Consider the following 135,084-nt stretch of genomic DNA (forward strand, 5'->3'; position numbering starts at 1 on the left):
TAAGCCAAAAGCAGTTGGAAGAGTTGAAGAGACAAAGGTTATAATTTAGATTTGAGAGACAAAAGGATGCTAATACTTGTAACATTCAGGATCAATTTACAGAAAAGGGAGGAGAGAGAGAGTGCAAGCTTGAGCTCTTGAGAAATTGGCTTAGGTGATTATGGAGGTTGGTTAAGCAAGACCAAAACCAGTAGGTAAAACTACCTGGAAGGGAAAAGCCAGAACTGAAGCTGCATCCCACAGGAAATCTTTCTCCTCTTTTTCCTTCTCTTCCTCCTTCTTGTTCTTATTCTCTGTCTCCTTCTATCTCTTTCCCTCCCCCTCAGTATTGCTTTAAAAGTCTTCCAACTGATTGAATTTGTCCTACCTAAATCATCCAAGATAACCTCATTTACATAAAATCATCTCATTATGGACTTTAATTACATCTGGAAACTCCTTTCAAAGTAACACTTAGATTTGTACCTGATTAAATAATTGAGGACTGTAGCCTAGCCAAATTGACACACTGAAAAAGAAAATCATATTATTATCCCATCCCCACCTAACATGACTGCTGGCTGTCCACAGCCCCCTGGCACCTGGGATCCACTATTGCCCTGGGAAATATTTTTTTTACTCTATACCAAGCTGTAGGAACCATCAGAATCAGCTTGCTTTCACTTGTTGATGCTATCATACACCTTCACAGTTTTGCTTTGGGCCAGTAAGCATCTTGCTCTCTACCATAATGTAGTTTGCAGGACTTCCCTGGTGGTCCAGTGGTTAAGAATCTGCCTGTCAATGGAGGGGACATGGGTTCAATCCCTGGTCCAGGAAGATTTCACATGCTGCAGGGCAACTAATTCCATGCACCACAACTACAGAAGGCCACTTGCCCTAGAGCATTTGCTCTGCAACAAAAGAAGCCAACACAATGAGAAGCCCATGAACCACAACTAAAGAGCAGCCCCCGATCAATGCAATTAGAGAAAGGCCACACACAGCAACAAAGACCCAGCACAGCCAAAAATAAATAAATTTTAAAAGTGTACAATTTTAAAAATAATAATAATATGGCTTGCAAAAATATTATCTTGACATCAAAGAACATTTCATACATCCAATACACTGTTAACATTATGATTGTTAGATGTGGTGAGCAAAAACTAGCAAGAAATTTAAATGCATTATCAAAATACATGAGATCAAAAAGACAAGACAAAATTTCATGAAAACCCAGACCCCACCACTGTGATGAACCTTTTGAAAGGACAATGGTTTGGAGCATATCAGGGTGTCCCTCCAAGATAAATAAAAAATTGTTGTGCCCTTGCAATGCCTATTCTTACAAAAAGGCACAAAGCTTCATAAGCCATTTTGATTTTTAAGACAATATATAATACAACTAAGGCTTCACAGGTGGTGTCAGTGGTAAAGAACCTGTCAATGCAGGAGACATAAGAGACTCCGGTTCAATCCCTAGGTTGGGAAGATCCTCTGGAGAATGAAATGCCAACCCACTTCAGTATTCCTGCCTGGAAAATCCTATTGACAGAGGAGCCTCGCGGACTACGGTCCATGGGGTCACAAAGAATTGGACATGACTGAGCACGCGCACACACACACAGCTGCATGTACTAACTGATTGCATGTACTAACTCTTAAGTTACCAGATTTGAGTAGGAATCAGAGCAAGGAAAGTCTCTCCACCAAGCAGTTCAAGCTTCTCTACCACTTTGTCCTTATGACCAAGGCAGAGCCAGTTATACTTTTAAAGTATCTTTAGCAAACAAGCGTGTTGTACTGATGTTCTGGCAAACTTTAATAAGAGAAACACAGCACAGAATTTTGGAGAAAACTCCAGTGTTTTGGAGAAGAGTACTATCCTATTGTGCAGATAACTATTTTGATTTTGAAAAACCGCTCCTGTCTTGAAACTGAGTCCTGGTAGAGCTGACCATCTAACTATGAGATATCAAATGACCGTGCAAACTGAGATGCCCTTCCTAGAGTACGTGTAGTCTGATCTATCAGGTTTTAATATTGGACATGCACAGCATGTCCAGTTGGAAACAGTGTATAAGAGACTGAGCCTGAGCAGGTCCTAAAGTCACAAGTTAGTTTATATATCTGACTCCTTGCAAAGAAAAGAACATGCTATTATTTTCATTTATATTATGCCCAATACTCTCTGAATATTAAACACTAATTCTGATAAACCCTTAATATACCACCATTCCAGGAGGAAGGAAGAACACCTTCCAGCCAGGTTATGGCAGGTTGAGAAGAATCAGTCATTTCTACTCACTACAATAAGCACATCTTCTTGATATGGGTTTGCCTTTCTGTCCCTAGTGATTCAGCCATCATCACTACCTGTGGTCTGACAGAATGCCTATTTACCCCTATGGTATCCCAAACAACATTGGTTCTTTTTTTTTCAATTGTTACAGAAAAAGCTTTCCACTTTGGTTAGGACTGAGTAGTGAAAGACCGTTGTTCCAACAATAAAACAACAGTTACATGAAATCGACACTTTTTCTTAAAGTCATTGAAATGAACTAAATTCAAAATGGACAAACCCTTCATAGATGATTAAAGAATAGTGGCCTCTATAATATCTGGGGTCAATTGTCTAGTTTAGATAAATATTCAGGTTGAGTGAAAAGCAAGTGTGCCCTGGGTGGAGATACTTTGCTAAGAAGATAGACCAGCACTCAGTGGCTGAGGACAGAGACTGGCTGGCATCTACCCTCTGAGCCATCTCAACCAGCTGGTTGGTTGTGACTCTTCTGCAATGAATGCTCTCTGGTGGGCACTGGTGCAACACGAAGATTCACACCCGTTAATAACCCTCCTACATTGTTGGTGGGACTGTAAATTAGTGCAGCCTCTGTAGAAAACAGCATGGAGCTTCCTCTAAAACGGAATTGGCATATGATCCAGCAATCCCACTCTTGCGCGGATATCCAGAGAAAACTCTAATTCAGAAAGATACAAGCACAACAATGTTCATAGCAGCACTGTTAACGATAGCCAGGCAATCTGTGTCCATCAACAGATGAACATCTAAAGAAGATGTGGTAATATACAATGGAATAGTAATCAGCTGTATAAAGCAAAATGAGGTAATGCCATTTGCAGTAACATGGACAGAAGTGGAGATTATCATACTAAGTGAAATAAGTCAAACAAAGACAAATATATGACATCACTTATATGTGGAATCTAAAATACCATACAAATGAACTTGTTTACAAAATAGAAACAGACTCACAACACAGAAAACAAATTTTTGTTTACCAAAGGGGAAAAGGGGTGGGGAGAAATAAATTAGGAGTTTGGGATTAACATATACAAACTACTATATATAAAATAGACAAACAACACGGTCCTGGTATAGAGCACAGGGAACTATATTCAACATCCTGTAATAAACAATAATGGAAAAAATATGAAAAAGCATATGAGACTTCCTCAGTGGTCAAGTGGTTAAGAGTCAGCTTGCAAATGCAGGGGACACGGGTTATATCTCTGGTCCTGGAAGGTTACGCAAGCCACGGAGCAGCTAAGCCCATGTTCCACAAGAGAAGCCACCATCTGAGAAGCCCACGTCCCACAACTAGAGAAAGCCCATGCACAGCAACAAAGATCCAGCACAGCCAAAAATCATAAATAAATGTTTATTAAAAAGAAAAAAATACGTGTGTAACAATCTGTACATGTATAACTGAATCACTTTGCTATATACCAGAAACTAACACAACATTGTAAATCAACTCTACTTCAATTTTTAAAAATAATAAATAAAAGGGGAACTGATCACACACACACACGCACGCACACACACACACACACACACACACACATATTCACACTCCTTGTATTGTCTCAGTCCATTCGGGCTGCTATAACAAGACACCTTAGCCTGAATGGCTTATAAACAACAGGAATTTATTTCTATAGTTCTGCAGGCTGGAAAGCCCAAGATTAAAGAAATGACAGATCCTGGGTCTGGTGAGCCTTCACTTCCAGGTTCATAGATGGCCATCTTTTTGCTGTGTCTTTACATGTCAGAAGGGGTAAGGGAGCTCCTTGGGGCCTCTTTAAGTGAAAGTGAAGTCACTCAGTGGTGCCCAACTCTTTGCGACCCCATGGACAGTAGCCTGCACCAAGCTCCTCCCTCCATGGGATTTTCAAGGCAAGAGTACTGGAGTGGGTTGCCGTTTCCTTCTCCAGGGAATCGTCCCAACCCAGGGATAGAACCCAGGTCTTGCATTGTAGACAGACACTTCACCGTCTGAGCCACCAGCCCTCTTTATAAGGACACTAATCCTGAAAACTTCATGATCTAATCACCTGCCAAAGGCCCCACCTCCAAATACCATCACATTGGGTGTTAGGTTTCAACATATGAATTTCAGGGGGGACAAAAGCTTCCATTTATAGTGATATTCACTCCCATTGTTCATTCATGCACCTCTTCCCCAGACCCATCCAATATCCTCAATCATCCAATATTGTTCCTTCCAATCCTTTGACCAATGAGCCCTTCATCACAGCCCACAAGTCCATGTCTAGCCTTACCTCAGGCCACTCTCTCTGCACAGAGTAGGTGACAGGTACGCAGCCTAAAGCTCTGTCCAGAGAGATGGTCTGGGCTCCTCGTGAGAGGAGATGTAGTGCTGAACAGATCTTTTTCATATCACATCAGCATACCAACCTGATCCACTCATGAATCAAATTTCAAAAATTTTTCTCCTGTCAGTTGGTTGTAGAAAACTTCTATAAGGCCATAGATGTCGAGGAAAAGATGCCAGTGCAACAGTGACAGGTGATGGGATCTGGGTTACCTGCTTATGTACCTTATTTGCACCCTCTGAACTGCTCAGGACTAATCCTGGATAGGACACGTCCAATGTGTGATGGACTGACCCTGGGCCAACCTGACTTTTTGGCTTATTTGCTGGCTCGGGCTGTACCAAGCTCATGAGGAGTAGTTCTGGCCACATGGTTATTTGCGAGCCCACGGTCAGACACAGTTGTCTACCAGGGGCTGGTATCAAGCTAAGTGCTCTTTTCCGAATGATATATAGTTCTCTGCAGCAGATGGTGTGTCCTTGTTCTAGAACTCCAAGGGGTATGAACTATACTTTTCTATTGGCACTTGACAAAGGCTCCAACTGGTATTATTTCCTATCACCAAAGCTTCTTGTACCTAGTTTGCCCTTGCTTTGTTTCACAGTTATTTTAGCTATTCTAACTCCTTAACATCTCCATGTGAATTTTAAGAATAAATTTATCAATTTCTACACAGTCTTGCAGGGATTTTTAATGGAATTTCATTGAGTCTGAAATCAAACTGAAGGAGAAAACTTATTAACAATATTGAGTCTTCCAACAGAACATATCTCTCCATTTATCTAGATCTTTTAAAATGTCTCTCAGCAATATTTTGTAGTTTTCAGTGTACAGATCTTACATACCTTTGGCCATATTATTCCAAAGTATTTAATATTTTTAATGTTATCAAAATAGTACTGTTTTAATGTCAGTTTCCAATCGTTCATGGCCAGTATATAGAAATGTAATTGATTTTGCTTCTTGATCTTGTATTCTGTAACTCTGCTAAGCTCACACATTAGTTCTAGTGACTTTTCTGTAGAGTCCATCAGACTTTGTGTTGATGGTCGTATCATCTGTGAATAAAGCTAGTTGATGTCTCTCTTTCTGATCCAGATGTTTAATTTCCTTTCCTGTCTAGGCAGAACATCCAGAACAACGTTGAACAGAAGTGGTGAGAGCACACATCCTTGTCTGGTTCCTGAAATTAGTGAGGAAGCATTTAGTCTTTCACCATTAACTATAATGTTAGTTAGGTTTTGTGTACAATGTTAATTGTAGGTTTTGTGTAGATGCCCTTTATCAGACTGAGGAAGTTCCCTTCAATTCCTAGCAAGATGAAAGTTTTTATCAAATCTAGATGTTGAAGATATATGAAATGCTTTTTCAGTATCTGCTGAGCTGTGTAATTTTTCTTCTTTAGTTTGTTAATGTGGTGATTTTCAAATGCCAAACTAATATTTCATTCTTGAGATAAGCCCCTACTTAGTCAAAATGTGTTACCCTTTTTGTACATTGCCATATTTAAATCACTAAAATTGGGGGGGGGGGGTTTGACTCTGTGTTCACAATGGACATTGATCTGTATTAGTCTGGTTTTGATATTAGGGTAAGGCTGGCCTCATAGAAGAACTTGATAAGTCTTCCTTCCTCTTCAGTTTTCTGGAATAGCTTGAATATAATGTCATGTTTGGTGATGACATGATCTTAGCCTAGTGTTTTCTGTGCTCTAAGGCTTTTTCTACAAATTCAATTTATGTAATAGATATAGAGCTTTTCAGGTCATCTATTTCTTCCAGAGAAGCTTTAGTAGTTTGTGTCTTTCAAGGACTTTATTTTTGTCTAAGTTGTAGATTTTATTGTCACAGAATTCTTCATAATATTTCTTTATTAACCTTTTAATATCTGTGAAGTCTGTAATACTGCCACCTCTTTCATTCCCAATAATGGTCACTTGTGTTCTCTCTCTTTCCTAATCTCTCTACTGAGATTTTTTTCAATTTTATTAATCTTCTAAGAGAAACAGCTTTTGATTTTATTGATTTTCTCTACTATTTTTCTGCATTTATTTCATTAGTTTCTACTCTGATTTTTATTACTTCCTTGCTTCTGCTCCCTTTGGGTTTAGCTGACTCTTTTCCTAACTTCTTACAATGGATGCTGAGGTCTGATGTGAGTAGTAAGGGCTCAAGCACATTCCCTGCTTCCCACTGGCTGACATTTAAGGCCATCAATGTGGCCCTGATTAGCTGGTGCTCCTGGATGACCCGCCTTCCTCCGTCCTCCTGAGAACACCCCTGCTGTGCCGCACCCTGGGCTGGATGGAGTCAGCTTCTGCCCCCTTGTGGTCCAGAGTGTGCACGGTTGTGGTAAGACCTGCAGTCTTCACTCCCCTGGTGCACCAGCAACTCCGGCTCATTGAAAATCTTTGATATTCGCCATGCGGGTCCCACGGAGTCTTTAGCGGTCTCTGTAGAATACGAGAGGAAGTGCCGCTGGACAAAGCAAGTTCACAGAGCCCAGAAGGAAGGATGCGGACTGTGAGTGAATTTATCCAGAGACCAACCAGCGCCTACTATAATCAGACAGCTTCACACTATGCGTGCGTGTCCGTGGGCAAGTGCCCCCATCTCTCTGTGTCTCAGGCTTTGCATCTGTGAAGTGGGGCAACAGCAGAGCAAGCAGCAAGGGTTGTTGGGAGGAGTCATCAAATGAATCTACAAAGAATTAGAGCAGAGCCTGGCACGGATCCGGGGCTCTGTGAGTCTGTTCTTGCTGTTCTTCCTGCCTCTCCTTGGGCTGCCTGTGGGGGCTATGGGCGGTGTTGGGGGGCATAGAGGAGTGCAGGGTGGCAGCCTGATGGGAAATGAGTGACAGCTCCTCTGATCTCCCTCCTGTGGGTCTGGCTGTGTGGTTCCTGCTCCAGCCCCACCTCCCACAGCTGGATGACTTTGGGAATTTTATTTAACCTCTCTGTGCCTCTGCAAAGGGAGGCCAATAACAACAGTACCTACCTCAGAGGGTGGTGTGGAGGACTAACTAAGCAATTACAAGTAAAGCGCTTAGATGGCCCCTCATGCACAGTCAGCACTCAACAAATGTTGACCAGTATCATTACTCTTATTTCAGCTAAACAAACCTCCTGCACCCTGTACAGCAGGATAGCCCAGAAGCTCATTCCAAGGTCCCATATGCAGGGAGACTCTGACTCCATTGCTCAGGGGTGGCCTAGAAATCTGAATTTTCACAAGGACCACCCATCCCTCCAAAAGTACTGCAATGCCCTGGAAACCCCAGCTCTTCTATCTTCTCTTCCCCTTCTCCAGGCCAGGGTAGAACCCACTGTCATCATTTTTTGTTAAATTCCAGTATTCCATTCAGGAAGGCCCCTACCTCCATTTTTAGGGAAACTTGTATGTGGGTTAAAGTTCTAATCCTGTGTGATAAATAGCATATCAATGAATAATGGATCCCATTCCTCAGACAAGTGATTCTCAATGAGTGGACCAAGAAGGCCTGTCCCAAACCCTGCTGACTCAGGTGCAGGAGGCTGCCTGTTACCCACTTGCTCTGCTGCTCTCTGAAGTCTGAAGACCTCTGGCCTGGGGGCCCGTAAGCTGTCATAGAGTGAAGGAGATGGGAGAAGCCACTCCCAGTGGCCACAGGAGGGCACTCGTACACAGCACTTGGACAGCCATCATTCTGCCAGGGGCGCCTGTCCCCTTTCATGGCTGGATGCCCCTCCCTGGAGCCATGGATGTGAGCTGGGGCCTCTTCTGGGCACATGGCCGCTAATTCTTACCTGATGGTCCCAGCCACACCCAGTTCTTTTGTTCCTCTGACCTACTTTTGTTCCTTTTTCCACCGCAGGGCCTTTAGCCTATGGTTGCACCTGCTGGCACCTCTTACATAAGTACCCAAGGCCAGCTCCATCTCCTTCTCCTGGTTCCAGTTCAGAGGCCACTTTCTCCAGATAATCTCCCTAACCCTTGTCTAAAGTGACCTCCCTGCAATTCCCAGTCTCACCTCACTTTACCCCCTCAATACAATTTGTAATTATTTCATGTCTTGTTCATCTTTTGCCCTGATTCTCTCACCAGACTATAAGCTGCAAGAAAAGCAGCGATCCTGTTATTGCCCAAGCCAAGTGCAGTACCTGGCACATAGTGGGCCCACAGGAAATAGTGGATGGGTGGACAAATCAATGTTCCTCCAAGTCAAACTCTTGGAGAGCCAACTGTTGTTCAGTCTCTCAGTTGTATCCAACTCTTTGCAACCCCATGGGCTGCAGCATGACAGTCTTCCCTGTCCATCACCATTTCCCCGAATTTGCTCAAACTCATGTCCACTGAGTCAGTGATGTCATCCAAACATCTCATTCTCTGTCGCCCCTTCTCTTGCCCTCAGTCTTTCCCAGCAACAGGGTCTTTTCCAGTGAGTCGGCTCTTCGCATCAGGTGGCCAAAGGATTGGAGTTTCAGCTTCAGTATCAGTCCTTCCAATGAATATTCAGGACTGATTTCCTTTAGGATGGACTGTGATCCCCTTGCAGTCCAAGGGACTCTCAAGAGTCTTCTCCAACACCACAATTTGAAAGCCAATTACCTACATGCCTTAGGATGACCACAGAACTGTGAGCAACATTTTTAAACCAGGTACATATATGTCTATCCTCACAAACCCAAGTTTTCATCACATTTCCAAATGTCTCCCCAAAACGTAAAGAAGCCTGTTCTAAGGAATGTTATTTGAAATAGTATTGGGGATTGCTAATGGGTGGAGTTTGGGGGGGTCCATCTTCCAAAGGGAAACAGCGTCTCACTGCTCTGGAAAGGCAGGTTGCTGGGTTTCTCTGGGTCCCCATCCCCTTATGTATGGCAGGAGGGTAGAATGAGATCTCGCATGAAGCAGGCTTAGCACAGTGAATGAGGCCATCAGATAAATATCATCACCATCCTCGTAGGTAGCTGCTTACAGAGGAGCTGAGCATCCCTCCAGCACCCCCTTCTCTGGGAGCACCAGCAGGGACAGAGTTGGGACAACACTCAACTAGCTGTAGTCTTTCCCTTAAATGCCAACTCTGCCTTCTCTGGCAGGTCTTTTCTCTGATTACCCCCTCCCCACCAGCCAGGTCTCCCCTCACTGTATCTGGCTTAGCTCCTCCCACCTCCACTCCACAGCAGAGCCCAGCTTCATAACCACATGCTCACTGAAGACTGTCTGTCTCCCCGTGGGTATGTGAGCACCAAGAGGATGAGGAACCTGCCTGGATGCTCAGAGCCATGGTGCCTGACACGTAGCCTTCAACACTTCCGTGCTCTGTTGAATGAATGAGAGCAAAGCCCACCATCTGATTGGACATCTGCAAACTCCCTCCAGGAACTGGAGGCACACAGCCCTGCCTTGTAATTCCTGATAGAATTGCCCAAACAGCCACGAGCTCATTTGCAGACTCACTCAGGAGAGGCGGCTCCCTAACATGCTGTGCATTTTCAGTGTCCTGGGCACCATCTCCAGGCTAATCGTATGTGGCCTCATTCACTCCGCCAGCTTCTGCAGTTTACAGGTGAGGAAACTGAGACTTGGAGAGGCGAGGGTGAGGGTGACGGCAATCATAGCTACAAGCATTTTGAGCATCGCCCTGAGCATGATTCCCCTTAATCCTCACTATAGCCCTGCACGATGCTCCTCCTCCTTTTACAGATCTGGGAACTGAGTCTGCCAGGAGGGAAAGCCAGGATTTGCATTCTGGTCTGTGTGACTGAGAAGCCCATGCTCTTAACCACGTGTGATTATGCGTTAAGCTGACTCCAAATCCAGGGCTCATCCCTGAGCAGTGCTTCCTGTTCCCAAATCATGCCCCAGACCTGGAAAGTCTACACCTTCCATGTCATCATTTCTTTACACTCAGTGGCCCTGAGAACCACAGCCCGTGATGAGGTGGGATGGACAGCCCCTACCCTCACCCCCCGTTCACACCTCCAAAGAGCCAAGGACAACAATGCCCTCTCTTCTCCAATTTTCTTGACAAAATAATAACAAAGTCCCAGCTGGTTGCACAAGACCAGGAAGACTAGAAAAGTACATTTCAAAGTAATTGATATTCTACAAACATCCTCAAGGGGATCATGAACCCTGAGAGAGAACCTCAAACCGGGAAAGCTATCACCCTGAACTGATGCTTTTGATTTACGAAACCAGAAGTGAAGTGTCCAAGAATGGCATAGGGCTTCAGAGAAATTCACACAGGACCTGCACTTCCTCCCCACCCCACCCTGCGGGGGAAGTATGGGAAGGGGAAAGTGCCTTTGTCTCAGAGCTCAGGCAGTTGACTTGTGGAGCCCAGACCCCCAAGGTCTTTGCAGCTGCAGGGGAATAAAGGAGAGACAGAGTGGTAGGGGTTGCAGTCAGAGAGGCCACAGGGACCCTGCAGGCTCTGGGAGGCTTTGCATAGTGTTCGGCTTTTTTCGTGGGAAACTTGGGAGGGTTTTGAGCAGGGGAGTGCATGGTCTAACTTAGGTCTTAAAACAATTACTCAGGCAGCTGTATGCAAAAGAGATTGTAAATGGGCCATGAAGGAAGCTGAGACACCAGGTGAGACACACCTGCAATAGCTCAGGCCAAGATGATGGCGACTGAGGAAGAGCTGTTAAATGTGGTCAGATTTGGGGAGTGTTAACAGGACTTCTGGACAGATGGGTTGTGGGAGATGAGGAAAGAGGAGTCAAGGGGGACTCCAAGGGCTGTAGCTGGAGCCCCTGGATGGGTTGGGATACCATTTCTTAAGAAGGTGAGGACAGGGGATTTGAGCTGAATTCTCTACGACCCTCAAACCCAGAGCAACAAGGCAAACTTTGCAGTGCTTTGACTTCAAGGTTCTCTCTCCCCTCCTTGTAAATTTTAACCAGAAACCACCTATCCAATGATCATTCATTCATTTGTGTCAATTAACAAACATTGCTAGTAACTGCCATGTGGTAAACATGGGAAGCACTAGACACATGAGGGATTAAACTCACACCCTGCCCTCAGAAACATTTACTTTAGTGGGGGATTTAGAGACCAACCCAAAGATGCAGCCAAAGATGGAGAAGCTCTATACAGTCAGCAAAAACAAGACCAGGAGCTGACTGTGGCTCAGATCATAAACTCTTTATTGCCAAATTCAGACTTAAATTGAAGAAAGTAGGGAAAACCACTAGACCATTCAGATATGACCTAAATCAAATCCATTATGATTATACAGTGGAAGTGACAAACAGATTCACAGGATTAGATCTGATAGAGTGCCTGAAGAACAATGGTTGGAGATTTGTGACATGGTACAGGAGATAAAGACCATCACCAAGAAAAAGAAATGTAAAAAGTCAAAATGTTTATCCGAGGAGGCTGTTATGCCCAGAGTCCGAGTCCCCAAAACTGAGAGAATAAGATGTCCACAGCAATGCAAAAGCATAAAGGGGTTTTATTTCTAGCTCGAGCTAGGGCTCCTGCCACATCCAACGCAGTGGAGTGGAGCAAGAGCCCTGAGCCCAGATTTACAGCAGTATTTATAGGTTTAGAACAAAGACAGAGAGTTGGCAAGGGCTGATTGGCTGCAGGAGTTTCCTGGTATTTACTAATTGGCTATTGGCTGCAAGGGGATGTCTTTTACATCCTGATAAACTCAAACCAGGTTACGGGGAGTATACTGATTAGACAAGTCCTGGCATCCGCTGGGATGACCTCCCTGGGCAATGACTCAGCTTTTCCCGTGAGTCCTACCTTAGTCCCTGAAGCCTATCATGGCATTTGTTAGGTCCCAACAGAGGCCTTACAAATAACTGAGAAAAGAAGAGAAGCTAAAGGCAAAGGAGAAAAGGAAAGATATACCGATTTGAATGCAGAGTTCCAAACACTATTAAAGAGAGATAAGAAAGCCTTCCTCAGTTATCAATGCAAAGAAATAGAGGAAAACAATAGAATGGGAAAGACTAGAGATCTCTTCAAGAAAGTTAGAGATACCAAGGGAACATTTCATGCAAAGATGGGCTCAATAAAGGACAGAAATGGTATGGACTGAACAGAAGCAGAAGTTATTAAAAAGAGGTTGCAAGAATACACAAAAAAACTATAGAAAAAAGATCTTTATGACCCAGATAATCACGATGGTATAATCACTCACGTAGAGCCAGACATCCTGGAATGTGAAGTCAAGTAGGACTTAGGAAACATCACTACAAACAAAGCTAGTGGAGGTGATGCAATTCCAGCTGAGCTATTTCAAATCCTAAAAGATGATGCTGTGAAAGTGCTGCACTCAATATGCCAACAAATTTGGAAGACTCAGCAGTGGCCACAAGACTGAAGAAAGTCAGTTTTCATCCCAATCCCAAAGAAAGGCAATGCCAAAAATGTTCATACTACCGCAAAATTGCATTCATCTCACATGCTAGCAAAGTAATGCTCAAAATTCTCCAAGCCAGGCTTTAACAGTACATGAACCGTGAACTTTCAGATGTTCAAGCTGAATTTAGAAAAGGCAAAAGAATCAGAGGTCAAATTGCCAACATCTGTTGAATCATTGAAAAAGCAAAAGAGTTCCAGAAAAATATCTACTTCTTTATTGATTATGTCAAAGACTTTGGCTCTGTGGATCACAACAAACTCTGGAAAATTCTTCAGGAAATGGGAATACCAGACCACCTGAACTGCCTCCTGAGAAATCTGTATGCAGGTCAAGAAGCAACAGTTAGAACTGGACATGGAACAACAGACTGGTTCCAAATAGGAAAAGGAGTACATCAAGGCTGCATATTGTCACCCTTCTCATTTAACTTCTATGCAGAATACATCATGCAAAATGCTGGACTGGATGAAGCACAAGCTGGAATCAAGATTGCTGGGAGAAATATCAATAACCTCAGATATGCAGATGACACCACCCTTATGGCAGAAAGTGAAGAATTAAAGAGCCTCTTGATGAAAGTGAAAGAGGAGAGTGAAAAAGTTGGCTTAAAACTCAACATTCAGAAAACTAAGGTCATGGCATCTGGTCCCTTCACTTCATAGTAAATAAATGGGGAAACAATGGAAACAGTGAGAGACTTTATTTTGGGGGGCTCCAAAATCACTGCAGATGATGACTGCAGTCATGAAATTAAAAGACGCTTACTCCTTGGAAGAAAAGCTATGACCAACCTAGACAGAATATTGAAAAGCAGAGACATTACTTTACCAACAAAGGTCTGTCTAGTCAAAGCTGTGGTTTTTAGAGTAGTCATGTATGGATGTTCGAGTTGGACTATAAAGAAAGCTGAGAGCTGAAGAATTTATGCTTTTGAACTGTGGTGTTGGGAAAGACTCTTAAGAGTCCCTTGGACTGCAAGGAAATCCAACCAGTCCATCCTAAAGGAAATCAGTCCTGAATATTCATTGGAAAGATTGATGCTGAAGCAGAAATTCCAATACTTTGGCCACCTGATGCGAAGAACTGACTCACTGGAAAAGGTCCTGATGCTGGGAAAGATTGAAGGCAGGAGGAGAAGGGGATGACAGAGGATGAGATGGTTGGATGGCATCACCGACTCAATGGACATGAGTTTGAGTAAGCTCCAGGAGTTGGTGATGAACAGGGAAGCTTGGCTTGCTGCAGTCCCTGGGGTCGCAAAGAGTCGTACATGACTGAGTGACTGAACTGAACTGAACAGAGACCAACCACTATTCATGTATCTCACTATTTCATGTATTCAGTCATTCAGTCACATCAATAAACAATCACCAGCACTTAATTTCTACCAAGCAAGAATGGTGGTAAACATTACAGATGATCCTGCCCTTAGGAAAATCCTAGTCCAATTGGGAAGCCTGAGATTAGCCATCCTCACCCATTCATTCATTCATTTATTCACTGAAGAGTCACCAACACCTAGCCTGTGCAGAGTCTGGGAGAGGACCCCTGCTGGATGACCCAACAGTGGGCTCTACTGGGTGTCTCCAAGCAACCAAGCCTCCCTCTGGATCCCTGGCCTCACCCCAGTGCTCTGCCTGCTGCCCTCACCATGTGAGCAAGCCCCAGGGGGAGCTGCCAGAGCCCATCACAACGCCTCCCCACAGCATGCTGGGGGGCTAACTCCAGTGTCATCTTCCTACCAAAAACCATGAGTCCATTCATCCCGGTGGCCACCCTTGCAGCCATCCAGCTGTGTATCAACTGATCTTTCTTGATACCCACAGGTCCCAGAGCCCACGATGCATTCTGTCTGGAGGCTCCTGGTCCTCCTTGGCTTGCTGGCCTTGCCCTCAGCCCTACACAAGCCACACCAGCCTGGCCTGGCCAAGACTCACACAGACAGCAAATCAGCTCTGGCGAGAAGTAAGCTAACCTCATGCTCTGCCCGCTGTCACAGGGAGGGTGGGAAAGCATTACCCAGCTAGATGAGCTGGGATCAGTCACTTACCCTCTTTTCCTTCTCTTTTTCATAGACCTGAGGTACAAAAAATTGAGGTTGAGTTGATCATATGCCTGTTCATAGCACATAGTCATTATCAGGCACCATAGCAAGGCCCCTCTTGTGTTTTATTTTATTTTATTTTCCCCTCAACCTCTTGTTGTACTGTTTTTTCTGGACATTATTTTATGTTATTTTCCCCTCAACCTCTTATTATTCCCCTCTTCCTTGGCAGGTAATGCAGTATGTTTAATGTATGTGTTTTAAAATACCCGTATCCTTGTAAAACATAGGTTGGCCATAATGGTTGTTCAGATTCTTCCATGACATCTTAATGATGTCAATAAATAAGTTGATGCCAACCCAATAAACAAGACTTCATTTTTTTTTTTTACTGTTTTTTCTGGACATTATGCTGTTGACATCTGTTGCTTCATATTAATGCAGAAAAGTCCATGAAATTCATCCACTTCACCACCACTTGTCCATCTCCCTAGGGATGAACACTTGAGTTGTCTCCAACTCCCTGCTAGTATAAACTGCACGGTGATGAACATTCTCATATGTGTTCCTTTTAGAACCTGTGGGAGAATTTCTCTGGGGTGTATCCTAAAGGGAGACGGCTGGGCTCTACAGCAGATGCAAACTGAATTTAGCTAAAGACTGCTAGGCTGCTCTCTAGAATGGTTACACCCATTCCAGTAACAAGCAAGCACACCTCTGTCCCCATGTTTCCCAGCACTGGAGAAAACCCACCTGAACCAGTCTCTATGGGCTGCCATAGTGAGATGCTACAGACCAGGGCGCTTGAACAACAGACATTTATTGTCTCACATCTCTGGAGGCTGCAAGTTCAAGTTGCCAGGGTTGGTTTCTAGTGAAACCTCTCTTCCTGGCTTGCAGACAGCCAGCTTCTCACTGTGTCTTCACTGAGCCTTTCCTCTGTGTGCGCACAGAGAGTGAGTGAGTGAGTGTACTCTGGCATCTCTTCTTCTTATAAGGACACCAGTCCCATTGGATTAAGGCCCCACCCTTATGACCTGGTTTAAGCTTAACTCCTCCCTCAAGGCTTCATCTCCAAATAGCGTCGAATTTGGAGTCTGAGGCTTCGATATGTTCATTTGGGGAGGGGTAGTGCAATTCAGTACATAACGTCATCTTTCTAAATGTCTGCTAGTCTGTTTTTTGTTGTTGTTGTTGTTGTGAGCAATATCTAATGGTTTTAGCTTGACTATCTGATTAGTAGGAACTTTGAGCATCATATCTTTTTGTAAAATTTCATTTATTTATTTATGACTGCACTGGGTCTTCGTTGCTTTCTCTAGTTTCCACAAGTAGGGGCTACTCTCCATTGCAGTGCACGGGCTTCTCATTGCCTGGCTTCTCTTGCTGCGGAGCACGGGCTCCAGGCATGCAGGCTTCAGTAGCTGCAGCCCGTCAGCTCAATAGTTGCAGCTCTAGAGCGTGGACTCAGTAGCTGTGGTGCGTGGGCTTAGCTGCTCTGCAGTATATGGGTCCTTAGCCAGTGAATTCTTAACCATTGGACCACCAGGGAGGTCCTGAGCATCACATCTTAATTTTTTTAGCCATTTTGACTTCTTTGAATTCCCTGTTCTTACCCTTTCCCCATTTTTCTATTTGCTTTCCATTTGTTTAATTCTCTTTGATTTGAGGAGATGTTAATTTATTTGATGTTAGTCCCTTGTCAGTCTAAGCATTGCTAACATTTCTCCCAAACTGTCACCTGTTAACTTTGTGGGTAGATGCTTCATTGAACAGGAATATTTTCAAACTTAGATGTAACATTTTAATTCATTTGGAGGCCGTCTGTATGTATATTTATATACGTAAGTTAGAGATTCAACTTCGCTTCTCTCCATGTGAGTCCATTTTCTCAACTCATCTACTAAATGATTAAATTTCCAAACACATGGATTCCCTTTTGAGTTCTGTGTTCTGTTTCTGTGTAACTGTTTCCATACCAAGAACATAGTATTTTAAACACTGCTGCTGCTGCTGCTGCTGCTGCTGCTGCTGCTGCTGCTGCTGCTGCTGCTGCTGCGTCGCTTCAGTCGTGTCCGACTCGGTGCAACCCCATAGACGGCAGCCCATCAGGCTACCCCGTCCCTGGGATTCTCCAGGCAAGAACACTGGAGCAGGTTGCCATTTCCTTCTCCAATACATGAAAGTGAAAAGTGAAAGTGAAGTCGCTCAGTCGTGTCCAACTCTTAGCGACCCCATGGACTGCACCCTACCAGGCTCCTCCATCCATGGGACTACATCTTTGTAAAATGCCATTTCATCTGATAGAACTTTCTTCTTCCAAATGAATTTTAGACTGGGTTTAGTTCATTGAAAAAGAAAAAGTAATCTTCTGGAAATTTAATTAGGATTTCATTGAGTTTGTTTATGAATTTAATGATATTTTTGCAATATTACATTATCCAATTGCAAACTTAGTATACCTTTTCGTTTATTCAGATTTTATTTTATAACCCTTAATAGAATTTTAAAGTTCAGTAAATGCTTTGAGCATGCTTTGTAAAATTGATTCCTAGAGATTTTGTGAGTTTTGTTGCCTCAGTAAATATTGTCTGATTTTCTATTATGTTTTCTAGTTGGTATTGCTGCTACAGATGAGAGGAGAGTTGTTGATTTTTGAAAATTAATCTGCTACCCCAAAGTCTTATGGTTTATTAGTTCTAATAATTTGTCTTATTTATTCTGTTCAATTTTCTGTCCAGAGTATAACATCATCTGCAAATAGTGACAGTCTTTTCTATTTTCTTCTAAACCTTATAGTTCGTGTGCCTTTTTCTTATTTTGCAGTATAGCCACAGTCTCCTATAGGGTTGAGAATATATCTAGAATTCTTCACTAAGTATATTTTCTGTAGGTTTTTGGAATATAGTTTTTATTTTGTTAAAGAAGTCCCCTTATATTCCTAGTTTCCTAAATTTTTCTTAATCATAAATCCATATTAGCCTTTAACAAGTGCTTTTCTGCATCTAACAATTACCACTTTAATATTTGTTATGTTAATATGATAAATTATATTAACAGATTTTCTTATGTTAAACCCATCCTAGCATCTCTAAAATAAATATTTTATAATGTACTATAATTATATCTAGTGGAGGTGATGGAATTCCAGTTGAGCTGTTTCAAATCCTGAAAGATGATACTGTGAAAGTGCTGCACTCAATATGCCAGCAAATTTGGAAAACTCAGCAGTGGCCACAGGACTGGAAAAGGTCAATTTTCATTCCAATCCCAAAGAAAGGCAATGCCAAAGAATGCTCAAACTACCACACAATTACACTCATCTCACATGCTAGTAAAGTAATGCTCAAAATTCTCCAAGCCAGGCTTCAGCAATACGTGAACCGTGAACTCCCTGATGTTCAAGCTGGTTTTAGAAAAGGCAGAGGAACCAGAAATCAAATTGCCAACATCCGCTGGATCATGGGAAAAGGGAGAGAGTTCCAGAAAAACATCTATTTCTGCTTTATTGACTATGCCAAAGCCTTTGACTGTGTGGATCACAATAAACTGTGAAAAATTCTGAAAGAGATGCGAATACCAGACCACCTGACCTGCCTCTTCAGAAACCTATATGCAGGTCAGGAAGCAACAGTTAGAACTGGACATGGAACAACAGACTGGTTCCAAATAGAAAAAGGAGTATGTTGAGGCTGTATATTGTCACCCTGCTTATTTAGCTTCTATGCAGAGTACATCATGAGAAACACTGGGCTGGAAGAAGCACAAGCTGGAATCAAGATTGCTGGGAGAAATATCAATAACCTCAGATATGCAGATGACACCACCCTTATGGGCAGAAAGTGAAGAGGAACTAAAAAACAAAAAAAAAAAAAAACCTCTTGATGAAAGTGAAAGAGGAGAGTGAAAAAGTTGGCTTAAAGCTCAACATTCAGAAAACGAAGATCATGGCATCTGGTCCCATCACTTCATGGGAAATAGATGGGGAAACAGTGTCAGACTTTATTTTGGGGGGCTCCAAAATCACTGCAGGTGGTGACTGCAGCCATGAAATTAAAAGACGCTTACTCCTTGGAAGAAAAGTTATGACCAACCTAGATAGCATATTGAAAAGCAGAGCCATTATTTTGCCAACAAAGGTCCATCTAGTCAAGGCTATGGTTTTTCCAGTGGTCATGTATGGATGTGAGAGTTGGACTATGCAGAAAGCTGAGCGCCAAAGAATTGATGCTTCTGAACTGTGGTGTTGGAGAAGACTCTTGAGAGTCCCTTGGACTGCAAGGAGATCCAAGCAGTCCATTCTAAAGGAGAATCAACCCTGGGTGTTCTTTGGAAGGACTGATGCTAAAGCTGAAACTCCAGTACTTTGGCCGCCTCATGCGAAGAGTTGACTCATTGAAAAGACTCTGATGCTGGGAGGGATTGGGGGCAGGAGGAAGAGGGGACGACAGAGGATGAGATGGCTGGATGGCATCACCGACTCGATGGATGTGAGTTTGGGTGAACTCCAGGAGATGGTGATGGACCCAGAGGCCTGGCATGCTGCGATTCATGGGGTCACAAAGAGTCGGACACGACTGAGCGACTGAATTGAACTGAACTGAATTATATCTTTACAAGCTACTATTTTATAATATATTTTTTGTAGTACGCTACAATGTACCTACAATGTATCAAACCAAAATTTATATTTTGTAATGTCGTGTGATTTTTATAATATACTATTAGGTTTGTTAGCTAGTCATTTATTCAGGATCTTAGCAAATTTTTCATATATAAAATTGATGCATAACTTCCCTTGTACTGTTCTTTTTTCTAATTTTTCACTTTTAATTGGAGGATACTTGCTTTGCAGTGTTGTGTTGGTTTCTGCTGTACGACAACGTGAATCAGCTTTAAGTATACGTGTGTTCCTTCCCTCCTGAGCTTCCCTCACACCACTCCACCCCACCTCTCAAGGTCATCAGTCTTGTACTCTTCTTCAAGCAAGTTGTACTAGCCTCATAAAATGAATTTTGCATCTTCTTTTCCCATTTACTTTCATAATACCTTTTTATAAAGTTGTGTAAGAGTCTTCCATGGAACCAGGGACTCTTTGTGACCCATGGACTATAGCCCACCAGTCTCCTCTGTCCATGGAATTCTCCGGGCAAGAGTACTCGATGCTGGAGTGGGTTGCATTTCCAGGGGATCTTCCTCCAAGGGATCAAACCTGGGTCTCCTGCATTGCAGGCAGATTCCTTTACCATCTGAGCCACCAGGGAAGCCCCCCAGTAGATCACTCGGCAAGAAGTGGGTGCTGCAGCCTGCAACCTGGGCCTCTTGGCTCCAACACCTGCCCCCCACCTTTGCCAGGGCATCGTGCAATGTCACTGGTCCCATGTCTATTTCTAGTTATTGCCCAGGGCCTCACGAAGCACAATACAGAGGGCCGAATCCAGAACATTCACCTCCTGGACAGTCTGAATGCATCTGGGCAGATGGCCCCGGGGATGGTGGGCTGGCTAATCAGCAGCATGAGCCATCATCACCATCAAGAAGGCAGGTGAGATCCTGAACACCATCCCTGGCCCTGGGATTCCTTACAAGGCTCTGGGTCAGAGGGCAGAGCTAAGGCCTGGAGGTGCAAGACCTGTGAAGAAGGAAGGAGGGAAGATGAGTTGGGGAGAGTCACTGGGGAACGCAGCACAGCATAGTCATTAAAGGCAGAGGTTTCAGGAGCAAAAGTGTCCTCACTTACATCCTGTCACTGCCACCAACTTTGGGGAAATTGTTGGACCACTCTGATCTCATCTATGACACGGGTACCCAGAGCACAGCCCGGATAACATCTGGGGTGCCATAGGAACCCAGGGCTAGAGTCAGACATTTGAACCCCACTTTATTGCTTGAAAGCTGTGTGACCCTGGGCAAGGCATTTGAGCTCCCCGAGCTTCAGCCTTGAGTCCCATCAGTGAAATGGGCATAATGACCCCTGCCTCCTAGAGTTGTTAGGGGCTTTCCCCACTGCACTCATAGCCACTGCATAACCACTAATTATACAACTGAATAGCCGTTGGTATAATTAGTCTCGCAGAACTGGGCCTCCTTCACCTTCACTTTTCCCTCCTTCCTCTCAATGGATGCAGGTCTCAAGGGTATTCAACTGCTGTGCACTTGACCTGCCTTCTCTGTAATCTGAATCCCTCATTCCCTCCATTTTAATGAGCGCCAGTGCTCATCGCCTTGATGTATGAGGCCGCACTCACTTCCCTTCATTCATTCCTGTGACAGTCATCCTCTGAGAATATTAGGCTGGCTCTGAGAACAAGCCCAGTGGCTGGGTCTGCAGTTGGCTGTGGGTTTCACGAGACAGCTGTATGGAGCTATTAGGGGCGCTTGGGGTCAGCTTGCAGCCCAGGACTCCTACCGGGAGCTCTTGCCAGCAGAACATCTGTAAAAGGATCTGACTCCAAACACAACTGCCAGCCTTGTCTGTCAACCCAAGGTCTTGAGGTCTGAGATCCTTCAGCATTGGTGGGGGCCTTTTTCTCCTTCCTTGTGTAGTGCCAACATTACCAACGCTCAGCTGGACTATGGTGGGATCCGGATGTCTTTCCATAAGGAGTGGTTCACAGCAAACATCTTACTTGGATTTGACATTGACTTGAGACTGTGAGTCATACAGAAGCAGGGTCTAAAGGGCGTTGTTCCTCTTCACTGGGAAGCTGGGAGTGGGGGCAGGCAGATTTTGGCCATTTGGGGAACCCAGATCTTTCTGCCCCAGCCTGGTTTCAAATCCTGGTTTCCAAACTCACTTGCTGTGTAACCTCAGGCAAGTCACTTCACCTCCCTGAGCCTTGGTTTCTTCAGCTGAAATGTGGATGGCGATCACTGATAAGTGGAGACAGGTCATTTGCTCATTTAAACCTATGTGAGTTCCCTACAACGATCTTTAAAATGGTGCACTGGGATGACCCAGAGGGATGGTACAGGGAGGGAGATGGGAGGGGGGTTCAGGATGGGGAACACGTGTATACCCATGGCGGATTCATGTTGATGTATGGCAAAACCAATACAATACTGTAAAGTAAAAAAAAAGAGAGAGAGAGAAACACTTTAATGATCTCATCACCCTTCCCTCTGCCTGTTTAAACTGTCCTTTAACACTTGCTGCTCCCAAGGAAATGGAGGGCTCCACTAAGTGATAAAGATCTTTAGAATAAAATTAAATCTCCATTTTTTTATTTCCAGAGGCCCCCTCCCAGAAAATGTTAGTCACTCAGTCGTGTCTGACTCTTTGCCACCCCATAGACTGTAGCCTGCCAGGCTCCTCTGTCCATGGGATTTCCCAAGCAAGAATACTGGAGTGGGTTGCCATTCCTTTCTCTAGGGGATCCTCCCAATGCAGGAATTGAACCCGGGTCTCTTGGCTTGCAGGCAGATTGTTTTACCATCTGAGCAACCAGGGAAGCCCACAGGCCCCCTAACTAGTCTATTTAAAAGGATCTATGGAAGCCACCTAGGCTAGTAACATTTTTCTCCTTAATCATTGACAACAGAATTTAATATCCAGGCACCGTCGAGCCCCACAGGGCTGGTTTCACAAAATAGCCACTCTCCATGTTGGCTGCTTTCTCCTCCTTCTACTCTTTCTCTGTCTCCTGCCCTTTCCCCTCCTTCTCTCTCTCATCCCCAGGCCCTTCAATAGCCATATCATAAAGACACACGAACGCATGAACCTCTCTGTGGAGTTCTGGCTGGAGAAAGATGAGTTTGGCCGGAGGGATCTGGTGATAGGCAAATGCCACGTGGAGCCCAGGAGTGTCCACACGACCTTCCTCACTGAGTAAGATCCCAGGCACCCCTTCCCAGGGCTGGGCCCCTTCCCGACCAGCACTGGCTTCGGTCGCACGTCTCCACCACCTCCTGGAAAAGCCCTAGACCGACCTCATGCTTTCCCCCAGACCTCTTCCTCCTCCTGCATTCCCATTCTGGGGATGGCCCTGCCAGCCTCCCAGAAGCCAGACTCTTCCTCCCCCTCCCCACAGGCCATCTTCACCAGGTCCCATCAGTGACCTCCTGGCAGCCCTCACCTGCTCCCTGTCTCTCCATCTCCACACCCACTGGCCAGGCTCATAGTCACCTTTCTGAACCTCCTCCGGCTTTCCCTGACTCAGACCTCACTGCCTTCACTCCATTCTCCCGCTGCAGCAGGGGGATTTTCTGGTCTTTGTTCTCCCCCAGCCCAGAAATCTGGTCTTGTCCACCCCCCGCCCCGCCTCTGCTTCAAACCCCGCAGAGGTCCTCCAACACCCTCTGGATAGAGAGAAAACTCCTGGATGTCACCCAAGGCCCTGCTTGTCCTGTCCCATGCCCCTCTCTGCAGCCCTTTGCCCTCAAGCCTCTCTGAGGACTCCCTCCACCAGCATGATGTATTTCCATGCCACTGTGCCTTTGCACATGCTGGTCCTTAGGCCTATGTGCCCCTCCCTTCTCCTTTAAAGCTCCTCCTCATCACTCAGCCAGTCGACAGATACTTAATGAGAGCCTACTGTGTGCTAGGCACAATGCACTTAATGCTAGGGGTACAGTAGTGAACGAGATAGAAAAAAAGCAGATCTAAATGAAGATCTCTAGGCTGGCTGACCAAGTGAGTGAATCCCAAGACTAGTGAGTCCCTCAAGGGTGAGATCCATGTCTGATTTCTCTCCATAATTCCAGATGCCTGAAAGCAACTAGGTCCTCAGTGTTTGTATGTCCATTCATTTATTCATCAGATATTCACTGAATGCCTAGATTATGCCAGACATCCACAAAGAGGACTGTGGGGTGTGGCTACTGACCTGGTTCTAATCCAATCAGCACTTAACTAGCTGTGTGACCTTGGGCAAGGCACATCACTTCGCCCTCTGATTACTGCTTACAGTGACACCTCTCATGCAGAGCTGGCTGAGGAGTCAATGGCTGTGTGAGATGTTCTCCACACATAGCCCTTGACATTAGCGTTTCCTGTATTTACCTGTTCTGTGCAATACACCCACCTCTCTTTCTAGAGCTATCCCACCAAAGGTGAATCCTTTTCTCCGCAACTTCAGAGACAACCTGGAAAAAGTTATCCCACCTCTGATAGAAAGTCAGGTAAGTTTGGGAAAAAGGGTTTTCACCTTGGGCATCCTTGAGTCTGTGGGTCAGGGGATATATATTGGCATTTCATTGAAGAAATGGGTCTTTAGAACCTGGGAAATCTCCATTAAAATGTTCAGTTTTGCCATCTACCAGCTGTGTCTTTAGGCAAGTGACTTAGCCTCCCTGAACCTCAGTTTCCCCATCTGTAGCATGGGAACCATCACATTCTCTATTTCACAGAAAGTCACAGAGATTCAGGGGGACAAAGCAGAGTAGTGTGGTGCATGGCTCCTGGCAAATAGTTGGCACTCAATACAGGGAAGCCACTCTTGCCATGGTTCCTTGTTGAAATCCCATGGCTCCCAGCCACAGGCCCTCCAGTTTTCTTCTTCCAGTCCTGGGTCTGACCCTTCTTTCTGTCCTGGTGGCCCAGGTATGTCCTCTGATTGATGAGATACTCAGGCAGCTGGATGTGAAACTGTTGAAAAGCCTCATGGGTAAGTGAGCACCTGTGTCCGTTTGGTGGGGAGGACTAAAGATAGGCAAATGGACAAGAGAGCTGCCCCTGCTTCAACACCCATGGAGGCCTTCTGAGGGGTGTCTGCATGTGCTCTGAGAACACTCGGAGGTGAATGAGTGACCGTGACCATCACTGTCCCCAAATGAGGTGGGACAGTGGAGGGCACCCCTACCAATCAGACTGTACCCCATCAAACCTCCAGAGCTTCCCCCAAGATCTCCACTCAATCCTTTAGGGAGCACTGACCCCCCTACCTGAGCCTATCTGAGCCCCAGTTGCAGATAAACAGATAAAGTCCCTGCCTTCAGGGAACTCACTGTGAATGAAAGACACAAGAAGTGATTAGATATCATTTTAAGAGTTTCAGTGCAAATGTCCCCAGCACTGGGCCTTGGTCAGCATGGAAGGATGAGAGACCCCTTCAGTGTGGAGCTGGGGAGTTGGGGGCAGACACTTGGTGACTGATTCTGCCTCTTCTACTTACAGAACAGGATATTGCTCATGAACTCAACCAACTTTGAGTCCAGCCAACCTTCCATGAACTAGATTTGAGCTCCCTCCAGCAGCCACTGATGATTAGAGGGAAATAACACACTTGGAGACTTTAAGTCTCCCTTTCAATGGGGCTTCTGATGCCCCCAAAACTTGTACCACAGGTTCTATGGACATCCTATCCTCTTCCATAATAAATTCTAGCTCTGAAAAGTGCAAAGGGCCTTCTGCCTAGGTCCTGAGGTTTGGGTTCCAGAAGTCAGACCTGATGAAGATCCATCCTGAGACTGGATACACCTGGGCTTGCTCGTCAGCCCAGAAATGATACAGAAAACATTTCTTATCCTGTAATTTGCAGTCAGCAGCCCCCATCCATTGATCTGCTCATCAGTGCAGGGAGGGTCCTGTTGAGATTTCCCAACCTCTCATCCATTCAACCCATGTTTATTGAGCACCTGGCTTCCCTGGTGGCTCAGATGGTAAAGATTCTGCCTGCAATGCAGAAGACCTGGATTTGATCCCTGGGTTGGGAAGATCCCCTGGAGAAGGAAACATCAACCCACTCCAGTATTCTTGCCTGGAGAATTCCATGGACAGAGGAGACCCAAGGGCTACAGTCCATGGGGTTGCAAAGAGTTGGAGATGACTGAGCGACTAACACTTTCACATTATTGAGCATCTAAAATGTGCCAAGCACTCTGCTGGATTCCAAGGGAGTGAAGAATGGTGACAGAGTGGTAAAGTAGAAACACATGCACCAAACAGATCTGAGTTCAAGTTCAACTCAACCCAATAAGAAGTTCCATGAGCATATGGACATGTGCATCAGGGTAGCTGGTGACCACACACCCCCCACCCGCCCCCAGCATAGGCCTGGCACATTTACTCGTGATTAGATGATGGGTGAGTCCTGGTCTTAGGACTCCCTGGCTGTGTCAGGGACAAGGCACTTAACCTTTTGGTCTTCCTCCCTGCAGAAAGGGGATAGAAATCTTGTAGGATGTGGAGCAATCTTGCAGCACACTGCTGGAGGGAGGTGAGTCATAACTCCACTTTATAAAATTAGGCGGCAGCATCTCCAGAAGGGCAACATATTCCTCCCTCTGACCCAAAATCCCACCCCTAAGTACAGAAATATGTGTCTGTGGACACCACAAGACCTGTCCAAGATTGCTCGTGGCAGCCGTAGTTGTAAGAGCTCCAAAGTGAAAACTCCCTATGTGCACATCCAAAAAAATGGGTAAATACAGTGGATAGATAAATAGCTTGCGGGATAGTCACCAGCAGAATGCTCTACAGTAATGAGAATGACCTGCACTCACTGGACTGCATGGATGGATCTCACACACCTAATAAAGCCAGGCTCCAAAACACAGATCTCCCATCTATGTGAAGCTCAAACACAGCAGACCTAATCCATGCACTCAGCAGTCAAGCCGGTGTTATCCTCAGGGAGATGCTTAGTGACTAGAAGCAGAGGGAGGGGCTCTGCAGGGCTGATGCCATTCTGTTTCTTGATCTGGGTGCTGATTACAGGGAAGGTGTTCAGTTTGTGAAAGTTCATTGAGCTATTCATTTATGTGCATTTTTCCCATTTATGTTATACTTTAACCAAAAATTTTTATTTTGAAAATAAAAACTATTTACCCTGCAGGATATTTGCAGGAATACACAAAAGCAGTTGCAGTATGATTAACATGTGCTAGGTCCATAGGAAGTGCTTCTTAAAAGTCATTTAATTCATTGTTAATAAGTTGATTAATGACTATTCAATTCTTTTTTTTTTTTTTCTTTTAGTTGCAGTGTGAGAACTCTTAGTTGCAGAACATGTGGGACCTAGTTCCTTAATCAGGGATCGAACATAGGCCCCTGCATTGGGAGCTTGGAGTCTTAGCCACTGGGACCACCAGAGAAGTCCCTCAATTCTTAAACATAGATTCCTGTCCTCCTCCACCCAAGGCAAGAAATGGCATACTGAGAAATAAAGAGGAAATAACACACACACACAATTAATAGCAGTAACACACACATTTAAGGACTCACCGTATGACAAGCTGTGCACAGAGCTTGCATCCAGCATCTCATCAAACCCTCACAGAAACCCCATGAAGTTCAAAACTGCTATCCTATTCAAAACTAATGTCCTCACATAGCCAGGAAATGACCAAGCCAACTGCATTCAAGCAGCCAGACTCCAGAGCCCACAACTTTGACCACTGTGGATCCCCCACTTCAGTCTTCCCTCCCGACATCCCTGCACCCATCTACACACACCCTACACTTAGGGGAAAATGATGAAATATTCATTCAGCTTGACTGACAAGCTCAAACAAGGAGGTGTCAACAGCTCAGAGATGAGAATGGGGCAAGCGATACTCATGTCTCCATCTTTCAACTCAGACTCCCTAATCCAAAATGTTTCACCGGGGATTTGCAACCCTAAACGCCATGTTCACACAAAAGATTCCCCTTGACACCCTTGAGTTTACGGGATTTTCCTGCTCATGATTCAAAGAGCAAACACGGGAGGGCTGGCCTCATCCTCTGGCGAGGTCGCCTGGTCCCTCGGTGAAAGCAGCTTTTGTCTACCTTTCTTCTGACCCCTGCCAGGAGTGCCTTTCTCAAGAGCCCTCCTCAGGTTTCTTGAATTCTGGGGTTTTGTTTTTCCATTTGAAGGTTCACAGAGCTATGGACTCATCGCGTTTTCTCCTGGAGGAGCTTGGTGCACAATGGACCTCTAATATGATACTGGGGTCTGGAGTAGGGGGGTAATTGAAGCAGAAATTCAGCCCCAAACACTCAGATGCTTGCTCCAGACCCTGCCCTCCTATGCTTGTAACAACTTCCTCTTGCTTCCATACAGAGTTCTGGCTCCCAGGGGACAGAGCTAGCATCCCACTCCCAAGCTCTGGAGAGCAGACATGGCACAACTGAAAAATAAAATGAACTCTGCCCAGATCTCTTGATTCACAAAACAATGCCGGTAAAGACTCCCCAACACAATCACAGTCTGATATGTAGGATGAAAAGGGCACAATCTCCAGTATGTGAGAAACACAGTAAGGAGGCACTGACATCACCAACGTGGAAAACACTGTCTTGAAACGTTAGCTGGGTGTCCATCCACACTTCTTGATGCCTCATGACCCTTGTCCTGCTCGGGGCAGGGAAACCAGCCACACCAGTGCTTCCAGGAAGGGCAACTGCAGCAGAAGCTGAGAGAAGGCTTTTGAGTCTCCGAAGCCTGGGTCTCTGACAAAGCATCAGTGACAAAGAACAGATGAGTGGTTGCCAGTTGCAAGGGCGGGAGGGAGTCGGGAGAAGGGAAGGAGTGACTCTGAAAGGGTGGCATGAAGGTATTTTGGGGGTGATGGAAATGTTCTGTAGTAACCTGATTATTATTGTGGCTATATAAAACTATTCATGTGTTAAAACTCATTGAATTATACACCCCCCCAAAAGTCAGTTTTACTGTAGGTTAATTATTTTTTAAGCCTGAGTTTTTCAATTTCAAAATGTGGGACACAGGAGAATAGCATGTATATGACTATGTTATAGCATAGTCTAATGTATAGTCTAATGCTATACATTAACAATAGCATGCATATGGCTAACTAAAGCAAGGTTTCTTGCTCCCAGGACTAGAAAATCTCCCCTGTTGGTGGAGTGTGTGAGAGTCCAAGAGAAACTGAAGAGCACATAGTTGTCCTGGGTTCTGAGAAGTGTCTCCTGCTTCTCCCCAGGCAAACCTTGGTGAGAAGAGGAGGGCCAGCAGAAACCCCAGGTCGATGTGGGGGATTCCAGAATGGGCAGGGTCTGTGCCCCTGTTCCCTTCCAGAGCCAGGACAGATGGCAGGACCCCAAGGAGAGAAGGTCGACTGGAAGGTCATAGTCCAGACAGATGGGCTAAGGTAGCCCCCCAGGGTCCTGCCTAAGGCCCAAGGAATTCCAACACAGAACACTTTTGGGTGTCCAGCAAGAGAGTAAAAAGTAAAGGCTAAATTTGAAGAGATGGAATTTCCCTGATGTTCCAGTGGTTAAGAATCCACCTGCTAATGCAGGGAATGCAGGTTTAACCCCTAGTCAGGGAACTAAGATCCCACATACCACGGAGCAACTAAGCCTGCCTGCAGCAACGACTGAGCCCATACCTGGCAATGAAAGATCCCACAGGCTTCAGCCAAGACCCAATGCAGACAAATAAGAGGGAAGGAATGGGGTGGGTGTGGGAGGCAGGTTCAAGAGGGAGAGGACGCTCAATATGCAAGTGGTTGATTCATGTTGTTTCATGGCAGAAGCTAGCGCAATGCTGTAAAGCGATTATCCTCCGATTAAAAATAAAAGAGAAAATATAAAAAAGTCAATTCAAAGGGGCTTTTAGGATGAAAGGAAAGCACAGCATCTAGGCATCAAGTGACTAAATGGGGTGTGGCTGCCTCTACATTTCCAGTCAAAACAAGGACAGGGCAGCCTCCTTCAGATGCCCTGGCACAAATAAAGCCTCTGGGACAGAAATAAAATGCCAGAGGAGTTGGGGAAGTTTCTGTTATTCAGCAAAATGATACTTGAAATATTAAAATCTACATACATTAGGGGAAAAAAAAAAAAACCATAGAGGGGACGTTCCCTGGTGGCCTAGTGGTTAGGATTCAATGCTGCCATTATGGAGGCCTGGGTTCAATCCCTGGTCAGGGAACCATTCCACATGCATGTGGCAAGATGCAACCAAAATACAATAAATGACAAAATCAAGGGATTATGTATCTAAAAAGAAAACCATGCAGGGACTTAATAATCCACCTTCCAATGCAGGAAACACAAGTTTGATCCCTGGTCTAGGAACCAAGATCCCCCATGCCACAGAGAAAATAAGCTCAAGAGCTGCAACTGCCGAGCCTGCACACTCTGGAGCCCGTGCGCCACAGCTAGAGTCCACACACTGCAACAAAAGACCCCACATGGCACAACTAAGACTCGGCACAGCCAAATAAACAGCAAATTTTTTAAACTTTCTTTTTTTTTTTTAAAGAAAGCCATGTAGACACATGAGCTTATGAACTGAACATAAACCCCCTCCTTAGACATTACCCCCACAGCCCTATGAGGTAGATACTAACTTCCCATTTTACAGATGAGGAAACTGAGGTTCAAAGGATTGGAGGGACTTGCCCAAGGTCATAGGATTTGAACCAGGGCAACACGTGCCCAAAGCCATCCCCTTTCTGCCATAACACAAATGTAACTTCCTAGCTTGGCTGTTAGCTGTCCAATAACAAACTTGAATCCATTCCTTGACTTATCTGCCTCTGTTTCCCCAAAAGATAGTAACTATGTGACCCAATCCAGAAGAGCTGTACCAAAATAACAAAAAAACGGGGCCCCTCTGAGGGTGACTGTCAACACCCAGGCTGTGGGAACAGTCTGGTATGTGCTTGAATGGATAACTGAGTTCAAAGCCACAGTCTCCTAGAGGCATCAGCCAGACTCACAGGAAGCAGGAGTAGCTCCTGTGACAGTCTGAAATGAAGGGAGGACAGCATGGCTCACTGTTTACCGGGACATCAGACACGGGGGAGAATTCTGATTCCACGACTCACTGGCTGTGTGTTCCTCGGCAATAATCACCCTCTCTGAAACTTAGTCTCCTCCGACATTTGAGGTTCAACAATCTGAACCAATCATGTCAAAGATAAGTTCATGTATGGAAAGCATCTGACACGCAGTAGGTACTCAATAAATGTGCGTTTCCTCCTTCACTCTCTGAGTTTGCTTATAAGGTGTTTGGTTCCACAAGACCAAGAGCTGCTCTCACTGGACTAAGACCTGGAACTCCCTGTGCCTCATTTTTTTCATCTGTAAAACAGACTCCAAAGACCCAAGGGGTGGAAACAAATTCCTCATGCCTTCATTTGGGGAAGGGAAGAAAGAAGGGTAAGGGTAGAGATCAGGATGCCACACAATCCCTCAGGCCTTCGAGACCGGGTAGCCTTTTTCAGGTTATACAAGTGGGAACATGACATTCACAGATGGAGGGATGCAAAATGGTCAGAGCATGCCCAAGGCAGCCTCATCTCAGCCCAGTGATGAAGAGAAAGAACTGGAGCATGGGTACCTGGGCCCCATGCCCACCGTGAGACTCTGGACTTGTCGCCTCAGACTCCAAGCCTCAGTTTCCCCCTTTGTAAAATGGATGTATTCATTCCCACCCCACACAAGGCTATGAGGATTCGTGAAGGGCTGGATGTGAAAAATAGCAGTGCTAGGCCTGACATTTAGGCAGAGCTCGGCAAGCCTCAGCTGTTGACACTGTTTTTATTGTGACTATTACCCAGTAGCTTGAGTCCTAATGACACTGACCAGGGTTCTTGGCCTTCCTTAAGTCAATAGAAATTGACTAGAGGCCAGACAATAAATTCAGGGGAGACTTTATTGGGGCCCCTGCTAGCAGCAGGGGGAAGCGAAAATAAGAAACAGGCTCCCTTGCTCCCTCCCCAAGGCGGGGCACGCTGGTTCCTTCTATGGGGTGAGGGTAGGGGGTGTGTCCAGGCATTGGGCTGGACAGGCGCTTAAGTGGTCTGCCCACCCTTTTGGTGGTGTTGGGTGCAGGGGGTATGAGCAGTACCCTGCTTTTGCTCCCGACCACCACCACCCTGGTTTTGGTTCTCAGCCTTTCAGAAGTAGCAGTTGGGTTTGGGGTCTTTTTATGTCTTGTTGTCAATCATTTGCCCCAACTGTAGACGCATGCAGTTATTTTTAGTCCCTTATAGTTTGTTTGTATTTTGTTACTTAAAGAGACATTTGTCTAGGAGTAAGCACTGGAGCAACTAACTCTGCCCTCATCTTCTCTGTGTCCTTGGGCACCCATCCCCACTGGGCCTCAGTCTCCACCTCTGCAAAGGAGGAGCAGCAACACCTCCCTCCAGGGTTCTGTGAAGATGTCTAACTCCCAGCATGTGACTGTCATGCAGTTGGGATTCAGAAGTCAGGAGACCCCCACCCTGGAATCGAGGGGTGTCCCAGGTGTAGGGAAATCAGAGACAATTTGATCCTTTTTCTACATTGGATATGAGACTTTGGCCACCTGATGCGAAGAGCCGACTCATTGGATAAGACTCTGATGCTGGGAAAGACTGGAAGCAGGAGAAGGGGACGACAGAGGATGAGATGGTCAGATGGCATCACCAACTCAATGGACATGAGTTTGAGCAAACTCTGAGAGATGGTGAAGGACAGGGAAGCCTGGATGCTGCAGACCGTGGAGCTGCAAAGAGCTGGAGATGACTGAGCAAATGAACAGCAACGAGACTGGTGGTGCTAGTGGCTAAGAACCCACCTGCCAAAGGAGAGGTGAGAAAGGTGGGCTCGATCCCTGGGGCAGGAAGATCCCCTGGAGAAGGAAAGGAAATGGCACCCCACTCCAGCACTCTTGCCTGGAGAATCCCATGGACAGAGGAGCCTGGCCGGCTATAGTCCAGCGGGTCGCAAAGAGTCGGACAACGAGTTAAACAACGATGAGACTGAGGTCCCTTCCAGGGCTCCAACAGTTGCCTCTCCCAGTGCTCCAAACAGAATCTTCAGGTCACCTTGGAGCAAGGGTTCCCAGCCTCACCCCCGCTCACGAAACCATGAAATCTTGAGTAACATCCGCATCTCATTTTTCTGTTTAACTTGTCGATCAAACAGCTTAACGGTTCCACCTACTAATGTGACTGGCAATTATTTACTTTGGAGAGCCCTGAAAGACACCAACAGATTGCCGAATTCTGAATCATCTATAAATCCATCTCTCCATCACTCATTTCCTGATTTCCACACTATAAAAAAGGCTGCCTTCTCAGCAAAGCAAGGAGACCACGACAGCTGCCAGAACGTCTGAGAAGCCAGGTGAGACTTGCGCATTCCACCCTCCCCCACCACCACCACTACTGCCTCGGCGGGCAGAGGTGCTAGCCTCCACACTGTGGCATCACTGGCTGGCTGCACTTCAGATCACTCTTTGGGGGTCTTGCAAGAGAGCCAAAGCTTGCCATCTGGGGGGGCAAGGTGATAACCGTCCACTCTGCCTCCCTAAGAGACCATTGACATTAATGCAGAGACTTTTGGCAACAGGCTATTTGATGGTGATAGGGAGCACGTGGCTGTAGGTACATTGCTCAAATTCCACGTGAGCTAGGGCTCTCTCATGGGCGTGCTCCTCCTGCCCTAAATCCCAGTCTCTACGAGTTTTATCTTGAGTTTCCCATTGTGCATTGCTCAGTGTACACGCTTGCTCCATTGTGCATCCAGACCATGGTCCAGCAACCTCCTACAATCCACCCAATTTTGTACATTTTGGTGCATTTTTCTGGGACCAAGGGGCCCTAGCTTCCATTGGAGTCATAAAAGATCTGTTGCCAAAAAGAGATTCAGAGGCCCCAAGCCAAGTTTACCTCTCAAGGAAGCCACAGCTGGCTCTTTGGACCTGTGGCAGCAGCAATGATGGCTCTTTGGCCAAATCAGCCAGTTGATGGGATTTTGCCCAAAGCAGCCAAGTGTCTCCAGATTGTGGGAGCCAGTTCCAGCTGTCGACACCTTTACTGACTACCAAGAAGGCCCTGGAGAAGGATGGTGGCATCTGGGAAGGGGACTGGTGCAAAAGGGAGGCAGCTGTTGCTGTTCACTTCCTGGTGTGCTGGGGTGGGGGCAGGCAGTGGAAGGGTTCCTCTCTAGTATCTGCGCCACAGTGGTCCTTTCCGCAGATACTAAGTGAGAGGATGTTTCAAATCGGGAGCCTCATTGTCCTCTGTGGGCTGTTGGCCCAGACCACGGCCCTGCTAGAAGCCCTGCCCGTGCCCCTCGACCAGAATCTGCCCTTGGCTGTGACTCCAGCCCTGGCCCCGAGTCCCACAGATCTTGCTGGAAGCTTGACAGGTGGTAAGTAAGAGTCTGTGACAACTTCTTCCACGTGTGTGTGGGTGTGTGTGCGCAATCATCTAATGGTTGGGAAGGGGGCTAAAGGGGGGTAAGGACTGAGGAGCCATAATTGTCAGATCTGACCCCCAAGCACCCCACACCCATTTCCAGCTCTCAGCAATGGTCTGCTCTCTGAGGGTCTGTTGGGGATTCTCGAAAACCTTCCGCTCTTGGACATCCTGAAGACCGGAGGGAATGCTCCCAGTGGCCTACTGGGGGGCCTGCTTGGGAAAGTGACTTCACTCACCCCTCTCCTGAACGACATCATTGAGTGAGTAGCCCTGAAACAGGGCCTTGGACCCCATCAGAGATCTCCCACTGGAGACCAGCCAGCCCCAGGCAGTGGCCTTGGGGGAGGGAGCAGGGTCATCAGAACATGAGGCCAGGACTCAGGCTGAGACCCCCTCGCAGTCTGGCAGGGAGCAGCAGCTCTTCTGAACCAGCAACTGCTCCCAGTCCGGAAGCACAGCTTGGATCTCCAGCATTGTCTATAACCCTCACCATAGTCCTCTGAGGTCAATTTAACGATGCCTAGTTTCATAGAAAAGTGGAGGCACAGAAACGGGCCTGTGCCCACACCACCAGAGTGACTCAGAGTGCGGGTTCTGATCCTAACGGACTCAAGTCCAAAACCAAGGCTTCTTCCACTCCACCATGATAATTTTGTTCTCGTCATCGGTGGAATCCCTTCTTAAGTTGCTCTCCTCACTAGTGAACACAATGGCTTTTGATGTAAGCGAGAAAGTGTAAGCTATTCTCCTCAGTGACATCATCATGTGATGTCCATGGAACAATCCAATTAACAAAGAGCGAGAGTGGAAAGTGAGCTGGCAAGACTGGGTCCTTTACAGAACTGGATCAAATCCATTCCCAGGAATCCTAGCCGCCCCCCCCCTCCCCCCAGATGCTTGCCTCTGACTTGAAGACAGACAGACAGACAGACAGCCTTGAGTCTGATTTCTGTATCCATCATGCACTTGCTGGGTGACCCGGGGCAAGGTACTCAGTCTCTCTGGGCTTGGCTTCTCCACCTGTAAAATGAAGATCATGGTACCCACAGAGAACTGTCAGAAGGACTGGAGAAGACGCAAATCATCTGACACAGAGGCTAGCTCAGAGGAGAGAAGAGGCCTCAGAGAAGAGGCTTACTTCCCCCCTTTCTCGGTTCTCCCCAGCTTCCTGCTCCTCTGTCTTCATGATTAACTTTATTGATTGACCTGCCATTGAAGGGCTCAGCAAGATTCATGATCCCTACTCTTAAATGTGGAGGACTTACTTCAGTTGCCCCGACATCACCCACTTACCCACCCATACATCCACTTGACCATCTGCCCTTCATCTAACCACTTTCTCTTCCATTCATCTACCCCCATATTCATCCACCCACCTGCCCATTAGTCCACAAACTCAGCCATTATAAAATAGCCCCTTTCTTTGTAAGGCTCTGAGCTGGCGTACAGGATGCAAACATAACCGAGACACAGTTTCTTATCTTGGAAAACCTCATAGACCTAAGGTGAGCAGAGGGATCTGACCCAGTGCAGAGGATGGGAAAAACTGATGCGAGACTCAAAACTCGTGTGGCTATTGTTGCAAGACTCTCCTCATATCTCCTCCATCCCACCTTATGGGTAGCTGCATCTCTGAGATGCTCCTGGTGGGATTAGATGTGGTTTCTAAGTTTAGGACTAGAGGAGTTAATGTTTCTCACTCCAATGTTTCTCCCTGGGCAGTTTGAAGATCACTAACCCTCAGCTGCTGGAACTTGGCCTTGTGCAGAGCCCTGATGGCCATCGTCTCTATGTCACCATCCCTCTGGGCATGATCCTCAATGTGAAAACGTGAGTGGACTCCAAGGGGGGATGGGAGGATGGCTCACCAAAGGAGACCCTGATGATCATGAGTGGTAAGCAAGAAAAAAGCTGTTGGAGTCTATCCAAAAGACCTGAGCCTCCAACATCAGCTCATTTGCTGCTATGCTAAGCAAACTTGAGTCCCTTAGGAGACTCACTTGGCCTCTTTGAGCCTACTGGGAATTGAGACGAGTACAGTTTTGGGCAAGATGGAATGAGGCGAGACTGGCATTTCTGTCCAGAAGAAAACCTCCTCTGCCTTGGGACATGGAAGCTCAGCTACAGCGGACTGTCTCCTCTGCAGGCCCTTGGTGGGGAGTCTGTTGAAGCTGGCTGTGAAGCTAAACATCACCGCGGAACTCTTAGCTGTGACAGATGAGCAGAAGCGTGTCCACCTGGTTGTTGGCGACTGCACTCACTCCCCTGGCAGCCTGCAAATCTCTCTGCTTGATGGGTGAGGCCAGAGGGGTGGCTGCTCCTGTTGAGACAATATGATGGAATGGCAGGTGAATGTTTGGAAAGATAGAACAAAGGAAGAATGGGTGAGTGGGAGAGTGGAAGGGTGAGATGATGGATGGATGGATAACAGATGGATGGATGAATAAGTAAATGATCACTATCCCTTTTTAAGCCAGGCTGACCAATTTTATGCTGGATTAGGCAGCAAGAAATCTGAGTTCAAGCCCCATCTAGCTGAGGGGTATGGCAAGAGATGGAGGGCTCCCTGTGTGAACTTGAACAGTTCTCACCCAACTTGAGTCTCAGCTTACTCAGATAATTGTAATATTGAGCTATATTGGCCTTATTGAGAGAATCCTCAAAAATAATAAATGTGAACATGCTTTGTCCCAATAAAGAGTAAAATAGCTATGGAGCCCACAAGGATAATTATTTCAGTTACTCTTGAAAGGGAGAGGGAGGCAGGTATAAAATACAGGAGTCACCCCCATCATGACTAACATTTATTGAACACACATGTGATACATATACTGTCTCATTGAATCCTCATGAAAACTGCATACTAAGCACCGCTCATTCCTGTATGGATTCTACAAAGCCTGATTGAACACCTATTGTGTGCTGGCACTACGTGTTTCCTCTACATGTACCTAGTGTGTACACTGCTGTGCAGGGTGTCACTGTCTTTGGATGGGCGCCTTGTTATGGATGCATGTGGGTACAGAGGCACAGGACCGGGTTCTCTTATCAGTACTGCAATTGCAGTGGGCACATACCCATGCTTCTCCATGCCAGCCCCAGGCCCCTGCACTCTCCATGCTTTTCTCTTTCAGATTGGGCCCCCTCCCCATTCAAAGCCTTGTTGACAACCTCACTGGCATCTTGAATAATGTCCTTCCTGAGCTGGTGCAGGGCAAGGTAAGTGGAGTTAAAGTGCGGCCTCCTGGTCCTTGGATCTTAGGACTTCTCAGGCTAAAAGAAGCCCCTGGGGTGAGCTCTTCTGAGTCACTCAGTTTGATAAGTAAATTCCATCTATCAGTCTATCTGTCCATTGATCCATCTGTCCATGTTTCTTCTTCCCATCCTTCAAAATGTACTGATGGGTTTCTGCTCTAGGCCAGGCACTCTGCACTACAGCTGAAACAGATGGGCTCCTGCCCCAAGAAGCTTCCAGTCCACCCCCACTATGACTGCAGACAAGGCCCACCCAGCCTATGCTCAGGATCTCCTATGACCAGACACCCACCCCTCCCAGAGCAGTCCACCCTATTCAGAAACAGATGCCAGATCACAGAGTGAACAGCCACTCACTCTGGGCTTGGACACCTCATCCCTGCCTTCATCATCTCCACCTGCCCAGTGTGGACATGTGAGGGTTCATCTGTGGGACTGCTTAGAATCAGACACTCTCAGACACAGACAAATGACAGATCTCCCCAGGGGACCCATTTTCAGGATGCGGTTGCTGCCCGTGTCTCCCAAGGTGCCTAATGCTTCTCTCCGCCCTGGCTCAGGTGTGCCCCCTGGTCAATGCAGTTCTCAGCCGCTTGGACGTCACTCTGGTACATTCCATTGTCAGTAAGTACCCGCCCTGATTTGGGAAAACCCCTGGAGAAGGAAATGTCTACCCACTCCGGTATTCTTGTCTGGGAAATCCCATGGACAGAGGAACCTAGTGGGCTATGATCCAGGGGGTCACAAAAGAGTCAGACATGACCAGCTTCCAAGTCCTCTCTCCCCTCTGCAGGAGCAGGGCTTTTCCCCAGGGAGCTCTAGAGGTCCCCGCACACATGGGACAGTTAGGGCCCTCCAGCCTCAGCTCTCCCCATTTTAGAGTTCTTTTTTGCCTTGAGTTACCAGGATCATCTTGAGACATAGACCCTGCCTATCTCCCCACGTCAGCCATAACTTAAGAATAGCTGGGCTGGGTGATGAAGGAGGCACAGTCCCCTTCAAGCCCTGCCTGAGCATGGTTGAATCTCAGAGTTCCCATTTCCCAGGCCCCTGGGGACCATGAAGATCCCTGGGCTCCTTCCCTCTGGTCTGTGGTTATTGGTTTCTTTGTTTGTTTGTTTGTTTTTTCATTTTCCAGACGCACTGATCCACGGGCTAGAATTTGTCATCAAAGTCTAAGACTTCCAGGAATGGACCTGGCCTCTGCTGAGCCAGTGAGTATTGCTCCACACTCCACAGGATTTGGAGGGTGGTCAGCCGTTCTCCTCCTGGTGAGGGCAGCAGGGGGCTTGGGACAGTGCCATCCAAAGAGAAAGACAAACAGCCATATAGACAAATACCGAGATGCAGAGAGAAGTCCACAGAAAGGCTGACAGTGATGGAGAAACACAAGTGGCACCACAATACAGACCCAAAGGGAAGCACACACAGTCAAGGATACACACACACACCCACACACCCACCCCCCCCCACACACACACACACACACAAAGTGCCCAGACACACCATGATTACTCAGACAGACACACAGATGCACACAGTCTCACAGCAGCACACGTACGCCTTTATACCCACATATGCAAACACACCACATACAAATACACATGGACACACAGACACACACTCAAGCGCATGCACAAGGAGCCCCTGACTCTGGGTCTGGGCTCCCCTGGCGGCTGGAGACAAGACCCCCAGCTCCAGGGTCTCAGCCTCCTCCCCACCCTCTGGAGGGCAGGTTTGATCATGGGCCAATACCATCTAGACTCAAGGACCTTGAGGCTCCATTTTGCCTGGGGTCTTCTCCCAACAGAACCATTTCCTGAGGCTGGATTCACTGCCTGCCCGACGGCTCACAGAACGCTGACCCAGGTCCTGGACAATGACACAGCCATGTTTGGAGACCAGAGCAGCCTTCTCACCAAGGAAACTTCTCCCTTTGCTTCCCACCAAGCCTGTGTCATTCCTCATTCATCACCGAATAAAACTGCCCTTTCCCTGCATAAGATATTGTCATTCTTCACCATCACTGGAGGGCTCACAGGAGGGAAAGAGTCCTGGCCTGAGTGACTAGAGCTGTAGAACAGAGTTTGAACCTTACATTGAAGACCTTAATGGTCTTAGACAGGACAGAAGGATGTTCAGATGAGCATGGATATCAGAACAGCTGCTCTGGGGTTCTTAGAATGTGCCACAAGGGGGTGGATAATTGTAACTTTCCAGGCAAAGGTGATGGTACACAAGACATTTCAAAAGAAATGAAAATGACAGATTAGAGAGATGTTCAGGAAGTGAACCTAGAAGGGTAGAGGTGGGGGAGCAGGTGAGATTCCCGTCTGGGTCTCAGGTGGGGGATCCCAAAGGTAACCAGAAATATGGGGGGATGAGTTGATTCCAGCATGCCTTTAGCTGTGGCCGCGCTGCATGAAAGTGCCTGGGAGACCCCAAGGAAGCCATCCAGGGATCTGATGGATACAAGTCGTCTAGCACCGCTCTTTTGCTTATTTGCCTCCAGTCAACACTAGCCTCTTCTCTGCTTTTTCAACAAAAGGACGATAAAGATGACAGGAAGGAAGTGTAGGAGGAAGGACAAACTAGACCAAAATGTTCACTGCTGAAAGGCTTGGGAAAGTCAAGCACAGAGAGGGGTCAGAGGAGTTGCACATGAAGGGATTATTGATGACCTGAGTGAGAATCATATTTTTAGAAGAAGAAGCCTGATTTTAAGGAACTGAGAAGAGAGTCGGATATAAGGAAGTTGAGACTGAGAGTCCAGGTAAGATTTATGAAAAACCGGAAGCAAGAAGGAAGAAGAAGAAGGACAATGAAATCATTGTCCTCTCAAATAAAAAATAAACATGCTCTCCTTATTTGGGGTCCTTGCTACTGCTGCTAAGTCGCTTCAGTCATGTCCGACTCTGTGCAACCCCATAGATGGCAGCCCACCAGGCTCCCCTGTCCCTGGGATTCTCCAGGTAAGAACACTGGAGTGGGTTGCCATTTCCTTCTCCAATGCATGAAAGTGAAAAGTGAAAGTGAAGTCGCTCAGTTGTGTCCTTAAAAGACCTCAGATAAGAGACGGCCAGCCCCACCTTTTCACTCCATAGAGGAGGCCCTGGGTTGTTGTATATGAATGACTTGCACAAGGTCACAGAATGACAGAAAGGCAAATCAAAGACTGAAACATCACAGATATTGGGAGGCCCACTAACTTTGTGAGAATTAGAAGATTCAGGCCGGTGTTTCTCAGCCCCTGCCAAACGCCTGCCATCACGTCTGGACCCACCGCAATCTGCACTTTCTATTGCCGCCAACCAAAATGGCATCAGCGGAGGACAGTCCAATTGTTCAGAACTGCAAGAAGGTTTAATACAGGAAACCAATGCATGTCTTCTGATGAGGGTTTAAGAGGGGAAGTATTTTCCACACTCACAGAAGTAGAATATCTTTGAGCTCAGGATGAATAGTTAAATTCTGTAAGCAGCTGAATTGATTGTTATGACTATGAATGACCTGAAATACAGAAAGGACCTTCCAGACTGGACACCATCAATCAGGACCTGACTTGGAGAGAAGCCAGGCATGTCTTTCCTGGTCAGGACTGAGAGTCTCCCAGGGCTGAAGCCCCAAGAAAATCAAGGGGGATAAGAGCACACAAACACACACACACACACACACACACACACACACACACCTGTGGTGGACCATCAGCACTGACCATGCTGCCCTCTGACCTGGCACCAAACTGTATTCCTGCCTGGACGCACATCCACTGCCCATCTCTGGTTACTATTTTCTTCCCACTGCTCCCTGGACTTCTTCCTAAAGCTCACTTGTGGGTCTTTTCTCTCCCCTAACAATTCCAATTTCTAATTAACCAGTCTAACATTCCCCTGGATACAAGACAGTCTTCCAAGTGACCTGGTTAGTCAGAGCACATTTTACGACTTTAAATAGTGACATTTTCACATTTTTTTAAACTCTCCACAAGGATGGCAGTGGCAGTGGCAGGTTAAAGACTTCCAAAATTGTCTCTTATCTAAAGCAATCAGAAAACTGGAAAAAAATTGTCAGAACCAGTTTTTTCAGAACTCTTAAAATTAATAAAAAACTTGCAGCATCTGGGTGGGGAGGAGGTGTTTATTCAATAAAGATTGCTGAATCTTTGTGACATTTTATCAAGCTTTGTGGCATTTTATCTTATCTATCTCCCACTTTTCAGTTCCACAGTAGACTTGAAAACTAAAATCCCATAATCTTGGTGAAAACCTGTAGCCTGGCAACAACTGGAAGCCAGCAGAAGCGGATTGGTGGAACAACTTCAAAGCCTCATTCCCAGAGAACTGTCCTTATTCGATCCATCAGTTCCCTGGATGAGCCCATTCCCAAGGCTGTCTTGACATGACCTGACTCAGAGTTCAGCCAGTCAATATGAACTGTCTTTTCCCTAAGGACATTTGTCAAAATGGTACACAGGCCTTAAGACTGGATCCCCGGGAGTCTTGTGGACTCTCAAGCTAGCCCACATTCAAGGTTTTAGGAACTTGTCATAATCACCTTTTTTTTTTTAACCTTTTAACCAAACAGAATCCAGGAGATATTTCCTTTATTGCCTCTTCCCATACCTAGAATCACACTATTACAATTATTTTATTAATGTGATCTAAGATATTTAGCTACCATTAATTTTGGCTGGAGGCCTGATTATACATTAATGTTCCGACAGGTTACCGGCTCCAGCAGCCTCTGCTTCAGGTAAGCTGTTCTTGACTATAACTCTATGTATTTATCTGTCTCTCCAGATTTCGATATGGCAATTTGTCCTATGACCTCCACCTGCCAATACCGGAGACATGGCTTGGATCCCTGGTCCAGGAAGAGTCTACACACCACAGAACAACTAGTCCTGTGCACCACAACTATTGAGCCTGTGCTCTAGAGCCCAAAAGCCCAACTCCTGAGCCCGTGCACCCCAGCTATGGAAGCCCCCATGCCCTAGAGCCACGCTCTGCAACAAAGAGAAGCCTCCACAGTGAGAAGCCCGCCCACGTCAACTAGAGAGCAGACCCCACCTGCCACAACTAAAGAAGGACCCTCGCAGCCCCAAAGACCCACCACAGCCAAAAATAAACAAATGAGTATTTTTTTTTAAAGATGCAAGGGCGTGGGGAGGGTTCCTACTCCTCTTAGGGACACAGTTGAGAACCTGGGCAGTTGACAAGGCAGTGGAGCAAGAGCCAGAGACGGAGCACTGGTTCAGACCCCACCCCTACTGGCATGCGACCCTGAATGCAAAGTAGCCAGGACCAGTCACAATCCCATAGCCCTCTTGGGCTTTAGCTGCAATGCAGCAGAGCAGAACTCACTGCATGGCCTCCTCCTCTTTGGGAATCGGTCTTCTAAGCTATGAAATGGGAGACTTTTAGCATTCGAGGCCTTGTTTCAGAAGAAAACTCTCTCCCCAGGAGAGAGTTTTATTTTTGCTGCAGCTAAATACCTGGCTCCCTTAGTTTCCCCTTGTATTAGTTATCTATTGCTGTGTAACAAATTACCCCAAAACTTTTTGGCTTAACACCATAAGCATTTATTCTATCACAGTTTCTGTGGGTCAGGAATATAGAAACAGGTAGGTGGTTCTGGCTCAGAGTCTCCCATGAAGTTGCAATTAAAATGTTTTCCAGGACTGCATCTTCCAAAGACTTAACCAGGGCTGAATCTACCCTCAGTACTTTGCCTCTCAGGTCTCTCCATTGGTCTGCTTGAGTGTCCTCTCAGCATGGCAGTTGGCCTCTCCCAGAGCAAGCGATCTGAGAAACAGAAAAAGAGAAACTGCAGAATCTTTTATGACCTCATTCTAAAAGTCACACATCGTCACCTTCTACTGTCTTCTCTTCATTAGAAGTGTGTCACTAAATCCATTCCACCCCCAAAGGGAGAATTAGTCCCCTCTTTGAAAGGCACATCAAAGAATTTGTGGACATATTTTTAAAACCACTGTCCCCCTCTCCATTCCAGATGCTTCCCTGGGCATTGCACTCAATGGCCGAAGGCTCAGAAGCATGTTTTCCTAAGCAAACGAGACTTTGCTCCCTAGTTAAAATCTTGAGCCTCCCATAAGGTGGAAGTGGCTGCAATCCAGTTTGGATTTTGTGTTAGTGTTATTTTGACTGTTGGTCTAAAAGCAGCTTTTCCTTCCCACTACATTCAAATCACATAAAAGTAGAAATACTCTGACTGAAGTGGAGATAAAGGGTACGGTTTCAACATTTCTGCCCTCTCTGTGTCTCCTCAAGCACTGATGGTTTGTGAGATGACTTCAGACAGAGCATGAAATCCCAACGGGGAAACTTTTTTTTGTTCTCTGTTTCTTCTTTTTCCCTTCTTGTGACTGCAGCATGAAGAAAGTCTCACTTGGGAGCTCATCTGTCTTGACTACTTTGGGTGAACTGGCTACAATCAAGAGAGAGAGAAAGTGAGATCCTCCAATTCTCACTATATTTTTCCATAAAATTTCACCTTTTTCTGTTTCACTTATATCTACTTTGCGGTTGCATTCTATTTCTGAAAGTTGATGATGCTGGGACTTTTAACTGAAAATTGTGAAGTTTCCTATTACAATAGATTTTATTTAAAAATAGACAGTTGAAAGGAGGAATACTGAGTAATAAGGTAATGGTGGCTGGTTTGGGGCAGAAATCGTGGAGGTGACATGTGAATGATTGGAATCTGGGGATCAGATCCTCAGATCCTCTAATCGGGGACCAGTCTCTTGATGCCTAGAAAGCCAGGCTTCTGGATAGCCAGAAGCCAAGTAGACCTCCAGGGCCCTAGCCAGCACTTTCGCATAGCCCTGTGACCACTAGAGAGAGCTGTTGCATGGCAACCCACCAGTCATCTTGAAAATGAACATTTATTTGCAGTAATGGTGACCCGGTGGCTCAGAGGGTAAAGTGTCTGCCTACAATGCAGGAGACCTGGGTTCGACCCCTGGGTCAGGAAGATCCCCTGGAGAACGAAATGGCAACCCACTCCAGTACTCTTGCCTGGAAAATCCCATAAACAGAGGAGCCTGGTAGACTACAGTCCATGGGGTCGCAAAGAGTCGGACACAACTGAGCAACTTTACTTTCACTTTCACTTAATGGTGAGCCTGGCACCTTACTAAACACTTTAAAGGCAAAATCTTATTTAATCCTCACCCAGAGATGAGGACTCTATGACCTAAGGTCATCCAGACTGTGAGCAGCAGATTCAGGTTTCAGATTCCAGAAGTCAAACTCTAGAGCTCAAGCTCTTTGCCAGGGGTTACAGACTCACTATCCTCCAGCCAAATCAGCACATTTTCATTTTTACTGATTATTCTCCTATTGGGTACTAATTGCAAATGCATTCACCTATTCCCCCACCTCCAGCATACCAAATTGTCTTATGCTATTAGATGCTTGGCCCTAAAAGTAGGGTGCCTGATCTAGCAATAAAAATACTGGACACCTATTTGAGTTTGAATTTCAGGCAAACAATGAATATTTTGTGTATATGTCCCCAGTATTGTGTGAAACATACTTAAACTATGAATTATTCATTTGTGAGCTGAAGTCCAAATTTAACTGGGCTTTCTGTATTTTTTTTTCTGGAAAATTTACCCTAGTGGCATTTGCATTTGCATCTCCCCCCTATACTCCATTCCCCCAGAGAGGGGAATATTTATTGAGCATCTACTCTGTGCAGGTTTTGAGTTGAGCCCAGAGCAGTCAAGGGCTCTGCAGCAGCTTCAGGCTGCTGTTCAAGCAGCACTTGTTTGAGCCATGTAATGAGACAGAACCCATGGTACTAGAAGTATCTGTGATGGATAAAGATGCCATGTGGCGTGTTTGACAAACCCCATGCCATCTTCAGCACAGAACTGTACACCATTAGAAAAAACAGCCCCTCACTGGATCATCAAGTGACCGTGAGGCCAGAGCTTCCCATCATGCACTAGGCACAGATATCCAGCAAGTTGTAAGGTCGGGCAGGACCTATAGCCATCCAACATCAGATAGAAGTAGTACAGCTAGCGTGAGTTTAAGGTCCAGGGGGCATAAATAAGCTGCAAGAATAAGTTAAGCATGAGGCCAGACATCCATGTCCCGTGTCACATGTCACCTACTAGTGTTTTTGCCCTCCCACTTATCTCTTGGTTCACACCTATGGCTACGTGACCAGTTGATGGAGGAGGAAAAAACCTGAGCATGGTCCTTTAAGAGGGTGGTGTAAACTGAAAACAGATGCTGTTTCACTATAGCTCTGCTCACTCAGGAGTGACCCTGAAAGATGAGAATGAGAAGGAATCCTGAAGTGGGCAAACTTCAGGCCACACACATGGTCATCCAATGGAGAAAAGAGAGAAATGGCCAGATAGTCACTGTTTTGTGGGCTGAAGAAAATGCCTTAATAATTTAATCATGGACCTGGAAGAAATAAGATTTAGAGATTGGGAATGCCAAAGCAGCTTTAGTAACTGCCACCGAAGGTATGTATGACCTGCCACCAACAAGGACCAGCACTGAGTGCCTGATGTGGTACCGTCCATTAGGGTGACCAACCAGCCTCTTGGCCCAGCAGAAGCGCTGAGGATTAGGACAACTGAGAACAGACAGCATTTCGAGTATCGGCTGAGGCCTTATGATCCGCTGCAATACCATGGACTCCAATTATTAATAGTATGGAAACTTCCCATGAATTACGACTGCATCAGTTTTGTAGGGAAGTCATAATACTATAGAAATGTATTTTCTCACAGTTTGGAGGCTGGACATCTAAGATCAGGGTCCCAGCAGGGCTGGTTTCCTCTGAGGCTCTCTCCTTGGCTCACAGGTGTCCTGCCTCTTGTTGCTTCTTCACATGGTGGCCCCTCCATGAAACCTCGCCTCTGGTGTGATCTCCTCTTCCTATTAGGATACCAGCCAGCTGGAGTAGGGCCCATCCTAATGACTTCATCTTAACTCGATCACCTTGGTGAAGGCCCTGTCTCCAAATATAGTCACAGTCTGAAGCATTGGGCGGTTAGGGCTACAACATATGAATTTAGGGGGACACAGTTCAGTCCATATCACCTAGAATTCTGGAGTGGCTGAGCCGGCAGAGAGCAAACTTAATATGAATAGCAAGTCGGCCCAAGCAGTGAAAGGAGTGGGCTACAGATGCTGGCACTCTCCCCCTACCCCTCCTCAACTGGGCAGAGCCTCACAGCTCCGCCTTCTCTAGAGAACAGCTTTCAGCCAATAAGATGGGTCCCACCCCCTTGGGGGACAACCCGCCACAGATGATGGACTAATACGAGGTTGGGAAAGGCCAGTCCCTGTGCCTGAGAGTGGAACAACTCGGTGCTGTGCTTTTCCCTCCCTCTCATAGCAGATGATCAGAGCTGTGGGAGGACCAGCTCAAGGCACTGAAAAGGGTGTGAATTCATGTGCCTGAGATGCTCACTGTTGGAGACAAGGGGGAAAGTTTATGGTACAATACAGCCTGTGAAATGAAAGACTCAAACTATGTGTGCTGATGTGGGGAAGACCTCCAAGACACATTAATGATGGGTGAGGGAATAAGGTGCAAAACACAGAGCAGGTTGACCCTTCTACAACTGTTGCAAAAGGATAAGTCCTTTCTGGAAGGACAGACCAGGAAGTATCTACAATGAATAAAACTCCAAGGGAGTACAGTGGTTGGAATGAGGAAATTGTGCACCTGGGCTTCACTCCACATCCTTCTGTATTGGTGAAATCTTTATCCTACGCATGTAAGACTTTCCCCCAACACTTTACTATAAACATATTTACACATACAAGAAATTGCAAATAATTGCAGTAAACCCCCATATACCTACACCTAGGTTCTGTAATGAACAATCTTCCATACTTGCCCTATCACATAAAGGTCTGTGCATCCTTCCATCTTATTTTTTATGCATTTCAAAGTAAATTGCAGATTGCAGTCCACTATGTCTTTAAACACTCCAGGAGACATTTCATTGACTAGAGTTCAGTAGCTGTGCAAGTTTTTTAACTTTAAGGTAAAATGTATATCAAATGAAATGCACAAATCTTTGTGTATGTATGTATCATTTTAAAATTATTTTGTTACACCTTTACCCTAGCATACACCTCTTTTTTCCTTTTCTATAAAGCCATTATTTTATTTTATTTTATTTTATTTTATTTTATTGTATTGTATTATATTTAGTGAGTTGGTTTTGTTGTTTGTTTGTTTTTTCAGCCTCACTGTGCAGCATGCAGGATCTTAGTTCCCCAATCAGGGATTGAACCCACACACCCTGCACTGGAAACCTGGAGTCAACCATCGGACCATCAGGGAAGTCCCCTCTGTGTATCATTTTTATACTTGATTTTCTTAAAGACTTTTTTTTAAAAAAGAGTGCAGGCACTGGCAACCACTGCTGCACTTTCAACCAGCACGTATTGAGCCCCTACTCTGCGCCACATAGCGTGGCAATGTGCTGGGGGCAATTCAGCAGACAGGACCAAGTTGCAGTTCTCATGAGCTCCTCGTCCAGTGACGGGGGAAGAGAGCAAACAATAAGCACATAAAAGAATAAGTAAATAAGATCATTGTATATTGAGTGAAAGAAGCCAGGTGCAACCGGGTACGTACAATGTGTTCTGTTTATATGAAAACCAAGTACAGACAAAACCAATTTACGGTAGGGAGAAATGAGAACCCACTCCCCCTACGGGGACAGAGGGTGTGAAATTGACTGGAAAGGGGCGAAAGGGAACTTGCTCAGGGGATGGTGAAATTCTGTATTTTGATACAGGTTTGGGTTGCACAGGTGATTTGACCCATATTTGTCAAATCTCAGCAAATGAACTCTTAAGATCTGTGCTTCTCACTGTGTACTGAAAGTTTTTCCACTGCAGCCCACTGATTGGACAGCCCCCAGGATCACTTCAATGGTTCCAGAGAGTTCTCTAGCTAAAGACCAGTGCGCATCTATCAAGCAATGTCGACAGCCTTATCAAAAGTGATATTTCCAAAGCGCTTAATGTTTTTCTGCTCCTTTCTGTCCCTGCATGGTTCCTTGAGGGCTGTGATGTTTGAGCCTGTGTGTTCTGAATGGTCAGTTCCACTGTAAGCCTCAGACCCTTTTGGTCCCAGTTGCCTTGGCAATGTCATCACCAAACTTTTTTGGAGAGAGACCAAGGGAGCCAATCTGGGAGGCCAGGGCAGACGTGGCCCCTACTTTCTCATGGGCACACGACTTTGATCTCATTGGGGTGAACCTGAACATCATAGAGGAGGCAGCCTATGTTGAATTCCAGGTACCAGACAACAGGAAACAGGTACAGCTTGGCCTCCTTCAAGCTGAGAGCCCAGCAGCAAGTAAGGTTGAATCACCATACATGCGCTGAGGACTAGGTGGGAAGGGTACTCACATCTGCAATTTAGTCTGAAATGCATCAAACAAACAAGGATGGGCAGAATTTAGGTGGTAACACCAATGGCAACCCACTCCAGTACTCTTGCCTGGAAAACCCCAAAGTGCTGCAGTCCATGGGGTTGCATTGGAGAAGCAAATGGCAACCTACTCCAGTGTTCTCGCCTGGAGAATCCCAGGGACAGAGGAGCCTGGTGGGCTGCCGTCTACGGGGTCGCACAGAGTCAGACACGACTGAAGCGACTTAGCAGCAGCAGCTGCAGCAGCAGCAACATGTAGTGTTACATGTAAAACTAACTGCTCTGTGTTCGAAACTTTCTTAAGAAAACACTAGGTCTCTGGCTATACTGCAGAGAGGAGTTATGAGGGGGCCAGACCAGACTGACTGCAATTGCCTCAGGGAAGAAATGAGACCTGAGCTGAGGCCCGGCAGTGGCATGGAGAGGAGGGAGGCCAGAAACACCATTTGGGGGAGACTCCAGAGGCGACCAGGAAGGTGAGAAATGACTGAAAACAGGCCAGAAGTCAGGGCCCTGTGAAAGCCCAGAATGACCTCTCCCAAGAGCTGCAGATCCTGAAAGTGCAGAGATGATGGGCAGGAGAGTGTCCTGAACAACCCTTCCCAACACAAAGGGGAATGTTGAAAAGAGGCCCTGTGATGCCACCAACTCCCAGGTGGGTCTCCTGGGTCACCCACTAACTCCCTCTTTCTCCTCTCCTGGAGGACCGAGTGACCCAATGAACACGGGAGCCTCCGTGGGGTGACTTCGAGGGAGGTGCCAGATGGGTCCCTGTGCTCTCCTTCCAGCCTCCAGGAAGTTGAGATAAGCCCAAAGCAAGACATTCACAGGCCAGGGAGGTCCCAAGTTCAGAAAAGACGCAAAGAGATTTGAGAACTCACTCGGTCTGGGTTTTGGAGCCTCCACTGGTGCCAAGGGACACAGCCACCCACACGGTAAGAGATTTGTCCTCCAGGTCAGTCACACTCAGAAAGAGCTCCTCGCCTTTCTTGGTGCATGACAGAGAGCTTGGTGCAGGTTTTCCAGAAGCCGGGCTGCCTCCCACACCATCGCTGGGAGTGAGAAAGGGGATTCCCCTTCTGCTCTTTCTCAGTCCTCCGCAGAGTTTGGGTATATCTTGAAAGCCTCTCCAGCCACTGCCTGTTTTCCCCACTAGGTGCCTTGAGCGGGCGACATTTCCCAGCTAGAACCCCACAGCTCATGCTGTGGCTCACCGTGGCTTTAGAAAAAGTATGTCACCTCTCTGAAGGGGAATCATCCAACTCCAGGCATTGGAGTGGGCTTAAATGGGTTAACTCAAATAAGGGTGCATAAGTGCTCACTAAGCTTAATTATAGACTTTATCTTATCTTAATTATAGCCATTATCTCATCACTATAATCCTGCTGTCACCTTTTTTTCTGAGAAGCGATATTGTTCTTTCACTTTTGGCAGTGTTATACAATTTTCTGTTAGAAGTGGAAAATCAAATGTATTTAAGTTTGAAACTGATTCCATTTACCAAAATGCGTGCTGAGTAAATAGTAATCTCAAGGGCAGGCAGATATTGCAAAATGTAAATGCAGTTGTGGCAGGCAAGGGAAGGTGGTACACAAAGCGCAGGAGATGATGGCTGGGAGGTTGAGAGCACAAGTTTCAGAGTCAGATGAACTGGAGTTCAGATCCTGCCATCGTGTCTCCAAAGCTGTGTGCGCTTGAGCCAGTCTTCCCACCTTTGTGCCCCTCCATTTCCTTATGTACAATGGGGAGAGCTTCCCTGGTGGCTTCATGGTAAGGACCCCACCTGCCAATGCAGGAGACTAGGGTTTGATCCCTGGGTTGGCAAGATCCCCTGGAGAAGGAAATGGCAACCCACTCCAGTAGTCTTGCCTGGGAAACCCCATGAACAGAGGAGTCTGATGGGCTACGGTCCATGGGGTCACAAAGAGTCAGATATGATTTAGCTACTAAACAACAACAACAATGAGGGGATAGCAATGACCTTGCAGGTGGAGGCTGTATCTGGCAGGTAGTGAGCCCTCAGAGGTGGTAGGGCTGTTCCTAGACTATAAAAGTCAAACAAGAGATTTATACAAGGAGTGTGTGTGTGGTGTGTGGATGGAGGGCATCCAGTTCCCAGGCTGGATGAAACCATTAAAGCCTCGTGATGCTCTGGTGGTACACTTCCAGCATCCCAGGTTTGCCTTTATTTTTGGTCTCTGTTCTCCAGAGGCCCACAGGGTCCTGCTCAGTCTCAATTCAAGGAACTGGGTGACAACATCTCTGGCCACTTCTGCCAAAATGGGCATAGTCCTGCCTCAATTTGGAGAACAGGCATTGAATTGGACATATTTCTGAGTTCCAGGCCATGGATCTGAGTTTCATATGATTAAAATTTCAATCCCTTGGTCCTCTGTCTTAGTGTAACAAACTCAATTAGTAGTTGGAGGAGAAGTGATAACTAGAACTTTTATCTAAGTAGATTTTAACTTCCAATGTGGTATTAATATATACATAATTTCAGCCATTGGCCACTACACATCTCCTTTTTCTCCTAATATCTGATCTAAAGCAATTTCATTTTCTAAAAATTTAATAGTTAGAAGAGGATACCTTGAGACCATAACTACAGCTACCAACTGCCAGCAGACATTGTTTTGAGAGTGGCTGGTGGCATCCCAAGTCTGACACAGCTCAGAAAACTCAAGTTCTTCCTAATTCAAGGACTTGTCTAAAGTCGGGTCTATAATGCCACCTAGTATTACCTTGGACATCTGAACCACAGCTACTCCATTTTTACTTTCAGCTGCATTTCTCTCCTTAATGGCCAAAGCAGATGTCACCGACAGTTAATGATTTTGTTGTTTTTTCTATATATGAGAGGATACAAGAGTTTGGGCTCTTAAAAATCATTTTCTGAAAGTGCCTAACTATCTAGAAGCCTGTTCTGCCAGTTTTTCCCGGAGCACAAGTTGCTTCATTCCTGATCTCCACCCTGAACTCCTTTCAAGGTATGTAGAAGGTCAGTGGCCATTGACCTAATTCTTGCAGAGACTGACAGCAAATGCCAGTTTGCAGTTGGCAGGGCCCCTTCGGGGTCATGAATACAACCATGGCTTGTGGAGCAGTTTATGACCATTTCATCCCATGATGCTAGGAATGTTCATTCCCAAGTCTGGCAAAAGTTTCAGTAATAGGCCACTCAATGTGCTAGGTCTTATCAACAGTGGCCAAAAATCTGGACTAGGTCTTATTAACAGTAACCAAAGGTCTCTGGACCATCTGCCTTACTAGTCCCTTATATTCAGGAAAATATTCCCCCTGTTGCCTCTTCCCATATCTAGAGTTACACTATTATAATCATTGATCTCACATGGGACTATATCATCATTTTATCAGAGGTTTAGTCATACATTTGGTAATGAAAGAAACAATTTCATAAAACAGGCAATATAAAAAAATAATATAGCAAGCAGTATTAGTAAGGTCATCAGGAAGAATATAAGTCAAGAACTTCCATTAGGTGCAACCCAGTATATCTCAGGTCTCTGACTTAGTCTGTTCTGTACCAGTCCTTATCTTTAAGGGAAATCATATATTAGCACTGTCCATAAGGCACCCAGCCCAGTTTTATAGTTTACTAGACTGATTATCCTTAGTATGATTTAACTGTTCCCAATATAGAGAAGCCTTTAAACTTAAATTACCGTACTGTACATAAACCTATCCCATAATTATGGTTTTATTCCTTTTATTCCAAGCTCAATTTTGCCTGTTGCTCTGATTGAGCTTGAGCATAGAGGAAAATTCATGTTTATGGCAAGGATCAGAGCAGGCATTATTAGTTTGCCAGGTGAGGGAATTCTACCCATTAATATAAATAGTGTCTTGAACAGGACTATAACTTTTTTCTTTTAAAATATATTTCCTAAAAGCCAACCAATTAGAGCCTTAGAGTGGAGAAATCCACCAAAGTAACTCAGAAGTCATGTAATTGGCCACAAATCTAAAATTGGATTGATTTTTAAACATAGCATGGGATCGTGCCCATGGTAGAAAAACATTTGATTGATATGCAAAGTTCAAGAAGTCAAGAAAGCATTATAAATAATGATATGAGTCAGGTCGAGGCTCTTGAGCTAGCTATCTACTTCTGATGTTGTCTTCTTCTTACGCTAGTAAGAGTGTAGTTTCTCCTCTGTTTGAGCATTGTTTTAAGGTGAGTCTTAGTAAATACAGACCTCTGTTAACAGAACTGGAATTTAATATCCACTGAAACACAATCTGTTTTATCTCTAATAATTAACGTCATTTTTACCAAAGTACCAGGCTTCCCTGGTGGCTCAGACAGTAAGGAATCTGCCTGCAATGCAGGAGACCAGAGTTCGATCCCTGGGTCAGGAAGACCCCCTGGAGAAGGAACTGGTAACCCACTCCAGTATTCTTGCCCAGGAAATCCCATGGACAGAGGAGCCTGGCAGGCTACAGCTCATGGGATCACAAAGAGTCAGACATGACTGAGCAACAAACAGTTTCAGTTTTCAGTTTTTACCAAATATAGCTAAATTAAGACTAATCTGTTTGCAAAATAAGCCTGGTCTCAATAAACTTGGCCTGATGATTTATATAAACTATAATTGATGATATAGGCCTATTTTGCTTTGCTGAAACTTTTATAGAGTTTCAGACTGAACTTTTACAAGACTTCTCAGGGCTAGGAAAGTCATGCCAAGAGCTTGTCACAGATATCACCTGACAGGTCAAGGTGAATTTCTCCCTTTTCAAGGTCGCCAACATACCTTGGGATTTCTGTACCTGTTAGTGAGTTAGCCTTCCTAATTTATCCTATAAAACTGCTGGGAACCTAAAAGTTTCCAATCTCTGTAGGGATCAGACAGAGAGAAAAGGGAAGTGTTTCAATTCTGTTTTCAAAGGTATAATTTACCAAGTGACTTTAAGTCATGAGTTTGAGGGGAAGGTTTTCCTTACACCTGGAAAACACAGATCAAACCAATAATTTTTCAGATGGAAACCATAAAAATTATAACTATAGTTACCAGTTCACTCAGTCGTATGTAACTAATCCTTTTTGTTAATAGTTTTATGAAGCCGTCAGGTTTCCCATCAGGGCTTCCTAGGTGGCGCTAGCAGTAAAGAACCCGTCTGCCAATGTAGGAGACATAAAAGAAGCGGGTTCAATCCCTGAGTCGGGAAGATACCCTGGAGGAAGGCATGGCAACCCACTCCAGTATTCTTGCCTGGAGAATCCCACAGACAGAGGAGCCTGGCAGGCTGCAGTCCACAGGGTTGCAAAGAGTCGAACATGACAGAATCAACTTAGCACGCATGCACGCAGGTTTCCCATTAGAATTCTTCAATTTCTTAGTTCAGCTTTATGGTGGGGTTTCCCTTGTGGTTCAGCTGGTAAAGAATCCACCTGCAATGCAAGAGACCCCAGTTCAATCCCTGGGTTGGGAATCCCCTGGAGAAGGGAAAGGCCACCCACTCCAGTACTCTGGCCTGAAGAGTTCCATGGACTGTAGTCCAGGGGTTGCAAAGAGTGGGACATGACTAAGCAACCTTCACTTTCTTTCTTTTTCTCAGGATTATGGTATGATAGTCAGAAACTTGTATTTATCCAAAAATTCTTTCTATAAATCTTGAGGAGGGAGCATTTTTGCAAAAAGTTTAGAATGAAACTGTAAATGTCTATGAATGACAAAAAGATTTAAAACCCACAGTGAAAAAAAATAGATTACAATGCAACTGACAAATAAACTTGGCTACTGCTGTAACATACAACACTTGCAGATAATTAGAATCATAATTTATAATATTTCACCAAGACATATCAGAATTTTAGAAACTCCATATAATTTCTAGGATATCTATATTAATAACACTTACCAAACAATAAAACTTTAGATTTACTACTCATCAGACAATACTTCCCATGTACTTTAACACACCACATGAACCTAATTTGTTTAATATCTCTCCATGGGGTGTTTCAGGAGCCCTTTGAAGAATCCCAAAATTAGCTAGAGGTCAAAAGGACTTCATTAGAATTTTCTTTGGGAAGTTTTGTCAAGAAAATATCAAAATGAAAACTTTTCAATATTTTCCTTGACAAAATTCAGTCAGACAGAATCAAAAACCACTGTGAAACAATAGTTATTCACTTAGCCAAAGAAACAATAAAAAATGTGAAAGACAAATACAGACCAGACGACTTAAAGGTCACAACACTGGAATTTCAAGTTACCAAAATCTAGAGAGACTATTTTTAGATAGGTATTCTTAAAACATAATTATTCCTATAGAGTTTACCTAAAATCTCTTAGCTCATTTGCATTTAATTCACTTATAAAATTTCATCATACCAAGTTATTTTTCTTGCTGACAAATTTGCAACAGACATAATAAAACCTTATTAAATTTTTATTAAACCTAGGCCCAGTAAAAGTATTACACTTAATGTTGATGACTGTAAAAGTATGTCTATTTTCATTAGATCAACAAGTTTATACATTAATTCCAGATATTAATTTAATACTAAATATTTCCCAGTTTGCATGAATCTGAAACAAATTCTGGCCAGTTACCTTCTGTACTTTGCAGAATTTATATAAGCACTTAATTTCTTTAAGCCAATTAAATAGAGCTCATTGACAAATTAGCTTTGATAATACCCTCCAAAAGTAAAGTCAAAGATAATGTCCACATACACATAAAGACAGACACAATGTGAGATCTCATAGCTTCACTTTCTAAACTTTCTCATGAATCAGAAATTATAATATAAAACTCACTAGTTTATAAGCAACAGTTGGAATACATAACCTGTTAAAAGGTTTCTTCCTTGTTATATTTTTTTCCCTCAGTCTTAGGAATTAGAGATGGCCTAAATAAGATAAGTGTTCCTGAGAGCCCTGGTTTCAAGACCTCAGTCATGTCTGTCTCTGCAGCCCCATGGACTGCAGCCCACCAGGCTCCTCTGTCCATGGAATTTTCCAGGCACGAATACTGCAGTGGGTTGCCATTTCCATCTCCAGGTCTCAAGGCACAGGGAAAGAAAATCAAGTTCTCCTAGTAGGACTTGTTCCAAGGTCAGAATCTAAAAATTCTTATCAAGCTTGCCTTTTATAGGCAAAAAGAACTAGCTTGGGAATTTTCAAAAGTTTTACCTAAACCAATTTTCTCTGGAATCTAAACAATATCATGGCCACATAATGTTGTCATAAAATAGCATCCCTTTCTTAGTCATAGGCTCACAGCTAAAATATTTCCAGTCAGACAGAATTCACTGAAGACAGCTCTGCCGTGGAACACAACCAGAATTTCCCACTTCACAAGGCAAAATGGCCATCACAAATCACAACACACAACACAAAGTATTAACATGAGGCACAAATAGGCAAAACCATCCTCATCACACACTCCCTTAAATACAAAATTAGAATCTCTCAGAAAACCTCCTACAGAGATACAGAACTTCAGATCTGAGCACTGGAGTAAAGAGAAATAGCTCAGATCTTCAAAGATTTCAAAGAGAGGGAAGAAAGGCAGGTTGAAAGAAGTGGGTAAGGAGAAGGGACAAAAGAGATGACCTTACAGACGTCTCCTGCCACCTGCAATGCTCAGATATTACAGGACTTTCCCTTGGGTTTCCAGGAAGAAAGGCCAGGAACTCCACCCTAGCAGAAATCAGAAACCAGATATGAGATCAGACTCTGAGTTCTCTGCCCACCAGAGGTGATCAGGCTCCAACCCTCAGATCAGGCTGAGACCCCTCAACCAGACTCCTGCATTCAGGATAAAGGCAGAAGAAAAAAGGATAGGATAGGAGGAGATGAAAAGAGGAAAGGGAAAGAGGTCAACAGAGTCTCTTGTTCCTTACCCGGTCAGGGTCAGGGCACTCTGACCAACCATCTGCGTCAGGAGAAGACCAGGGACAAAGGGTCCCAGGTAGTGACCACTGGGTCTGGTCCATTGGCAGGCAAGCTTGTTCCCAAGTACCCCAAGTGATCGGGATGTCAGTCATGGCAAAGAAGAGATCCCACCAGAGTCACCATTTGTTGCAGGAAGAGGGCCTCCTTCAGGGCCTGAGAGTGGGCACTCATCTCATACTCAACAGTGAATTGTCCAAGGAGACGCACGTTTGTCAAAGCATGAGATTTTATTGGGAAGGGGCGCCTGAGCAGAGGGTTGGAGGGCAAGGGAACTCAGGACAACTGCTCCACCACGTGGCTCACAGTCTCAGGCTTTATGGTAATGAGACAACTTATGACCTGTCTCTGCCCAGTCATTCTGATTCAGGGTCTTTCCTGGCCATGCGCATCGCTCAGCTAAGATAGATTCCAGTGAGAAGATGAGATGCTGAAAGCTTGGTAGGACGTATGGACTGGCATCTCCTTTCTCCTTTTGACGTTTCCCAAATTCTTCTGGGAGGTGGTGTTCATTCCATATTCCTTCCCAGGACCTCCTGTTGTATGATAGCTCATGGTTACTACTGTGGTTAGTAATAGTAAAGGGATTACTATTGTGCCTGGCCAGGAGGTGTGGGAGTGGGCAGTGGCTTTCATCAGTGGTTCTCCTAACATTTTGAGGGTTAAGTGAGTTAATAGGTGCTTAGAACAGGCCTGGGAAGGGCTTATGTGTCTGTGTGGTTCCATTCCAGGACCTCCTGTTGTATGATAGCTCATGGTTACTACTGTGGTTAGTAATAGTAAAGGGATTACTATTGTGCCTGGCCAGGAGGTGTGGGAGTGGGCAGTGGCTTTCATCAGTGGTTCTCCTAACATTTTGAGGGTTAAGTGAGTTAATAGGTGCTTAGAACAGGCCTGGGAAGGGCTTATGTGTCTGTGTGGTTCCATTCCCACATCCACAGCTGAGCCAAAGTCAGCTGCTGCTGGGTGACCTCAGTGATGAGGGCAGGGCCCAAGCCCTTTCTGACAGCAGAGGGTCATCTGTGCCCTCCACAGGGCTCCCCCTAGCTCCCTCCAGGGGCCTCTAATGCGGCCCCTGAGAGATGGAAAGAGAGAGACAGAAGGAGACAAGAAGAAAGAGATAAAGACATAGAGAAGCCAGTCTGTGTGAGAGATAGAGAGAGAGGCCCTGGGAGAAATGGCATCACAGAGTTCAGACAATCAGCATTCCACAGGTTTAGGAGGCCAGACCACACTCCTTCTGCCTGAGGGAAGTTCCATTGCAGCCTGTGGCTTTCTGGGGTGAGCCAAGGGTCTACTAGGACCCCCGCCCTGCTAGTGCTCAGTTCCCATCGTCCACCTCCAACCCCGGGTCTTGTTTCCAATGGAAATGGCCCAAGCCCACTCAGATGTTACCCAAAAACTGGTTGCAATGCTTGGTGGGTGCTGAGCCAAAGATCAGAAGTAAGGACTTGTTACTTGCAGCCAGCAAAAACACCGGGCTTTTTTCCCAAAGCAGTGTCTCCCTGAACGGCAAAATTGGGGAAGTTTAAAGCTAAGCGTACATGTATATTCGTGAAGGGCTTGAGCAGAGGAGAATTCAGCACAGACTTGGGGCCAAGGTCTTCAGAGTCCAAGCTCTAGCTGACTGAAGTCAGGAAAGCCAACATCATCATTCCATCCACGCCTGAGTGGGGGCCTGAGTTCCTGCAAAACCCAAAGGCTGTATGAGATTGTTAGGTATATCCCACAAGGAGGAAATTGGACTCTGTTTTGTCACTGAGCTATTGTTTCTTGACAGCTTTTCCTTTGTTCCTGCATTCACTCACTTCCTTTGAAATCATTGATTACTGAGAACTGTTCAAGGGCAAGCACTGTAGCCAAGTTTAGATCATAAAATGGCTTAAGCCAAAATGGCTTCTCTTATGTCAAGAAAGCCTTCTTTGTCCTCTTTCTCCGGAGGAAGAGACAGACAAGCCCCTGACTCACTCTCCAAAACCCACCTCCTTTCTTTGTCCTTCCACTTGGAAGGTGCTCTTCTCTTCATTCTCCATGTCAGCTTCTCCAACTCACCAGCCCAGATGAAAAGTCACCTCTTCCGTGAAGCCTTCTCAACCATTACTCTCCCCAAGCAGGTAGGGCACCCTCTCCAGGCTGCTGGCCACTGTCACACTCAAGACAGGTGTGGACCAAGCTACATGCTCTATCACCTGACACCTTTTGCCTGAGTCCCACACTCTGGCCTTTGTATTGTTTGTCTGGCCCTGCTAACACCCCTGTGCCAACCTCCATCACAGCACATCCAGGAGAGCGGAGGTTTATTGCAGTTTCAGCCCTGCCTGGATTTCCCTTTCTTAGAGCACTTGCTTACCAAGGCCAAGCTGACCACCACCTGATTCCATGCTACCTCATTAATGAGAAATCACAGTCTTTAGCTCTCTCCCTGCTTTGACCCTCATATGACCTGTCCTTTCTGTCCCTGTAAGACTCCCCCCCCCCACACACACACACCCTTGACTGTGAGTCCTACAAGGGCAAGGCATACCTGACCTTCCTTGCAATGTCCCTCTTAGATCTAGGAGTCTGGTTTAGCCAAGTTTTGTTTGCATTGAATCTTAATCTATTCCTGCCCCACAAAAGAGGAATTGTACCCATGAAGTTCCAATACAGATTTCTTTTTTTCCTTTCTTGGTGGTTCCGGGACTAAAGTGAAGGGACTTTTGTTCCAGCTATCAACCTTGTCCCTGACAGTGCTTCCCAGGAATCCTGAGTTGGTGGGGGCTTGTGGGCCAGCTCTGGGAAAAGAATGAGCTTTCCTCCACCTCCTTGTCCTCTACCCAATCTTTATTTATTCATTTTCATGGGATTGTTTTTTGATCCAAAATATGAATTCAGTGTAACCTTTGTTTAATTCTGAAAACATAAAGACAACGGTAAAGGTCACCGATGATGACACACACCAAGAAAAAAGCGTTGTTACTGTTTGGGTGTATTTCCTTCCAGTATTTTATCCAGATTGGAAAAAAAAATTTTATACGAAGCAGAAGAAACTATTTCTTTTTTCACTTGCTAAGAGTCTTTAATTAGTTTCTCCATATTGCTTTGTGACGGCTGCCTGGTGGCCCACAATTTATTTGACAAATCCCCTGTCGATAGACACTTAAACTGGTGCCACTTGATACATAATGTTGCAGTGTGCACCCAAACAGTTTATTTGTCAACATCATCAACCTCCTGGTTCCAACTGGTCTAGGGTCTACATGCTTGTGGGCAGCATATAGTTAACTTCTTCCACCTGGTAGGGGTTTCAGTATCTGTGACACAGATCGAATGACATGGCTCAGGATATTACCTGTAGCTCCAGAGGAGGAGCTAAAGGAACTTGGCCATATAATGGCTAAACTAATCTTATTTGGTCTTGCTTCGCCATTTTCCTTTATTTCTTCATTTTCTTGCTATTCTGATTAACTTCATTCTTAGGAACACAAAGAAGGAGGCTAAAGTTTTTCTACAGAGAGGAGGTAGGGGTGGGAGCGGGAAAGTTTTTCCCAGGAAGCCCCATAGGAAGCTGCTCAGTTACACTAACGGTCTATTTTGCCCACATCACTGGGCAATTCCCTCAGACAGAATTTACGCACCCCTTGGGTCATGGATATGAGTCTTCCTAAGAATAAATTTGCTCTCTAGAAAAGGTCATTCCACACTGCATATTTACCAAGCTCCCACTGCTATAAGCAAAGGTTATCAGAGCCAGCCTGACCCACAGCATCAAAGAGTCCAATATCGTTATCTAACAGTTAGGGAGCCTAAGGCCCAGAGATAAGAACTGATTTATCCAAAGGCCTTAGCACACTCTATGTTGTCTAGAGATTTTCTCCCTACTCAGTTATCTCTCTGACATTTTGCAAGGGATGCAAAATCTTCAACAAGGATGCAGGTGGGATGGAGAGAGGATATAGCATCTATATTGCCCACGGCAGACATCGCTAATCAATCATCATAATTTCTTCCAACACTTGAGGACATCTCCAGCAGTCATTACCATGCAACAGGACTTGGCACAAGAGGTGAAATGTTTCTAGTGGCATTTTTGGTGCCAACAACAAGCATTTTCAAATTGTGGGCTTGAGCCCATTTGAGTGAATGTTTCATGTGGCTTCCTTCTTGCCCTCTGAGACAGAAAAAGTCCACAAGTTCTCCTGGTTTCCATCTGTCTAACCCTGCCGTGTTCTCAGAGACCCTTTCTGGTTTTCCACAGATTTCCGAGAAAAGGGTGCCCCTCATCCCACTTGGGGTGATGTGCTGGGCTGGGACAGGAGGGCAGAATGGGCTGCCTGAGTCAGACAGAACTGGGTCCAGATCCTGGCTCCACAGTTATAGCTGTGAGGCCATGGGCAAGTCACTGTCCTTCTCCAAGAGCCTTCCTCATCTGGGAAACGGGGTGTTAATACTGCTCTTCTCTCCCTCCTGGCCCCTGCTTTTGGTGATGTGTAGAAAAGAGATGGTCTTTTTCACTCTGCCACTTTGCCGTGTTGGAGTGAACAGCTCTGGTTCAACAGCAAACTCTCCCCATGCTTAACCCATGTTTCTATGCTATCAGCTTGGCAGGGGAAAGGAGCTCGCTTGCTCTCTCTCTGTCTCTCTGCCTGTCTGTCTCTCTCTCTCACACACACACACACACAGGAACACACATTCACCTTTTCTTCCTCTCTGGCTCCATCTGGATGGATCACAGGCAGGGAGAAGAGGGCAGGAAGCAGGAGAGAGTTACCTGGATTGGTACTGTTGCAAGATGGCTTCCTGGAGAGGCAGAAACTGTTTAGAGTTGAGTCTCATGGGCACCTTCATGGGGGTGTTTCACATCTTCATGCCAGGCCTCTCAAGCCGCAGGGCCAGAGGAGGGCAGAGCTTCTCCAATCGCTGACCCCCTACATGCCACCCCAGCTTCTGGTTCTCTGGCACCCCTTCCTCACTGCCCAGAGGCTGAGAATGGGAAGAACGGAAATCAGCCCCAGACCAGATTGCTCTCCTGCAGGGTCCACACCAGGCCTTTGGAAAAGCACACAGAGACACACACACACTTTGACCACATCCTTAGCAAGCAGAGAGCAGTAATTTTTTCCCTCTCAAATGCCACTCTGCCCACCTGAGCTGATGACGTCAGCTCCTCAGCCTGTTTCTCTCAGGAATGAGACAGGATCCTGTCCATCGCACGTCCCAGGTCCAGGGTCGCACCCCTCTAGGCCTGGACTAGGGCACACAGCCCTGCTCGCCTCACTGAGCCAGTGGGGGAGGGGCCCACGGCTGTCTGCTGAGAAGCATCTTCACAGACCTGCCTCCTTTGCCCTCTCGACTCCTTTCTCACCTTAGTCTGGGCCAGGAGCCCCCATAGGAGGGACTCAAGAGCGCTGCCACTGCCTCCTGGCTGCCTGCTCACACTGCGGGCTGGCTCCTCCTCTTGCTTTATAGCTTCTGTGGAAGTGTGGCGCCTCCGGCGATACTTGAGCTTGGGGACTTGAGGAAGTGCTGGGGAGGACACTCATCCATGGGCAGCAGTCAGGCAGCTTGAGGCAGATACGCCTCTGAACTGGGACTTGAAGGTCAATTATATTAATATTTCAATAATAATAATCGCCTTTCCCTGGTGGCTCAGATGGCAAAGAATCTGCCTGCAATGCAGGAGACCTGGTTCGATCGCTGAGTCAGGAAGATCCCCTGAAGAAGGGAATGGCTACCTACTCTGATATTCTTGCCTGGAGTATCCCATGGACAGAAGAGCCTGGCAGCATACAGGCCATGGGGCCGCAAAGAGTCGAACAAGACTGAACGATTAACACCTTCACTTTCACTGACGGTCTAAGCATTTCACATTTTGTTATGTGTCCCTCAAAACAGCCCCGTCTTACAGCTGAGGAAGTGGCAGCTCCCAGAGAGGAGCCTTTTTCCCCCAGCCACACAGCTGATGAGCCTGGAACAGGGCTGGGTCCACGGCCGGTGGACTCCAGACGCCTGCAGCAGACAGGGCAAATGGAGTTCTCAGGGGCTGGGCAAGGCATTCTGGGAAGGGACACAGCACAAAGGCCCAAGAGCTGAAAAGAGGAAAGGCTGGGACAAAGAGGCCCTGAGCAGTTGGGGTTGGGGGGAGGGAGCTGAGTGGCATTGAGAGCAGGGCCGTGGTGCCCTGTGGCTTCCAAGGTGTGCCAAGACTTAGAGGCACCGTCACACCTGCTGACCCCAGTGAGTGCGTTTGGACCGAGAGGCAGGAAGAAGGAGCTGGTTGAGGCCTAGGCCCTGTCACTGGGCTCAGGCCTCCCACAGAGGCCCATTGTCCATGGGCGGCAGCAGGGCCAGCAGGAGAGCCCAGGAGGAGGCCTCTGCCCTCTGGAGATGTGCCCGGGGAAATGGCAGGCTCCCTCCAGGAAGTCTCTCCGGTCCCAGAAGCTTCTCACCATTAGGCGTTTGGAGCTGTGAGGCCGTTTCAGACATGGCAGGAGGGCAAACACTCTTGCCCTCTTCTTCTCATCTCCAGGGAGGGCAGCCCCACCAGGGCCCAGCCATGTACTGGGTGTCCCCACAGCTCTCGCCGCCCTCCTCTTGTCCCCCCGCACAAGGACTCAGGATTCAGTACCAGTGCTCCCAGCTCTGAACCACATCCCCGGCCTCTAGACTGAAGCTGGGCAGCAAGGATTCCCCAGGCCCTGTTTGAGTCCTACCTCCCAACACAAACTGAACTCGCCAGGGACAGGTGGCATAGTGGTGAAGAGCGTGTCGTCTGGACGAAACAATACACTCAAGTCCCAGTTCCAGAAGCACTGAGCATGGACCTGGAGCAAGTCACTCACTTCTCAGGGCCTCAGACTCCCTGGGTACACTCAAGGCCAATCCCAGGTGGTGAGCAAGAGGGGTCCTGCGGAGCAGTTCATTTGTCGCCTTGGTTCAAAACAAAGCCTCATTCATTCAATCCACAAATATTCACTGAAATTGCTGAGGCTGCAGGCAAGGCAAAGACAGTGCTCATTGCTGCAGAATAACAGCCTGGGATGAGTGCTGGGTGAGTGCGCAGCTCAGTTCACACTCTCAGCAGCCTGGGTTACCATTATCCCCATTTTACAGACGAGGACACTGAGACCCAGAGAGGTGAAGTACCTTGCCCACAGTTACACAACAAAATGGCAAAAATGAGATTCAAACCTGCTCTCGTGGGTGAATTAATTCATGGATATGTGTATTCCTAAATCCTAAAATGTGTTTAGGAATAAGGGATGGGCAAGGCTCTTCCTTCCATCCTCTCAGTTAATATGATTGTAACCTCTCTGCAAAGGCTTATTCTATTGTAAGAAATAATATTAATACAAAAGCAAAAAGTGCACATTTATTGAGCATTTACTCTGTGCCGGGATGTATGACCCATGTGCTGACATTATTCCCATTTCACAGATGAGAAACAGAGACTCAGAGAGGTTAGGAATGTGCTCTGAGTCACACAGCATGGAGATAGTGGCGCCAGAACCTGAACTCAGTCTCTCCCAGGGCCCCCTGCCTCCACCAGGACATCCCTAGATAGATTTTGAAGTCCGGGTTCTGGTTTAAATGTGGCTCTGCCATTTATTGGCTGGCGAAGCTGGTGCCTTTGTGGCAAAGTCAGGATAGCCATGCTGACCCTGGTGGGAATGAGACTCTGTTGACAGGACTGATGTGAAGCCTGGGGTGGAAGCTTCTATGCTGCGGGTGCTTAATACATCATCCCTGCCCCTATTCTCATCACGGTCCTGTTCTCATCATTGGTCCTGTTCTCATCCCTGTCCCTGGTCTCATCACTGCCCCTCTTCTCATTAGTGCCCCGATCTCACCTCTGCCCCTGTTCTCATTACTGGTCCTGGTCTCATCCCTGCCCCTGTTCTCATCACTGGTCCTATTCTCATCCACACCCCTCTTCTCATCCCTGCCCCTGTTCTCATCCCTGTCCCTGTTCTCATTACTAGTCCTGTTCTCATCCCTGCCCCTGTTCTCATCACTGGTCCTATTCTCATCCACACCCCTCTTCTCATCCCTGCCCCTGTTCTCATCCCTGTCCCTGTTCTCATTACTAGTCCTGTTCTCATCACTGGTCCTATTCTCATCCATACCCCTCTTCTCATCCCTGCCCCTGTTCTCAGCACAGGTCCTATTCTCATCACTGGTCCTATTCTCATCCCTGGTCCTGTTCTCATCCCTGCCCCTGTTCTCATCTCTGCCCCTTGTCTCATCTCTGTCCCTGGTCTCATCTCTGTCCCTGTTCTCATCTCTGCGCCTGGTCTCATCCCTGCCCCTGGTCTCATCCCTGCCCCTGGTCTCATCACTGCCCTGGTCTCATCACTGGTCCTATTCTCATCCCTGCCCCTATTCTCATTCCTGCCCTTGTTCTCATCCCTGGTCCTGTTCTCATCTCTGCCCCTGGTCTCATCTCTGTCCCTGGTCTCATCTCTGTCCCTGTTCTCATCCCTGCGCCTGGTCTCATCTCTGCCCCTGGTCTCATCCCTGCTCCTCTTCTTATCCCTGCCCCTGTTCTCAATCCCTGACCCTGGTCTCATCCCTGCCCCTGTTCCCATCTCTGCCCCTGGTCTCATATCTGCCCCTGGTCTCATTCCTGCCCCTGTTCCCATCTCTGCCCCTGTTCTCATCTCTGCCCCTGGTCTCATCCCTGCCCCTGTTCCCATCTCTACCCCTGTTCTCATCTCTGCCCCTGGTCTCATCCCTGCCCCCGTTCTCAGTCCCTGACCCTGGTCTCATCCTTGCCCCTGTTCCCATCTCTGCCCCTGGTCTCATCCCTGCCCCTGTTCCCATCTCTGCCCCTGTTCCCATCTCTGCCCCTGGTCTCATCCCTGCCCCTGTTCCCATCTCTGCCCCTGGTCTCATCCCTGCCCCTGTTCCCATCTCTGCCCCTGTTCTCATCTCTGCCCCTAGTCTCATCCTTGCCCCTGTTCCCATCCCTGTGCCTGCTGTCATCACTGCCCCTGTTCACAGGAATGGCTGCCCAGGAGGCATGGAGCCCTTTACACAGGCCACACTCTGTCTGGCCCAGCTCCCCTGCCATGTGCCCCAGTGCCCCACCCTCATCCCTCACGTCAGCCGGATCCTTGTTTCTCCAAACTTCAGGAAACTGGAGTCCCAAGCCTGCCTCCCAGCAGCTCTGTGGTTTACCAGATGCCACAAATATTTACTTTGGAGACCTCAGTCCAAATGCAGAGGGTGTGCAGGATATAAGGCTGGGCTTCCAGACCCAGTGCCCAGGTGAGGAGAGCAGCAGGCCAAGGCATCCGCGTGTCCAGGTAAATGTGTAGGGAAGGGGTGAAGGGCCTACATCACCAAAAAGGGTCTGAGCTAGAGACACTTGTTTGGGTCAGGTCAGGAGCAAGAAAGAGGCCTGACCCCAGGGTAAGGCCCCTCTCAGTACACTAGGACCCTGTTAGGGTCAGGGCCGGGGGTAGAGAGGAGTCCAGCTTTTTCACCCAGAAGACAAAACAGCAATGAGAAGGGAACTGGACTGGTCCCATCTCTCCCTGACCTCATCCCAGTGACATTAACCCACTCCACGCACACCAGCTGCTCTATGGCCAGCCCTGGGCTGGGGTGATTCTAAAGACAAAACTATCAGACTGTCCTGGACCCCAAGATACTCCCAGGATGGACCAACATGCTATGCTCGAGGAGAGCCCAGGGACATGGTGGGAGAGGACAGTCAGGGAAGGCTTCCTGAAAGAGGTGATATATTGGCGGAGAAGCTGAGTAGAAACTGGCTGGACAAAGAAAGAAAGAAGGGTAGCTCGTGCAAAGGGGACTGCATACTTAAAGAGGCAAAAGACAGGAGGCGAGATGCAATGTGGCGGGTGGGCGTACGATGCTTGGATTTGTAGAGAAGAAAATTTTCCTCAGAAGGGAAGGCAACCATCCACTTGCCCCCCTGAGAGCTTCTGATCAGAGAAGAGAACAGTGTGAGTTAATAATGAAGGGAAAACAGGGTCAAGATACTTGAAACAAAAAGACAATGGAGTGGGGATGGGGGCTTCCTGGGCAAAGGAGCAGGTGCAGGGAGGGCGTCCCCTCTGTCTTCTGGCTTTGACTGCAAGGTGGCTCCTTCTGACCCCAGAATTAGCGACAATAACTGTCATTATCAGAATCCTCATCGGGCACTTGTGGCATATGAGGCCACAAAGGGTTGGTCCCATTGAATCCTCCCAACAACCCTGCGAGGTAAGTATCATCATCATTACCCCTTATTTTATAGATGAGGAAACAGACAGAGAGGACAAGCCACTTGCTTGAGAACACCCAGCAAGTTGTAGAGGCTGCCCTCCCACTCGGGTCTGTCTGACTCCCAAGCCCACAACACTTCTCTTTCTCCTTCAGGCATCCAAGACTCAGGAATGAGGGTCCTGTGAATCGACAGCAGTTCCCATGGCCCAGACCTCCTCAGTCTAAGAAACTCACACTCCCCCATTCTTCCAGGGCTCCAGGGCCGTTCATTCATTCAACAACCACTCATTAATCACTGTGTGCTATGCTGAGTGCTGAGGACTCAGAGGGGAGCAGGTAGACCCAATCTGTCCTCCTAGAGCTCGCAGTCTGGTCGAGGGGATCCTGCGAATTAAGCAAAACAGCTTTCCTACCACTTTGCCTCCTACGTGAATGCTCATCTCCTTCCAGCCTGCACTTCCTGTCCTGAACACACACTAGCCCCCGGGGCGACCTTTCTGCAAGTATGGTCCAGGCTCTCAGGTTCCAGGAAAAGGAAACCTCTACAGAGAAAGGGACACGTGAGTGGAGTTTTCAAGAATGAACAGGAGTTCAGCAGGCAGATAAGGAAGGGGGACAGCATTACAGGAAGCAGGAAGAGCAGACTGAGGACACAGAGGGGAGAGAGCAGGGTTTGTTCTGGGAACTTCAAGCAGCTTGGAATGACTGGAACTTCATAGAGCAAGAGGGGAAACCCAGGGAGGGAAATTGGCTGAGGTTGAGGGCTTTAAGTGCCACAATGATGGGTGGGGAAAAAAAAAAAAAAAAAAAACAGAAGCAGAAATGTTTTGTCCTGAGCACTGAGGCTGGATGTCCTGTAAGAAAATAACTAATATTTACCCAGTGCTCACCTTGCATGCTTGCATGCTAAGTTGCTTCTGTCGTGTCCAACTCTTTGTGACCCTATGAACTGTAGCCCTCCAGGCTCCTCTGTCCATGGGATTCTCCAGACAAGAATACTGCAATGGGTTGCCATGCCCTCCTCCAGGGTTTCTTCCCGACCCAGGGATCAAACCCAAATCTCTTATATCTCCTGCCCTGGCAGGCAGGTTCTTTACCACTAGCACCACCTGGGAATCCCGCCATGCAAAAGGCATGGTGCTAAATGCTTTCTAGATATTATCTCATTTAATCTCAACTCCATGAAGTAGCAGTCATGATGCCTACTTTCCAGATGAGAAAACTGAGGCACAAAGAGGTTAAGTTGATTGTCAAAGGACACAGAGACTCAGTCAGGCTCCAGAGCCTGCTCTCTTAACCATCTCACTAAACAGCCTCTCCTGGACTCTATGACCCCAAGTCACCAAGTATGGCAGGCCTGGCCTGGGCCTTCTCTGCTCAGCTAACGGAGCCCTCTGTGCTCATCCCAGGTTCTGCCACGTGCCGCCTGCTAACCTCGAAGAAGATGGCCTACCCGTGGACCTTCACCTTCCTCTGTGGTTTGCTGGCAGCCAACCTGGTAGGAGCCACCTTAACCCCTCCTGTGGTTCTCAGTCTCAGCACAGAAGTCATCAAGCAAAGTAAGTCTTGGCCACCCAGGCCTTATCACTGTAAGGCAGGGGGCAGGTGGAGCAGCCCTCCAAGGGAGGGTGGGAGTTCCCCATCACTAGGGGTATACAAGGCATGGTTGGATCCCAAGTCTGGAGTGAGACTTGATGGGGTGAGTTACAAAGGTTGGGAGGGTCTATGCTCTCAAGTATTTATGATTCCAATATCCCTTTCTTAAATTCCATGATTCTAAAACCTACTACTCTGAGGTCCACAGCCCTCAGAGGAGTATGTGGCCACCACATGCGATGATGGAAATGCCTCTCAGCTGCTCTTGCCTAAACCTCGTTGCCAGAGCCCCTCCTCTGGGTTAGGCCTAGTGGGCAACTAGTCTCCAAAGCAAGCACCTTCAGCTGGGAGTCTGGCTGCCTGCACCCCAGGCACAGCTTTCTCAAGCTCCAGCTCTGTGGCCCCGGCAGCTCCCTGAGCTTTGGCTTCCTCCTCTGCAAGAGGGCCTCCCCGCTCCCCGGGTTATCAGGATCATCCAGTAAGACAGAAAGTGACACCTGCTTAATGACCTCTACAGCTGAACTTCTCAGCCTCAGCACTGCTGACTTTGGGGATCGAATACTTCTTTGTTATAGGGGGAATGCTATCCTGGGCCTACTAGCTGTTTAGCAGCATCCTCGGCCCAGCTGTGACACCAAAAATGGTCCAACTGGAGCACAGAGACCAACCTTCTGTGTACAGTGGGCCTGGGCTGTGACCCTGTGCATGGGCCAGGTCCTACACAGCTGGAAGGCACTATGGGCTGTGGATATATATATCCACTAGAGAGGATGGATCCCCTAGGATGGAAGGGGAGCTGAGAACTCCAGGCACTCCTGGGGGAGGCACATATGCTCTGGGCCTACACTGAGTTGCAAGCACACGGAATTTCAGCCAGAAGGAGCTTGGAGAGGGGCAGCCATTTAGGTTCCCCAGCAGCAGAGTATGAGTCGAGGAGCTGTGTGCAAGCGGGTGGTTTTGGAGGTGATCCCAGGCAACAGCTGCAGAAGAGCAGGAAGCAAGTCAGGTAAAGGCGAGCCAGTTATCCCTGGGAACTGGGGCTCAGTCCCGCTGAGGAACTGCATTAGTCAGGGCCAGTCAGAAGGCAGAAACCACACAGTAAGCCCAACAGATGGGTTTGTATCAGATATTATTGGCAAGAACTGAAACACTGGGAAACCAGCTAAGAAGGAAAAAAGAGAGAATGCCAAAGAATCCCTTAGAGGTTGGGATGCAGCAGGGAGCTGAAATCCAAGTACAGAAAAAACCTGGTGGGGAGAATCCTCCCCCAGAACTCATGGGGGGAGAAGGTTGAAGCCCCCAGAATTGTGGGGAAATTCCCTGAACTGTCCCAGGTCAGAGTTGGTCCTTGCTTGACAGGCTGAGGTTAGATGCAGAGAACTGCCTGCCAGGGAGCCAGTGGAATTCTCTGCAGGAGGGACTACCATTGATTCACTGGGAAACTGTCTCTGGCAACTACCTAGAAGGGAGCTGGGGGTCACTGGCTGCCCGAGGAAATCCACTCAACTCCCAGCCCGAAGTTTGGGAGGTGATACCACTGGAGCTAGGCAAGAGGAGCATGCCAGGGCCAAGCTTCTTATTCCTCCTCCATGTCCTTCCAGAACCTCGACAGACAGTACTGAACAGTGCGCTGGCTGGCAAAGGAGGCTTATGTATGGGGGCCAGCTCCATCATCACACTGCAGGCAAAAAGGCTAGCTTGGTCTCTGCAAGGCACTAACACACAGGGATTCTGGGACACGGCGGGGGACATACACCTGAGTCATCCTGCCCAGGGGTGGAGGGAGGGAGGCCGGGTCTTTATACACCAATTCCCACCAGCCATTCATTGGCTGAGGGCTGCTGTCCAATGCGGCTCTCAGCATCAGCTCTCCAGCACTCTGACCTGCGCTGCACACAAGCCAAATGGGCTCCAGTTGTCAGGGTAGACATCCAGCAGGGACCAGAACCCAGGGCTCCCGGCTCTTCCTTTCTCTGTACAGCACCTGGGGCTCTTTGGGCAACAGGCCCATGGAATGCAGATGCCAGGGAATCATTAGCAAGTTCGTTTCAGCAGCAAAACAGCCCCAAACAAGGCCTTAGGAGCTCTCTGCCACTCGAAGTGTTTGCCAGTCGATAGTGAGAGACACGGAGGTCCCTGTTCCAGGTGTCCTGGCCGGCACTCCTGGCGGAGGCTGGCAATGTTCAAGGTGGGAATGGTCCCGCCCATGCCCAGCCACAGTCTCCATGGGAACATGATCCATCCAGACCATCATCCTCAGAATGAAGTCATCCCTCCCCTCAGCTTATGTCCCAGTCCAAGTAGCCCTGAGTGATGTCCCCTCCCAGCCTGGAGCCCCCACCAAGCCATCCTCCTCGCCCCTCCCGCTGGACCCTGATCCCTGGGATCTGTCTCCAGTGTTGGCACAGAAACTGAAGAATCGCGACGTTACCAACACCCTGCAGCAGCTGCCACTGCTCACTGCCATGGAGGAGGAGTCGTCCGGGGGCATTTCCGGCAGCCTGGTGAAATCCATCCTGCAGCATATCCTCTGGTAAGTGGAGCAGAACCAAGCTGGGAGCTGGCTCTTTGCCCACTCCTCTGCCCAGGACACGCTTTGCACGCTCAATGGATCGGTCAACAAGCATCAGTTGATGTCAACTCTGTGCCTGACCATGAAGGATGGATCAAAAAAAGCCTCTCCTTCAGAGGCTCCCAGAGGAGTTACCAAGAACCATAAGAGGGACCCAGGAACCCTAAGAGGGAAGACCCCAGAGGAAGATCGCCTGGGGTGGGAGGATGAAGAGAAAAGGCGATGCTTCTCAGTGGTGGGGAAAGATGAGCCAATGACTCCATGCTCACCAGGAGACAAGAAGAAATGGCATTTTGGGCAGTGAGACTGACCTGGGCAGAGGCAAAGGGTAGGGGTGAGTCAGAATGGCTGGTGCTCAGACCCCAAGGCCAAGAGGGAGAAGTCAAAGGGGCCAGGGCACAGAGGGTCTTACAGGTCAGCCCCAGAAGCTCAAGTTCATCTCCTGAGTTAGGAGGGGAGCCATGCAAATGTTTCAGACAGTGGGGAAGGGGAGGGGAGCAAGACCATGCTGAGGGGGGTCAGCGGACAGGGCTTGGGTCCAGCTGCCGCCTAGACACTTTGGGGGACAGCTAAGATGGGGACCAGTCTGGGGATGATGCTCAGTCGAATACAAAGCATGAATCTCAAGCCTCCCGTGTCCCGTCCAGGCTGAAAGTCACCTCAGCCAGCATCCATCAGCTGCAGGTGCAGCCCCTGGCCGACAGCAGGCAGCTGATGGTCAAGGCCCCCTTGGACATGGTGGCTGGATTCAACACGTGAGTATCCCCTGAGTCAGGCACCGCGAGCCAGACAGTTTCTTCCACTCCTCCCCGCCCTCATCCTCCATGCAGGAAAAGAGAGTTCCAAGCAGAGGGGAGAGTAAGGGCAAAGGCTCTCGGGCAAGAGTACAGTTGCCTGGTTCACAGGGTGGCCTAAGGAAGGAGGGGCGGGGACAGCCGGGTGGGAGGTCAGATTGTACAGGGCCTGTGAGCCAAGGTGAGGACTTGGTTTTACCAAGGAAGACAGGAGCCATACAGGGCTCTGAGCAGAGGAGGGACTTGGCGTGGTGTCACCTTCTTCAAGAAGGCTCCTGGCTGCTGCAGGGGGAGCGGGCAAGGGTGGAGGCAGGGAGGTTATCCAGAAGCTACTGTAATAATTCAGGAGGGGACAATAAGACTGTGGACCAGGGTTTAGGAGCAGGAAGGTAGTGAGAAGAAGCTGGATTCAAAATATGTCTTGGAGGACACAAGAGGATTTGCTGACAGATTCAATTAGGGCTCGGGGTGGGGCTAGGATGGTGGGGAGGTTGAAGGGTCAAGACAGTATGGAGTGGCCAGAAAAAGGCAGGGGAGATCAAGAGAGGAGAGGGGTTGGGGAAGGGTCCGTAGTTCAGTTTGTGTGTATTAATTGCTCAGTCGCGTCCAGCTCTTTGCGACCCTATGGACTGTAGCCCACCAGGCTCCTCTGTCCATATACACATTAAATCTGAGACACCAGTAAGACGTTTGAGAAAGAAGCCAGGTATAAGTTTGGAAGCTGGCATGCGTAGAGGATTTAAATCAGAAGAGGAATCCAAACACCGAGGCTGGGACACAGTGAGGTATACACATGAGGGGATGAGGAGAACCCAGCATGGAGCCCGAGAAGGGAGGAGCAAGAGGCAGGAGGCAGCGGCGGGCAGCAGCCGCGGCTTGATCCAGCCTCGAGCCGGGCTGGAGCTCACAGCCTGGGGCTCCTCCACTCCCAGGCCCCTTTTCAAGACCATTGTGGAGCTGCACATGGAGGTGGAGGTCCAAGCCATCATCCACGTGGAGACAAGCGAGAAGGACCACGCCCGCCTGGTCCTCAGCGATTGCTCCAACACCGGCGGGAGCCTGCGCATCACCCTGCTGCACAAGTGAGTGCCGCCACCTCTCCCCGAGCCCCTTGCACACCTGGGAGGGAAGCAGGTGGTGCCCTGGCCCCATTTTACAGATGGAGAACACTGAGGCCCACAGAAAGAAAGGGACTTTTCCCTCCTGATTCCTGGTCTGGGGCTCCTTTCAGGAAATCTGTGACACCAAAGAGAGCTCAAGGGTGAAGCAATAATGATGGGATTTCAGGCATCGTGCCAGAAATTGGAACAAACATTTGAAAGTGGAGAGGAGGCTCTTTTCTGGGCCCCGAACACCACTGGCAGGCTTGAGTGCAGCCATGGGTCTAAACTATGGAGTCAGGCGAGCATAATGCAACTCTCACATTCACTGTCCAGGCAACATTCCGGACAAGTCACCTCCCCGCGCCTCACTTCCACAGTGAGAGGATGAGATCGGGTAGTGTCCTCAAGTACCCAGCTGAGTGTAGGGCACACAACAGCTGCTCAAAGACTGGATGCTTCCCTCCATCCCTCCTTAGCAGGAGAATGGGGGAAATGCCCACTGCCTTCATTCCAGTGTCCAGAGCCCATGTCCCTTGAACCATCTGCCACCATCTTCCCCAGGCTCAGGGGCTACACCCAGCCCTGTCTCTAACAGGCCCTGTGCCTTGGGCAAGTTCCTTCCTTCCCTGGACTTGGTCTCGCCTTCTATAACACAGCAGAGAGGTGACCATCCCTGACCCACCTTATCTCTTTCCTCTTCTCCTCCCTCAAAGGCTCTCCTTCCTGCTCCAATGCTTAGCTGACAAGGTCATAAGCCTTCTGATGCCAGCGCTCCCCAAACTGGTGAAAAGCGAGGTAAGTAGAGTCAGGGTCTCTCTGGTCTGTGAAGCCTGCCCCCTGTGGGTCAGAGGTGGAACTGCAGGCTGATGCTGAGGGACCTGTGTCTCCTTTGAGTGGGAAGTTTCTGGGCTTGGGTCATTCTTTCAGCAGTGGATCCTTGTGGTCAAGGTAATGAAACTGCCAAAAGACAGCCGAGGGACCTTGAACAGTGATGTGCTGATAAATTGTTAACAATCGACTCGAGAGGTCTTGGAGAAAGGAAGCCCTGATTTGTAGCATTCACTGACTTCCCTGATGTAAACACCTCTTCTGTTGCCAATTTCAAGCTACTAGGAGAAGGCAGTGGCACCCCACTCCAGTACTCTTGCCTGGAAAATCCCATGGATGGAGGAGCCTGGTGGGCTGCAGTGCATGGGGTCGCTAAGAGTCGGACACGACTGAGCGACTTCACTTTCACTTTTCACTTTCATGCATTGGAGAAGGAAATGGCAACCCACTCCAGTGTCCTTGCCTGGAGAATCCCAGGGACAGGGGAACCTGGTGGGCTGCCGTCTATGGGGTCGCACAGAGTCAGACACGACTGAAGTGACTTAGCAGCAGCAGCAGCAGTGTGAATTCACGGAACAGAAATTGGGACAAACATTTGAGCAGGGTCAGGAAGAGATGTTTGGTTGCACGTTACTGGATGGTGTTTCCACCATGCAGATACAAGAGACGTATATAATCTCAGGAGCAATGGATAATGGTAAAATAGAACAGAATAATTAGGAAGTAATGAGTTTTGAGTTGACTTTGCTCTTAGCATAATTTATTTAATTGTAAGTGTATACAACTTGATTTTTAATAATGTCAGGGTTAACACCAAGCTTAGAAATTTCTGAAAATTTAACAATTGGTTCTCAAAATTTGATCCAAGCTAGCTCTAGCACAGCAGGGTCCCACACTACCCTGGTTGTGTCATCAGGGGGTTGTTACCCAGCAGGTCTTGTTGGATTTATTTTTCTAAGTCAGTGAACACGAGTCCATCTCCCTTTATATGTCCCTTATATGTCACAGATAAGCTAAAACTCAATGCTGCTGCTGCTGCTAAGTCACTTCAGTCGTGTCCGATTCTGTGCGACCGACGGACAGCAGTCCACCAGGCTCCCCCGTCCCTGGGATTCTCCAGGCAAGAATACTGGAGTGGGTTGCCATGTCCTTCCCCAGTGCATGAAAGTGAAAAGTCAAAGTGAAGTCGCTCAGTCATGTCCAACTCTTAGTGACCCCATGGACTGCAGCCTACCAGGCTCCTCCGTCCATGGGATTTTCCAGGCAAGAGTACTGGAGTGGGGTGCCATTGCCTTCTTCATAGGTTGGATTTATCTGCCATTATGACCATTGATTTTCACTGTGAATTTCAAGATGTGCTCATATCAGTGGTTCTCCTGGGGTTAAAAATACCTTATCAGATAATTAATATATTTTTTATAATAAAACTTTTTTGACTGAAAAATGCAATATAATAACCAACACTTTGGGAGAAAAATGCCCATAATCCTCCTACCTTAACTTAGCAGCTATTTTTTCTTTTGTATATTGTTTTCCAAATCTCCATATTTTTATGTGGCTGCACTCAGCATCAGTATTATTTGATATCTTCTAAGTTATACCTATTTCCTATACCACTGTATGATAGTCACAACTATTTTAATAGCTGCGCCATATTTAACACTTTCTTTAAATTTTTATGTTTTGATTTGTTTTGTTTTTTGGCTGCTCTGGGTCTTCATTGCCGTGTGAGGGCTTTCTCTAGTTGCAGTGAGCGGGGCTATCTAGTTGCAGCTCATGGATTTCTTATCATGGTGCTTCTCTTGTTGCTGAGCATAGACTCTAGGCACATGAGCTCAGTAGTTGCAGCTCACAAGCTCTAGAGCGCAGGCTCAATAGCTGTGGTGCACAGGCTCATATGCTTCCAGGATGTGAAATTTTCCCAGGGGACCGAACCTGTGTCTCCTGCATTGACAGGCAGATTCTCATCCACTGTATCACCAGGGAAGTCCTATTTAATACTTTCTAAAACCTTTCCAGAGAGCCTTTTGAAAGGAATAATTTTGTAAAACTTAGCTTTACTTATGTGAGATTTTTTTTTTTTAAGAAATTTTTCTTCTACTTAAAGGTGACAGTTTCTTAAAGTAGGACTCAGCTGGAAATTTTTTCCCAGCTTCCGGCAAAATCACATTTTAACTGGCATTATACTTTACAAGCTAAAAATATATCTTACACTAGAAAAGATAGCAAGAACCTGGGATTATAAAATGTTCTTTGCATAATGGTCTGTTTTTAAGGGTGAAAAGCCGAATACAGTGAGCAATTTGAAAAACTGAGAAACAATTTGAGAAAATATCTGTTTTTAAGGGTGAAAAGCCAAATCCAGTGAACAATTTGAGAAAACTGGCCTTCCATCAATCATCATGATTTCCCACCAGGAATCACTGGATTTGAAACTACCTCCTATGAATATTTCACTTGGCATGAAAGGAAAAGGGGCAGCATGTTTAAATGCGGCAGGAGCCCACCTAGAAAATGCTAAAGCCCCTTTCAGCATGGGTCCCAATGCCAGTTGCCTGTCAGAACTTCCTGGAAGGGCTTTTTAAAAATACTGATATCAGGGTTCGACCTCAAAGATTCAGATTTAATTGGCCTGGTGGGGCCCTGGTATCTCAGAGGATTCTAGCTCCCCCAAAGGAGGATTTTAGCATGTCACCATGGTTGAGACCCGGGGTGGAACTAAAGGGAGGGGAATTATGACAGGGTGTGCAGAGGGGGCCAGGGGCACCTTTCCCACGAGGAACAGGCAGAGAATGTTGGGAGTCCCTGAGCCCAACTCCTCCATCCTCCTTGGGTTCAGGGTTGGCAAAGCAGCTGGAGAAGGGAACTGACTTTTCATAGGAAAAATTAACATTTATCAAAGTGCATAGTCATTTCTCAAAAGTAGCAAAAGGTGGTCAACCAGAAGGTTCTTCACTGGTGAAGTTTAACCTAAGACAAAATGACAGAGTCTCAGAGCACTGCCCTGGAAAACAGGCTGCTTAGGGCAAGGAGCACAGCCTCTGGGGCCCAGGATGAAGTGAGGTGAATGTTTAACTTCCTTCCCAAGCAGAACAGCTGAGGCTGGGGTTGTCACTGTGACACTTGGCCCCCATAATTCTTCGTTTCGGGGCTGTCCCATGTACTGAGGGATGTTTGGTATCATCCTTGGCCTCCACCCACTAGATGCTAGTTACACTACCCAGTAAACTGCGACAATTGAAAATGTCCAGAAATTTCAAAATGTCTCTTGGGAGACAAAATCACCCCTGCTGAGAACTGCTGGAATTTTTTTTTTTTTTTTTTTACTTTTTGGCCAAGCCACACAGCATGTAGGATCTTAGCCCCTGACCAGGGATTGAACCTGCATCCCCTGCATTGGAAGTGCAGGGTCTTAACCTCTGGACTGCCAGGGAATTCCCGAGAACAGCTGGAATTTTCAGGGGAGAAGAATTCAAGGGGCAAAGAGATGTGTTGGGGCTAGAAACCCACAAAGAATGTTTACCAGTCTGGTTGGGTCTGTCTTGCTGGCCTCTGTTCTAATGTGACACGTGCGAGGAAGTCAGTACCAAGGGCTGACTGAGAAGTGAAGGAAGGAACGCATTCTGGATTTCCCTCTTATGGAAACACGGGCTTTTGTGAATACGATGAGTCTCATGGGGAGCACAGCTGGCAGGTCAGACACACCTGGACACAGGGCAAGGGACAAATCGTTACAAAAGACCCCAGGTGACGCCAGCAGCTGTGGTGGTCTCTGAGCTGCGGTGATGGTTGGGGGAGCAGATGCACCATTGAGTGCTCAGGCACACGGTGGACATTTGGCTGGCCGTGGGCGCAGGGGCGGGGCTCGGCCAGGTGCACTGGGCACGGGTCGCTGTGGGGCTGTGTGCTGGCCCTGGCTGACGGAGGCCCTGCATCTGCGCTGTTGCAGCTGTGTCCTGTGCTCAAGGCGGGCTTTGAGGATATGCGTGGGGAACTCTTGAACCTGACGAAGGGTAAGTGCACCACTCTCTCTCTCTCCTTTTTCCTTGACTGCTGAGCTGACTTCCAAGCACTGCCTCTGCCCTCTGCCCAAGGCAAGCCTCCCCTGGTCAGGCCTGAGCAGCAACTCAGCCCGGTAGCAAGAGGGACAAGCATCATCTGATCTCTGCCCAGGATGAACAGACAGGAAATCACCACAGCTGTGATTTCATGAGTACATAATACATGCAAGGTTCTATGTAAGCCAGTGGGTGCCCCCAGATAAACCCAAGTTCAAATTCCAGTTCTGCCACTGATTTGTTCCATGACTTTGAGAAAGGGGGCTTATACCTCCCTACCTCCAGGATTGTTGAAGATTAAAATTTTATGGGAGAGTGCCTGGCACGTGGCAGATGCTCTGCCTGTCACAGAGAGGTGCTTACAGATGTGTGCTGGATGGATGGATGGATGGATGGATGGATGGATGGTTGGATGGATGGATGGATGGTTGGGTGGATGGATGGATGGATGGATGGATGGATGGATGGATGGATGGTTGGATGGATGGATGGATGGATGGATGGATGGATGGTTGGATGGTTGGGTGGCTGGCTGGCTGGCTGGCTGGATGGATGGATGGATGGATGGATGGTTGGATGGATGGCTGGCTGGCTGGCTGGATGGATGGATGGATGGATGATACAGAGACTACTGTGGGCTATCAGAAAAGAGGGATCAAGGGAAGAAACAAATTGTATCCTCAGACCCTTCACAGTGAAAGTCTGAATTCTTGGAAGCCCTCAGAGAGGGGATTGGTGGGGAGAAGAAAACACTACCATCTAATCTTTGGAGATCTGAAGAGGCCCATTCAAAGAGCCACCAGAGAGGATTGGGAAGAGGAGAATGGAATCAATAGGTTTTCAGTATCTATAGAGCACCCACTTTGGGTCAAGTCCTTGGGCTGAGTATTTTATTTACACTGCTTCACTGACTCCTCAGACAACTCCATGAAGTAGTGATCATTATTCCACTTAACAGATAAGGAAACTCAGAAATGAAATCATTTGTCCAAGTTCACAGGAGGAATTAGTGATAGGGGAAGGCTTAAACTCAGTTCTGTTTCAAGTCTGGTTCATTCAGATCTGAGTGAGCTGATTTTGCTAGGTGTCAGTCCTGTACAATCTACAAGGCAAGTATACTACTGCCTCCCCATTTTTGGCCTGGAGAATTCCAGAGACTGTATAGTCCATGGGGTCACAAAGAGTCAGGCAGAACTGAGCGACTTTCACTTTCACTTGCCCCATCTTAAGAGGAGGAAACTGAGGTTCAGAGGCGGGAAGAGGCTAGCCAAAGCCACTAGGGCAAGAACCCCAAGTCTCTCCAGCTCCTCTGTTCCCTATGGGCAGAGCGGGAGGGTTCCCCAGACTCCACAGGCTCTCCCAGAAGCAGGCAGACCAAGGAACGAACTTCCCACATCCCTCCCTGGTCTCTATTCTCCACCCAACAGCTAGGGCAGATGAGACGCCACTGCCACCTGGTGGCCAAGTGGGGAATCCCGAGGAGGACGCAAGGGATCCCTCGGACAGACCCAGACCCTGCCAGGGTTGGGGGTACAGATCAGACTGGTGGGGGAGATGAAGAGGTATAAACAATAGGTCAGTTTTGTTCCAAACCAAAATGTTGACACAGGACCAACTAGGTTCAGATCCTTTTACAGTATGCCCTTGAGCAAGTCATGTCACTTTTCTGAGCCTTGGTTTCTCTATCTGTGACATGAGGGTAATAGCAGGACCTAAGGTTATTGTGAGGATTCCATGAGCTAACATGTGTATAATTTAATGCATTACCGGGTGTTTGATAAATGTCAGCCAGTATCTCATCATATTTATCATTGTCCTTATCAACATCATCATGACTCCTGCCCCTACCCCTACACACGCCCCCCCTCACCCTGTGCAAAAATGGTGCTTCGGCCAAAAGCAACTTCCCACCAAGGCATCCAATACTGCCCTCCACCCTCACAGAATTTTCTTCTCCCTGAGCAGTGCCCATGCCTCTCAACTCTGAGCACCTGAAGCTTGATTTTATTTCTCCTGTCATCGACCACGGTGTTGTCCATCTCATCCTGGGGGTGAGTGTCATGGGACCTCCAGGGGAAAGTGGGGACATTCCTTCCCTTCTCTGACCACCAGTAGTCGGAGACCATTGGTCTGCTTCAGGTGAGAAAACACGGGTCACAGTACACACAGGCAGACTTAGAAAAGTCTCAACAAGCTGACCACGTCCCATGTAAACCGTTCTGGCAAAAAAAAAAATAGTCAGCAAGTGGAATGTACGGGCCATACACTGAATATTGACCCCAATGACCCAAGCTCCTCCAACCTTGCTTTCCGCCATCAGGGGCCAGAGTGGGAGAGACTCTTGGTCTTTCTCTCAGGCAAGCACCTGACAATTCTCAAATATCTGGTGATTCTGAATAAAGAGCCCAGGATGCAGACACATTATGGAGGATCACACAGATCTAAATTTCTCTTCCAGCTCCAAAACTCTCTGGCTGTGTGGACTTGGGATAAGCTTCTTCAACTCTCTGATCCTCAAATTCTTTTGTAAAATGTAATAACACAGTCACTAAAGAGAGGAGGAAACGATAGTACATGGGGCCCGGCAGGCAGGAGGCGCCCAATAACCATCAGTTCTTTCTAAAATATGGAGCCACCCACCACACAGGGGCTGGACACCCTCTGGGACCAGGCCAAGAAAGGCAGCGTGAACCTCAGACCCATTTTCATGGACCCCTGGAAAACTGCAGCATCAAACATTCCCATCCATTCTGCTGCAGTCTTGAATTTTCTCTTCCTCTAAAGGGTTTCTGGGGTGTCTGAGAAGTTGAAACCTAAGTACCAAACGAGACATCTAGATTTTTTTTAATTGGAGATTACCTGAGGGGTGCAGATGGAGTAGGTGTTGCTAAGTAGCTGAGATAGCTCTTCACCTACAACAGCAAGGCACCAACTGCCAGGCTAAGCTTCCTGGTGGCAACTGCAAAAAGAGAAACAAGCTGGAGGGTGTCATTTCCTTCTAGGTTATTACTAGATACACTGTGGAGCTTAAGCTCTCTCTGCTCTGTGTCTCTGCAGGCCAGGTTGTTCAACTCGGAAGGAAAGGTGACTAAGCTGTTCAATGATGTTGGGGATTCCCTGAATCTGCCCACCCTAAACCAGACCCCCTTGAGGCTCACCGTGAGGAAGGATGTGCTGGTCGCTATCATAGCTGCCTTGCTCCATTCGGGAAAACTCACAGTCCTGTTGGACTCTGTGGTAAGTCTCAGCATGGAACAGAGCCTGAAGCCAGCTCTGCTGCCTCAGGGGGATTTCCTGAATCAAAGAGGGCGTAAGGACCCCCCCTCCCCAAAGCAGGAACCTCCTTTCAGGATCGATTTACATACTTGCAGCAACGGAGAGCTCGCTCCTTCCTTGAACAGAGCCTGCCTCTGACATAATACAACTAGAAAGCTGAAAACTTCCTGTAACATCCAGCACCAGTCCTAGTTCTGCCTTCCTGGAGCCTGAAAGACCTGCTTCCTCTAGCAGAGAACAGTCCTGTCCAAAGGGCACCCTAGAATATTGACTGGCCCGGGGATGGCGATGCACTGCTGCCGTCCACAGCAGGGCTCACGGCAGACACCGCTCATCTCCCAGGGCCCTCCTGCCTGTTGAGCCTGGATTCTGTCACAGCCTCGGAATCCTTATTAACCCAGCACAACAGAAAACCACCGCCAGTCCACTGGGGTGTGCCATCTCCTCCAGGTCACTGATGGGGCCCAGAAAAGGGCAGGGTTGGCCCAAAGATAGGGGAGCAGGGCAGGACTTTAAGTCAGCTGACAGATCACCAAGCTCTCAGGGGATTAGAAGTCAGGGCGAGAGGCTGGAAAGACAGGGAAATGGGTGTGGTCATGAGCAACCACATTCACAGCTCTAGTAAGAACTGGGTTGCTTCTCTGTGTCCTCTGAGAACAGGAAGCTGCCCGCAGACCCACAGGCACCACCAATCCACAGTAAACGTCCAGGCTGGCTGGGACTTCATTTCCCACAGCCACTGACATAGAGGCTGTTTCCCACCAGGGGCAGACACGTGCACTGGGCCACCAGACTCTCCCAGCTTCTCTAGGGTTTGGGGGGATCCTGGCAGCAGGACTGCTGCAGGTGTGTCTCCCCTCTCCCCACCAGCTGACCAGCTCTGACCTCCTCTCTTCCTCAGCTTCCTGAGGTAGCCCGCCAGCTGAAGTCAAGCATCAAGGTGATCGACGAAACGGTTGGTCCATTTGCCATCTGCAACCTGGAGGGTGTTTACTGTGGTCTGTTCGCTGGCGTCTGGGGAGGGAGGGAAGTGTGGGACCACTCTGTCCCCCCAGCACTGGTGACTGCAACACACTGCTCCCTGTCCTCATGGAGATTTCACTCTAACAGGACAGTTAGTGGTGACAAAGGACAGACAGATTCTAGGGGTTATAGGAGAACGGCCAGGGTATCTGAACCAGCCTGGGAGATGAGGGAGGGCTCCCCTGAAGGAAGACATTCCAGACGGAGGGAGAGGCCAAACCGAAGACTGTGAGATGGGCAGAACAGCAATTTATTCCAGGATCCGAGGAGGCGCAGAGAGGAATGGGGGAGGCCAGGAAGGTGGGCAGCGGCCAGGGCTCACGGACCACATGGGGCTCATGGACTGTGGGGAGGCACTTGGGAGGCATCATATGGGTCTGATGTCCTTCCAGGCAGCAGAGCAGCTGGGGCCTACACAGATCGTGAAGATCCTGAGTCAGACGACCCCGATGCTCATTCTGGACCAGGGCAATGCCAAGGTGTTCCAACTGATCGTGCTGGAAATATTCGCCACCGATAAAGACAGCCGCCCCCTCTTCACCCTGGGCATTGTGAGTTCAGTTGTCTGAGATGTTGGCAGCAACCTTGGGAATCCCCCTGTTCACTGCTCTTGTTCACCCCCTCTTGCTTTACTAAACCTTTCTGCCACTTTTGTTACCTCGCGGAGCTAGGGGAAGGGAATTTTGAACCAAGAATCAGGGGCTTTGGGGGCTCAACTCTTAATTAGTCAGAATCTTTAATTCACATGCACAAAAAGAACTGCATTAGCTCATATACCTGAAAAGTCCAGGTCAGTGCTGGTTTCCAGAATAGCTATATCAGGTATTCAAACAATGTCATCTTCATTCTTCTCTCTTCCCATCTGGCAGCCTTGTTTTTTTCTTTGTGCTGCCTTCATCCTCAGGCAGTTTGTCCTTTCTTGGAAGTGCCCCTAAGCCACATCAGGCTTATAACCTATCAGCCTGGCAACCTCAATGGAAAAGCTTCTCTTTCCCAGTAGTTCCAGCAAAAGTTCCAAAGCTGACTCTCATTGGATGACTTAGGGTCAAATGCTCACTCATGAACCAATCAGCGTGACCAGAAAAATGAAATATGTAAATTTTCTGAGCTGGGACACACACACACACACACACACACATCCCAAACTGGGAGATTGGTGTTGGCTCTATCCAAACCACAGGCCTAGAAGGAAAGGGGATAATTCTTCTTCCTCTTCCAAAGGATAAACAGAACTAAGTCATCTCCAAGTAAGTTCTGAATTGCTTTCCTCAGTAACGAAAGCAGGTCAGATCTCAGAGCTTCCATTTAGAAGGACTCTGTGGATAAAGATCTCGGGGTGGGCTCATCAAAGGACAGGCCTAGTAGAAGATATCTTAGGTAGGACCGCTAGAAACAGGCCCAAGACAAAAACCCTTAGAAAAGTGCTATCCTGGGGAAGAGCTCCCAGGAGAAGGACCGAGCAAGGATGTGGCCTCAGCTGGAAGCTGGCTTCTGCTTCATCCCACAGCGAGCTCTGGAGCATGGTGGCACCACGGGGTTGAGCCCAGGCTGAAACAGGAAGGCCAGCCTCTTGTATGCCCTTGACTGTCAGTTATTGGTCACTAACTGCCCCAAGGTAGGAAGAACATAGCCTCCCAGCAAGGTCGATCCAGCAAAGGCAGTTCCCCAGACCAGGGAACGGCTGGGAACTGTTAGCAGCCGTGACACTCAGCAGCTGAGGAATAGGTGCCCCACCCAAAAAAGGGGGATCTGAGTGGGGCACCAACTGCATCCTACAGAGGGCAAGGAGAAGGAAGAGACGAGGCAAGACCCATGGTTGGGCCCTGGATAAGCAAGGCCTTCCATGCCTAGCCAAGGAGTCTGGACAGCATCTGGTTGTTAAAGGCCAACATTACCCTCTCCTTACAGGAGGGTGGCTTCAGGCCCTGTGCAAGCTGTCCACACGCCTTGTCAGTGGGCACCATTCACACAATTACAGGGTGCATGGTGCCCTGGCTTCCCATGGGGGTGTGGGGATACCCTGATCCCCCGCCAAGCAGAGAGAGGGGACCGACCCCAGCCAGCCTCACTCCCTGGGGACTTCCCTTCCATGGCCAATAGCAGGCACTTTTCAAAGGCCACCATCCTTGGTCAGGGAACTAAGACCCACATTCCACATACGTTGTTCAGTCGCTCAATCGTTGCCACCTCATGGACTACAGCATGCCAGGCTTCCCTATCTTTCACTACCTCCTGGAGTTTGTTCAAACTCATGTCCATTGAGTCAATGGTGCCATCCAACCATCTCATCCTCTGCCACCCCCTTCTCCTCCTGCCCTCAATCTTTCCCAGTGTCAGGGCCTTTTCCAATGAGTCAGCTCTTCACATCAAGTGGCCAAAGTGTTGGAACTTCAGCTTCAGAATCAGTCCTTCCAATGAATATTCAAGGTCGATTTTCTTTAGAATTGACTAGCTTGATCTCCTTGCTGTCCAAGGGACTCCCAAGATCTTCTCAAGCACCACAGTTCAAAAGCATTCCACTCGGCATAGCCTAAAAAAAATCAAAAATTTAGAAAAGACCTCCAAGCCCAGGCCTGCCAGAGAAGTCTGTTCTCTGGGTGCAGCTGCCCTGGAGCCTGGTACTCAGCTCCCCTGAGTCTAAGGGTCAAGATACTGGATGTATCTACCTGTGTTTGAGGCTGGCTTAGCTTCTGACTTTTGCAATAATAATAACAGTCACCATCCAGCCTGTCCCTCAGTTTACACACCTCTACAATGGGATAATAATGGGACTTATTTCACAGAGTCATGAGGATCAAAGGAGATAGTCAGATAAAGCTCATAAAACACCATCTGACACACAGGACGGCTCCCGTGGATGTTGGCTACTGTCATCATTGTCCTCATCAGCAGGCCTATGTTCAACCTTTTCACTGGGGCATGGGTACAGGTACCAGCCCTGTACCCAAAGAGAAGGAATCTGAGGCCCACAGAAGTCAGACCCTTTCCCAAGGTCACAGCCGACAGCTGAGATTCAGACCATGTCAGCTTGACCCCAGAGCTTCCATGCAGAGCCCCACATCCAACCCCTGACAAAAATCCTCTAAATAAATGGGTCCTGGGTTTCTCTCTCTTGTTGCAGGAAGCCTCCTCGGACGTTCAGTTTCACGTCGAAGATTGCCTACTTGTGCTCAGCTTTAATGAAATCAGGTAAATACAAAAATTACTGAGAAGGTTCTGGCGATGGAAATGAGTCTGCCTGGTGACCACTGCTTTCTTTAAACAGCCAGGGTCTTGAACCTCTGGGGTGTGCGTGTCACGTGAAGGCTGCTTGGGGATGGGCAGAAAGGGAAAGGCCACCTTGCCCGGATGGCCTCCTCCATTCTCCATGGTTCTCACTCCTGGGGGTGATCCTTCTGCCTGCTTTTGGGGCAACCATGTGTTTGCTATCTCCCCCACTTCCCCTGCACATTACAATGTAAGCTCATTCCAGTGTATGAGGGCATTACAATATAAGCTCATGAAGCAAGGATTTCATGTGGGTCCCTGCTGTACCCAGAGCCTGTGCCGTGTCTGGTGCATAGTAGGTGCTCAGTAAATAGTTGTGAAATGAATGGATGGATGGGTGGATAGATGCGACTCCAAAGGACCAACCTCATGGGCATCTTCTCTTGCAGAGCTGATCGGATCCATCTGATGAACTCAGACATCGGCCTGTTCAACGTGAGTATGAACAGATTTTCCCTGGGGATGCAGGAGATTGCCCAGAATGATCCATCGCAAAAGGAGACATTGCCTAGAAATGGCTTTGAATTAGGTCCCCACAGGCAGCTCCATGGTGAGCAGGCCAGCCTCCCCGAACTCAGCCACAAAGTCCAACTTCCTGGCTCAGGTGTTTACTGAGCACCTACTGTATGCCAGATACAGCTGAGAGTCTACACATTCGCAAACACACAGATACACACAGACTTACTTTCTGTAAAGTTTTGACCATAAATTAGAAAACAAATCTATTTTGTGACACATTTTGCTCATATAGACTCATCTCAGTGACCCTGGGCAGACCCTTCCCCTGAATCCTTAGTTGCCCTGAAGAGTCAAAATGAATCAGAGATCTCAAATTGGCTGAATCCTCTCTTCTGCCATGGTGGGGTATTTGTTTCTTTGTTTGGGTGGGGGAGGCATATTTTTCCACCACTTTGTTTTACCTCTTAATTCTTTTTAAAATATTTTAAGTGGGGTGGTTTCCACATGAGAATCGGGACTTCTGGCTTCCTTTGAGAAGTCAGAAACTCAGGAAACAGGATGAAATTCCTTTGGAGAAATCTGCTGGAACAGAGCAGTGGGGCCCTAGAGACTGGGGGCCAGATGTGCACCCCAGAATGCACCCCAGTCTCCCCACCTGCCCGATCTGGGGCCAGCTAGTTTGCTTCCCCCACGGCATGTCTGATCCTTGAACCCTTGCAACTCCGACCAGCAGGGAACCTGAGATTCAGCATCTTCACCTGCTGCCCTCACCACAGGGCAGGGCCATGCCCATCTGAGGAATGGCTGAGAGGACTTACAGACTCTCAGCCAGGGTGACAGGGCCGTTTCTCTTTCACAGCCTAAACTTCTGAACAACATCACCACGGAGATCCTCACCTCCATCCTGCTGCCAAACGAGAATGGTGCGTCCCTTTGCTGTCTGTTCCCTGCTCCCCAGGACATTGAGGGCAGGCGCTTTAGCCTCTCCTGCCTGTGCCTCCATGTGGGGCCCCTTTCATTTATTTTCCAGCTATCCTCAGAGCATTGTTCTAATTCTGCCTCCTCCAGGAAGCTTTCTGGGTCATCCAGCTGGAAATGAGCTCTCCCATCTCCAACACCCCAGCCCAGTTTGCTCACTCATGCCAGAACTTGGGCACCCACAGAGGGTGCAGGGAATGTCCCGGGCTCACGGGCTAACAGCAGGAGAGAGACAGGAGTGGAAATAGACAACCAGAGCATGCTCAATGGACTTACGATACACCTGGGCTCTGGTGCTGATTCTTCTTCTGCTGGCTGCCTGGCCTTGAACAAACTACCTTATCATCCTCAGCCTCAGTTTCTCCATCTGTAAAATGGGGAAAGAGCAACACCTTCCTCAGAGCCATAAAGAAGAGGTTTTTACAGAGAAGAGAGGGGGCGCCTGACACAGCCAGTGTCAACAGTTCTTGCTGTTGTTGGCTGTAGCTGGATTGCTATTTGTGTCACTAGTGAAGGAAGCCAAGAGAAAAGAGGGGATTATTCTTACTGAACCTCAGGTCATGGGGGTGGGTGAACTGGTAACCTAGGTCCACCCAGCTTCCTTCATGTCTTTGTTTTATTAGAGCGAGAAATCTCAAGTATAAGCCCCTCTGCTGTGGGTGATGGGAGCCCCAGATGGTTCTTGAGCAGGAATGTGAAAGGATGTGAGGGTGCCCTTTGGAACAGCCAGAAGCTGGGGCTGGAGGCAAAGAATGGGGAGATGAGGCAGGGTGGATGCCAAGGCCAGAGAACAGGAAGCAGAGGCAGAAGTCTGAATCAAGCGTGCCACGTGCAGGAACTGTGAGCCCACTGACAGCTACCCAACCCCACCACCAGCTCACGAGTCTCTGACCACATTTGTGATTTCAGGCAAATTAAGATCTGGGATCCCAGTGTCAATGATGAAAGACTTGGGATTTAAGTCTGTTTCGTTGTCTCTGACCAAGGTGAGTGGAGTTAAACACCCTCCCCCGGGGAGGACACAGTCAGAGGGAGAGCCCTGGGATGGGAGATAGGGGCTGCATTCAATCCTAGCTCCTCGGGTCACTTATGGGGACATTGGGCGAGTCCCTTCTCTCACAGCCTTGTGTCCTAGTCTATAAGTGGAAGAGGGTGACTGTCCTAGTCGGGGGTCATGAGCCTCCAGCCTTTTCCATCCCACCTGTCATTCAGGTTGGGGGAAAGGAAAGAGGCTTTGTTAACTGGCTCCAAAGACATGCTGACATTTGACTCATCTTCAGCTGCCCACCTTCAAAATCTGTCCATACTTCAGCTGGCTTTGATGGAGAAGTATGACCACATTCTGTGCATGATAACAAAAGAGGCTAAGTCTAGACTCAGGAACCAAAGAACTGGTTCAAATCCAGCTCTGCCTATTTCTAGCCAGGGATGTCTGAATACACAGGTCATGCACTAGTGAACTGTTACATAAAACGATTCAATTATCACACAAGCCATTTATCTAAGACACGTGCTGCACTTAACTCATGTTGGATGGATAACTGGTATCCATATAACTGGGTGGCTAGAGCTTAGTGTATTTCATGCATCTCTTATCAGGGGGCATTTAGCAACTTTCTCTTCTTTTTTTTTTTTAAATCAAGTTGCAAACCATAATTCATCGCTGGCAGTTTGGGTTGGAAAGGCATAATTTCACCCTTTTTTTTTTTCATGTTTTCTCCAAATATCCTGTTTTGCTCTATTCCTTTGTTTAGGACTAGCATCACACTGATACCCTGTTTACAGTCTTATGTTTAAATGAATAAATGGATAGATCTGAGATAAAACAAGTATGGTTTAAAAAAAGTTAATGGTAGAACCTAGGTGATGAGTATATACAAATATTCAGCATAAAATTTTTTCCACTTGCTACATATTTGAAAATTATCATAGTAGAAGTTTTGGGGAGAATTTAATAGGTTCCATTCCTCATATCACACTTAGTTTCCCCCTAAAAATCAGAGTGTTGTTAAAAGTGTTAGCTGCCTAGGACCCAATGGATACAGTCAGGAATCTACGCTTGACGAAACTTCCTGCGAGATTTGGTGATCTGCTGGGGTGGAGACACTTGTCCTATATAATCCCAGACTGTGCAGCCGGCTACTTCATCCATGCCCCAGACCCCTGCATGGTGTCACTGGTCACACGCAGACCCTCCTACCCTGACCCTTCCAAGAACCCTTTATGATTTCAGGGCCCTGACTCCGTGTTAGCAGTCACCTGGCAGAGGACAAACCACCAGAAGCCACAACAGGGCAGGATGTTAAAACATGTTTTGAGGGGACTTCCCTGGCTATTCAGTGGCTAGGCCTCCATGCTCCCAATGCAGGGGGCACAGGTTCAATCCCTGGTTAGGGAACTAGATCCCACAGGCCACAACTAAGACCCGCTGCAGTCCAATAAAATTTTTAAAACTTTTTTGACTTTTCTCCTCCAATTCCAGGACACCCTTGTGGTCACCCCAGCCTCCTCTTAGAACCTCAGCCCCCTTTCCTCTCTCCCAGTGAAGACTTGCACTGTGGCCCTCCACGGAATGCTGTGTCTCAGTCCGAGTGTGGGTGCCAGCGCTGTAGTCTGTCCCTCCCTACAATAAATAAACTGTTTGTGAATCCTGCAGTCCGGAGTGTGTCTTTGTCCCAACTCAGGGTCATTTCACCCCTGGTAAGCTTAGGGACTAGACATCTGAGCCACACCTAGGTCATGTTCGAGTACATCTGAATCATCGGGGCCACGTCCAAGCCATGTCTAGCTGACATCAAAATACATGTGGACAAGGTCCAAGATTTTGACCACCTCCATGAGCTTCAGGAATGAGAAAGCCAGTTGCCACCTCTTGCCTTCCATGTCAGTTTCTAGACCACCAATGGTAGGCTAACCTCTCTGGCGGGGACACACGTTGAGTTGACCTTGGTGATGTGGTGGGTCGAGGGCTCACTAAACAGCGTGACTCTTGGAGGCAGGCTTTGAGCTCTGATCTGGACCCCTCGATGGTTGTTTGACCCTGGGATGTGGCTCCCCTTCTCTGGGCCTCAGTTTCCTTCTCTGTATAATAGGGAGACTTGTAGTCCCTACTTTGGAAAGCTGCGGTGAGAATGAAATGAAAGAAAATGGTTCCTGGCACATGGGAAGCGCTCAGACAATGTCATCCATGGTGATGTCATTGTCATTCTTGTCACCTGAGCTCCAGGATGTTGGGTCTTATCACTGAAGTCCCTTCCAGCTGAGATGGTGCGTGACTGCCCTTGCCGCCCTGGCTCCCCTGATGTCAGCAGGTTGGGGAAAGACAAGAAGTCCTCTGTTCTCCAGCCTTCGGGCCCATCCTGGCACACAGAGCTCATGTCCCATGGGGGCCTGGCAGGAAGGGGCGGGCGGGTGTTTCAGGAAAAGACGCTACCCAACTTCACAGTAAAAACAGCTGTAAGAACACCTCAAAACATGGAACGGCAGCCAGAAAGGAGTTTCTCCAACAGGACATGGCTAGGCCCACACAGGGTGCTAACACCGGGGTCAGTGAACACTCACTGGGCAATTCTGAGTGCCAGGCCCTATGCCTCAGTACCCCACACATCCTTGACCCCCAGCCATGCTTTGCGGTCCACATCCTACACACCACATTCCATTATTTTTCTAGGTCACGTGAAATCTGGGATTTTGAGCCCCATTCACAAGGAAGATGAGACAGTCCATCTCCATCCTGTCTTGGGTGGGGCTCCTCTGTCTCCCTAGGGTCCTACAAGGTTCAGTTTGAGGTTTCCATGGAGCCTGGAGGATGGGGCTGACCTCTGGTCTTTGGTAAAATCTGGTGCCCTCAAGATCCTGTGTCAGAGGTGAACGGTGCAGACCTCTGACCTCGCTGGGGCACTTGTCCAAACCAGCCATGGCCGTGGTTCCCAGGTCCTGGCCACCCACTACCCCTTGGCTTCCTGGAGTTCGGTGGATAAGTAACCCTCCTCTTACCCCGTGGGAGCAGGGAAACTCTGCACACTGGCTCCCGCGGCACCCCAGAGGGACTGAGCCCCAGGTGTCCACTGGTCGCTTGCTTGATACACACTTTAATGGGCTGTCTCCCTCCCCGCCTCACTTTCCCCCTCTTCTACCAGTGTCTCCTGGCACCACCTCCCAAATCAACTACCCGCTCTCAGTCCTGGTCTCAAGCTCTGCTTCTGGAGAACCCAAACCAAGATGAACATTTGTTCTGCAGGAGCAAGGATCTTACAGACCTTCGCTCCCACAGCCTTCTCTACAGCCTATGGCACTCCCAGCTGACAAGGGAGGACACTGAGGCTCTGCCTGACTACAAGCAGCCCCTAACCATTACACCATACTGCCTCACTCTACTCTGCTCCCTCATCACGCTGCAGGGTCTCTGGCCCCCATAAAGAAGAAGGGAGGTGGTCTTCTGTGCCAATCTCCTTCCAATTTGCACCCTGAAGCACAAGCAGCATCTGTACACCTCCAAGGCAGGAGCCCCAGATCCGAAGCTCCAAGATTTCAGCCCCTTCTTGGACTGGGGGAGGGAAAAGTCCCTGGCTTCCTTCTGAGCCTTAGCAGCAAACAACAAACACCAAGTGATGTCACAGTAACTCTTCCTGTCTCGAAGGAATCATTGTATTTGTCTAACAGATGAGAATTCAAGTGACCACAGAGTCGTTGAAATGGTGGGCGCCCAAGCCTCACCCACTTGCCCCAGCCTCCCATCTGAATCCACAGTAGGATAATGACCCAGTTTTCTTGTTCCTCAAAATAACAGGACAACTAATAGCCTCTGTTCCCTTAGAGTTACTCAGTTCCCAGCACAGGGCTAAACACTTCCTGTGGGTTAACGTTCCCATTTTACGGATGAATAGACTGAGGCTCAGAAACAAGGGGAAAAATGTCTCTTACCTTTCTGTATACAAGCTCTTCCCAGAGCTTCCCTTCCATGGAGGAGACACTCAGGAAATCTCCCATCTCTTAGCAGAGACTAGTCAATAAGGTAAACAGAATCCATGGCACTTCAGCCAAAATATTCCCTCCTATTCTATTTAGAGGAGCCAGATATTGGAAGGGAAGGGAGACCTTGTGTGATCTCTGCACTTCTACCAACATCCTGCACCAGCCCTCGGTGGCTCAGATGAAGAAGTTTACCCCAGAGCCTCTTTCTGCCAGAGGCAGGCTGATGGCACCTGACAGTAATCAACAGCAATAAGAAGGACCTCCCAGTTCTTAAAGCATCTTCCAGGAAAACAGTCCATGATTTTACGAGATCCTAGGAAAAGTGCATCCCATCTGAAATATTGTCCCCAACCATAGTAACATTAGCCATTCGTTCTGACACTAGCTAACAACATTATCCTAGCATTTCTTGTGCAGCTGCTGCCTTCTAGAGCCAGCCCTTCCACCCCAGCCCCTCTGCCCCATGCCTCCAGCTCAAGAATGGCGTTCAACACCTGCCCTGACTGCATCCCTGATGGTGAAAGGGAAAGGAATTATCCACAAGGAGAACCCTATGGAAAAATCTAAAACCCTCCTACAGGTGAGTCCTGCCCATCATTGGGATGGCTGCGCCGGCTGGGGGATGTTGACGCAGCCAGTTACACGCATTTACCATGTGTTACCAGTACCCACAAGAGAGGACCTTCACAGAGCAGTTTGGTTGGAAATAAGGACTGAAGGTCTTAGAGCTACATACATAGTAACATTGAATTTCCCTTTCACTGGGTAGCCAGTTTCCTCTCTGAGCCTTGATTTCAAATCCCAGCTCTGTCACATACATGCTGTGTGTGTGTATGAGCAGGTCACTTAGACTCTCTGGGTCTCCATTTTCTTATCTGTAAAATCAAAATTATTTAACGTCTATGTAGAGTACATCATGAGAAACGCTGGGCTGGAAGAAGCACAAGCTGGAATCAAGATTGCTGGGAGAGATATCAATAACCTCAGATATGCCAATGACACCACCCTTATGGCAGAAAGTGAAGAGGAACTAAAAAGCCTCTTGATGAAAGTGAAAGTGGAGAGTGAAAAAGTTGGCTTAAAGCTCAACATTCAGAAAACTAAGATCATAGCATCTGGTCCCATCACTTCATGGGAAATAGATGGGGAAACAGTGGAAACAGTGTCAGACTTTTTATTTTGGGGGGCTCCAAAATCACTGCAGATGGTGACTGCAGCCATGAAATTAAAAGATGCTTACTCCTTGGAAGAAAAGTTATGACCAACCTAGGTAGCATATTGAAAAGCAGAGACATTACTTTGCCAACAAAAGTCCATCTAGTCAAGGCTATAGTTTTTCCAGTGGTCATGTATGGATGTGAGAGTTGGACTGTGAAGAAGGCTGAGCGCCAAAGAATTGATGCTTTTGAACTGTGGTGTTGGAGAAGACTCTTGAGAGTCCCTTGGACTGCAAGAAGATCCAGCCAGTCCATTCTGAAGGAGATCAGCCCTGGGATTTCTTTGGAGGGAATGATGCTGAGGATGAAACTCCAGTACTTTGTCCACCTCATGCAAAGAGTTGACTCATTGGAAAAGACTCTGATGCTGGGAGGGATTGGGGACAGGAGGAGAAGGGGACAACAGAGGATGAGATGGCTGGATGGCATCACGGACTCGATGGACATGAGTCTGAGTGAACTCTGGGAGTTGGTGATGGACAGGGAGGCCTGGTGTGCTGTGATTCATGGGGTTGCAAAGAGTCAGACACAACTGAGCGACTGAACTGAACTGAACTGAAAATCAAAATTAAAATAAGCAACTTTGGGGACTTCCCTGGTGGTCCAGTGATTAAGCATCCGCCTTCCAATGCAGGGGAAGTGGGTTCGATCTCTTGTTGAGGAACTAAGATCCCACATGCCGCAGGGCAACTAAGTCCGTGCACCGCAACGACTGAGCCCATGCACTCTAGAGCTTCTTCTCTGGAATAAGAGAAGCCTGTGAGTCTTAGTGAAGACCCAGGACAGCCAAAATTAATTAATTATTAACTAAGCAACTTTTGGGGAACCCTTCCTATGTGCCAGGCTCTGACAGCCTCATGACTTGCTCCACTGACTCTTCACAATACCCAAAAGACATAGATTTATTATTCCCATTTTGCAGACATGAAAAGTGAGGCTCAGGAGGGCCCACACTTACACAGCTACTGAGTGACAGTGGGGAATTGAACCCAGACCTGTTTGGCTGCAGAGGCGTGGTATGGGTGCCATATATGGAAAGGGCATGGGGAGCGGCCACAGGTGGTCACTGGGCCCTTCCCACGCCTGCCTCCACCCCTCACCTGCTCTCCTCCACACGTACCCCAACATCCATCTTTGCTCCCTTGGGTTCTGTGACCTCTGCATCCTGCAATAGCAGCCTCCTTGGGTCCCTCCTGAGAGCTGGAGGCTCAGCTGGAGGCTCTGCCCTAGGCTCCACAGCTCTGAAGTGGCTCCTAAGGGAAAGGGCCCACCCCTCAAACCACAGGGCCCCCACACATTTCCTCCTTGGGGTCTGCTGACCCAGGACTAGAGCCTGATTCTGGGACCCCAGTGACTGGCCTTACCAGTTTTAGTCAGAAGCCCCTAACAGTCTGGTGCCATGAGGACCCCTCCCTCCACTGAAGAGCTCCGCTGAGTGCAAACCCCGCCAGGAGGCTGGACTTCCTGCCCTGCTCCTTTCCACCCGAATTTCAGAGCTCAGGTTATAAAAGTCTTGTCTTTCTGAGAAACTGGTGACCGAGGCCAGGCAGAGATTCTGGGCAGCCCTATTCTTGGAGAGGTAAGGACAGGGAGGCTAAATTGGGCATTTCTCAAATATTTCTTGAGCACCTACAATAATGTGGGGATGCGGCACAGAGGTCCGTTTCCCAGTTTCTCAGCCAAACTGGGTTTGAATCCAGGGTCCGCAGCTACTAACTCTGTGACCTTGGGTGAACCACCTCTCCTCTCTTTCACCGATTTCTGTAAAATGCGCCTGCTTCAGTGATCCCAGACTATCACAGTAAGGATTCAACAATGCAATGAAGCTCATAAAGCTTCCGGCATGGAGCCTGCTACACAGAAAGGACTCTAGTCTCAGCCAGTATGATTCAAGACTGGTGTGACACGGAGAGAGCTAGTGAGAAGTACTAAGGGCAAGAAGGGAGGAGAGACGCGACTTGGGTGAACTGATTGAGAAAAGTGCCTGACATGGGCACTGGCTAAACACTGGCTGGATGAGGAGTAGATGAGTTTCAAATCACCCCAGTAGCTGAATATAAATAGTTTATGCCATGAATACAAATTTCCCAGTCCAAACTTCACAGCTGCAAGCAAACAAGAAGGTCTCTTTCTCTAGGACCCAATTTAATCACTAGTTTGAGTTCCTGCCATCAAGCAACAAAAACCTGGATGTTGCTGATTCTAGGCAAGGCCAGGATGCTCTCAGGTGCTCCAGAGCAGGCTCAGCCACTTTGGGGGCATCCTGTCCTTGCTCAGGGCCAGCATCTACCCTCTGGATGGCTTCTTCTTGGGCACTGGGGTGGAGGTGTGCTGGCTCTTTAATGGGTCCTGCTTACCCTGGCATGTGCCCTGGAGGGGTCTTCATCCGGCTGGTCTCTGCCTTGCAGTTCCAAAGGCTACATCTCCTGGGCACAGCCTTGCCCACCTGGAGAGCCCCCTGCTGCAGGCTCTGGGGTCCCAGCTATACTCCCTTGGCTGCCTGGGTAGGGCTGAGGTTCCGCAGGCAGGAACCAGTACGAATGTACTGTTGGTACATTTTTACTAGTTGGCAAAAAGCCCTGACTTCAAGCCCCCCAAGTGCCTACCCTGGCCACAGTGGTGCTTCTTCCAGAACCCCTACCCCATGTCCTCTCCTCAAGATTCAGAAACCTCCATGGTTAAACGGGAGTACTACCTCTTTTAATATCTCACACTATCACATAGCCGCGTTAACAGCTATTGGGCACACTACTTGCTAAGTGCTTTGCACATTTTACTGAGTCCATTCCCCACAATAATCTATGACTGTCTCCCATTTTATAGATGAGAAAACTGAGGCACAGAGAGGCCAAATAATCTGCTCAGGGTCACACAGTCAGGAAGTGGCAAAGTCCAGATTGGAAGCCAGCCCATTTGAGGGAAAAGGCCATTTCAGGCAGAAGGAATGGAAAGCACTGACGTGAGATGGTGGGAGGCACAGGTTGTGTTCAAGGACTGGTAGCTCGAGAGCAAGGGGGAGAAGCGAGGAAGGAAAGCTGGAGAGATGGCTCTAGAAGAGGCAGAGCTGGGAGAAGCTGGCAGTGGGTCCCCACTGAGGCCATGGAGGTGGCCGGCGGGGTTCCCAGCCCTGTGTCCCCAGGTCCTGGGCACGAGGATGCTGCGGTTCTGGGGGCCACTGCTCTGCTGGGGGCTGCTGCCCCAGGTCCAAGGCGAAGCCCAGCACTTCGTCTTCATGCGCATCAGCAAGGATCAGCTGGAGACAGGTAAATTTTAAGGGGTGGGTGGTGGGAGGCAGGAGTTCCGGGAAGAGCGGCGGTGGTGGGGGGCAGGTGCGGTGCGGCAGGCGGGGAGGAGTGGCACCACCTCCCTGCTCAAGGCTTTTCCTCCTCTGGCCTCCCCACCAAGCAGCAGCAGAATTTGCCTTCCTTCGCCCACAGCCGACTCCAGCATGCCCTACTCTAACACTTGCTGAGTCACAGCCTTCAGGAGATCCTCCACACTCCTCATCCTGGTTTCCAAGGCCCTGCCTCTCCAGCCTCTTTCACCACTTGCCCTGACTGGCCTTGGAGACTTCCCAGGCTCCTTCCTCTGCTTGAGCTGTTCTTTACCCGTTCTCAATCCCCCAACACGACAGATTCTGATTCGTACCTTAAAGCCAAGGCCTAACAGTCCCAGTGTCTGTCCCAAGAAGCAGGTTTCTTCCACTGGGTTCCCACAGCCCTTTGATGAAGCCTTGTCTATGGCCTTATCCAAGCATATCATACTTGTGATCCTGTCTGTCTGTCTCCCTAAGTCTGCTGTGAGGTCCTGCCTACCCACTCACCTTCTACCCCATTCAGCACGATCCAACCTCACTGACCTTTCTGCTTCATACACCCACCAGGCTCATCACCACCTCAGGGCCTTTGCATGGCCTGTTGCCTCTGTCTACTTTGCTCTCTCCCAGTATCTTGCAATAGTGGATTTCTCCACTTCATTCAGGTCTCAGCTCAAATGCCTCCCCCCTCAAACAGGCTCTCCCAGACCATCGTATCCAAAACTAACTTCCCCCCATCATGCCCCAACTCAACTCCGTTTTATTCTCCAAAAATTGCTTTGCTTGCTCATCTAAGGGCTCAGCTGTTGCCTTTCACTGCCCGTACCCCTACAGTGTAACCACCATGGGGGCACAAGCCACGGGGCTCCTGGTCCCTGAGCCCAGAAGAGAGTAAGCGCTTCATAAGCACTTGCTGCTAAATGACTGAACCGCTGGCCCGGGGCAGGTGCTGGTGGGCAGCTGCTGAATGACTGAATGAAGGGTGAGCCCTGCCCTGAGGAGGGTCTTGTCCTCAGACATTTCAGACCTGTTCTTTAAACACCGCGTCCTGGACCGTGTGACCAGGATCCCTGTGAGGGGGGCTGCAGGTGAAGGCATTGCCATCTTGGATCACATGCCCTTCGTAAGAAAAAGCCTCTCCAAGAAGAGCAGTGGGATTGACCTGCCACTGGTCAGGGGTCTGCTCTCGGGACAGGGCCACTCACCGCTGAGGGAGCTGCTCCAGCTGGGGGGGTGAGTTCCTTCTGGCTTTTCTCCCTGCTCAGACTCAGTTCTCCTCTGTCAAGTGGAACACTGGGTGGGCGATGGGAGCCCCAGTGTCTTTGGAGCTTTTCTCCATCTGGAAAGCCCTCAGCAAGTGCATTTTTGTTGCCCCTAAACCTCTCAAAAGGAAGCTTCCCTGGATGCTCAGATGGTAAAGAATCCACCTGCAATGCAGGAGACCTGGGTTCAATCGCTGGGTTGGGAAGATTCCCTGGAGAAGGTCTTGGCAACCCACTCTCATATTCTTGCCTGGAGAATCCCCATGGACAGAGGAGCCTAGTGGGCTACAGTCTAGGGGGTCACAAAGAGTCAGACATGACTGAGCAACTAAGCACACCTCTCAAAGCCACTTGAAATCCTCCAGGGAACAAGGTAGAATCACAACCAAGGATCTTAGCCGGGCAGCCCTCCAACCCTCCACATTCAGCCTACCCCTGGATATTGCAAACTGGCATAGTGTTTTTGGTTTTGTTTTTTAAATAAATCTGGAGGGTTTTAATAAAAGCCCAGGGTTTCTGATTGTATTGGTTTGCTGGGACTTCTGTGACAAAGTCCAACAAACTGAGTCACTTAAACCACAGAAATCCGGGAGACTGGAAGTCTGAAATCAGGCATCTTCCGAATCTCTCCCCTAGCTTCCAGAGACTTGCTGGCAATCTTTCATTTCCCTTGGCTTGCAGAATCATCACCTGATCTCTGCCTTCATCTTCACTTGGCAATCTCCCCGGGTGTGTGTCTATGTCTGTGTCCAAATTCTCCCTTTTGACAAGGACCCCAGTCACATTAGACAAGAGCCCCACCCTACTCCAGTATGACCTCATCTTAACTCTATCTGCAACAACCCTATTTCTAAATCAGTTCACATTATAAGGTATTGGGGGTTAGGAACTCAATAATATATGAACTAGGGGGAAACAGAACAGTTCAACCCATAATAGAAATTCTCTCCATAACCAAGATCTGGCCCACCTGGCCTGATCTCCCCCCATGACAGTCATGGATGTGGGGTCCTTAGTTCCTAAGTCAGTCCCTAGTCACAACTTCTGGTAAAATAACTATCAGCATAAATGAATGCTGCTTATGTAGGTTGGGGCATGGGTTCCTCCAAGGTCAACCTCGGTAGTCACAGGTATGCCTCCAAATCCACCTCTCAGTGTGAGCAGGGAGAGCCAGAGAGGCCCTGCAATGAGAGTCCAGAAGTTTTCTGATGGGGGTGTAATGGCATGAAAAGTAAGAGCACTAGGGAGGGTGGGGGTGCTTCCCAGAGAGGCCTGGAGGGGGTGCTGGGCCCATACTTGCCCCAGTGAGTGGCAGGCCTGGCCATCACTCACCCCTGCCCATGCATTGGCACCACCTCTGCCCACCCAGCTTAGCACAGGCTTGGAAAGGCCATAGAAAAAAACGCACAAGGTCCAAGTCATACTTCAAAGCTCTTTGGAAGCTTCCACACTGGAGGCAGGCATATAGCCCTTGGGGAGTCTGACCCACCCAGGTCTTCCTCCAGCACTGGAACTTGTTGCTGCTCCTCCAGTTAGCATCAGATGAGTCACCAGCTTATATCTAATATTTAAAAAGAATTCTGAGTTCCTCTGAGCTCAGAGATGCAGGGACCTGAGGCCACCACAGGGAGCAGAAGCCTCATGTCCTCGCTCCTGGATGCTCAGCTGGGCATGTGGTCCCTAGGCAGAAGGCAGTGGGATCACCAGCTGTCTTGCTTTCTCTGACTCCTGCTTGCTCTCGTCTGTTTTTGCAGAATGATTTTATCTGAATTCAGACCTGTCAGATGGGCACAGATAGCTCCTCTACTGTATTCTCCTTTTGTGCAGGGGGGCACTGACACCCAGAGAAAGGAAGGGACTTGCCCACGTCTTCAAGGCTTAGAGGCTGCAACGAGAGCCCACTGTTCTGTAGCCGGGCCGGAGGTCAAGGTAGTGAAAAGTGAAAGTATTAGTTGCTCAGTCATGTCCGACTCCTTGCAACCCCATAGACTATAGCCCGCCAGGCTCCTCTGGCCATGGGATTCTCCAAGCAAGAATACTGGGGTCGGTTGCCATTCCCTTTTCCAGAGGATCTTGTCGACCCTGGGACGGAACCGGGTCTCCTGCATTTCAGGGGATTCTTTACTGTCTGAGCCACCAAGGAAGCCCTGAGGGTCATGGAAGGGGTTGTCCCAAAGCTGCCCCCTCTTTCCCAGTGTCTGCCCCTATTCTAGCCAATACAGAAACACACACTCCACAGAGTCGCAGGGGGCTTACCAGGCAACACAAAAACATCCCCACGCACACTGCTCACAGGTTGGTCATAGAAGATTTCGAAGGACCCGAGGTCACCTTGCAAGTCCTGAGTGACAGCCTGCTGCAGGTCACGTTGAGAAGCAAACTGTACCTCTCACTCCAGAGGTGGGTGTGTGCGCTGGGTGGGCGTGTGCTTTCTCCCCACCTCTCTCGGTTCCAGGCAGCCGTGCAAGACTAGCAAAAGCCTGCTGCCTGTGTCACTGTAAGGGTCACAGTAATCCTTGAAACTTGGGCATGTTTCAAAGTCATTTTTCCTTTTTTTCTAAATATTTATTTATTTGGCTGCATCAGGTCTTAGTTCCTGCACGTGGGATCTTCATTGTGGTGCCCAGGCTTCTCTACTTGTGGCTCAAGGGCTCGGTAGTTGCAAGCATGCAGTCTTAGTTGCCCCGTGGCATGTGGGACCTGAGGTCGCTCACCAGGGATTGAACCCACGTCCCCTGCATTGGAAGGCAGATTCTTAACCACTGGCCCACCAGGGAATTGCCCAAAGTCATTTTTTTCTGATGGAAAAACTGTAGGAGAGGGACCCGCCTACACAGTGACCCACACGGTGAATCTGCAGCAGAGGCTGCGATAAACCCTCTGACTTCCATGTCAAGGGACACGTGTCATCTGGAGTAAAAGGCGGACGCTCTCATGGGATGATCCAAGGAGGGTCTGGTTCAAGCTCACCCTGAGGCCCAGCACACTGGAACTCGGCTTGAGCAAGGCCATCCGTCCTCTTGGCTCATCCACAGAGAGTTGCTGCCCTTGCCTGTTGTGAGTTCACTGCCAGTCTGAGAGCTCAGACCACCCACTAAGCGGTGGAGGATATGCCATCCTGGGGTTGTAAACACCGCAGACAACAGAGGGAGCGATACGGGCAGCCTTGGCACATGAAACAGGAAATCTCCTTGCATTGCCCTTAGGAACATCCAATCTCACCAATAAACAAAATTATTTTTGTAAAATATGGCATTTTTTCGTTTAGATTCCCTCTCTAATTGAAATGTGAGTGACAAGAAATATTTCTTTGATAGAGATGCTGCCACAGAGAAATAGATCTCTGTTATATGAGAAAAATATCATCGCCCTTATAATGATGCACAGTAAAAATGCAGACCCTTGGCCTGGCGGGGACTGTAGTAAACTGAAGCGCACGTGGCCCACGTCCAGCTCACATCAGCCACCCTGTGAGGACACTGGCCCAGAGCTGCCAGATCTTTTAGGCTTTTCCAAAGTTGGAATTCCGTGTTTTTCATGCCACCTCCTAGCTTTTCACTTGAGCCTTCCAGACAACGGCAGGGCCCCACCTGCCGGTGAGTTCTGGACTCCGTCTTGGGCTGCGACTTGGAGCCTGCCCGGACACGCTGTGCCTACAGGATCCTGCAGCTCAGAGTCATCAAGAACATCCGCATCGGGGCTCGGCTGGAGCAGACGGGGAACAAGACCCACGTGGCCTCTGAGGAGTGCCACACCCCACCAGGGTACCTGAGCATCGAGGTTCTGGAGCAGTGAGTACCTCCTCCCTTCCTGTGCTCAGCCCTCCAGTGAGACTCCAGGCTGGGGCTGCCTCACCCCAGCCCAGGTTGTCAGGGACAGGGTCAGCTCCAAGGCCACCAGCTGTGCACACCGTCCATCAGCATCTCCTGCCCCCGTGTTGAGTGTTATGGTCAAAGTGTGCATCCATGCAGGTCAAATCTTGGCTCAGCTGCTTCCTAACACTGGGAGCCCTGGCCAAGCTATTTGACTTCCAGGAGCCTCAGGTTTCTCGCCAATAAACAGTATCACTCAGAGAACCCTGGCCGCCCCAGGTGGTTGTCAGGGAGAGATGAGCTAACCTATGTGAGCTGCTGAGCACAGAACATGCCACATAAAGTGGCCACTGCCTGTGACTCTTTTTTAAAAACTATGTATGTATGTAGGTATGTATTTTTGGCTGTGTCGAGTCTTAGTTGCAGTACGCAGGCTCTAGAGAGCATGGGCTTAGTTGCCCAGTGGCATGTGGGATCCTAGTTCCCTAATCAGGAATCAAACCCAGGTCCCCTTGGAAAGTGGAGTCTCAACCACTGGGCCACCAAGGAAGTCCCCTACCTATGACCCTTAGTATACCTAACACAAAAGCCACCTCCTCCAGGAAGCCTTCCATTGACCTCCACTGCCAGCTGTGATCTCTCCCTCTTTGAAAATCCCAGAGAACTTTATCAGAGAGAGAAATAAAGCGACAGAGGCAGAGGGAGACTCACGAAGAAATAAAGTTGAGGAGGACAAAATCTGGGAGAGAGAAAGCAAAAGGCAAGAAGGGGAGAAAACAGACAGGAAAGTGAAGAAGAGGGGAGAGGTGAGAAGAGGGACCCCAGGCTGGGAAGGAAGCAGCCATCCAGAGCCTACTTGTTACACAGACCCACTGGGGCCTCCTCTGCCCTATCTGGACTACCCCCTCTGGCCTCAGTTTCCCCTTCCATGTGTCTGAGACCCCATCTGCTCTCCACACCCCTAGGATGAACCCCCTCCTGGTGAACGAAGCTCTGCAGTTGGTGACAGGTGTCCTGGACGAGGCATTGCCCTTCCTCCTGCAGAAGATAGTAAGTTGCTGTTTGTCCCTGCCCCCTGAAAGAGGGGTGTGACTCCTAGGTCGGCCCCTTGACCTCACCCCAACCTCAATGATGACCCCCTCATGCCTTTGCTCCAGGTGTGCCCCACTGCCACAACCCTGCTCAACTCGCTGCTGGAAGACCTGTTACACATCACTCTGCGTTCGTAGCTCCTCGCCAAGGGGAAGTGGGGCTTATCTGCTGTCCCTCAACTGCATGCCAGGAACTCATCTAGGCTCTGGGAATATGATGGGAAATAAAACAGACAAAGCTTTCACATGGGGAGCTTACTTCCTGTGGATAGAGGGAAGGGGCATCATTATGTCTTATCACCTTGATAACTCATTTCCCACTCTGAGCCTCAGTTTCCCAATCTGTAAAATGGGATTAACCACAACCTCACAGAATGGACCATTGTGATAACACATATAATCTGGCAGAGCTATGGCTCATTAAATGTTCATTGTTACAAGATGCTCAGGCCATCCCACAATAAACATAAAGCTAAGCAGAGAAGGAAAAGGAATTTCTACTGCTTCGCAGCCTCCCCACACCCTTCCATCCATCCCCCTGGGAGGCTGGGGCCCAGCCTCCATTTCCTCGTTGCAGCCCCAGCCAGCTCGGGCCCAGAAGACTTCCAGTACTATGTCACCACCACAGAATTCACGGAAGAGGCCATCCTGATGAAAGTCCAGGTGAGTCAGCCCCTGGGCAGGGCAGACCCTCTGGGGACATCCACGGGTCTGGGGGAGGATGGGCACGGAGGAGAATGAGGAGCAGGTGGGTCAGCAGGACAGGAAAATTTGAGTGACTAGAAAGGAGGCGCTGTTAACAAAGTCACTGAGAAAGGGTTGGAGTTACTTGAGCAATAAGCAAGGAAGCAAAGCTGGGTTCAAAACCCAGCTTAAGAAAGTCACTTCAGCCCTCTGGGCCTCGTTTCCTTACCTTTCAATGGTTTCCACCACCCAGTGCTATTGTGAGCTTGAAATGTGCCTATAAGTGTTCAGCACTGTGTCTGGCACATAGTGAATCCTTCACATATTAATTGTAGCCAGTTTTTGGCCAGGGAAGTTGTACTCACTGAATTTCTCCTTCCTTCTTCATTTTTCTGAAGCTTGTGACCCCCTGCGGTCCAGGCCAGAGAGTCCCAAGGCCTGACCACCTGGCCCCCAAGCCCCTCCCAAAATTAGCCCAGGGCAGCCTGGCAGACCTGGTCTTTTCCCTGGAAACCTACAATGACATCCTGTCCTGCCTGTACACCAGCAAGGAGATCCATGTGAGCCCCCAGGACCCCATGGTGAGTGCTTAAAGAAGAGGAGTATATTACTTTATTGCTCTATTTTTCACATGAAGAAACTGAAGCCCAGCTGGCAGAAGTACCTTTCTGGTGAGTCCAGATGAGTCACTTCCTCTCTCTGGACCTCACCTGGAGAACTCCTATTCATCCTTCAGAACACAGCATAGAAATTGCCTCCTCTAGGAAGACTTCCTTGAACACCCAGGCCCCTTTGGTTTTCCTCTCTTCATAACATTTATTCTGCAAATATGTATTGTAGGCCTACTGTGTGCCATGCCCTGTACACACAGGGTCTCTGCCCTTGAAGAGGTCAAAGTCTATCGGGGGAATAGAAACTAAACAAGAAAACAGTCAGATAAATAAAATAACGTGTCTATTTATAATGAGCAGAGCAGTGGATAAGCAAGTGACTGGTGGAGATGAGAGGACTGCCCTGGACACTGAGGTCAGTAAAGACATCTCTGAGGAAGTGGCCTGAATGGTAGCAAAGAGGCACACACACACACAAGTCTACAGGAAGAGCAAGTTCCCAGGGTCAACAAGTGGGTCAAAGGAGGGAGAAATCCAGATCGATCACTGCTCAGCAGCCCCCAGCGTCTCCCCATCACACTCTGAATAAAATCCAGTCTCCTCCCCGCAGCCCTGGAGCCTTGTGCGGTCTGGCCCCGCCCACCTCTCTAGCCCCGCCCACCCACTAGACTCCAGTGGAGTCTAGGCTGGACTGGCGCTCACCTCAGGGCCTTTGCACACACTCTGTCCCTACCTGGAACACTCTTCCCTCCACCGTTGTTCTTAGTGCAAAATATCATCACCTCAGAGAGCCACTCTCTGGCCACCACATCTAAACATCTAAAGTAAGCTTTTTCTCTCTCTACCCTGTCTATTTTTTTCTCTTCAAAATATAGATCAAACTGTGTATATGTGTATGAGTAAAGTTACATGTGCAAAGTCATATATATATGTACATATGTAATATATACACATAAACACACATACGTACATTTGTGTGTTCATTTCCTTAGCATCGCGTGTTCACTGTCTCCCTCATTTTGAGGATGGGGACCATGAACAGTATACTCTGTGAATACTCTGTATACTCTATACACAGCGAGTGCTCAGTAAATATTGAAATACAGAATCCCAAGATCCATATCTGAACGAAATCTAGTGTTATTGCTGCATTTTTTACACGAGGAAACCAAGGACCAGACAGGGCACGTGACCTCCCAAGTCACCCAGCAGGTAGGATCGGGGCTAGAGCCAAGACTCCTGCTTCCCCACGCTGCTCCCTCCTTTCCACACAGGTGGCAGCTCTAAGTCTGGATATGAACCCTGTGATTCCGTGTTCACAGAAATTCGTACACCAGTGGGTACATATGCAAGGGTGATCTTTGCAGCTTCACTTGTTACAGGGTGAAAAATAAAGTTAAACTAGGAGCCCATCAATAAGGAACTGATAAAAAAAAAATAAGTCATATTATGGTGGTATATGGTGGAATACCAGGCAGCTGTTTAAAAGAATGGCGTTGCTCTACAGGTACTGATGTTGAGAGGAATAAACAACGTGCAGGACCATGTGGTTAGAATGTTCCCATCTATTCATTCCTCTGTGTGTGTAGAAAACAGTCTGTCAGGATATACTCCAAAATATCAATAGCAGTTATCCTTGAGAATAGGATTTAGGGGAAAAGGGGAAAAAGTGTTCGGAAGGACTTTTAATTTTTACTGTATACATGTTACAGTGTTTGCTCTGGTGATTTATGATTTTCGAAAATCAACAGAGTACAGATAAATACATGATAAAGCAAGTGCAGGAAAACGTTAATAGAAGAATCTAGGTAATAAGTATCCAAATGTTCTCTATACAATTCTCTCAACTTTGCTGCATGTGTGAAAATTTTCACATGGTACTTGCCTGGGGGTCCAGCAGCTGGGAGTCCACGCTCCCAATGCAGGGGGCCCAGGTTGGATACCTGGTGAGGGAGCTAGATCCTTTGTACCACAACTAAGAGTTTGCATACCGTAACTAAAGATCCTGTGTGCCACAACTAAAACCTGGTATAGCCAAATAAATAATAACTATTATTTTTTAAAAGAAAGAAAATTTTCACAATAAAACATTGGCCAGGGGTGGGGGGTGGGGGTGGGGGAATCATTGAAACAGTAATGTCAGCCTTTCCATGTAATTCATGGTGAGAAGCCAAATGAATGGCTCCTCCTGTGCTGAGACTGCGGTGTGTCGGGGGTACCTTCAGCTGGGGACAATTACATCTCACTGAACCCCACTGACACCCCTCCCAACCCATGAACCTGCTCAGAAAGGATCTGCAGGATTCTAAAGGCCAACGCATATCTTGCCCATTTTCCAGGCTGCCAACCTCATCCAGCTATTGTCACTGAGCACACTGGAGCCTGAGCCCAAGGTGGGTGTGTTGCCTGCTTCTCCCCCAGCACCTCGGGCAGGATCTCAGGAAAGATTCTAGAACAGAGGACAGGATTGGGCCACACAGACACGTTGCATTCGGCCAGATGTTCCTACTGTGGACTCTGGAAATCACTGTACCTTCTTCACAAGTGATTAAAAGAGACAGTTCACTTAGCTCATTGTCCCACCCAGGTGACATGGCCCTGTGGCTGTCATAATTCACTATTGAATAAAAAAAACCCAACCCTGCTAAGGCATACCCAAGCACATGGCAGATAGCAGTGAGCAGACTGTGCGCCAGACCACTCCACCTACTTCAACACAATCCTTGAAAAGCCTGCCCTCTCACCCGCTTTTGACACTTGTGCAAACTGAGGCTGAGCAGAGTGACTTCACTTGCCCACACTCACATTGCTCAATAAGAGGAAGAACCAGGATTTGTTCTGGTCCCAGACTCCAAGATCCATGCTCAGCATCCTCTCTCCAAAGGCTCTGAGAACACAGAATAATGACAATAACCATTAATAACCAATAAGCAGACAGGGCTTCCTTGGTGGCTCAGATGGTCAAGCATCTTCCTGCCGTGCAGGAGACCTGGGTTCGATCCCTGGGTCAGGAAGATACCCTGCAGAAGTGAATGGCAACCCACTTCAGTTTCCTTGCCTGGAGAATCCCATGGACAGAGGAGTTCATGGGATCACAAACAGTCGGACACGACTGAGCGACTAACACACACACACACACAATAGATAACAATAGTGCTACTAGACGCAAAGTTCCTTTCTAAACACTTTACATTGACTGACTCACTTAATCACCACAACAACCTGATGAGGTAGGTATGATTATTATCCCCATTTTATTGGGCTGGCCAAAAAGTTCATTCATTCCAAAAGCTGTTATGGAAAAACCCAAATGAACTTTTTGGCCAAGCCAATGCAAGCATGAAAGTTGAGGCACAGAGAAGTTAAGAAAGTTGTCTCAGACCACACAGTTTAGAAGTAGCAGAACTAGACTCTGGCTCCAAAATCTATACTCTTATCTGCTTTGCATGCCCAGGAAAAGGGGGATGACATTTCACATCAGAGGAGCTCAGGGAGGGTAAGTGACCTTCCCAAGGTCACACAGCAAGTTGCTACAGAACTAGACCCTGACTCCTAAGATGGCCTTGTTCCCGTCCTTCCCAGCTAGGGGCTAAGGAATATGGTCTTCTGTCCCAGCCGGCACCTTCTCTCCTTTCACCTTCTTTAGACTTCTGATCAATCCAGAGGGAACGTGGGAGTGACCATCAGCATCCCTGACCCTCCCATCGTCCACCTTGACGGCCACACAGCCTCCGTCATCCAGCCAGGCTCCCTGGTGCTGGTGGGGTCCAGCAACACCTCCCCCGTCTCAGTTTCCTGGGTGAGTAAGCCTCAAAGTTCTTTGTTCCCTAAGGAGCTGGGGGCCACTTGAGGGCCCCTCTAGGGCCAGCTGACTGAGGCAGCGTGACAGAGGGCAGTGGCAAACCTCGCCGCCATGACATCTGCTAACATTCCATAGCTGTGCCTGCTGTGAGAAAATTAAAATACTTTCACACCTGCTCCCCTAAGTCCAGCCCCCGTGCTCCCCAGAGATCTCTTCAGCAACTACAGAGTTTTGCCTCTGACACCCTCTTGAGTCTCTCTTCTGGACATGGCTGCATTGAAACCCTTGTCCACAAAACCAGGAGAAAACGCAGAGAAACAGAGTTCATGGAGGGCTAAATGTGGTTGTATTCTCTGCTCCCCAAGAGAGAGGTGACCCAAGCTAGAGAGGGCTGGATCCTGGGAGGAATTCTGGGGAAGACAGCTCCATCGAAGTTTCAGCCCCTCTATCCCGAGCCCCGCTGGGGTTCCTGCTTCCCACTCCACAGACCTTGAAATTGGGAAGGTGCTGTGGGACACGACTGAGCAACAAAACAACAACTGCAGGGCAGAAAGGTCTCTCCACTGTAGGTGAGCTTAGGGCCATCTGGTGTATGCAGCTGGATCCTGGGAACTTAGCTGGCATGATTCCCTGGACCAGACATCAGTCATCTCCGGCTGGCAGTGAAAATTCTGGTTTCTGGTTTAGGGGGTAACCGTGTGAATTATGGAGGCCCAGGGACAACCCCCTCAAAACCAAGAGGTCCTCTGGCTTCCAGCTAGTGATTCCACCACAAAATGACTCATTGCAAAAGGCCTTCCCTCCACTGAGCTGAGCTTCCGCCTCCCCTCATATCCAGCCCTGGCCTCCAGGAGCACCCAGCACCGCCCCCCCTACCCCCCCCCACCACTGTACTCTCTCCCATGGCAACACCCACACATTTGTGGTCTGAACTCACAGGAGCCAACAGCTGGGGCTGGGGAGAGGATGGGGTGAGGGGGGCTAGCCCTGGATAATGTAAGGTGTTCAGTTCAGTTCAGTCACTCAGTCGTGTCCTACTCTTTGTGACCCCATGGACTGCAGCACACCAGGCCTCCCTGTCCATCGCCAACTCCTGGAGTTTACTCAAACTCATGTCCATTGAGTCGGTGATGCCATTCAACCATCTCATCCTCTGTCGTCCCCTTCTCCTTCCGCCTTCAATCTTTCCCAGCATCAGGGTCTTTTCAAATGTAGGGTGAGGGTGCAGGAAATCCTTCCATCTGGAATATGAATTCCTCTCCTGTTCTGACCTAATAATCTGCACTCCTCATAGAAACTCGTTTCAAATGCTGTGTTTTCCTCGAAAAATCAGGAATTAAAACTCCAATTCACTCCAAACAGGTAAACATTTTTGTGTGGGATGTTCAGGAAAAAATGAGGGGGTTAACAGGGAGTGTGGAAGGAGAGAGTGTGGTTTCGGGGTGCAAGGCTCCCAGCTCACTGTCAGTTGAATGGAGCCGTTGAGAGGAGGTGGGAAGGAAAGTGGCAGGCCGGGGGAGGGGTGTTGTGATATGAAGTCATTGAACAGTGCACCCTTCTCCCACCCCAAGCAACTGCCATGACCTAAAAGGGTGATCTCTTTTCTCTGGTAGCAATACAGTCATCCTGGGCCCTTACCCCGCTGGCCTTGAAACGCAGGTGAGTCTCTTTCCTTATCCTTGGCCTCTCATGGTTCTGAAGCACCCACCCGCAGGCCTGAAAGAAGGCCCTGAGTCGTGGGGGTGGGAAGCCTCACTCGCTTTCTGGGTGATCTCATCCTGCCCACGGGGGTGGGGAGAACCCTCAGAATGTCAACTTGTCCATTTCATTCTTTCATCCATTTAACAAGTTGGTCCCCTTGCAGATCTGGCCCTGGGGTTTTCTCTCGCCCAACCAGTTTCCTGGACTGCCCTGCAGAGAAGCAAAGAATCTTACTGTGACCTGGAGTGAGGCGACCCTTTTTCAGGGCCCCCAGTGTTCCCCAGTCCCTTCACGAATCTGGTCGTCTGGCTCCAATGCCCTTTAATAGTGGAGTTCCCAGGACTCCTCCTGGTCTCCTGTGGGCACCTGGACACTGGAGTCCCCCCATTCCCATGGTCGGAATCTGCCAAGCCAGCAGAAGTGACCTTCCTGTTCCTCTTTCATTCCTTGTAGAAAGAACGTCTAGAGGCCCTTCTCTTCGAGCTTCTGAACTGGAGGGTCCTGCCCCGTCACAACAGTGAGCGCCACTGTGTTCCTACTCAGGCCAGCATTCCACGCGGCTGGGAGCCGCATCAGCCATGCCTGCAGCCCCACACAGACAGCTGGCTTCCACGCTTGAGAACTGCAGAGACCCTGAAGTCTGGGGGTGGGGGGGGGGTGGCAGATGGGGGGTGGGAGAGGGGCTACCTGTGCCCTCCTTTTCTTTGCTCGGGCTGCTAGTGGTAACAAGAGCTCAGAGTGGGGCGAGGAAGGGCTTCATAGGGAGGTGGGGGTAACATGACGGAAAGTAAGAAAAGGAGAGGCCCTCAGAGGTGGTGGAGCCCACAGCTCAGCGTTCCTACACCTGCAGGGGCCAGGTAGGTAACCCAAAGGAAGCAGCCCAGATCAGGCCTACGGAGAACATGTCCCACCTTTAGCGGGCAGCTAGCACTCAGCTGGGGCTTCCCAGGTGGCTCAGTGGTAAAAGAACCCGCCTGCCAATGCAGGGGACAGAAGAGACTCAGGTTCGATCCCTGGGTCAGGAAGATCTTCTGGAGGAGGACATGGTAACCCACTCCAATATTCCTGCCTGGAGAATTCCATGGACAGAGGAGCCTGGCGGGCTGCAGCCCAGGGGGTCCCAGAGTTGCTCAGTCAGACACGACTGAGCAACTGAGCACGCACGAGCACTCAGCTCAAATGAGAGCAGGGAAGACATGTTTTACCTTTGAGAGACGCCAGAAAGCTGAACTTTTTGAGACATCGCCTCCATCTTAGATAACAGCAACAAAATCAAACTTTCCCAAAACACCCTTGTCTTAGTTTGGGTTTCCTGGGAAGCAGACCCTGAGGCAACAGAGTGCAGGCAGCAGGAAGTGGTCCCAGGAAGATGGAGGGGTGTGGCAAGTGAGTCTTCCAGAAATGCAGCACGCACGCAGTCAGGCTCTTCTGCCCCATGGCACTCATGGCTGCCCTCTCCTTCCACCTCCCCTGATCTGGTCTATCTACCCATCACTGTCTACCCAACACCTGCTGCCCATCACTTGTCTACCCACGTGATTATTTAGCCATTGCCTATGACCCAGCCAGAGGGTGAGCTGCCGGAGGGCAGGGATCCCTGGTCTTTGTTTTTTGTGTTCCTATACCTTGTCCAGTGCCTCCCACCGAGGAGACCCTCAGAAAGTATTAATACATGTAGGATAAACAGTTCAGACCTCACTCACCTCTGAGAAATCACCTGGCTCAGCCTCCTCCTCTTTCAGAGAGACCCAGAGATGTCCCCCGTGGAATTACCCAAGGGCACTCTGCAAGTCTCTGGCAGATCTGAGCCCAGAACCCTGGCTCTTTGTTTCCCTGACATGAGCTTTCCTCTGTGCTCCAACTCCAGGACTCAAGTTAGGACTTCAGAGTAAAGCCAGAGAAGCAGAGCAGGGCTCAAATGCCAAGCAGATTGAAGGGTTTACCGTCTGTTCTGTGGCCTATGGTAGCCAAGGAAGGTTCTGGGCATGAAGTGAGCCAATTCATTTTCAAGAAGGGGAACCAACTGGAGGTGGATGGTAGTTACAGACAGTCCAACAAGGCAGCCAGAGGCCAGGTGGGCAAGGGTTAGTCGTGTCCGACTTTTTGTGACCCCATGGACTGTAGCCTGCCAGACTCCTCTGTCCATGGAATTCTCCAGGCAAGAATACTGGAGTGGGGTGCCATGCCCTTCTCCAGGGGGTCTTCCTGACCCAGGGATTGAACCCAGGTCTCCCACATTGCAGGCAGTTTCTTTACCATCTGAGCCCCCAGGGAAGCCCCCAGGTGGTCAAGGATGCAACTTTCTCTGGAAAAGCAGGAAGGAGGACACACCCAGTGCCACAGACACCTGCCCACAGCACATTGAGCTCCCCCGCCCTCCCCTCTTGCAGACCTGCTCAGAAAACAAGGCCTCCTGCTGCCCAACATCAAGGGCATCTCCTTTGACCAGGCGCGAATGGAGCCCTCCAAGGTAAATGATGGGAAAAGGAGCTTCCCGGGGCCCACATGGGAGGTCAGAGCTACAGGAGCCAAGGGGTCCTACAGGTGCTTGTCCCCATCCTGCAGAGGGGGACGCTGAGGCTCCGGCAAAGGTGGTGCTCCCTTGACCTTCCTCATCTCACTGTCTGTTCACAGCCGTACTGGGTGAGCTGCCCCACTTACAGATGAGGAAGCTGAGGCTCTGGGAGCGGGATTCCCCATGAATCCCTCCAGGAGCCACACCCCTGGCTCTCTGAGAGCCTCTAGGCCTGACACAGGCGATCTGAACAATTAGCTCCATCAAGTTGACGCTATTACTTCTCCCATTTTACAAAAGAAAGGTAGAGAAACTTGCCCGGGGCAGCAGAGCTAGGATTCCAACTGGAGTTCATCTGACTTCAAAGCCTGTACCCTTAGCCTGGACCACCCACCATGCTAGAACTGGGTATCCTGACCCCCAAAACAGGGCTGCTGCCTCTTGCACCTGCTATCTGAATGCCAGGAAGGGGAGATGCTGCCAGAGACCAGAGGGCAGGAGAAACCAGCAGAGGAACCACGGAGGTGGTTCCATCAGCATTTGCCAGCTCTGAATCTGCCCCCAGAGTCGCCTCGCCCCTTCAGCCCTCTGCCCTTCCCTCTGCGGGTGAACCTGAGAAGAGGCTGATAGGAAAGGACAGAGCTTAGAGATGCCCTTCATTTCTTTGTTCCTGCCTTAAACAGCAGCACAGGAAGGGATGCTGGGTGCAAGGCAGAAAGAGAATCACAGAACCTCCTGGCTGTACAACCTCAGGCAAGCCACTAGAATCTCTCAGCCTGTTGTCTCTGTGTAATGGAGAGAAAGATAGTTCTCCCCCTGGGCCAGAAGTGAGGGCTCCCCTCACAAACAAGAGCAACCACTGAGGCCAACATTTGACATAATGTGACCCACCACCCCAGGCATACAGTTCGAGCTTCAGGACCACCAGTTATGCCCAGTCCTGGACCCAGCACTCCCAGTTCCCAGTCCTGACATTCAGGAAACACTAGGAATCTGCTTTCAAGGGCCAGAAGTTACTGAGCAGGAGGCAGGAAGGGACAGCAGCAGTTCCTATCACAAAACCCCAGCTCCTCGCCTGCGCTGCTCCCCACCCCCAGCCTCAGACTCCACCCTAGATTCAGCCCAGGGTGGCCCTAGTTGGGAAGGGTCGGCTTCAGGTGACCCTAGCAGGTCAGGGCTGGAAGGGCCACTAGAGGTAACATCGGGGCCCGCCTGCTCAAAAATGATGCCACAGATCCTGGCTGTTGGGGCCAGAACCCGGAAGAATAATCAGGGCATAGCCGCTACAGCTACCACATAACCAGACCTATACGGGCAGGGGGACTTCCTAGTGGCTTAGTGGTGAAGAATCTGCCTGCCAGTGCAGGAGATGCGGGTTTGATCCTTGGGTCAGGAAGATCCCTTGGAGAAGGAAATAGCAGCCCATTCCAGTATTTTTGCCTGGAAAATCCCATGGACAGGGCTATATTCCATGGAGTGGCAAACAGCTGGACATGACTTAGCAACAAAAGAACCATAACAGCAACCGAGAGGCAAGGGGAGAACCTGTGGGTGGGCTCAGTGGCTTACTCATTAATTCACTTCTAGACTCTCCTACACTGTCAAGTTGATGGCATCGTGTGCAGCTCTAGCACCTATACTCTAGTGTACATGAATGACACCACCTAGAGTTGGACAGTGCACAACCTGTGCATCCTTCCATGGCTGCCCTCATCACTCACTCATTAATTCAGGCAATAAATGTGACTGGCTGCTCTGTGCTTGGCCCTGCGCTGAGTGATGCTGAGATACAGATGAGTTAGACCCAGGGCATAAACCTTCCAGGAGCTCCTATTCTTGTGGGGGGAAACGGTGCAGGAATGGATGGATTCCAGCAACATGGTCAGGTCTGGCAGAGGTTTGAGCATTGTGGGTGGGAACAAGTGAAAGGCTCCAATCCACCTCAGGGCGACCCAAGCAAGACAAACCCCAATGCTACAAAAATATGAGAGTCACCTTGATACGCAGGCTTTCAGGACAAGCCCCAAAGACTGGTCTGCCCTTTCACTCACAAACATTCCCGAGACCCTCCTCCCCCTCCACTCTATCCCCCTGGCCAGTCGGTTCCTGACTGTGCCCTCTGGCCACCAGGGGAAGGCATGTCCTCAGGGCATACAGTCCCTCTCAGGCGTGGCAGGAGCAGCCTCGGGGAGAGCTGGCTTTGTGCGCGGTGTGGACTGAAGGGACGCATCTCCCTGCTTCTATCCACAGGACTACCTGCTGCTGACCGTTCCGAAGGAATAACCAGTTCTTGCTGAGAGCCAGTCTCTCCCCTCAACCACAAGTGCTTCAGGCCCTTGAGAGTGCAAGAATGGCTACAGTCACAGTGGAAAATCACAGTTGCAGTAAAGATGATTCTTGCTTGAAAAGTCTAGTTCTGAATTTGTTAAGGGGTTCTGGGAAGTGGCCAGGCTGTTCTGAAATGTTTCAATGAAGGGATTGTCTCCCTGGCCATTCTTGTTTTCCCTTAGCCCCTCAGAGGGGTATTCTGAACTCTGTATTCAGCGTCTTAGATGGTGGAAGTGCCTCAAAAAATGGAAAAGGGGCTTGAACCCCGAAAGCCTAGCCCCTGAGAGGATGGGGTGTGGAAAGGATGGGAGGAACAGGCGCACACAGGAAAGCTCCCCTGCTCAAGAGGGAGGAAGGGAAAGGAAGCAGGAAAGAGAGTCCCTAAGAAGAGAGGGACCAGAGGAGACAGATGTTTGGGAAGCCCTGAGCTGAGAGAGAAGCAGGCAGACCCCCACGCAGGTGAGTGCTTGTGAGACGGCCACACTTCAGAGCTCCCCTGGCCTCGAAGGCATGGTGAGCAGCAGAGCGATTTTCATGTGCCCAAGAGCAGGGAGAGAGCAAGGAGAGCCAGGGAGAGCAGGAAGAGCAGGGAGGGAGCCCAGGGGAGAGAGCCAGAAGCATCCTCACCACCAAACTGCCAGCCCCATGTGGCCCAGGCAGAGCAAAGCAGCAAGCAGAGAAAAGCCAGGCACCAGAGGGCTTTGCAGTCTGAACTGTAAACGGCACCGTGGTTGCCAAGAATGGAGGGATGGCCAAGCAGAGGGACGCCCCCTCCCACACCTGGGCACCTGTCAAAGCCCACAGCAGGTTGGGCCCTGCCCCAGAAAAAGGCAGATGGGGGAAAACTTCAGACTCTTATAGAGACTCATAGCAGGCTCTGTCTTGAGAATGAATAGGTAGTCAGCTGCCCAGGAACCCCAGCTGGCCTGTGAAACTGGAGAAATTGCTGGGGAGGCCGTCCTGGGAGCTGATTCTCTACCAAGCAGCCCAAATTATGGGGGGAACTCACCAGTCTGCTGCAGGGTCCCTGATGGTAGGAGGAGGTGGGAGCCCAGAGCAGACTACTTGTGAGTCCTTTACCTGACTCCTCGACCTGTTTTACAAGCCTCACCTTGAAGGGAAAAAGTCCCCCACAGGAGCCCTCAGTGCAGGAGCCATCAGGAGGACCTCGGGCAGGAGGGCAGGACCGTCCTGCTCTTGGACCTCACCCTTGATGTGTATATGACACACTTAAGATAAGGTGGAGGCTGGAACACGCTTTCCCAGAGGAGACGCGAAACTTTACCCCCAGCCCAGAATTTTCCCACCTGTGTGTGACCATATCGCCTGGCACAAGATAGATACTGGGCACAAAATGATTGAATGGAGACTCCCTCAGGACCCTGGCTTGCTTGTCAGCAGGAATGACCTGTCCAAGCAGGAGAGAGCCTCTCCCTCGAGGCTTCGAAGATCCTCATTCCTCGCCTATGGCTTTACCAGAGGCATGTCACTCTGCAGTCTGCAGACACTGTTATCCCATTAAACCTCATGATAACACTGGGTGCTCCCTGATACGGTGTGAGATCACTCCCATCTGCCAGCAGGGCAACACCACTTCTGATGCTAGAAGTCAAGACAGGGGCTCCAAAGACCACCCTCCTGCTCCCTCCACCCCATATGGTCCCTCCCTGCCACCACCCCCATCCCAGGCCTCGAAGCTCAGCTAAGGAGCAAACAGCCCAAAACACCTCCTCCACTCACCTGCTCTGGTGACCTAAGATCTTCCCCAAAAAGAACCCCCCTGAAGGTCTTCTTAAGAAATACATCTTTTTAAGAAGTGATTTTCAATTTTTCAAGGCTCATGATCCATGTCTTCAAATAAAAGCTTAAAAGAAATCTGCTACATAAAACAGATGACAAGGGAGCTCCTCTGATAGAATGAGACAGGGGGCTGGACCTCTGCCCTCTCTCATCCCACTTTCTAATCCCCAAAGTGGGCACCTCTGAGAAGCCTCTATGCCCCATGGAGTGAAGTCATTGAGTCACCCAGGAGGGAGGCCATCAAGAATCAAGAGTGTTGAGGGACATGACACAGGATGGACATGTTTTGACCAACTGGGAAAATAGCCTAAAGAATGGGAAGAGGTTTATTGGAAGAAAGAAAGGGGCCCAGAAGGAGGAACATGGAAGGCACTCACTCTTCCCCACCCCGACCACCACTCCCCAGTTCAGGGCTCTGATTCCTCCACACCCAGTCCAACGCCAGGTCCAGTCCTGTGGTCCTACTTCCTAAATAGTTCTCAGATCCACCAGCAGTACCACACTGAACAAGGCTTCTACCATCTCTCACCTGGCTTATTCCGGCTGCCTCCCACCTGGACTCCAAGTTGCAGCCAGAACAGACTTTTCCAAACAGAAATCGAATCATGTCACTTCCTGGTTAAAACCCAGAAGAAAATCCGTGGTCTTCACCACGGCCCACAAGGCTCTTCCTGACTGGCCCCAGGTCAGCCCTCCATCCTCCTCAGTTTCATCGGCCTGTGAGTTGCTTAAACACACCAGATCTTCCTTACAGCAGGCTGACCCAAGCTGTTCCCTCTCCCTCAGCCCCTCACCCTGTCTTGGGTGGTTTCTTCTCATTCTTTAAATCAACTTAGGAACCATCTCCTCTGAGAGGCCCTCAACTACTGCCATCTCAGGCTTCATTTCTTTCAAAACTCTTAACGCAACTTGTCCTTTATTTCACTGAATTTTATTAGCCTGTTTACTTGGTCTGTGTCTGTCTCTCTGACTATAAGTCATGAGGGGAGAGACCATGGCGCATTAATGCATTCATGGTGCCTGGTACATAGCTGGTGCTTAATAAATGTCTGAGGAATACATAGATAGATGAACTGATGGATGGATGGATGGATGGTTGAACTCTCCTTGCCTCACATAAGGCTGTCACTTTACACACTCAGAGCCACTGTGTTATCTGACTCCCATAATCCCCCATGAGTAGCAGGCAAGGAACTGGTAGCTGATTTGACAGTCAGGGAGAGAAAGTGAGGCTCTGAGAAGTTGACCCATTCATTCATTCAACCATTACTTCATTTGTTCCATGTTTACTGCACACTGAGTGGAGACAGGGATGTACAAGATAAGTGAGACACGCCCCAGCCCTCAAGATATCACAGACCAGTGGCACGAGAAGACAAACGGCGCGTCCTAGGTCAAGGCTTTGGTTTCAAGCACATCTGCCCTGCCACTTTTGTAGAGGAATAGCAGCTTCTCTGAGCCCCGGTCTCTTCATCTCTAAATGGGGATGTGGGTGATGGTAATGTGCTGCTGCTGCTGCTGCTGAATGCGGGTCGGTGTAGGGACAGAAAGCATTTTTTGATGCTTATTAACAGGGGCTTGGTGGTTGTGGTCACAGTCTTGTATCTTTTCAGTGTGATTTCCATGACATGATCCTCTCTCCATCTCAGGCAAAGCTAGATCCACCCACTCCCCAACCCCTACACCCGTAAAACCCAAGCTGGCTGGTATGTAAAATGCCATCAGAGCAACACCTGTAGCTATGTATGGAGCCAACTTGTTGCACTTTCAAGCAGCAAAATGTAGCCCATGGATGGTAAAGTCACTCAGTGAGAAAGCAGCAAAAACAATGTGTAGCCCCTCAGGGAATGAATGAAAAACTCCTCTAGGCATAGACATATTCAGCTTTGACTATAAACAAACCATAGGCCTAACAGATTGACGTCTGTGGGGCAACTGGGTGGAAAAGAAACAGAGTCAAAACAAAGACATCTGCAAACATGTCTTAAATACTTAACCTTTTGAAACCGCTCATGCATTTGTGACAAGATATATTCACATTTATCATTGTAGTAGGATGTGTCAACAAAACTCTGTCCTCCCATTGAAAGTAAAAACTCTAGTGACATTAAAATGTCTCTGAAGTGAAGTGAAGTCGCTCAGTCATGTCCAACTCTTTGCGGCCCCGTGGACTGTAGCCTACCAGGTTCCTCTGTCCATGGGATTTTCCAGGCAAGAATACTGGAGTGGGTTGCCATTTCCTTCTCCAGGGGATCTTCCCGACCCAGGGATCGAACCCGGGTCTCCTGCATTGCAGGCAGATGCTTTACCCTCTAAGCCACCAGGGAATTGATAAAACGTCTCTATGCCTGCCTTAATTCTCGTAAAAGCATTATAAAGAATCCAATATTTCAGTTAAAAAAACCCAAATCCATGTTTGGTTATAGCAAATAAAGTATAAATAGTTGTCAAAGTCTAGGAAAATGGTATAGAGTCTGAGAGAAAGGTAGACCAAAAAAAAAAAAAATCTGAAAAAACTGATGCAAAATTACATCATGATGATGATGATAGTAAATTACGGAATACTCTGGAGATGGCAACAGCAACCCACTCCAGTACTCTTGCCTGGAGAATCCCATGGATGGAGGAGCCTGGTAGGCTGTGGTCCATGGGGTTGCGAAGAATCTGACACGACTGAGTAACTTCGCTTTCACTTTTCACTTTCATGCATTGGAGAAGGAAATGGCAACCCACTCCAGCGTTCTTGCCTGGAGAATCCCAGGGACTGGGGAGCCTGGTGGGCTGCCGTCTATGGGGTCGCACAGAGTCGGACACGACTGAAGTGACTTAGCAGCAACAGCAGCAGCATATAGGCCAAGGGGCTTCCCTGGTAGCTCAGAAGGTAAAGAATCCACCTGCAATGCAGGAGACTCATGTTCGATCCCTGGGTCAGGAAGATCCCCTGGAGAAGGGCATAGCAACCCACTTCAGTATTCATGCCTGGGAAATCCCATGGAGAGAGGAGCCTGGTGGGCTATGGTCCATAGGGTCGCAGAGTCAGACACAACTGAAGCAATTTAGCACACCCACACACATATATGCCAAGCATGCTGCTAATTGTTTGACATATTCACCTCATTTGATCCACAAGGCAACCCTATGATAGGTACAATATTATCCCTACTTTATGGATGAAGAAACTAAGGCACAAAATAAGTTGGATGACAGCCCAAGGCCACAGAAGAGTAAGTAGCTGAACCAGAGTTCACAGACAGGTCTGTCTGGCCCCAAAGCCTGTGCACAGAAATTTTGCCTTTTCCTAAAACACTAACCTTTCACCTTTGATAAATCACAGAGCTCACTGAAAATCTCATGAAAGATATGTACCCTAAAAATGAAAATTAACCTAAATTTTACAAGCAACTGAAGAGTTCAGGGAGGTAAGTCCCCTACAGGAGGCCTCTGTGAATTGCCATTGCTGGCAAAGATCTGAGAGCAAGTGCACGAGAGAAGGAAACTGAGGAAGGAAAGCCACACGTGGCTGACAAGTCCAGGGGACGAGATGACACAGACAAGCATATATGCAGACAAACATACAAGTATGCACACGGCTGTGCGCATGTCACTAAAAAAAACACCTATGGGACTTCAGTGGTTAAGAATCTGCCTGGCAACACAGGGGACATGGGTTCAATCCCTGGTCCAGGAAAATACCACATGCTGCAAGGTAATTAAGCCAGTGCCCCACAACTACTGAGCCTGCGAGCCACAACCGCGGGAAGCCCATGCGCCCTCGTGCCCCTGCTGTGCAACGAGACGCACTGCGATGAGACACCCACACACGCAACTAGAGAGCAGCCCCTCCTGCCACAACTAGAGAAACACCACACACAGCAACAAAGACACAGCACAGCCATAAATAAATGAATACTCTTTTTTAAAATACCTATGAAAGGTCAAAAGCCTGATGCCAACCATGGCTCAGCCAGTCCTATTAAGACACCTTCACAAAAAGGTCATTAAGAATTGGTCTCTGCTTTATCTTCTGGAACTGTGATCCAGCCAAGACTTGGCCGGACCTGAAAGAGCCCTACCCTTCAAGAATCAGCAGGTCAAATCACTTAGAGCTTGGGAACAAACATGTCCTGTGTTCAGCCTGATAAACCATACTTGCCAGAAACACTTTCCCAAGAATCCTGGATTAGCAGAATTCAAAGGCTGCTCCACCTCCGAAAGTTCAAGGAAGGAGCGAGACAAAGACCTGGGAGGCCCCCAGGGCCTTCAGAGACTGCATTCCGGATATGCCCCTTCCAGACCATGGAGTTGGGTTCATTCCTTGGCACCAAAGAATCAATGGAAGCACCAATATCAAAGTGCACACCCACCAACAGGCATGACAAATTTCACCTAAAAGATGATTCCATTTCCCTCAAAGGTCCAAGGAAAATAAGAGCCAGGACAGTCGGCTTTGTCTTCTGCTATCATCAGGCACACCTTCTGCCCTCTGAGAAAAGGTCAGCCATCATTTGCTCTAGGCATCGACATTTCAGCAAAGATGAAAACGGGACATTTGGCAACCGGAACTGGAGCTGAGGTTCACAGTATGAGAACAGTGAGGTTGGAGGGGCCCTGCAGCAAAATGCTGAGCCTGCCTGAAGGCAGGGCCCAAGCCCCATCCCCACCCCAGCTCCCACTCCCCATTTAAGACATTAACTGCCCCATGAGTCCAAATCACCCCCTCTCCCCCACTCTTACATTGTAGAGCTGTGGGAACACCATGGCATAATGTCAGGATGCACCCAGTCACAGAACATGGATGCTAGGAACCTAACAGATGACTGGGGCTTCTCTAAAATATAGAAAAAGCCTGACACCCACGGGATAGGCTTTAGAATTGAGGGAGCCATTAAATGAGGTAATAAGTGAGAAGAAGTCTGGGCTGCTGCTGCTGCTGCTGCTGCTAGAGACTAGAAAATCCTGAATACAGATGAGCACTACCGCAGGCTCCTGACACCCTTTAAGCCTCATTCCTGCATGCTAAGTCACTCAGTTGTGTCTGACTCTTTGCCACCACCAGGCTCCTCTGTCCACGGGATTCTCCAGACAAGAATACTGGAGTGGGTTGCCAGGCCCTCCTCCAGGGGATCTTCCCAGCCCACGAATCAAACCCACGTCTCTTAGGTCTCCTGCATTGGCAGGTGGATTCTTTACCACTAGCGCCACCTGGGAGGCCCTCCAGCCTCATTCTGGGGCAATTAGGGAAAGGAAAGGGGGATGAGCAAATCATGTAACCAGCATGTTTAAAGTCCCCCAGGCCTGCATTCGTGCTCTTGCCCACTTAAGACGGAGCGTACTTTCATCCTGCACTCGTTACTTCTCTCCCAAATCTCTGCATGTTTGGATACTTCATGTCACCCATTTCTGATACAACAATGTCACTTGACATGGAGGCCGTCCCTGAACACCTTGTCCAGAGGGACCCCACACCCTCTCCCTCAGATCCCCCACTGCAGTGAAGGTCACTCAATGCTGAGTGCCAACTATACCAAGGCATGGCACTGGCACCATGGAGCGAATCTCCCAGACTTCAACCATAACACCTAAAAGCCTGCCAGGGGTCGATGATGTATTCATTTCCATCAAGTCTAATGTACATATACACAATGGAGTATTACTCAGCCGTTAAAAAGAATTCATTTGAATCAGTTCTGATGAGATGGATGAAACTGGAGCCGATTATACAGAGTGAAGTAAGCCAGAAAGAAAAACACCAATACAGTATACTAACACATATATATGGAATTTAGGAAGATGGCAATGACGACCCTGTATGCAAGACAGGGAAAGAGACACAGATGTGTATAACGGACTTTTGGACTCAGAGGGAGAGGGAGAGGGTGGGATGATTTGGGAGAATGACATTCTAACATGTATACTATCATGTGAATTGAATCGCCAGTCTATGTCTGACGCAGGATGCAGCATGCTTGGGGCTGGTGCATGGGGATGACCCAGAAAGATGTTATGGGGAGGGAGGTGGGAGGGGGGTTCATGTTTGGGAATGCATGTAAGAATTAAAGATTTTAAAATAAAAAAAAATAAATAAATAAATAAATAAGTCTAATGTACAATCCCTGTGAGGCATTATGACAATGATAACCATTTCCTGACCAGTAGGACATGCCCAGCACATGTCCAGACACTCAACAGACAATATATAAGAAAATAGAAAGTGCTGACTCATCCACCCACCCATCTCAACCACCCAGGGAATGCAAACCTAGGCCATGAGGAGTGCTGAAGAGAGGCAAGGTTTGGGGCCCACTTCTGAGAATCCATCTGTCCTAATTACCCTAAGAATTGATATATTAAAACACACAATGAAATACAGATACTACTGAAGCAGAAAGAAAAAAAAAAAAGAAAAGAAAAGAATTAAAAGGAAATATTTGAGCCAAGTATGAGATCATTAGGGGTTTCCCCAGTGGCTCAGTGGTAAAGAATCTGTTTGCAATACAGGAGACTTGGATTCAATCCCTGCATTTGGAAGATCCCCTGGAGGAAGGCATGGCAACCCACTCCAGTATTCTGGCCTGGAGAATCCTATGAACAGAGGAGCCTGGTGGGCTACAGTCTAAGGGGTCACAACAAATCAAACACGACTGAAGCAACTTAGCATACGCACTCATGAGATCATTAGAAAGTTTTCAAAAATTGTAACGATATACAAAAAAATGCTTTTGATGGTACTGCTAATTTTTCAAGAGCAAAATAAAAATTATATTCGGTATGCAAAAAAAAAGAAGAAATACAAATGCTGTCACTCAGACTCTTTTCCCTTCTTCATATTTCTCTGAACTTTCAAATTTCCTGCCATGTGCTATTTGCATCTTATATCAATGCATATGATAGGAAGAGGAGTTATTCGATGGAGGCCAGAATAGATAACTAGTGGGAAGTTGCTGTAATAGCCCTGTGCTCTGTGATGACCTAGAGGAGTGGGATGGGGGTGGAAGGGAGGGAGACTTAAGAGGGAGGGGATACATATAGTTATGACTGATTTACATTATTACATGGCAGTAACCAACACAACAGTGTAAAGCAATTATCCTCCAATTAAACACAAATAAAATCTTTTTAAAAATTTAATGGCGAGATCCTGGAGAGAACATCACAGGGTTGTTTTCGCCTGCTGAATTTTGAGAGTTCTTTACATGTCCTGGACACAAGCCCAACTTCAGATTCTCTCCCAATCTGTGCCCACCCCCACCCCACGTGGCCCCGTTTTTCATTCTTTTGCCAAATAAAACTTTGTTGTTCTTTTTCAGAATTGTGCTGGTTATTCTAGTGCTTTGGGTTTTCAATATTAATGATAGAATCAGACTGTCAATTTCTAAGAAAAAGTCTACTGGAATTTAAGGAATGCATTTCTTAACAATATTGCACCTTCCAACCCATGAACACGTGTCTCTCCATTTTTTTTTTAGGTCTGCTTTGATTTATTTCATCAACTCTGTAGTTTTTGACACAAAGACTGTTCAGGAACAGGTTTTGAGGGATTTATACCTAAGTAGCTTATTTTTTGTGCTACTGTAAAATATAGTCTTCATTTTAATATACAGCTCTTAATTGTCAATATACAAATGCAACTGATGTTTGTATCTTCACCTTATATCCTATTGTTGACTTAAAAACAAATGCACAACACGAGAGTTGCAAGTTAAGTTTTATTTGGGGCAATATGAGAACTGCAGCCCAGGAGACAGCACCTCAGATAACTCTGAGAGACTGTTCCAAAGGGTAGGGGGGAAGGACAGTATATATGTGATTTTGGTAAAGGGGCACTACATGCAATCAAGCATGTCTATTTCTTGGAAAGTTTCTTGTGGCCACCTATTTCAAAGAGCCAACCCTTTGGAGAAGACCTTGATGCTGCGAAAGACTGAGGGCAGGAGGAGAAGGGGGTGACAGAGGATGAGATGATTGGATGGCATCACCTACTCAATGGACATGAGTTTGAGCAAACTCTGGTAGAAAGTGAAGGACAAGGCAGCCTGGCATGCTGCAGTCCATGGGGCCACAAAGAGTCGGACACGACTTAGCAACTGAACAACAACAGTAATCAAAGAATACACTTTGACTTTTTTTAAGCTTGTTTTATGGACCAGAATATAGTCTGTCGGTGAATGCTTCATACAATCTTGAAAACATTACATTCTACTGTTGCTGGGTAGACTGTCCTGTACATCAGTTGGTTCAAACTAGTTGGAAGTGTTGCTCAGCTTCTCTATGTGTTTGATTTTCTGTGTACTTTTTCTATCAACTGAAAGAAGAATGTTGTTAATCATTGGTTAACCTGTTGGTTAATCAAAGAAATCTCCAAATGTAACTGTGGGTCTCTCTATTTCTCTTTTCATTTCCATCAGATTTTCCTTCATGTATTTTGAAGATCTGTTGTTAGATGTAGACATGTTTAGGATTACTATGGCTTCTAGGTAAACTGACTCTTCTATTATTATATAATGTCTCTCTTGATCCCTGATACAATATCTTGTTCTAAAATTTACACTGGTTTGAAATTAAGATAGCCCCTATAGCCATACATACATATTTCCTAATCTTTCAAATGTTTCTTTTTAATCACACTTACACATGCCCACAGTTTAATGTCCTTCAGACGCTGGTTGCATCCCCAAGCTGTTACCTGTGCTTCTGACCAACCAGCGACAAACTGAAGGTTCCCATGACCACCTTCCTTAGGTTTGATTAACCTGCTAGCACACCTCACAGAATTTAAAGTAACTCAGTTTATAAACTCAGTTTACAAAAGGCTATGATAAAGGACACAGATGAACAGCCAGATGAAGAGATGCAGGGCAAAGTCTGGGATGGTCCCAAGCCCAGGAGCTTCTGTTCCTATGGATCTGGGGTGCATCACCCTCCCAATGTAAATCTGTTCACCAGCCTAGAAGCTCTCCAAATCCTGTACTTCTGGGATTGTATAGGAGGTTCCTCAGTTTGGCATGACTGATCATTAACTCCATTTCCAGCCCATCTCCCTTCTCTAGAGAATGGAAGGTGAGGCTGAAATTTCCAACCTTCTAATCATGGCTTGGTCTTTCTGGTGGCCAACTCCTATCCAGAAACCATCCAGGAGCCACCATCTGTCACTTCATTAGAACAAAAGATGTTCTTATTGCACTCATCACTTAGGAATTTACAAGGGTTTTAGGAGCTCTGTGCCAGGAACTGGAGGCAGAGACCAATATACCTATTTTCTATTATCTCATGAGCTCAAATGAAGCCCATTTATCCAGTACTCTAGCCAGAATAATGGAGAAGGGAATGGCTACCCACTTCAGTATTCTTGCCTGGAGAATCCCATGGACTGAGGAGCCTGATGGCTACAATCCATGGGGCCACAAAGAGTCGGACACGACTGAGTGACTAAGCCTTTCACTTTCATATGACTTGGCTTCCCTGGTGGCTCAGACAGTTAAGAATCTGTCTGCAATGTGGGAGACCAGGTTCGATCCCTGGGTTGGGAAGATCCCCTAAAGAAGGAAATGGCAACCCACTCTAGTATTCTTGCCTGGAGAATTCTATGGACAGTACAGTCCATGGGGTCACAAAGAGTCAAACACGACTGAGCAACTGTCACTTTCAGCCAGAATATAGAGGAAATCTTATGGAGATTTTGTACTTCCGTGTGCTGCACACTTCCAGCACAGGGGCTTCCCAGGAATCAAAGAAGAAAACCTAAGGGAAAAAAGGAAGTTTATGCCTGAAACTTTTTACCTCCTTCCCTTACCTATTACGATTTACTCTCAGAGCTTTGGGGTATTTTCCTTTTATATTCTGTTCAGTTTTAAATTGTGATTAGTAGGCAACATAACAGGTGGTTGGCTTACATCATCTTGGCTCACACATAGCCAAAGAGCTCATGAGTTCTTCATCAAGACAGACCACATGCTGTAAACATAAAACAATACTCAATGAATGCAAAAAGTTTAAATACATAGCCACAATATCATTAATTAAAAATCAATAACAGATCAATACATTAGGAGACATGAGGATGATTCTAAATTAGACTACAAACCTCTAAGTAACTCAAGGGACAATGAAAGCAAAAGGAAAATTGGTAATGTTTGATTTTTTAATTGTTTTATTAATTAATTTATTTTTGGCTGCACTGGGTCTTCATTGTGGCATCCACGGACTTCTCTTGTAATGCACAGGCTCAGTTGTCCCGAGGCATGTGGGATCTCAGTTTTCTGACCATCGGAAGGTGGCTTCTTAACACTGGACCACCAGGGAAATCCCTGGAAATGTTTATAACGGAGGAGTAATGAAAAGACAACATACCAAGAATCAAAGGTGACATTTGCCAGTATAGTCCCCCTTACAGTCATGCTACCCCTCTTCTAGGATCCAGCAGAGAAAACAGATGGAGGTTGCAGCATTCGCATCAGAACTGGGGTCTAAAAAACATTAAATCCAGTGTCATAAATGAAAACCCCAGAAAAAATAACTCTTATAAAAATGAATTTAGAGAGAGAGAGACAACTGGAAACAGGACGCCCCCAAGTTTACCTGGTTCATTGTGACATCTTCATATAGAAGCCATCAAGGGCTGGCACTTGCCCAGCCTCCTGTGGGGCTAAGTCTCAGCCAGACTTGAAAGGGCCCTACCCTTCAAGAGTCAGCAGATCAAATCACTGAGAGCTTGAGAACAACCACATCCTTGTGTCCCGCCTGATAAACCACCTCTGAGTGAAACACCTCCCATGGATCCTGGATTAGCAGAATTCAAAGACTGCCACATCTCCTAAAGTTCAAGGAGAGAGAGACAAAGACCAGAAGGCCCCATCAGAGGTTGCCTTCCGGATATGCCCCTTCCAGAACATGGAGTTGGGTTCATTCTTTGGCTCCAAAGAATCACTCGAAACGCTGAAATCAAAGTTCACACCCACCAACAGATGTCACAGATTTTCACATAAAAGGTGATTCCATTTCTCTCAAAGGTCCAAGGAAAATAAGAGCCAGGACAGTCAGCTTTGTCTTCTGCTATCATCAGGTACACCTTCTGCCCTCTGAGAAAAGGTCAGCTGTCATTTGTTCTAGGCATCGACATTTCAGCAAAGATGAAAACGGGACATTTGGCAACCGGAACTGGAGCTGAGGTTCACAGTATGAGAACAGTGAGGTTGGAGGGGCCCTGCAGCAAAATGCTGAGCCTGCCTGAAGGCAAGGACCCAGCCCAATCCCCACCCCAGCTCCCACTCCCCATTTAAGACACTAACCACCCCATGAGTCCAAATCACACCCTCTCCCCCACTCTTACATTGTAGAGCTGTGGGAACACCATGGCGTGATCATGGTGTCATGCCTAGCACATGGAGTGCTAGGAACCTAACAGATGACTGGGGCTTCTCTAAAATACAGAAAAAGCCTGACACCCATGGGGTAGGCTTTATAATTGAGGGAGCCATTAAATGAGATCATAAGTGAGAAGAAGTCTGGGCTGCTGCTGCTGCTGCCGCTAGAGACTAAAAAATCCTGAATACAGATGAGCTCTATAGCAGGCTCCTGACACCCTTCAAGCCTCATTCCTGGGGTAATTAGGGAAAGGAAAGGGAGCTGAGAAAATCATGTTATGACCATGCTTGAAGTCCCCCTGAAAAAGCAGTTCTAGCTCAGTGTAGCACCGAGCATGCCTTGGGGCCGAGGCTCCTATTTGTTTCCCTTCACTGGTGTCCAGAGCAGGAATAAAATTTATACTTGTCTCCCAGGGCAGTTTTCTCTACCTTCAGCCAAGCATCTTTCCTCCCACCTCTTGAACTAGTCAAGTTCTTATCCATGTCAGATTCTTTGTACTTTTCCAAGCCCCAGACATCTGCAGGCCTGGATCCCTCATATTTCCCCCAAAAGGGATAAAATGTCACTCATCACCTGGCACCCTGTCCAAAGAGAACTCACTCCCTCTCTCCATCTTTATTTTTTTAGTATCACTATCAGAATTCAACCTATTAACAGTGTCCCCAACTAAGGTGTGAGCTCCGTGAAGGAGAACCTGTGGGTCTGGCCCACTGCCTAGTCCCCACAGCCTACCGCAGTACAGGGCAAAGAGAAAGTACTCAGTGATACCCACTGAATGAACGCAGGCATGTACTCATGCCAAGGGTCACTGAGAGCTTCACACTGTACTTCAGGGATAGGAAAGAACTCACTGACAACCCCATCTCCCTGGCTCACAGCAGAAAGTAACAGTGGGTTTGGGGGGAGATTTGATATCTATTAATAGCAAGAAGATTTGAGTTCAGATCCTAAATCAGCTGTACTTCTTGGTGTCCTGAGGCACATACATAACCTCCTCTCTAGAACTCAGTGTTCTCATCTGCAAAACAAACAAACAAACAAACAAGGGCATGGAATGGGCTAGACCAGTGGTTCTCAAACCTGGGCCACTTGCCTGGACCATTGTGGAGACTTTTTAAGCAAATTTCTTCACCTCAACCCCGACTTATTAAAGTATTTAAGACTTAGGGAAGGGAGGATCCAAGAATTAGAACTTTTAACAATGAACCCCACCCCCAGGTGATAATCATGCCCGTAGGGACAGCCGGTCTTCTCCACTAGGAAAAGAGGGCAGGGCCAGGCCCACACCTGCCCTGAAGACTCCCAGAGAACCTTCTAGATGCTCCACCCAACACAATCCCACTAGCTTCCAGAACCAGCTTCATTTGCTTCAGACCCTGATCCATGATCATCCACTCATCTGTGGGTAGGTCTCTCTCACTTGGACCATCAGCTCCATTAGGGCTGGGACCCTGTGAGTTGTACACCCTTCTACCGCCTCCAGGAACAGTGTATATGTGTTAGTCACTCAGTCTTGTTTGATTCTTTGCAACCCCATGGACTGTAGCAGCCTTCCAGGCTCCTCTGACCATGGGATTCTCCAGGCAAGAATACTGGAATGGGCAGCCATTCCCTTCTCCAGGATCTTCCTGACCCAGGGATCGAACCCATGTCTCCCGCATTGCAGACAGACGCTTTACTGTCTGAGCCACCAGGGAAGCCCCCAGGAACAGTGCCTGGTACAATATATATTTGTGGCAATATAGGAATGAATGAGCACACAGGTCCTTTATGGTAGACAGCAGAGAGGCCTAGAGAGGCAAATATATTCAGAGAATCTCCAGGTGAGGCTCACCATGATGTTACTACCCAGCTCAGTTGGACTCAGAGCCCTTTATCATGAAGCAGCAGATAATAAGCATATTACAGGGGCAAAGACTGCCCAGTGAGGGGCACGTAAGAGGCAGCCAATACTGGATGAGTGCAGGGGAATTTCATGTGGCTGGAGAGCTGCTTAAACCAAGAGAGAGGGACTGTCAAATTCCTTTGAACTGAATTCTTAACCCAGACTCTTTTTTTTTTTAATTAAAAAAATTTTTATTTATTTATTGGTTGTGCTGGGTCTTCATTGCTGCATGCGGGCTTTCAATAGTTGTGGTAAGCAGGGGTTACTCTCTAGTTGTGCCGCACAGCCTTCTCATTGCGGGGGCTTCTCTTGTTGAGGAGCACACAGGCTCTAGAGTGGCGGCTCAGTAGCTGTGGCCCACGGGCGGGGTTGTGCCGAGGCATGTGATACCTTGCAGGACCAGGGATCAAACCCTCAAGCTCCCTAGGGCCCCTGCTCTGCAATGAGCATCCCATGTACTGCAACTAAAGAGTAGCTTCCACTTGCTACAACCAGAGAAAAGCCCAGACAAAAAAAGATAATTAAATGTAAAAAAAATTTTAAAGATAACAGGCCTGTGAAGATTAAAAAGAAGGGAACAGTTACTTGGCCTGCCAGCTCTCTCCAAAAGAATTCCAAGAACCCTGAACATCTCAGAAAGACACCAACAGACATCAAAACCATTAGCAGGTGCTGATCTTGGAAGTCAGCCTGTATCACATCACCCTTATCAGGAGGCTTGGATGGTGTCCCTACATGTCCAAAGACTTTTCCAAGAGACACTGGGCTATAAAAATGGGATGGAGCTTTTCTTCTGACAGATCAGAGGCAGAAGCAGGAGTAAGGCACCTCCTGAAAACTTGTGCCCACCAACACTGACTGATCGGCACCGGACAAGGTAAGAACTCTCAATAAACACTATGCAAGAGAAAAGGTCAAAACTCCGGGATGGAAACAAGCATAGGACAGCTTGTCAAAGGGTAGATAACTTGGGTTCTGTGTTTTGAATCTCTTTAGCCATACCACTTCCCTGCTAAAACGTACAGCACTCTGCCTAGCACAGTAGGTATTAACAGGGGCCTGTTAGGCAACTGCTTTTTTAAAAAATGGGAGATTTATTACTAGAATTATCAACAGGCTCCTCTCAAGACAATGTCTAACAATACTGCCATCGACCCAGTCACAGGCACAGAATTTTATTATTTTTCCCTCACAAGACACTTACATGTTCTAATTCCCCACTGATGAGGATAAAATGAAAAAATAATGAAGAGGTGAGTTTTTTCAAAAGCCAAACTTATTCAATGCGAAGGATTGTCAGTGGATTCCCGTATGCCCTCCCCAACATTTCTGTAATAGCAGTTCTTCCTATGGTGTCAGTAAATAACAGGCAGCTTGACTTGGGCAATACGGGCACATGGCGAAAGTCAACAAGCCCAATTTTACAAAACTTGACTGCTTAGGAAATCCAAACAGAGAGGAGCTCAGAGTCTACTTGCTTCACTGAGGGGAAATGCCCCAAGGCACAAACCCCCACGTTACCCAAAACATGAGCAAAGGAAAAGACAAGAGAATCCTGGGGACAGAGGAATCTGACCAGCAAGGGAGGGATGTAATCTCCACTGGGTCACACAGCTGAGCTCAGAGTCAAACAGGGCTCTCCTGCCTGGGTCTAGACACTGCCTTCTCATTAGCACCGAGGCTCCTCTGCTGCAGAAGATGATAATAATATTGTCTAGTGCTGGATTCGCTGGGAGAATTGTTGCAGATGAAGGGCTTAACACAACTGACCAGTATGAACATGAACCAATACTCATTAAGGAAATACCTATGGACACATCCCAAGAAGTAGAGTGGAGATTTACGCAGCTTATACATTCACAGTCACTAAGGCTGCTCAATCTCAGCCAAGAGGAAGATGCCCCACAGCCAATGGTCAGCAGGAGCATCCAGTGCCCTGCCCACAGGAGGGCCCCAAGAAGTGGATGAATAGGTTAACTCAGTCATTCAATACACACACAGGTGAGCTTCCTACATTATGGTGCCACCAATATCATAGTGTGGACTGACCAGTGCCACCATCGGACAAAATCAGCGGCTCTCCCAGAACAAGGGAATGGGCTTTAAAAAGTCAGAGAAGCCCCGAGATGGTCTCACTCATAGGGAGATGACTCTGGCCTTGATACACTGAGCTAACATGCTAGGATAGCCCAATGACCAATGAGTGGAGGGTGCCAAGGGTGGTTTAGTCCTGATCAGGCAAAACTACCAGCTGGGGGTAGACAGTGGGTAAAGGTGAGCATACTGGCCACTCTGTAAACACAAGTTTCACCAAGTAAAAAATGAGAACACAGGCCTTCCATCTCAGCACCGTGAGGAGTTTAGAGCAACTGACATCCATTCACACTCCACAGAGGGACTGGCACGTGATAAGCTCACATCAACAAGGACACTGCTATACATTGGCTGCCTGAAAACAAGGAGAGACCTTGACTACCACGGGAGTGACAACACTCGCAGCTCGATCATTCAAAACACTTGAGTTCCCCAGTTGGTGACTCAGATCACCGCAAGGCTAGTTGAATCCGGAAGACTGGTAGGAGAATGTGGGACCGTACAGTTAAGATCTGGGCAGGGCATGGCCTGTACTCAAAGAGTTCCCACCAGCCCATAGACACCTCTGCGCAAAGTTAAAGAGGCTGTAGAAAAAGGGGCCCTTCCTCAAGATATTGACTGTCATGGGCTGAAACGCCATCCCTCGAATATGGTATACCGATTAGAATATTGACAACGTGAGTGGCACCTTCCTACAAGAGCTAGGACCCTGGCATGTGCACAACCAAGACAAACATGCTGGCAGCCCTGTGGTCCACTGGGAATGTGGTGTCTGATGAGGCCCTCCTTTGCAGATATCGGCCACAAGATGCTGACCCTGTGGGCCTTGGCCATCATGCTAGCCATCCAGGCAGGAGCGCTTGATCTACCGACCACACCTTCACAGCTGGGAGCCCCTCCTTGCAAAACAGCCGCTGGGCTTCCCATTCATTTCCCGATCAGTGTGCCTGACCCACAAGTCCCCAGAATTTCCTCAATCAGAAAAGGCTCTCCACCTCCGAGACGTGCAGCTGGCACCTCAGGAGCCAGATGTCCACCCGTGGCCAAATACCTTGTGTCTAGCAGCAAACTCAGTGACTGTAAGTAAGATTCATTTTACCTGCACAGCTTTGACTTTCTACACCTTCACACATGCTTTTCATCTCCAAGCCCAAAGGCTAGTTACACCTTCTGGACAGGTGGTTCTGAAATAAGAGGTGATAGCAGTATCACCTTTGGAGCTTATTACCAAAACAGCTGCCTGGAACCCCACTCGCAGACACTCTGGTGCAGCAGTACCGCTGCGGGCCGGAGGGAAGTTCAGACAGTGGTACATGTGATAGCTGTAACCCATCAAACAGTGACTTGGTAGTAGAGGCTGTTAATTTCACTGTCAGACATAAAAAATAAAAACCTTAAACGATGTGAATATAAAATTAACACCCTTGCAGGGGCTTCCCTGGTAGCTCAGTAGTAAAGAAGCCGCCAGCCAATGCAGGAGATGTGGGTTTGATTCCTGGGTCAGGAAGATCCCCTGGGGAAGGAAAGAGCAACCCACTCCAGCATTCTTGAGTTGGAAATCCCATGGACAGAGAAGCCTGCCAGGGTTACATTCCATGGGGCCTCAAGAGTCAGAGAAGACTTAGTGACTAAACAACAGCAACACCCTTGTACCCGCCACTGAGACTGAGGAATAAAACGGGCCATAGGACTGAAGACCCCCAGGCTCCTACTGGGGTTGCACTGCTCTACCCTCCATCTCCTCTCCTGAGAAGGCCTCTGGCCTGATTATTTTCCTCCTGCCATTTCTTTATATTTTATGACATGTGGATACTCCTCAAGATAAATATTTGCCCTAAATGCTACAAAGTTTTCTAAAGGTGACCTGCTTGCACTGTCACTCACACTTAAACATTTCTGAGGCAGTTCATTTGTGCTGTAATGAGAAATTCTGGTCCGCTCATTTTCGCTGCAGTATTGTACCCAATGAATCCTCCATGATTCATGCAGCTAGCCGATCTTTAAAAAAAAAAATTGCAGTATAGTCGATACAGTGTTTCAGGTGTACAGAAAAATGATTCAGTTTCTTACATATTTTTTTTTTCATATTCTTTTCTATTATGGTTTCTCATAAAATACTGGCTTCCCTGGTGGCTCAGATGGTAAAGAATCTGCCCGCAATGTAGGAGACCTGGGTTCAATCCCTGGGTTGGAAAGATCCCCCGGAGAAGGAAACAGCTACCCACTCCAGTATTCTGGCCTGGAGAATTCCATGGACTGTATAGTCCATGCGGTCACGAAGAGTTGGACACAATTGAGCGACTTTCACTTTCATAAGATATTAAATATAGTTCCCTGTTGTATACAACAAATCCATGTTGCTTATCCTTTCCCCCACCCACTTGGTAACCATAAGTTTGTTTTCTAAGCCTGTGAGTCCAGTTCTTGTTTGTAAATGTTAAATATGTTCATGTATCATTTTTTTAGATTTCACACATAAGTGATATCATGCATTTGTCTTACTTCAGTTAGTCTGATAATCTCTAGGTCCATCTGTGTTGCTGTGAGTGGCATTATTTCATTCTCTTTTATGGCTGAGATTCCATTGTGTGTGTGTGTGTGTGTGTGTGTGTGTACCACATCTTCTTTACTCATCTGTCAATGGACATTAGGGTTACTTACATTGCTGCTGTGAACATTGGGGTGCATGTGTCTCTTTGGTTTTTCGTTTGCTTGCTTGTTTTAATTTCTATTTCTTATTTATTTGGTTGTGCCAGGCCTTAGCTGTGGCACACAGGATCTTCAATCTTCATTGCACCATGCAGAATCTTTAGATGCAGCATGTGGGATTTAGTTCCCCAACCAAGGATCAAACCTGGGCCCCCTGCATTGGGAGTGGGCAGTCTTAGCAACTGGACCACAAGGGAAGTCTCAGCATCCACGAGGGAAGTCCCAGCATGTATCTTTTTTAATTAGTGTTTCTGTCTTTTCTGGATATATACCCAGGAGTAGATCTGATGAGTGAAATGGTAACTCTATTTTTAGATTCTTAAAGAAACTCCATACTGCTCTCCACAGTGGCTGCATCAATTTACATTCCCACCAAGAGTGGAGTAGGATTCCCTTTTCTCTACACCCTCTCCAGCATTTATTATTAAATGTAAAAGTCTACATGCTGGCCATTCTGACTGGTGTGAGGAGCAGAACCACACAGATAGAGAACAGGAGATCTAGATCAGTTAGCTCCATTACCTCCCTAGCCACCTCCTGCCCTGCTGCTGCTGCTACTGCTGCTGCTAAGCACTTCAGTCGTGTCCGACCCTGTGCGATCCCATAGACAGCAGCCCACCAGGCTCCCCCATCCCTGGAATTCTCCAGGCAAAAACACTGGAGTGAGTTGCCATTTCCTTCTCCAATGCATGAAAGTGAAAAGTGAAAGTGAAGTCACTGAGTCGTGTCCAACTCTCAGCAACCCCATGGACTGCAGCCCACCAGGCTCCTCCATCCATGGGATTTTCCAGGCGAGAGTACTGGAGTGGGGTGCCATTGCCTTCACTCACTTGGCCTGCCCCCAGGGAATCATGCTGCAGGTTCCATCATATATCCCTGGACAAGACACCCCTGAGGCAAAACTGGGCCTCAGAAAAAAGAAGAGCCTGCCCCAGGCCACTTGACCTTCAAGGGGCAGAATCTAGACTATATGTATATACTCTGGGCTACTAGGCTCAAAAG

General features: G+C 48.1%; 4 protein-coding genes and 2 long non-coding RNA genes across 8 annotated transcripts; 4 read left to right on the forward strand and 2 right to left on the reverse strand.

The window, feature by feature from the left end:
* Positions 1–14,834: 14,834 nt before the first annotated feature.
* On the forward strand, positions 14,835–25,186 carry BPIFA3 (BPI fold containing family A member 3). The gene is made up of 7 exons (XM_027976449.2): positions 14,835–14,958; positions 20,432–20,582; positions 21,584–21,691; positions 22,716–22,865; positions 24,073–24,157; positions 24,579–24,642; positions 25,152–25,186. Exons 1-7 carry the CDS (start codon positions 14,835–14,837, stop codon positions 25,184–25,186), a joined length of 717 nt encoding a protein of 238 aa, XP_027832250.1.
* A 7,815-nt stretch (positions 25,187–33,001) lies between these two features.
* On the forward strand, positions 33,002–39,375 carry BPIFA1 (BPI fold containing family A member 1). The gene is made up of 9 exons (NM_001301405.2): positions 33,002–33,041; positions 33,896–34,070; positions 34,221–34,380; positions 35,843–35,950; positions 36,267–36,416; positions 37,255–37,339; positions 37,936–37,999; positions 38,514–38,589; positions 39,186–39,375. Exons 2-8 carry the CDS (start codon positions 33,911–33,913, stop codon positions 38,552–38,554), a joined length of 768 nt encoding a protein of 255 aa, NP_001288334.1. The 5' UTR covers positions 33,002–33,041; positions 33,896–33,910; the 3' UTR covers positions 38,555–38,589; positions 39,186–39,375.
* A 3,557-nt stretch (positions 39,376–42,932) lies between these two features.
* LOC132657571 (uncharacterized) lies at positions 42,933–56,445 on the reverse strand. The gene is made up of 4 exons (XR_009595964.1): positions 56,416–56,445; positions 51,800–54,242; positions 49,708–51,735; positions 42,933–43,179 (listed from the first exon to the last, which is right to left on the reverse strand). It is a non-coding gene; the product is annotated as an uncharacterized LOC132657571 (long non-coding RNA).
* BPIFB1 (BPI fold containing family B member 1) lies at positions 49,677–89,575 on the forward strand. 3 transcript variants are annotated; one of them, XM_004014493.5, is made up of 16 exons: positions 66,002–66,041; positions 68,376–68,525; positions 70,960–71,095; positions 71,782–71,889; positions 72,861–73,010; positions 73,745–73,826; positions 77,809–77,872; positions 79,883–79,968; positions 80,975–81,154; positions 82,095–82,148; positions 82,609–82,767; positions 85,338–85,405; positions 85,873–85,918; positions 86,802–86,865; positions 87,830–87,906; positions 89,403–89,575. In XM_004014493.5, the coding sequence occupies exons 2-16, from the start codon at positions 68,411–68,413 to the stop codon at positions 89,433–89,435; spliced, it is 1,422 nt and encodes a 473-aa protein (XP_004014542.2). In that variant the 5' UTR covers positions 66,002–66,041; positions 68,376–68,410; the 3' UTR covers positions 89,436–89,575. The 3 variants fall into 3 exon arrangements, with proteins under 3 accessions (XP_060253005.1, XP_004014542.2, XP_060253004.1); XM_060397022.1 differs by lacking the exon at positions 66,002–66,041 and adding an exon at positions 49,677–49,761 and having other exon boundaries at positions 86,802–89,575; XM_060397021.1 differs by having other exon boundaries at positions 86,802–89,575.
* On the reverse strand, positions 56,981–62,148 carry LOC132657570 (uncharacterized). The gene is made up of 4 exons (XR_009595963.1): positions 61,880–62,148; positions 61,505–61,782; positions 58,299–58,440; positions 56,981–57,290 (listed from the first exon to the last, which is right to left on the reverse strand). It is a non-coding gene; the product is annotated as an uncharacterized LOC132657570 (long non-coding RNA).
* A 6,690-nt stretch (positions 89,576–96,265) lies between the features above and the next one.
* Positions 96,266–114,188, forward strand: LOC101108675 (uncharacterized). The gene is made up of 15 exons (XM_027976450.1): positions 96,266–96,374; positions 97,444–97,660; positions 99,985–100,089; positions 101,349–101,480; positions 102,467–102,551; positions 102,659–102,722; positions 103,170–103,255; positions 103,675–103,857; positions 106,227–106,280; positions 107,534–107,686; positions 108,984–109,051; positions 109,303–109,348; positions 109,844–109,907; positions 111,781–111,860; positions 114,156–114,188. Exons 1-15 carry the CDS (start codon positions 96,266–96,268, stop codon positions 114,186–114,188), a joined length of 1,479 nt encoding a protein of 492 aa, XP_027832251.1.
* Positions 114,189–135,084: the final 20,896 nt, after the last annotated feature.

The sequence above is a fragment of the Ovis aries genome, chromosome 13, assembly GCF_016772045.2.
Source record: "Ovis aries strain OAR_USU_Benz2616 breed Rambouillet chromosome 13, ARS-UI_Ramb_v3.0, whole genome shotgun sequence".
In the NCBI taxonomy this organism is placed as follows: Eukaryota; Metazoa; Chordata; class Mammalia; order Artiodactyla; family Bovidae; genus Ovis; species Ovis aries.

Excerpts from the sequence above, each read along its gene's own strand:
- BPIFA1 (NM_001301405.2), top strand. The coding sequence starts at position 33,911 with ATGTTTCAAATCGGGAGCCTCATTGTCCTCTGTGGGCTGTTGGCCCAG. Across the intron at positions 37,340-37,935 it reads CTGAGCTGGTGCAGGGCAAG|GTGTGCCCCCTGGTCAATGC; the intron begins GTAAGTGGAGTT and ends GCCCTGGCTCAG. Across the intron at positions 38,000-38,513 it reads TCTGGTACATTCCATTGTCA|ACGCACTGATCCACGGGCTA; the intron begins GTAAGTACCCGC and ends TTCATTTTCCAG.
- LOC101108675 (XM_027976450.1), top strand. The coding sequence starts at position 96,266 with ATGCTGCGGTTCTGGGGGCCACTGCTCTGCTGGGGGCTGCTGCCCCAG. Across the intron at positions 101,481-102,466 it reads AGCATCGAGGTTCTGGAGCA|GATGAACCCCCTCCTGGTGA; the intron begins GTGAGTACCTCC and ends CCACACCCCTAG. Across the intron at positions 109,349-109,843 it reads CCGCTGGCCTTGAAACGCAG|AAAGAACGTCTAGAGGCCCT; the intron begins GTGAGTCTCTTT and ends CATTCCTTGTAG.
- BPIFA3 (XM_027976449.2), top strand. The coding sequence starts at position 14,835 with ATGCATTCTGTCTGGAGGCTCCTGGTCCTCCTTGGCTTGCTGGCCTTG. Across the intron at positions 21,692-22,715 it reads TTTGACATTGACTTGAGACT|GCCCTTCAATAGCCATATCA; the intron begins GTGAGTCATACA and ends TCTCATCCCCAG. Across the intron at positions 24,158-24,578 it reads CACCTCTGATAGAAAGTCAG|GTATGTCCTCTGATTGATGA; the intron begins GTAAGTTTGGGA and ends CTGGTGGCCCAG.
- BPIFB1 (XM_060397022.1), top strand. The coding sequence starts at position 68,411 with ATGGCCTACCCGTGGACCTTCACCTTCCTCTGTGGTTTGCTGGCAGCC. Across the intron at positions 82,149-82,608 it reads TCAAGGTGATCGACGAAACG|GCAGCAGAGCAGCTGGGGCC; the intron begins GTTGGTCCATTT and ends ATGTCCTTCCAG. Across the intron at positions 85,406-85,872 it reads CTCAGCTTTAATGAAATCAG|AGCTGATCGGATCCATCTGA; the intron begins GTAAATACAAAA and ends CTTCTCTTGCAG.